This window comes from Vigna unguiculata, chromosome 1, assembly GCF_037176805.1.
Source record: "Vigna unguiculata cultivar grain cowpea cultivar isolate G323 ecotype 2 chromosome 1, ASM3717680v1, whole genome shotgun sequence".
NCBI lineage: Eukaryota > Viridiplantae > Streptophyta > Magnoliopsida > Fabales > Fabaceae > Vigna > Vigna unguiculata.
In genome coordinates, this window is record NC_140792.1 from 39,265,296 (window position 1) to 39,409,474 (window position 144,179).

The following is a 144,179-nucleotide window of genomic DNA, read 5'->3' on the forward strand; positions in this document are numbered from 1 at the left end:
AAATAACAACTTTATAAATTGAATTGTAAAATTTTAAATAAATATATTTATTTTAAATTGTTATAAAATTTTATATTTGAATTTTGAAGTTTTTATTTTTAAAACAACTTTAATATTTATCTATAAATTATATATATATATATATATATATATATATATATATATATATATAAATATTTAAAACAAAATTTAAATAAAATTCAATGCAAAATATACATTTAAATAAATTCCATTTTGTTAAAAATATCAATTATAGTAAAAATACCATTGTAAAATTTATATAAAAATTAAATTTGGTATATAGATGAAATTGATTCAGTTTTAAAACAATTGAGACTAAATTAAGACAAAATAACAAATACAGGAACTACTTTGAGACTTTTCACTTTCATCAGTAACACATGACACTGCCACTGTCATATCACATCATCTCTACCACATGGCACAATATCATATTTACATGTGACAATTTTCTTTTAAAAAATAAAAAATTAAAAAAATAGCACAAAAATCATAGACAGATAACATATAATTAACCCTGTTAATATATTACTAACTAAAAGAACCTAGTTGCAACAAATTTTTAAAAATAAAAAACTAATTAAGTTAAATAAAAAGAGAAGACTTATTTAAGATTTTGTTAAAAAAATAGAAACTTTGCCATGATTTAAATTTTTTATAAAAAATTGTTCTACAGTAATTAAATGTAATAATTTTTCTTGCATTTCGTCACGTTAGCAAATTAGTCGTTTTTTTAATCAACTGCGACCAATAACTTATAATATTTATTATTTTTAATTGTATTTGAAAAGTTGATACTTACATGAAGTTAAGTCGCGTGTCAAGTTTGATGGGAATGTTTAGTGAAGAATTGTTATTTTAAGCATATTAAAAATAATAATAAACATCGTTCGAAGTCTTGGACGCAAGATGAATACTTTTCATTCATTATAGTTTATTCTGAAAACTAATACTACAGAATGAATAAATATAGTTGAAATAATTGTGTAATTTTTAATTATGATGATTTGGGTAGAATAATACACACACACACACACATATATATATATATATATATATATATATATATATATATATATATATATATATATATATGCCAAAAACTCATTTCATAAAGAATTAACTTTTAATTTGTGCTAATTAGCTCTTATATCAGCCAAAATAATATCACACTACTTGATTGATTACATAATGGTATATTAAATTACTTTTTTAATAAAATTTTTTATTAACATAAAAATAATTTGTTAATGAGAAATAAATTCTGACCAAGCGTGTAGATATAAGAAATATTTATTTTTTTTAGAGAAGATGCTAGTTTACCATTTTCTTGCAAAAAGAAACATCTATGTTAATTTTATTACATTTCTTGGAGTAGACGTCAAACAAATTTTAATTACTAATCTATTTCCAACGTAATGATTACTTTAGATTTGACATCTAGAATCATGTACCATTTTATTTAAAAAAATTTTTTTTATCAGGTTTGTTCTAACAAAAAAATCTTATAAGACCGGTATTTCAATATTTTATTTATATTTTGATTTTTAGAATATAAAGATTAATTTATGTTGTATATTTAAATTTGATTTTAAAACCATAATGATTATATTATTATATTATAGTTAAATGAAGAGATTAATAAACCCAAGTCATTAATAAGCTCAAGAAATTAGTTGAAAGTATTTTATTTTTTAAATTAAAAAAAATAGTTTTTTTTTATGATTCAGAATGTATATAAGAATAAAAATTTTAAATTTGTAACTTTCTTATGTTATAATATTTCAATGAAATGTTGTATAAAAATCAAATTGTAAACTATTAATTGGAAATGTCGTAATTAGAATATTATTTTTTTTAATATTAGAAAGATATTGATTTGTGGCAACAAAGACCTATCACATACGTAATCAAACACAACCTATTTGTTTACGTTAAGTATCCAAATTATTGTTTTTGTTCTAAAGAGAAAAAATTTCAAACCATTTCAATACTAAGTTATTTTGCTTCATATGCTATTCATTTTAATTTTTACTTATCCTTTGCTTAAGTAAAATCTAAGCAGCATAAATTAACTTTCCAAAATCTTGCCCAAGCTCCCAAGTAAAAGCAATACAATCAATAATATATTTTTAAATTTCATTTTGGATGGTTTAATTTATAATATGTTTTAAATTAATAGTTTTGTCTCAATTTCCGTGTATATTCTTTTTAGTTTTCACGCTTTCCTTAGAAACAGTAGATATCGGAAACAAACAGGGCGTAAATCTTTTTCTAGTATTGTGGATATGCAATTATTAATGGTAGAGGTGCAAGAAGCAATAGTAAGAAAAATGGTCCCGGCCGAGCAACATGTGTGGCAGCCCAGAGTAGTTCTTTTGGGTTGAAAAGAATCAGTGGAGGGTTTAATTTCTTCCTCCACACCACTAATTTCTTGACTCACCTTCCATTCTTTCTTTAATAAACTTCATATTATGAACGATCTATTCTAAAATGAGAAAAAGGTGTGAAATTAATGAAATTCAAGAAGAAACTTGTATATACAAAGTGAATTTTCTTTTCACTTGCAACTAGGTATAGACTCTTTTCAACTAGAGATTTTAAAAAATATATTAATTTTTTTATTGTAATATATAGGTATTTTATTTAAGCCCATATACATCTTTTAATACTAAAATATATATAGTCTAAATAGAGGGAAAAGGAAGGAAATAATTCCTTTGGAGTTTATTTAGAACATTTTGTGACATCAAAATTTTCACTTTTTCTTTTAATTTCTGATTTTATAAATGATTCAAATATATTTCTAATTCTATTTGACATCTTCGTCCATATTTTGCATCGTCATTTGTTTTTGTACTAAGAATTTGAATAGTGATGTGGTGTTAAAGTCCGAGGTAGAAAAAAGAATTTAATACTGAAAATACTTGAACAAAGGCTTTATGTTTTCATTCACATGTAGCCAAAGAAGAGAAAACTTATTAACATGCCTTCTCATTTCTTTTTTTCATTACCAGAAAAATTTAAAATTTAATATCAATTACATCAACTTAAATGCAAAAAATTGAATGTCTACTAACAATGAGATATGAATCAGGAAGTACTTGTCATCAAGGTTTGTCAACTTCATTCGGAGTGAAAATATATGAGATGTGTTTCTTCAAGGACCTAAAATTGTAGTCAAGTAGAAAGTCTTAATATCAAATAAACCTAGAAGTTCTACAAAGATTTGAGGTAATTTTGTGTTGAAAAAGTCTTGAAAGCATGAGATATTGTTGTCTTTAAGTGGACAATGATTTCATGTATCCAAATATTGAAGTATTTGTTAATGAATGTTTTTGTGATTATCTTTATCGATATTTTGTAATGTTATTATTTTATTTTATGTTTTTTGTTAGAAGGTAACCTAACCATTGAAGAGGTTATTGGAGCTGGTGTAGTTCCACACTGTTTACATTTCTATGAGTACTGAACATTCATGTGTGTTGATTGAACCTGCTTATATATTTACTTTAAGACATATTGAACTTTGAAAATATAAATGAAGTCTCTATTATAAATAAAAAATTATAATTGGTTTATGAATAAGACTCTAAATTGACCAATTAGAATCTAACTCACAAACCAATTATAATTTTTTTTATTCAAAATAAAGACTATTTTGTATACTAATAATTTTTAATTTATAAATTGGTATCTAAAATAATCACTATAGGAACTAATTATTTTTTTGTCTCTAGAATGTCTTACTATTTAAGAATTTTCATGTAATGTTAACATGTATAAAATATTGACATTATTTCCAACTTAAAAAGTAATTCATAAACCAATTATAATTAATTAGTGACCAATTTAGAATCTAATTCACAGATCAACTATAATTTAATTTTGTATTCATAATATAAACTATTTTAGATATAAATAATTTTTATTTTATAAATTGGTATCTAAATTAGTCACTATAATAATTAATTATTTATTTTTCTAAAATTTGTTACTATTTAAATTTTTTCTTGTAATGATAACATATATAAAATATTAATATTATTTATAACTTAAAAAGTAATAAGTTCTTTTATGTCCTATGATACTCAATTTTATATTTAAACTTATATTTAAATTTTGAACATATAATAAACAAAATGCATACTATGTATTCGGTTGTATAAATTCATTGTTATTTGTAGTGTAGCTTCTTTTACCCTTAATATATAGTTTGAAAAATAGCCCCTTTGGACTTTGGACTCCTTCGATGAAAGCAAAGGAAGAAGTATAGATATATTAAGTTGAACGGTAGCATTCATGTGAATGACTAAAGACCGTGAAGAAGAAGATGTGCTTCTTTTCCTAGGTTGCTTCCTTATGTCTTTAATTCATTATCTTCTTTCCTTTCTTACTAAACCATGTCAAATTCTCCCCTTTGAATGACCATTTTGCCGTTTGAATCACGTATCTTTGATACATTCTAAGTTATAAATCCCTTAAATCTTGAAACAAGACATAACTTAGCATAATTTCTAAGTTTTAGAAAAACTTTATGCATATTTCTGTGTTACCGTGTTCCGATATCATGTTTGGTTGGTCAATACTTGCATTTGTTCAAACAAAATATTCAAAAGAAATTTCTTTAAGATTTTGGATCATAAAAATTATTCGATTTCAATTTGCTAATTTCTCGTAGAACATTCGTGTGTGCCCAAAACTGATCATACAATAGCCTTACATAAAGTTTTTATTTTAGTTTTTTTTTTTCTCTTGAAGAAGTACTGTTTACTTTGAAATATATAATAATATATTTATAGAAAAAAAAAACCCATAACAATAGTATATTTATAGAAAAAGTAGAACAAAATGTTACAAAAGATTTTAAGTGCAAAAATCTTAACAAAACAAATATTGAATATAGTTATCTCATTTGTAAATTAAAAACATTAAAAGAATTGATAATCAAGGAAAATCGTTGGCAACAACAATATATAGTATTCTTCCAATACAAATACGTATCAATAAATAATTTCCTTATGGGAATTGTTAAGAAAAAAGGAACACTTAGTCATATTAATCTACTAATTAAGATATTTATTCTTTTTATGAATATATTAACTTAAACACAAGTGCTATTATGTCTGTATGTACGTATTTTTTGAATATGTATGATATTATATTAATAGTTTATGATATTGTAATATTATTAAGTTAATAAATAAAATAAAATTATATTTATAAAAAATAAAGTGATATGTATGGAGAAAATATGAGAAAATAACTGTTGATCAATAAGAAAAAAAAAGGAGATAAATAAATAGTTTTATAAAAATTTGTAAAAGTAACAGTTAATTTTTTAAAATTTAATAAATAAATACATTGTAAAGGGTAAAAATGAAATTATGAAATGTGGACACAAAAGAGAAAATTCTCTTTATATATAGTTATAGATGTTACAAATCTAAAATGTAAGATAAAAAAAAAAGTTCTAAACTATATAAGTGTGAAAATGGAAATGAAAGCATCCGAATTGACAAGAAAATGTTTCCATAGAAAAGAAAGAATGTTTATAGTTGGTTTTGAATTTGGAAGAATCAGTTTTTAGAACAAGTATACGAGAAAAAGAAAATTAAAAGTAAAAATATATTATATGAATTGCATTTAATGTCACACATATTATATGGTTATATAATAAATATATATTCTTTCCGTCCCGAAATGAGCATGATTTTTGTAAGATAAAAAATAACAATGGATATGTTAATTATTAAACTAGTTTAATTAAATTAATTTTATCGACGGAAAAGTATTAATATAATTTATTTGAGAATAAATTTAAAAAAATATAATTTTGTTGAAAACTGATGATTAATTTAAAAGATTAAAAAATAGAAGGAGTAGGTTTTAGCACTTGTATGCATGTAAATGCTGGGAAATGCATAAGGTGAAGTATTTATTCGTCCACCAACAATTGAATAATAATATGAATTAAATAAAAAATATAAGGTTTAGTTGGAAACTTTCTTGGTTTGTCAAATATGATAACTGCATATTTTAACTCCAAATTTATTTGTCTCAAAATTTTGATTCTTGATATAATAAAATTACTTAATTGTCACATGTCATTCCTACAACTGGGATTGAGAAATGGAGATTACGGTTAGGACAGTTAGGACAGTAAGAACTTATAAAATTGTAAATCCTAAAATACTTTTTATAATAAAATTGATAAATTATTAAAATAAAATTAATTTCTTTATCAATATTTTACCATACTTAAAGTTTACAAAATTAACGACTTTGTGAATCCTTACAATCCTAATAGAAAATAGTGTTTTATTTCAATTAATTGAAACACACTTAAAAATGTAAATGATGTAGTAAAAAGCACCTTTTATTTTTATTTAAATTTTCTTTTAATTCAAATAAGGTCAAGTTAAATATTTAATTTAAATTAATTCAAGAAGATGAATGTTAGGATGTTGTGGTCGTTAAAAAAAATAACAATGAATTTTTAATTATATTAAATTTTAATTAAGTTTAAATTTTATTTGAATTTAATACATTTAAATGAGAATGTGAACTTAGTGGAGAGAAATAAAAAAAATAATAATTTATACAATTTTATGATTTTTTTTTCTCTCATAATCCTACTTATATTGAAATTTAAGTCGTAAATAATCATAAGTTTTATAATTTACATCTTAATTTTAATTAACCTAATCGAGGCACTAACATGCCGAATTGTTCTATACTAACAACCAATTGTTATCAATGAAAACTAAAATCAAATAATTATGATAACTGCATTAAAAAAATTACAATAATTGAGATATTAAAATTATAACTAAGCCTATAAGTAAATAATATTTTTGTTCTTGAATTTCGCGAGTGTTATGATTTAGTCTCTGAAACTAAACATAGCACAAGTTCTTAAAATGTTATGAAACATCTTTTTTATTTAAACATTATTTTTTTCAAAGCCATATGTTGCGCGTCTTTTGGTGTTTGGAGTCCAAGGTCTGTTTCCAAACTTTCAACCTTCAAAGCATTCGCAGTCAAAGCAGGAGACAGTGGAGCGAAATCCGACCTCTATAAAAACGTTGTTTAGTGTCTCCATTTTTCTCATAAAAACATTCCATATCCTTAAGCATTACTTTTCTTTCTGTGTTTGATTTAGTCTGAGAGAGATAAGATCAGAGATTCAGAGAAGAACATAAGATGATGTCTTTCTCTTCCAGGAAGATGGTCTTCACAGTTCTGCAACTGGTTCTCTTCATCCTCTTCATTTTTGTTGCTTCTCCGGAATCAGGAGTAGCTTGCAGCAGGCCCTTATTGTTACGTGGTCACTGGTCCCGCCAAAATGACCTTCTTTGGCAGTTGCTTCCAAACGCTCCAGCGCCACCCTCTGCTGGATTTCCCATTCACACCTAACCCATCATGCAATGCAATGCAATGAAATGAAGCACCACCTTCTTAAATATGCTCGCAAAACTATTCTCCTCCTTTTTTTTTTTTTTTTTCATTCGTATGGGTGTAACATATGTAGCAGGGTCTCTATACTTTGAGAGGAAAAAAAGACATTTTCTTATGAATTGTTACAAGATATTATTTTTATACGTGTTTTTGTGTTTGTAAGTCAGTATTCACATTCCATCAAATTTTCTTTTAAGATGTTCCATTTCGACGATCTCATTATATGCTGCTAACTCTGCAACAAAGTAGTAATAAGTCTTTTTTATTTAATGATATTTTAAGAGAATATTTCCTTTTATAAGATTAATAATATTTGATATTTCTCCGATTTTCGACCAAAATATCTTCTAATAATGTTGAACATTATATTGTGTAATCTTTATAGCTTGATAATGTGATAATTTTTTGATTAATTTGGTCATCAATTTTAATGTTCCAATTTTTTTTATCAATTCAGACTTGATCATCTTATCACCTTGTGGGTTTGGTCAATGATCTTGTGAATTGAGTTTGTACGCTTAAATGCATGAATCACCTTGATCACATGTGTCCTCTAACAACTTGTAACTTTTTCGACTTTGTACTTTTAATTGAGTTTGTTTAAGTTTCACTTTCATTTATTTTTGCTTCAAACTTCATCTTTCTTTATTCTATGTGTGCTTTTACTATGAATGTTAGTCCAACAAATATATATATATATATATATATATATATATATATATATATATATATATATATATATATATATATATATATATATATATATATTCACACTAAAGAACATTGTTGTCTAATGGCTATTTTTGAATTGACCTAGTAAATTTTTTTTTATGCTCAATGCTTATTTAAGAATATAATCTTATTATCTTTTAGCTATCTGGGAACATTTGTGTACTGACTTATCTTTTTTTTCATCAAAACCTATTGTCATGCTCGACTAATGCTAATACTATTAAGTAATTTAATTTTCTAACGTGGAAAAAAGTTCAAGATAATTTGAGCAAACTCAATTTTACAAATGCTTCAGGTTTATAAACATACCAGCAAACACCTTGAAGACAAAATGGTGAGAAAAAGGCTTAACATGAATTTATCCCTTTATTAACAAAACTTAAGCCTTGCCTTTTTCTGTTTAAAAAGTAAGAACAATATATCATTATTTTATAAAATATTAAAAAATCGATATACAATTTGTATGAGCTAATGTGTGATTATTAACTAGGATACAAATCTAATCTTCCATATGTCTCTTTTATCTTCCACTAGTTTGATTCACAATTTTGTTTCGCAATCATTATAGTATCAGAACATTATGTTTCGTAATTAATACAATATATTAGGTTGAATTTTATTTTATTCTCTATAACTAGTGATCAAATAAAAAATGCTTGATGATTTTTTTAATTGAGTTAGACGCTGTTTTTTATTTAATTTTTTTGTTTGTAACTCTTTTAGTTTAGCATTAAAACAATATTTTTATTTTTCCAATTGTAAAATATTACATTAGTTAAAATAAGTATATCACTATTTAATTAACTAATAAATCTATGTATATGTACATGATCATCGATAAAATGGAAATATGGACATTATTACATGTGTGTATGTATGATTGGGTCAATAGAAGGAGTTTTGAATTCGAGCATATTTTTTGTTAAGGGAATAGTGTAGCAAATTGACTTGATGATTTTCCTTACCTCAATTTTCGGGGTTCGGGTGATTCAGGATGTTCCACCTAATTGTTGTACTTTGAAAGTGTTTGGTGAGATTTGGTACTCCAACAAGAACAAATTGCAATTAATATACAATAATATTCAATTAATCTAATTTATCTATTTTTATCCATAGCGTATGGGTTTGCTTAATGTACGTAAGGCCTTTTTTAATAAATTTTTTCACTAGAACTTTATTTTTAATGTATCAATTTATTGTAAAAATATTACTAAAATATATTATTTGTTGTACACATAAGCAAATAAAGTCATTGGGTATGACATTTGCCTTTTTCCTTATTTATTTGCTTATGGGTATAGAAAATAAAATATATTTGACTTTGTAAATGGTATTTATATACTATTTTTTCTCCGTACTTTCCTCACATGCGCACTAATCGGGTGAGATTAAGATTCTAATAGCTTGATCGAAATACAAGTATTTCGACCTATAGAATTGGGCCACCATATTATTTAGCCCATCACTAGTTACAAATATTACAGCGTTACTATTTGCACCCTTTTTTACTTTTCATTCTCAAAATATTTTTGAGAATGAATAAAATACTGAAACTACCTCGTTTTTTTATTCAATTTGCTGATGTGATGGAAACTCATTTTCGTCATGGCAATATGAATATGCACAACGAAAAGTCAAAACTTTTTACATTTATTTTCAACATTTAATAAACTATTTATTTAATTAACCTCTATTTTTATGTAATGCATATGCGATCGATATGATATGTAATACATATGATACAAAATGATTACGTCAAGGATAGGTACACCCAGGTTGAGAAAATATCTTTGACTTCCAAAAAAAATCGTAAAAATTATCATTTTGTTTATTTTTATATCATATACTAATATCGAAAAGGAATTTTACAATTTTATGTTTCACATAAACCTTTAAAAAAAACTAAAGTGAAAATTTATACTTCTTTTGTAAAACGTAGAATTAAAATAAAAAATTTGATGACACTACGAAACCTAGAGATGGACGATGAATTGGTCATGTATGACTTCCTGGTGGCGAAGATCGATGGTGCCAATTTTCTTTTTCTTTGCTCGCATTTGATCGGGTCGTCTTCAAATATATTAGTGCATTCCCTCTTTTCCTATGTTGCTTCCTATGTTTTGAATTAATCAAAAGTTGTTTTTCCCGTCACTTGAATTTGAATTACCCTCGATATTCCTTTGTACGATGAGATTTGCCGCTAAAGCCACGTGTACACTTCACGTTTTGTTATAGTATCCACGTGTAAAAAGTTAGTTGTAGAAAAATTCCTTTCATGCAGCAGAGCAATGAAAAGGAGAGAAAAAGGTGATAAGAAGCCCTAATGAAAGGATCTCTCAGAATAGTTAATATTTGGTTTAACTACTTATAAGCACAGTATAACCCAACGTTAATCAATAATTAAGTAACCTTATTAGATGCTTACATACGTACGTATGTTTTTTACAATTTCTATATAGTTTTTGACGAGGTCATGTTGTTTTTTTTTTTTTAACGCGATACTGGGTAGCGCGTATATGGGTGTTTTGGAGTCCAAGGTATGGTGCTTCCCATTTTTCAACCTTCAAACATTAATAGTCAAATCAAAGCACTATAAAAATTCAAACACAACCACTATATAAACGTAGTATATGTCTGTCCCCTTCCACTTTCATATCACAAAACCTTGCTCTAGTAACTGTTTCTGCAACTAGTCATCAATGGCTCTCTCTCACAGAAGGATCCTCTCCACAGTTTTGCAGATTCTGTTGGTGACCTTCATGATTTTCGTTGCTTCTCCAGAATCTGGAGTAGCTTGCAGGCCATTGTTCTTACATTATCAATGGTCATGGGAATATGGTCTTCTCTTTCAGTCCCTTCCAAACGCACCGGCACCACCATCAGGTGGAGATCCCACACATCCCTGATTCCATCACCTTCACTCTCTACACAGATTACTCCTTTTAGATTCAAGAAAAAACAAGAATCTAAGGACCCTATAAACCCTAATTGTCCTACGTGATGTGTCATCGGAGCAATTGCAATCTCGGTGCACACGTTTCACGTGGTTGTAGATTAATTATTTCCATTTTTATTTTTATTTTTTAGCGTTTTTCATGTTTTCACATGTAAATGCTTTTTCCTTTACTTGTATTCACATTCCAACAATTGTGATACTCTCACACAATATATATATTAGTAATCTGGGACATGTGTAGTATATTCTTTCAGGTTAGTTGCCTTTATTGTATATGCTAATCTTTGGTTTAGCATTAAAAAGAAAACCATTATAAATTATGGATTAAGCTCTTTAATCATTATGTGTTCTTTCTGCTCTCAGGCTGAAGCAGGGGCTGTTAAGCATGTCGACGATAAAATAATATGACTGAGGAAAAAATTAAATAATTACATGTTAAAAAAACAAGTTTTGTAATATATTTTAGGACGGCCACAATTTTTTTTCGTTAAAAAATTGAGATTGGCGCGGTCACCATGTCATCCTTGGCTGCGTGCGTTTAAAGTTGAAAAAAAAAATGGTTGTACCTAATTTTGCTCAAAGCTCCAACTAACATTCGATTTGATTTTGTTTAACTATGAGCATTACTAATTTTGTTGTTCTTGGACCTAACAAAGAGAAAGATGGGTTTTAGAGACTTAAACAGTTAACACGTTCCTTTCCGGATATTACTGCCACCAAAAGATGACGAGTTTTTAAATTGACCATTGAATCTTTTACCTGTTCAGTCGGCGATTCCAATGTATAAGAGCATCTCTGTTTCGCTAAAAATTTCTCTTAATCTAAAACAATAGGCTAAGATGACTTTTTCTGGCTCAATGAGCGACTCAAATTTCGAACAAATGGATCTCTTATATTTTGTTAAATTGATTGAAACAGAGAGGTTAAACCATAACCCTAAGACAGTGTATGTCTTTGGGAAACAACGAAAACTTTTAACAAGTCAAGATTTCACTACTGAAATACAAGAGTACTTTGGAACCATAATATATATATATATATATATATATATATATATATATATATATATATATATATATATATATAGTTCGCATTCGGAGAGAGATATACTTTGATTTATCCGTGGCAAATGTGTCATACATCAATCTAAAGTTATGATGAACCTATCATTTTGAAAAGGTTAAATTACGATTTATTCTTTCTTTTTTATCAAAATCTTAAATAGGTTTTCAAATTTTTATTAGTATAAATTATGTTCATATTTTAAAAAATCGTGTAACAGTTCAATCTTTCCCGAGGTACTAACAGTTTTAAGTATTATCATGTATCACTTCCTTAATTTTTAAATTTTTTAAATTATTTTTAATTTTTATAAAAAAGTTATTCTTGTCATATATCATGTCAATAATATATTAAGTCTTATTCATGTCAAATTATAGTCTGAATTTCAAAGTGATTCATATATTTGTTATTTTAATTCCATTTCAATTCCAAATTTTTTTAAAATATTTTAATTTCATACCTTCAAACTAAGGTCAAATTTAATTTTTATATAAATCTTATAATGATATTTTTATTAAATATTTTAACAATATTAAGTTTATTTAAATTTATATTTTACATTAACCTTTATTTATATATTTTTTTAACTTTTAAACATATTTATTTTAACTTGTTATAAATCTTTTAAAATTTTAACTTGTTATAAATCTTTTAAAATTTTACATTTGAATTTATAAAATTGTTATTTTAAAACAAACTCTAACATTTTTATAGAAATTATTGATATATAATATTATACAAATATTTGAAATAGAAATTTATCAATCTATATATTTAAAATTTTAAAATAAAATTTAATGTAAAATACAAATTTAAATAAACTTAATATTATTAAAAAAATGTAATACAAATATCACTTTTAATAAAAATATAATTATAATTTTTATATAAAATTTAGATTTAGTCTCAATTTAAAAGGAATGAAATTGATTTTTTTTTAATTTGAAACTAGAATGAAATCAAAATAACAAATACATAGATTTTCCAGACAATCATTTGATATGTCACCATACTATCTTGACATGGCACGACATTAACGTTACACATGACAAAAAAAATTTAAAAAAATTAAAAATAGACACATGACATATACTTAACGTGGTTAGTACCATATTAATAAAAATGACCTAATTCTTACACATTTTAAAAAAATATGAACTGAATTGAGACTAATAAAAATCTGGTAATCATTTGAGATCTTAGTACAAAAACGATGATAAAAAAAGTATTAACATTCTTGACATAAAAGATTATTTTTAATTAAAGCTTATCCATTAAATATGTTTTTTAATTTTTTAATTTTATATCATGATACCATCTATTTAAATAGAAAACATATGGTATTTTTTATTACATGCACCAACTGAAAAGAGATTAATCATTACAAAGGAATAAGTGATTAATTCACATGTTGTATGTTCTGATAAAAAGAAAACACAGATTGTAAGTTTTTTAATTGACAAATGAGAAACATATATTGAAAACGAGGTATACAATTGTAATTAATTTATATATAAAATTAAATATGATTATATGGAATTAATGTATTTGGTTAAAAGTGGGTTAAGTATATTTTTATATTTCTGTATAATTATCACTTGGATTTAAAAACAGTAAAACTAATACTTATTATTTTATATTTTTCTTCGAATTAAACACATTGTTCTTGTATGGTCAGATTAGTCAAGTAGTCGCAAATCGTACCACTTATCATATTTTTCTATTTTTTTCCTATTTATAATATAATAAAGTCCTTTGAGAAACTTTTATGAACCAATTTAACAATCTTCATTGTTAAATTTCTTTTGATACATTAAACTTAATAAATACTACATACCATGATTAAAAAGAGAGTTTATGAAATATAATGTTCAGTTGTTATTTTGTTTCCCAGACTTTATGAATAAATAAATGTTTAAATAATTTTTGGCTCTTTTTTTTATCATATTTGTTTAATTTTATTTTTTTTCACGTTCAATTAAGTTTTTATTTGACAATTTTGATTAATTTAGTTGCTTTTGCTATTTGTGTTTAAATAGTTAACGTACTCGTTATTTTTCTTTCATTCGATTCTAATTTTTTGTTAAAATGAAGGAATTTTGTGTATCCTAATTGAAATTAAATTTAATTTTTATATAAATATTATATAAATATTTTATTAAATATTTTTTTAATTTAATTATAATTTATTAGATTTAATTATTAATTGAATATAATTTTTAGATTTAATTATTAAATAAAATATAATTATTTAAATATCATTAAATATAATGATTAAATGTTTTCTTTTAATAATTATATTCTAAATATTAATATTTATAAAATTTAAATTTAAATCTAAAACTTTAATATTTGTAAAATATTTCTAATATTTTTAAATGTAAATTTTAAAAATATTAGTATATTTAGAATATAATTATTAGAAAAAAATATTTAATAATATTATAATAATTATATCTATTTAATTATTGAATCTGACATATGTATTGAGATTAACATGTACGATGATAAATCCACATTGGACAATTTTTTTTAATTAAAAAAGTTAAAAAGTTAAAATATTAAAAAATTGAAAATCAACATGTAACTTGCATTATTCATTATTCATATTAGCGTAAACACAAGCGCGATAACGTTTGTGTGTACGCATTTTTTACATATGCATGATATTATATTAATAAGTAAAGATATTATAATGTTATTAAGTTAATATTTAAAATAAAATTATATTTATTAAAAATAAAATGGAATATATCAGAAAAGATGAGAGAATAATGGTTGATAAATATAAAAAAGAAGAGAAGAATTAGAGATAGACGATTTTATAAAAAGTTTATAAAAATAATGGTCAATTTTAAAAAAATTAATAAATAATTATATTTTAAAAGATAAAATTAAAATTTTGAAATGTAGACACAAAAGAAGGAATCCTCTTTATATATTGTTATAGATACATAAATTATTTAAATTATGTTATAAAAAATTATTAAATTTTAATACAACAAAAATTCAAGACAAAGCCATAAATGAGAGATGGGCCATGAGATTGTGATGGCATGAAATTCAAGCAATCTACCTCATTCATAATCTAGGGAACTTATTCAAGACATAGCGCATTTTCCTTTCTATATGATTTATCTATATGTCAATTAAATTTTTAGTTCCAGTGTGTGCTAAGAAAAAATATCTGTCAAGATTTAAGATTTGCTGTTCAATTCTCTTCGTAATTTTATTTTTCAATTTTATCCAGTTTTTTTTTATAATTAATTTGATATCAATCTTTTTCAACATGAAGATTTTATAAGAGGATATACATTTTGTAACTCTCTTTTGATGTCATATTTTAATTTGACAGTTTTACCTTTTAATAAATGAAAATAATTTATTTATTTAGTAAAATAAATAATTGAACAATTTTTATATTTTATAAAAACTAAATAATTTCTCTTTATTTCAAAATGATTCAATATTTTTTAAATAATAGCTGCATAATTTTTTAATCCCATTTTTATAGAATTATATATATATAATTCAATTTTTTATTTTTTAAATAATTACTCACAAAAATAATAAAATTATATATTTCAATATAATAAAAATGTAATTAGGAATGGTTGTAAGAGTATATGTTTTGGGTAATAGATGACATCTATATATTTAAAATTTTGAACCATCAGTTTTGTGATCACAATGTTACTTCTCCATCTACAAAGCCATCAAAATCCAGATTTTCAAAGACGTAATAATGATTCAACTTCCGCTCATCCAATACTCATTATCGATGGAATAATAAAAAATAAAAAAAACTCGCTATGTACACATCCAATGAACTTGGTCCCAAATCCAAACAATGCTTTTGATGTTTATCTGACATAATTTTATATATTTATCTCTCATAAATTATTATTATAACTCATGATTGAAAATTTTAATATATATATATATATATATATATATATATATATATAAATTCTGATAAAAAATATACTGTAAAATTTTAATGTTTTTTTGTAATATTTGAAGATCAGTAAGAATTTATGACAAATTACACATATAATTTATTTCCACCATTCAAAAGTTATATTTCCTAAGACAAACATTACCAAAAGTCATTTTTCCTCCAAAGAGTTTTCTTCATTTTTATCTGTTCAAACATTCTCGTAGAATATTGGGTGATTATTGGACTTGCGATTCATTTATATTGCCCTAGAACGTAACATGAAATGTTAAGCTATCTCATCTACATAGTCACTAATTGTTCTTTGATAACACATTTCTAGGTTGAAAATTAACTACATTATTAGAATAAAGTGATTTTAATATTTTTAATTTTACGCTTATATTTTCCCTTCCAACAGCGGTCTTGTGACTAATTCAATGTAGAGAAAATGTTAAAGTTTAGTCAAGAGTTAGATTTTCTTCTCATCTTTTTACATTGATAATTAATTTCTATAATAATTCTACTTTATTCTATAATTAATTTCTCATGTATTAATTTTTGAAAACTAGTTATTATATAAGTTTTTTTTTTAAATAAAAATAGCCAGAAGATGTTTTCTCTTATTTCACACTTATGCACAGCAACACTGCATACTTGCATTTCAAAATTGGAAATTATTTTTTCAAAATAAAATCAAACAATAACCTCTTATATTTCACATTAAGAGTGTGTACATGTAACATATATAATAATACTAATAATACTGATACTACTACTAATAATAATATTATTATTATATTTGAAAAACTGAAGAAGATGTATTTAATTTATATGTGGTTGCAATTGGACTTTTGCATTTGACCCAAATATACTATGATCACACTGACATGACCGGGTGTTTGGCGTTCAAGTTACGTACATTTGATTTATTCTAAATTTGTAAATAAAATTCAAATTCAAATTCAAACCTTTTGAAATGACTAGTACTGAGAAAGTCAATTCACACAGCAAGGATGCATTTGAGGAAACACAAAATCATAATCAATCTCAGTGTGTAAGGATGAGAAACTATTACTGCATGTTTAAATGTTTTTCCACCGTCACAATGTTGGATTTGTTAAATCATTCTAAATTGTAAATTAATTTATTTTAAGGTGTTCTTTCAAGTGCGGTGTTATTATATATACACACAAATCACACAAACGACACGAGTCAATATATCATTCAACGAAGTTAAATAAAAAATAGTATTGTTGAGATATAAACTTATATATACGATTCGTGTTGGAAAAATATGTGTACAGGAATAATTTATCTTTTTTTAATTGTTCTAATCAAAAACTTAAAAAAAATTAAACAAGTTTGAAAGAAGTGAAATTTATAATTAAGGTAAAAAGTTGTATTTTATTTGTGAAAATGTTATCGCATCACTTTTACACTGAATATTAATCCTTGATAAAGGTTGAGATGATATCAGATTTATGAAATTAGAGAATAATTATTATTAAGTGTATAGACAATTAAATATGTGGTTAGGAGGGGAAAACTCTACTCAAGATGAACAATTAATGTTATCAGTCAACGAATACTCTTCACCAATAACATTTCCTAAAAAAATTATTAAGTGATTTATAATGATTAAGATGAAAATTCATTATTTCTATACAAATGTCCAAGTATAAAAGATGATCTAACAAAAAAATTAGATAAAATTTTCCTAATAAAAATTAAGATAAAAATGGATTGACCGTTAAGCTTTAATTAAAGATGTCTATGAAGATTGAATGAAGATGCTTTAATTAGAGAGAAATTGAAAATAGCATGAATTGAGTTAAAAATACTTTGTTTGAAGCAAATATAAGAATATTTGACAAAATTGAATTAAAAGGTATTTTAGTTGACACTACGACAATTTTTTTTTCATGTCTAATATTTTTAATTTTTTACATCTATTAATAATTTGATGTATTTGTAGATGATGTCAATTTATGTCGGACAAAACTGTAAATTTTATTGAACAAAATTCTTGACATAAATTTAATAAAATTTTATAATACTCGAAGTATTTTTTTTAAATAATAATTTAGTTTTGACTTAAAAGCATAATATAAAATAAAAAATATTAATTACAACGATTTTGTTCTACATGTATATCGAACAAAATACAACAATATTTAAAATAAAAATAATCACATTAGAGATATTTATGCATTTTTATTGTAAAGATTCTAAAAAAATTATAGAGATATATAACACATAATGATAGACTCACAAAAATTATCGAAACAACCACCAAAAAACACCTACAATGAACTCATCAACAAATAAAGACATTATCCCGTGCTCTTTATTTACAAAAATATTACCATACTTTTTTGACTTCTAATTCTTTGTAATTAAATACATATCATGTGACATAATTGACCTCTTTTTCATTAATGTAAATGAAGTTAAAATTGTTGTAGCCAAAGTTGAGTAAAAAGTTTTTTTGGGTGAGACTTAAACCCTAGGTCACAATTAAGGCTAAATGAAAAATTTCTCAATCAAGGTCAAGCTAAATATGCATTAATGAAGATTAAAATATTGATGTTTTGATTGAGATTGATTAAAAAAAATGCCTTAACTTTAGAAAATTTTTTGATAATGCTCTTATTGACCCCTAGTTGAAGATGCTCAACTATAAGATTAAGTGGATGATAGTCTTACACTAAGTTCAGTCAATGATGCTCAAACAAATTTCGACGTGTAAATACTCTAGCCAATGAGAAATATTTGTTGATATAAAGATATAAAAATTAAAGTAGAATTAAAGATGCTTTAGTTTAAATATTCTAAAAAAGATTGAGGTGAAATTAATTTGGTTGAGATTGAATTAAGCGTTAAGTATGTTTTTAATCCTCGTATTTATATGCGAGATTGGAATTCGTTCATCTCTCAAAGTTAAAATAAAATGTATCCCTATATTTTAGTTATGCATGAAATTTATCATCCAAACATTGTTATCTTTTAGATGATGTGTCTAACAACCATGTAGACTCGATTGACATGTTAGAACACGCGGCTACCACATGATTGACACGTGTAATTTCATTTTTAAAATTTTTTTTCTTGTTTTTATATTTTTTTTCTTTTAGTTTTGAAGAACATATTTCATGCATTACTAAAATTTAAGGACAAATTTTATATAAACTTTGAGAAAGAAAGAAAATTCTGATTTCACATGTAAACACAGGAACTAAAAACAGAAGTAATAGTTATTTGAGCTAATTAATTGATTATTATATTATATAAATGTTAAGCGATAACACTTGTATAAATTAATATTGAGATGAAAATAATTTATTTTATTTTTAAGAAAAAATTTCAAGTCATTTTGAAAATTTAACACTTTTCTAAAATTAATATAAGTTAGTTAAATTAAGTATTTATTAAAATATTAAGTATTTTCTAAATTAAAAAAATAAAACATATTATAAATTAATATTTTATTATATATAATTAATATATTACAAAAATTGTGATAAATTCACTAAGTGAATATATATTCACTTAATGAATATATAATGTACAAATAATTTTTAAAATAATTTAATCTATATTTAGTGAATATTTAAATTTATTTTATAATTCATTAAATTCACTGAATGAATATATAATCTACACTTATTTAGAAAACTAATGAATTTATCACATATTTTTGAATATATTAATTGTATATAATAATGTATTACGTTATAATAAGTTTTAACTTTTTAAAATTTAAAAAATACTTAATATTTCAATAAATACTTTATTCAACCCGTTTATATTAATTTTTGAAAAATGTTCAAATTTCAAATTAGACTTAAATTTTTTCTTAGAATTAAAATATATTATTTTCATTTCAATATTAATTTATATAAATGTTATTATTTAATATTTATAAAATTTGTCTCTATACTTTAGTAATACATGAAATACGTTCTTCAGTGCTAAAATAAAAAATAAAATATAAAAAAAACATTTTCTTTTAAATTACACATGTAAATCACATAGCTGCCATGTGTTCTAACTTGTCAGTCCATTAAACATGATTGTTAGATAGGTCACCTAAAAGTTAACAATGTATATTTTAGAGGATATATTTTAGAGGATGAATTTCATGCATTACTAAAATATAGAGACAAATTTTAAATGAACTTTCAGAGATGGATGAATTCCAATTTCACATGAATACAAGGACTACAAACATACACTACTAAAAAAACTCATATTTCCTGCCAACTTTGTTTTGAAATTTTTTTTGTAGGAAATACTTATAAATTTTGTTATGAAAAAATTTTTGCAGGAAATTCCTACCAATTTTTTTGCAAAATATTTTGTATAAAACACTTTCCGCAACAAATTTTGTAGTAAATACTTGCGAATTTTATAATTTTGTAGGAAATAATTACCCACGAAGAAATTACCTGCTAATTAATTTAAAAAAAAATAGCAGGAAAAAGTCTTTTCTTGCAAATTTTTTTAACAAATTTGCAAAAAATTCTCATATAATATAAGAATTGTTAGTAGTGATACTTAATCCTTAAATTAAAATCATTATAGTCCATGTTGAGTTTAAATTAATTTGACCAATGTCAAGTTAGATATATCACTACAAGGAAATTATTAAATAACAACAAATTTTAGAAACAAAAAAGAATTAGTTATTATGGGGACTAACTTAGATATCAATTTATAAATTAAAAATTATCGGTATTTAAAATAGTTTTTATTATGAATAAAAAATTATGATTGATTTATGAATTAAAGTCTAAATTTGTCTATAATATTAAGTCTAAAAAATTCATGTCCACTCCGATGTTGATGTTGTTGTTAGAATTAATTGACGAATTAATTCTATTAGTGACTCATTTGAAATATTATGATGAACCTAATTGTGATTTAATAAAATATAAAGACTTATTGGTTATTATTATGGGAAGTGATAATAAAATAAAGATAAAGATAAAATAAAAACCAACTTGATGGACGTTGGTTTATAAAAGGAATAAGGGTTCTATCTCTGACCATAATGTTCTTTTCACTGTAACCCATCAAGAACGTGTGAGAAGAGAAAGAAAGACAAAGAGATAGATTGAGAAACTGTGGTTGAAGAGCACACAATATTATAAATTGAAGAACGCATATTCACAGGATCTCTCATGAATCAAGGTTAGTGCTCTATTATGTTTTATCGAGTGAGAATTATAAATTTTAAAGATCCTTAATTAATTATTACAGTTGTGTCATCTTTGTTTGGATAATTTGGTCGTCAACCAATCTCTTGATACTTGTTAAAGATACCTTAATGCTAAAATCAGTTCAAGCTCGATCAATTAAAATGTTATAATAAATGTGTAATGCACATTAAAACTGAAAACCATATAGATATCTGTTTTTCTTATATAACTTTATTTAGAATCATGATTGAGTGTTGTAAAAAATGTATTATTGTTGTGTACCATGGAAATATCAAGTTATTTATAGAGTGTAGCCACAATTTATAGACCATACCATACATGAAAAAAATATGGTACAATGTCTCATTTTCAACATTGCAAAACAGACATTTATTTCATCCAAAGCATCATCCTTTTCCTCGAGGGTTTATCCCTAGTTGCCAGTTTTTTCGACTCTAAACTAAATCAACTCGTTTTGTTGTCTTCATGTTCTATTTACAAGCACTGTACATGTAGGTAGAGTTTGTTGTGTAATTTGAAGATCCATCTTCCAGTCAAAACCACTTATTTTCCTCCTGTAATTGGTCTCTTTCACTGTGCAAAACTGGTTCAAAACCATCTCTTCTCGGAAGATTTCAGCATATTATATTTTTCTTTTCAATTGTGATATTCTAATTCATTGTCTTCTTCGTACACTAGAATCTTATTTTCCATTTGAGTACCCCTTTTTTACTCAGTGATGTAATCAAAGATCTTATAGCTAAGTAAAAAAAAATGTGGCTAGGGAAAAACCATCGTAAGTGTTTGACAATTCAACAGGCTTGCTTGCTACGCGGCGTTTATTCTGCTTTTATGTTCATTTTATGCTCAAGAAATAAGGACCAAACATACCAACACTGTTATACATGTACCTTTAAGTCTTTGAGAATTGACATCTGCTTTGTCTTTTTAGGGTTTCACGGACTTTTGACCTTTTCTATTTCCATTATTGATTTCCTCATTATATTAATATTAGTTTCCGTATAATATTATAATAGCACCAAAAGAAGATTCGCAATTTAATATTATATAATTAAACATACTTTTATTACTAAGTAGTTTTAAAAATATATCGTTCTTATAAAGATATAATTAAAGGATGGTTACCATAGTATTTTTTTATAAACATATATATATAATTGAAGTAAAACAAAAAAGAGTTTCTTTTTTAAGCTGTGAAGTTTATGTAAATCACATACCTTTAATTTATTGAAAAGAGTGTTTGTATTTTTGGAACATAATGCTCTCTTTACCTGAACCATCACGTGAATTAAACAAAAGAAAAAAAAATCACCCAGGGATAACTGAGAAAAGGGGATCTCTACACTCTAATAATCAAGACTGAGTCAAGTAATATCGTTAAAAATCAGTTAACAGTGGCGTCGTTAAACAAAAGAGTCATTAATTACAATATAAATTTCATATATTTAATAGGTAAAAGTTGAATATCTGGATTGTTAAGCCCGTTGGAGGCAGCAGTTTTTGGAGTCCGACAAGAGGGTAATTTACTTTTGTTTTAATCGTCGATGTTGTTTAAGGTAGTTAATTGTCAATCTTCAACCATGCATACCCAGTCAATTGATCAAATAGCTTCTTGCCTACGCATATTATAGATATAAATATGGTTGGTGCTATACCTTTCACCATCTATACTCAAAAACTCATTTTGTTCCAGTTCCTCATCTCAGCAGCACTTTATAATTTTGATCCATTGACCAGTTACTTTAAAACCGCAACAAATGGCATTGTCTAACAGAATGATCCTCTTGGCATTTCTACTAATCATCTTCACCATTTTTGCTGGTTTTCCTGAATTTGGAGAAGCATGCAGAACATTACAAGAAGATCAGTGGCTGAGGCAAAACAACGGGATTTTGTTGCAGGCCCTTCCGCGGGGACCTGTGAAGCCATCAAGTCCAGATCCAGTTCATACATAAAAAACCTGTGAAGCCCTAAACAAACACATTCTTACTCTATTTTCTTAACTATTTTTTCTCTTTGCTTGGGGTGCCTGAGAAACTCCACCATCTTTGGTATGCAAGAGCGTATAGCTGGTCTGTATTATACTTGTTTACTATTCTACTTTAATTGTAATAGGATACAATTCTTTAATTAAAATTAAGAACGTTTGGTCACAATAATAATTTCACAAAATGAGCCTGTAAGATGTGATCTGCATTTATATATATTCTAAATTGAATTTCTCTCTAATCGATGTAAAATTTTCATATCCATAATAATGAGATGTAACCTTTTTATGATAACCTTCATGATATAGACTTTGCTGCAAGTACAGCAATTCCTTGCATTTCAATGAATGATCAAATGTATGATCAGTTGACATAAATAGATGAGCATCATTAATTGTAATACACCGATAATCTTTCTATTCAAAAATAGCGTACATCTTCCATATATGAGAGATCGCGTTACAGGTAATGAATAAATGAGTAGTTTCATTAATATTCTGCTCTAATTAGAAGAGTCACCAAATTATTTAAATATTTAACAATGGTTAGTTTTTCTGAACAAGTGGCAAATATATAATGGTTGTTTTTTGATTATGTATGTAAGTATGATTCAATTTTTATAAAAAAAAAATGGTTAATGGTATTGACATAGTTAACTTATAAATATTGTTAATTTTGATTTATAGGTGTTTCAAAGTAAATAAATATGGTTGTATCCATTTATGTGATTAATAATGTCATGAGTTTTTCTTTAGAAAACGAATAGTTCAACAGTGATTAATTGACACACTAGCTAGTGAAGACTAATGGTATTATGAAGGTACTAAAATTTTCAATAAAAATTAAATAATTGTGAAACAAATTTAATCACATCGATATTTAATTTCGGGGCATACATTTCACAATATAAGAATAACACTTCGATTGGAGGAGCAATTAAAGAAATGAATCAGGGAAGAAAATGAGAACATATATTTGAAGGAATTTTTCATTAAGATTTGTATGTATAACTGAATTCATCAAAGCAGAGAACTTAAGATGTAAGCAGCTGAAAACGCAGAATGAGAGATCTCCTTATTAGTCCTCTTCATCCTTCTATACTTTCATTTGTTTCTTCATATAATGTTGTGTTTCTCAGGGAATGCCCTCTTCGATCTTCCCTTTTATAGTTGAGTTATCGCAAGTATTTTAAACTTAGGGTGGGAAACAATGGAACGATGCTCCCGCTGACACATTCATTGTTCTACACAGCTTCTGCATGTTTCAGACAAGACATCACTAGCCACATAGAAAACATTATCGTTCTGGCTGCACGTCTATTTAGTTCCACTGTTTCATATTATTTTATATGATAATAAAGTGTTAAAGAACATACTGTCTTCCAAAATACCTGCAGGTGATCAATGTCTCGCTTATGTTTATTCTTGGGATTTCATTTATTTGGCGGCTAACATCTACTATGATGTGTTGAATTAATATATATGGTGTTCAAGAAAATCAATGTTGCTTTTGCATCAGTTGAGAGTTGATGTGGTATGTGTTTTAGTCGGATAATTATAAGGTTTTCGTTGAAACTACAAGGGCTGGCCCTGAAAGATCTTCTGCAAAATTGTTTTCATGTTTGTTGTTCCAATCCATTGAATCTGATCAGTGTTATGTCATAAATCTGTTCTTTTCTTTTTGGTGTATGGGTGAGCACATCTTGAGTTCTCAATAAGCTAATGTTGCTGACAAGGCATTAGACGCCATTTGTGACATATAGGAAACAGGTTATTGATAATTTGACATGTTCGCATGCAACACGGGCGTTTATTTTACGTTATTGTTCATGTTATGTTGGAGAAATTAATAACAGCCAAACATGGTGTTGGGAGTCTTTGGGATCTGCTTTCTTTTTCAGCGTATTCACGGTCTTTTGACAGTTTCAAAATCAAATAAGTTATTACTTCACTTTCTCTTTTTCTTTTTCTATAATAAGTGTTCAAAAGATAGTAATTGTGTCAAGGATTTTTTTTTTCCTTAAGTTAAACTGACGAAAGATATATTTACTAACATATTGATATATCAGGGAATAATGTGCTAAATGTATTTATCAATTAAATATTATAGATATGTAATTAAGGAAAAACCATGAAACTTAGTGATTCATATTGCACATTTGAAAAACTTTGAATATACTTTATTTACTTCTATTTGTATTTGGTTTCTCTTTACCCGATTGGCAATTTTTGTCTACTGTTCATATCATGAACTTTATAACCACAACAATAATTTATATAACAAAGCTGACTTAGAAAAAAAATTACAAAAGTAATCAAGTAGATTTCAAAAAATATTAAATTCGTATAGGTGTATGCACTTTATATCGAAGAAGGCATACTTAAATTATTATTTTTAAATAATAAGTCATATTTTAAAATATAATTTTTATTTAAAAAAATAATAAAATCGTACTTTAAAATACAATTTAAACTTAAAAGTTAATTAAAGTTGTTTTAAAACATAATTTTAGCTTTTTCTAAAATAAAATCATATATAATGCATTAAAATATAATTTCTATTTTTTGAATGCTGTGAAGTTGTATATTAAAATAGTAATTACTCATATCTAGCAATTTGGTTAAAAAATTATCTATCTTTGTAATTTTTAAAAAAATGTATTCTTGAAACATAAAATATGCAACAAAGGTTTTGGTTGGTATATATTAGACTACCAGTCCTAAATCATAAAGAATTTAGTTTGAGCAGTAAGGATTTGTGAACTTAAAAAAATTGAAGTGACCTACTAAAAATGCTAGCATGATTTTTTTTATTATCAAAATTCCTTACATTCTATTTTTTCTAGTATTACTATATTTTACAGAGTTACAATTAGTATGTACACGAAAAAAAAAGGGTCTTACTCAAGACAAATTTCTAATATTACTATAATAGCATTATAGAGATATATTTTTAATAAAAATATTCATATTTAAGAAAAGCACTCAATTTTTATGTAATTCAATTGCTTTAAAAAAAATATGCAATTTAATTTACATGGATGCTCGTATAGTATGTAAAATATATATATAAAATCTATTTACATAAACCATCTTTGAATAAAAATAAAATAAAATTCAACCACGGATAACTAGAAAATGGTGTTTGAAATATATGAATGTGACTTGGTCAATATATATATGTATTTGGAAAATCGTATAACAGTGGCGTCGTGAAAGAAAAACTGAGTCAGATATATTTGATATATAGAAATCGAAAAAAGGTAGAAGTTGAATGTATGAATTAATCGCGGTTTCTAGGCAACACGGTGTTTGGCATCCGACAAGAGGTGTTTTAGCGTCGGATTTACTTTTCTCTTGATCTTCAAACCATATATACCAAGTCAATTCAAAATTTCAAATACCTATATATACATAAATGCTCATGAGCCTAACACTTTCATTCCAATCTGACATAAAAATTCAGCAGAATTAGAGTTATAGTGTGAGTGATGGCATTGTCTTTCAGAATGATCCTCTTCATAATGGTAGTAACCATCTTCACCATTTTCGTTGTTTTTCCTGAACTTGGAGCTGCAGGAAGAGCGTTAGAAGAAGATCAGTGGCTAAAGGAAAACAATGAAATAACGTTGTTGCAGTCTCTTCCACGAGGCCCTCTCAAGCCATCAAGTCCAGATCCAATTCGTCCATGAACAAACCTTCAAATCTGCATGCATGGCTAATTAAACAAACACATTGTTACTCAAATTCATAACTATTCTTTTTGCAACTCCCTCAGAAACCATCAAATTCTTCCAGTTCTCATGTACATGTAAATTGTCTGTTATATTATTTATTTGTATTTGTATTCGATACAAACTGTAACTCTTTTTATCGTAATAAGACTTTCTGAAACTATAATCACGAGCTACGTCTATGCATTAACCCAGTTCTGCCTAAAATATAAATGTAGACTTAAAAGGCATTTTTTTTTTGTTTGAGTTATATTATAAATATAATTCATCATTTTCTTATTTTATTTATAAAAAATTTAAACTAAAATTGTAAAATTAAATTTATAATGAAAGCAGTTTGTTAATATTTTACTCAATTTTAATTAATTTAATCACCCATTTGCGATATAATATAAGGAAAGTTATTATTTTTTTTTTTTTGTAGAGAAATTTGGTGTTGATTCATAAGTACTTTTGTTGCATGTGCATCTACGGTTCTTCATTTGCATGTAAAATTAGAGAACTTTTGTTGCATGTGTGGCTGTTCTTTTGTTGTAAATTAGAGTTTGGAAATCATGGGTTGCCTGTAAATTAAGAGTTTCTCTGTTATAAGTAGAGCATGAAGGATATAAGTGGGGTCTTTCTTCCTACACCTCCAAGCATTTCTTCTGCACCTCCAAAAAATCTTTAAATTCCCAAAATACCCTTTGACCATTTAAAGAAACGCACGGACATCACACCCCCAAAAATACTTCCGGATGTCAACTTCCGAAAGTCAAAATATATGACTTCCAGAAGTCAAAAATCATCACCGAAAGTCGACTTCTGGAAGTCAAAAATCATCACCGGAAGTTGACTTTCGGAAGTCAAAAAACATTACGAAAATCGACTTTCGTATATAAAAAAAATTATATATTTTATTTTATTTTATTTTTTAAAATACGTATACAAAATTATAAAATTTTAAATTTAAAAAGATTACTTTAAAAAATAAAAAATAATAAAATAATAAAATTACTAAATAAAAAATTGAAAAACAAAATTAAAAATAATTTAAATTCAAATAACAAAACTTTAAATAATTTAAAAATGAAAAAAAAAATATATATATATACATAAGCCGGACTTCCGTATATATATACAAACGAAAGTCGACTTCCGGTATTAAGAATTATAAAACATATATATTTTATAAAGTTTTATTATTTTAATTTAAATTATTTTTGAATTTTATTTTTACTTTCACTTATTTTAATTATATTATTATAATTGTTTTATTTATATATTTCATGTATATTATTTTATATTTTATTTGAATTTTTTAATTTTACTTAAAATTTAAATATTTATATTTAATCAAATTTTTAAAATTTTTTCAATTATATATTTTTTTATATTTTTAAATTTAAATTTATTTTTATATAATTTATTAAAAATTTAATAAAAATAAAAAAGAATTAAAAAAATTATATTTGAAATAACATATATAAATAATCAAATTTAAAATCAATTATATATCACTAAAATTCGATTTTCAAGAATATTCCTATTTTTTATTTATTTTAAATTTGATTATTTATATATTATTTATATATGTTATTTTAAATATATTTTTTTAATTCTTTTGTATTTTTATTACATTTTTAATAAATTATATAAAAATAAATTTAAATTTAAAAATATAAAAAGATATATAATTAAAAAAAAATTTAAAATTTGATTAAAATTAAATATTTATATTTTAAACAAAATTAAAAAATTCAAATAAAATATAAAATAATATACATGAAATATATAAATAAAATAATTATAATAATATCAATAAAATAAGTAAAGTAAAAATAAAATTAAAAAATAATTTAAATTAAAATAATAAAACTTTATAAAATATATATGTTTTATAATTTTTAATACCGGAAGTCAACTTCCGTTTGTATATATATACGGAAGTCCGACTTCCGGTTTATATATATATATATATATATATATATATATATATATATATATATATATATATATATATATATATATATATATATTTTAATTATTTTTCATTTGTTTTTTTTCAATTTTTTATTTAGTAATTTTATTATTATTTTTTTTTTATTTTTTAAAGTAATCTTTTTTAAATTTAAATGTTTTATAATTTTGTATACCTATTTTAAAAAATAAAATAAAATATATAATTTTTTTATATACGGAAGTCGACTTCCGTAATGTTTTTCGACTTTCGGAAGTCGACTTCCGGTGATGTTTTTTGACTTCCGGTGATGATTTTTGACTTCCGGAAGTCGACTTCCGATGATGATTTTTGATTTCCGAAAATCGACTTCCGGTGATATATTTTGACTTCCAGAAGTCATATATTTTGACTTCCGGAAGTCTACATAATTTTGGGGGTGTGGTGTCTGCGGAGTTTGTTAAATGGTCAAAGGATTTTATAGGAATTTAAAGAAAGTTTGGAGGTGTAGAAGAAATTTTGGAGGTGCAAGAAGAAAGACCCTATAAGTGATATGTATAACTGACGTCCTTTAGGTAGATGATAAGTTTGAAGTCTTCGCATGTTGAACAATGATTTTTTATTTTTTTTTATCAATCTACATGAGAGTCTTATTTTCCTTACTCTTAAATGTAAAGTAAAGTCATTGTTGTGTTTCAAACGAATAATTTTAGAATTTGGATAGTTTCATTTTTAGAAGTGTTTATGTGTTGATGCAAAAGGTCCGAAAATATTATCTGCATTAATCTATTTTTTTTTATCAACAATAATTAATATATAAATAAAAGAACAAGACATACAAAATCTATGAATATTAAATTTCTTATCAACATACAAAATCCTCAAACAACACCAAAGTTTCGTATAAGACAAAACACAAATGAGATGCATCTTGTGATTTTTATAGATCCAAAATATTACAAAGAATATATGTATACAACTCTATCTTAGGGTTATCTCACACAAAGATAAATCTAACAATGTATATATAACATACAATAAATTTGCAAAAAATGAGATCCAACAAACTCTCGGAAATCATCTTTTTCACTAGAGTGAGCAAATGACAGTTTCTTTTTTAGAGTAGTTTCTTTCTGCTAATATAATAACTATCTCCTTTGCAAAAGTTTGCCTAAAAACCTTAACAAAACAACACATAGAATAAGTGATGACAATAAGGGGTTAGAGTGAAAGATAATAACATTAATTATAGCATATGAGACCATTGTTTTTATTTTACTTTTGAACTAATGTAAGACAAATTGAACATGATTTTGAGCATAGACACCAATCAGAGTATGAAAAATTTGCCTTCGACATTTTGTTTCTCAATCATGTCCAAGATCTTAACTATATTATCCCAAAAATTTCCTCACCATTCCTTTGGTCGTTTCTAAATACAATGGAATTTCTATGTTTTCATATACTTCTAATCATCACTACCCACATCACCTTCCATAACTTATTTCTTTTTATATATTCAAACCAAACATATAAAATTGATTAAAATGTTGTAAGGTTTGGTTATATTATGTTGTTAATACTCCAAACCATTTAAAACAAAGTTCCAAGTAAAGTTAGATATCATACACTTAAAGAAAATATGTTGAATTGACTATTCGGATGCACCACACAAAGTGCATAAATTGCACCCTTTCTTACCTAAATTATCTTTATTATCTTTATGGTTATACAAATCAAACCCACTAGCCAAACAAAGTGTAATGCACTAAGAATTGCTTTTAATTCACAAAACAAAAACATGCTATGATACCCTTATTCAATGAAAGCAGACGAGTTAAGGGAATGTATCATTTGAAATACTTGAGTGACCATTTTGAATTACTATTTTTTTTTTTTGAATTTATTGTACGTGTTATTTTTTTTATACAACTTTAAATTAAAAAAATACTATTAAAATATTAATACATGAATTTTTTTCTTATATATCCGGGACATCTTACTTGAATCAAACTCTTAATATGTTTACATATTTTTGAAAATTAATTTGAATATAAATGATCAAGTGATATGCGTTCACGGAGAAGTGATGGTGGAAAGTTACTATACGTTTTAACGATAAACTAAGAAATAAATTGACTTTAAAGATAGCAGTTAGGTGCATTTTACTACTCCAAGACGAAAGAGAAAATTCATGTTTGATTCAAAGATAAATCTGTATAGAAACATTAGATAGAAAATGAGTGTTGACAACATTTGGAGCTGTCTTATAATGTGTGAATGCGAGATCCCGTTGACGGTGGCGCAGGGCCGTTCGGAAGCGACTGCAAAACAAGCCCTTCTTCTCTCCACCACTGATGATGTAACAGTAACGGCCTACTGCAACCTACTCCACAATCGGGAGAAGCAACGAAAATGGTGATCATGACAACCACAATTTGCAGAACTCTGAAAAGGAACCTTCTGTCACAAAAACCAGCCATTTCTACTAATTCTCTCCAACTAAATCAGAGACAAAACGAAGATGGTAATGAGTTTGTACACCACGAGATATATAAAGAATATGATGCGGTGGAACAATGGAATGCAAGCAACATGCAAAACATTTTTCAAATAGATCGTATTCACGTTGTTGTTTGTTTATGACATGGTTTGAAACTTGCTTCATGTTGACCGTGAACGGTTTCAGCAATGAAAATTATTACGACCGCAACCTCGGACCCTTTTGCTGTCCACGCGGAGCCTGTGTTTTTAGAACAATCAACTTCGTCTACACACTAAAACTAGGTTAAATATTATATATATATATATATATATATATATATATATATTACTTCTCAATTCAAAATTATAAAACAATAATTATATTCACAAGGCACAAACAAGTTGTGATGTTTGGTGTGTGTTTTCACCTTGCTGGCACGAGGGTCACAATGAAAGAATACGGTCAAAGAGTTCCTACTATAACTGTAGCATATTTATAGACAGTATATAGACTTGCATCTTACTTATAAATGTTTCACATGCCAGCAATTTTTTTTCTTTTGCTTTTCCTTTTTTTGCGTTGCTCCAAATACGAACAAATCATGACCAGTTGAATTTTGCTATAAAAAATATGACAAAATTTAAACTTGACAAACAATTATTTTTGGTAAAAATAAAATTCTAAAATTTTATTACTTAACTTTTATAATTTATAAAAAAATAAAAGATTAGTTTATATAGAAACTTTGTCAATTTTTTCAATAAAATATTTATCAAAAAATTATTTTCACTACCATTGCAACCGTTCAACTTGTACATGTTCTTTATTTTCTCTCAAATTAAAATTCTTTTGTTTATACTAGAATGTAAGAAAAAAAAAATTGAGACGCAGAAGACAAAAATGAGAAAATAAAAATATTTAAAGAAATTTTATCCAAATCATGTAAGCCTTAGCACAAAGGGATGACAACAGGGTGGGACGGGAACGAGTTTCGCTATCTCATATTCATCTCTGTAGAAAAAATACATCTCCATCCCCGTCTCCATCCCCAAACTCAACGTGTATCAAACTTTTGACTCATCATCATCCTCACCGGATAATGGGTATAATCTCGTACTCATACTCATTCTCGTTTTCTTACTACTTCAATATTAATTTTAATTAATTTTTTTAAAATAATAAAAAATTATGATAAAGGAAACATAATATTATCAAATATAGGAAGATTGTTGTTTTTTCGATATTAAATATTTTGAAATAAATTATAATTGTTTATATTTTATATTAGACTATGAAATAAAATTTTATCAAAATCAAAACATTTATTAAATTTACAAACTGCAAACATTAATGAAACTTAGTTGATACAATTTAAAAATATTTTTAAAAAAATATAAAAGAAAAACAAATATTCAAATTAAAATATATTTTAAATGATTGTTTACTTTAATTTTTAAAATTCTAATGAATCTCTTTTTTATACACTAATAAAAGTTATAATACATCACTTGATCAAAATGACACAACGAACAAATAAAACATAATAATAAAATTTTGACATAGATCTTATATCTTTTTAACTTTAATGTATGTTAGATGGTGATAAAAAAATATTCATGACAATTACATTAAATTTTTATTATAGTAAATAAAAGTTATTTATACAATTTAGTGAAAAATTATAGTATGATTGATAATGAGTTAGAAAATAAAAATTAGTTAGATATAAATATATAGAAATAATATTGTACGTGATGAAAATAAACAACAAATAAAAATATTAAAAAATTAACAAATGTGTGTCTTAGAAACAATTTGAGAGACTATCAAAAGAAATTGTACAAAGAAAAACAAATGTATAATTAAGGGTATGATAAAATAAAAAATACCTTGGAGATTTAAGAAAACTTTTCAAATATCGACATATATACTCAATGATCGAAAAATAACAAAAATTGTTTTAGCGAAACAAAAGTTCTTCAAATGAAACAAAAATTAAAAACAATAAGTAAATAATTTTTTTATATTACCTAGTAAATGAAAGGTTTATGCTATTAAATACTTAAATTGAGAGTATTAAACATTCTCATGTGAAAGGAAAATATACAATAAATAAAAATATTCAAATGTGAGACATAAATTTTTTTTAATTCACATACATCATTTTAACATAATTACATAAAAGTTATGATAAGATGAAAAATATATTGGAGATGCAAATAAGTTTCATGACAAACCAAATAATTAGAAGAATATATATATATATATATATATATATATATATATATATAGTTACTTAATTAATTATGAATATTTTAATAATTTAAACAGAGACGGAGACATGACAGGGACGAGTATTATGGCGAGGAGATGTACATCCCCATACCAATTGAAAAAGTCAAGGCTTCCCCATATCCATATCGAATCAATGTAGAGATTTTCCGTCAAAACAGTGACAGATTCAAGTAATACCCACGGAGACGAATTTATTTGTCATCTCTAAGTACAATCACATATTTGATTTTGAACTAATAAATTTATTTCAACTAAAACATTTATGTAAGTTTATAAGGATTTAATGAGACGGTATGATGCGTGTCCACCTAAGATGTTCACTGGGTGGAAAATGATCACGTTCATTTAATGGGTCACAAGACTTACGGAAGCAGAAGGTAAATGAAATAAAAAAAATTACGGTGATTATTTGAATTGAGAGGGAAATTGGAAGTATATTTCATTGATATGATATAATAAATTTATTTGCATATTAATATATTTAGAAGATAATTTATAAAATAAATTTTAAAAATAATTTAATTTGAAAAGATAAATTTTCAAAATATAAATTTAGTTATATTTTGTTAAGTTGAAATAAAAACTTATTAAAAAAATTTAATAGAGAAAAAATTATATTTCAAATAAAATATATTAAAATAATAATCAAAACTTAAATTAATTAATTAATAAATTCTATTTTATTTATTGTTTTAATCATTTGTTTTTTGTAATATAAAATATATATCAAGAAATATAAATCAGGAAAAATTATTTTATTAATTATTTTAACTTTTATTTTAATTATTCATTTTATTATAATATAATGCAATATAATTTAAAACATTTAATTATTATTTGTGTTTACGTGATCAATTATATATAATGTATAATCTGAGTATGATTCATTTTTTTCTTTAATCTTTGCACCATATAAAATGTATAACAAAGAAAGTGTAATGAAATACTTTTGTTTGATTTTCTAGTAAATTTACATATCCAAACCCAGTTATTAGAATATGATATTGATTTGTAATAATTGAACAGGTGTTGAAATGTTGTGTTTCCTTGTAGCCCACGGGAACAGAGTCTAACATTAAAGTGAATAATAATAGAGTAACAGGATTAAAAAATTGTTTATAAAAGAGGGTGTAATAGGTTACTCCTCCCCTTGATGAAGATATGATAAATACAGACATATACAAGTAAGTAAGGAGGTTGGAAGCAATGATCCTTCTTATACTATACAAGAGCATAATTCATAGAGAAATTGAGCTGAATACAGCACTATTAATATCTATTGGATAATTGAAAGGTGATTTCGAAACTAGAGATCTCCAGCTCTTATTTTTTGGGTCATAGATTTGAATGAACACTGTTCCTGCCCTCTTTTGCTGTCTCGACCTTCGTGTTTCTGAAAAATCAACAACGCATAAGTGTGTCACTACATACAGCTCCCCCGCTAATACTACAAAACCAAATGACGAATTGTAAGGAGCTTTTCTTGGCACACGACACTCGTATACCCAACGATTGCAACACATCTCATATCTGCAAGGTGTATTCATCATCAAAAATCGTCAATAATCTTCAACCACACATTCTCATTCAAAACACAATAATGCAACTATCTAAACACATTTTTTAACATCTTTAAAACACACATTCAATTATTTTGCATCAGCCTTATAATAAATAAATAGGACAAAGGCCTCTAACAGTATAACCTACCAGAGACAATCCTTCAATCAAAAAAATGCTTCCAGGTTCTAACTACTACTAAAGACATACCAAATGGCAACAAGAAATGACATGGGGCAAAAATGTACAACCAGGAAAACCAACACTCAGTCAGTCCGAGCCACGCAAACCAGTAAACCCAACAAAGAATGTGTGCAACAAAACACACAAACCAGAATCAGGAGAAGCAAAAAACCACAAAATTGAGCCTAGTAGAAGTCCGACATCCCAAAAGCTCTGAATCAAAGTTGCATCATCACCTGTCTCAGTTACACTACATTGCCTAGCAGAAGTAACATAGCAACATAGTCCAGTGAAGCATAGAGATATGATACTTTGAAAGGAAAAAGTGATATCTGGTTTAAGTACACTGAAATGAATGGTCAAAGTCTAGGTGCGTAAGTTTTAGAGGGGTGAAAATGATATATTTTGTGGTGACCAACCCAGAAAATGCTTTTCGTTGAAATTAGAGGATAGCAAGAAATGAAGATTCAAAGTGAGCTATTACATTACAAGTAAAAGCATGATTCATCTCCAATTCCAGAAAATTGTGTCCTCACCGGTGAACAGAATCACAGAATATGACACAACATTTAAACGTACGATTCTACAACCTGGAGGGTAATTTTGACTACCAGACACCAAACAAGGGCCTGAAAACAATTTCTCAGTGGAAAATCAGCAACTACCGTATTATTGACAGGTCAAGCTTAACAATAAAGAGAAAAGGCTCCAATTCCAAGCACAAAGCACAAACTTGTCCGGCAATAGTAAAATCATTATTCTTGATTAAAACTTGAAATATGTATAAGGAACTAGTTTAACTCACAAGCCAAGATGATTACACCTCTCATCAAACCTTTTTTGTCTTAGAAAAAAAGTTTATTCCAACACCATCATAAAAGGTACAACCTGAACAGTTAACATACTTGTTCCAATTCCACTTAGCAAAACCATAATGCAAAATAGCAGAAAGAATGATCACCCAATAGTATCTCAACCAGCCCTGTTTTACACCAGACCAACATTCAACGATAGTAACAAACAGAACAATCTACTCACAAACATTCCATCACTGATCCCGAAAGTTAAAAAAAAAAATTCATAATCCCATTTCCCAATACCACAACACTACCAAGTCAGTTCACATTAAATGAAACACGATACCAAAAACAATCAAAACCACAGAATCCCAATGTAATTCGTGAGTACAAGCCGAAAAGTACCTCAAAATCTCGTTCCCATCAAGCATGAAAAGCGTGGGACATTCATCATCATCCACCACCACAATCTTCCCAACCCTCACTCTCTCCCCGTCCCCCCACACATCCCCAACCTCCCGCCACGCCCCACCCTCAAATCCCATCACCACTGCATCCCTGTAATACTCATCCACCGGAAAAACCCCGGATATGGTCCGCGACGCGCCGTACCCTCCCACCACCCAGAACTCCCTCCCTCCCCCGCCAACAAACCCCACACACCCGGCCCGAAACCCGGGCAGCGGATCCATCGCCACCCACCGGTCTCTCCCCACCTCGTACCGCTCAACCGACCGAATCCTAGTCCCAGCAGCCCCAAACATCGTATGGCGCGACCCCCCGCCGGCGACAAGAATACGCCCCTGGACGACGGCGCAGGCGAAACTGCCCCGCGGCGTGAGCATGGGGGCGCGTGGCTCCCAGGAGAAGTCGTGGAAGTTGAAGCGGAAGGTGGCGGAGGAGGGCGAGGGGCGATCGATTGGGAAGGAGCGCGTGTCGAAGAGGGAACCCCCGAGAACGTAAAGGTGGGGCCCAAGAGGCACCGCGGCGAAGTTGCAGAGGCCGTACACGTGGGGGTTGCAGGGCATGGGAGGGAGCGGGCACCAGGCGAGCGCGTTGGGGTCGAAGAGGAACGGCGACGCGATCGATGGGTCCTGCGGGAAGATGCAGAGAAGATGGTTCCTCTTATTCAAAGAGTTTAGGAACGATCTCGAAGACAAAAGCAGTTTCCATGATTTGCAAGTGCTTTTCAGTCTCGCGTGGTGCGAGTATGGCACCTTGGAGAGGATCCACGCCGCGACGTCGTTTGGGAGACCCGGGATTACGGTGGCGCCACCATCACAGACGGAATTCATCGGGATTCGATCTTTGGGTGTGTGTCAACGCTCCCTCGCTGCGTTTGCATTGCCCTGCTACTTTCTCTGTTTCTTCTACTATTTCCTCACTTGGCTATGTTCAGGGGCAAAAAGATAATACACTTTCTTTTTTTCTTTCTTTTTTACCAAGACAACACACTCTGTGGGACTCCCAATCCAACCAACACTTGGACACTTCCATGTCTTTCACAAAATTTAATCCATAACTTCGGTTAAGCTTTTTTTTTTTTTTTAATATGGAAGTGTATTTTAATATTTATAGAACACATATTATTGACTTAAAATATTCACCATTTATTAGTGTAAAAATAATTTAAATTCCTTACTAGATATAAAAACAAGTAGAATTTTGGTGGCTTCAAGTTTTCTTGGTTGTTCAACTAGATATAAAAACAAGTTTTCACCATCTTCATCAAGCTTATTTTTAAACATCCACTTATTACTAGTAACATTTGTTCTAGGCCAAGATCTCATATACTTGATTTGTTTCAAATGGATGTAATTCTTCTTGCATAGCCAAAAACCACTTCTCATCCATAAATATTAATTTAGAAATATTTGTTATTTGAGAATTATTGGCCACATGCAAACATAAATTACTTACCTTTTTCCTTTGTTTTTTTTAAATTCTCAGATACACCTTCAATAACATGGTTAATTAATGGAAAGATTTTTATAAAGTTCTCCATTTCTTTGGAAGTGTATACTAACTTCCAATATATCATTTTACTTTTCTTTAATAATTGGGAAAATATTCTTTTGACTTGTCTATTTATCCTATATTATCAAGATTAAGAAAAGATTCTTTTCACTCTAAATTTTATCTCATGGTTTGTTTCGACAAACGTGATTAAGTTTTTCCATTACTAAAGTCATTTTATTAAAAACTCTATACAGGTTCATCTACCTTTAAGTCAAATTTACCAACATTTTATTTTGAAATATTTAAAAAGCATTTATAGTCCAAAAACCTTCAAATGAGAAATCTTATTTCTTTTCATTTTTTTTTTCTTTTCGTATAGTTGAAAATCTCAAAGGGAAGTTGCAAAATAGGCATAATGAGAATTCTATTAAGAACATAATATGTGTACTTATTACATGTCTTCGGAAATATTTAGATAAATTACTTTCATTTAATATTGTTCTTGCTAATTTTTTCAAATATCTAATTTTTCTTTCGAAAAGACCATTCTATCGGTGTATTAAAAGTAAAAAAAAAATGTAATATTCCATTATTTTCACAAAAAAATTAAAAAAAAAACTCATTTTAAAATTTTTCTTCATGATCACTTCTTAAAAATTTGATTTTTAAATATTTTTTTCATTTTCAATAACCTTGAGAAAGTTATTAAAGACTTGAAATTTTTATTCTTTGATGCAAGAAAAATATGCAAGTACTAGAAAAGTTATCAACCAAGATTGATGCATAGTAATTTCAACCAATAGTTTTAGCCTAAGAATGGTCAAATAATTCATACGAATACTAGTTTAAGAGGATTTTGAGTAGATAAAACATTTTTATATTTGAAAAAATGCTTAACTTCCTTTCCTTTTTTACAAACATCACAATTTTTGTCACTCATTCGTTCTTATTTTTTATATAAATTTCATTCATACTAATTTTTTTTATTAACATTTATAAATTTTCTCACACTCATATCTTTATCCACATTGATCTTTTTTTACCCACACTCGTCTCCTTTGTTCAAATTCATATCCTTATTTCACACTCATATTCCATCCATACATATTTTCATTTGCACACTTCTCCCCGTGCTCTCACTCACACTCATCCCTTCATTCACACAATAAATAAGAATTATAAATTATTTTAATTTTTTATATTTTTATTTTTATTTTTTTAACATGGAGACATTATAAAACTACTTTAATATTTGCAAACTACATTTTATTTTTTTAAACCACTTTAATACAAAATGTAATTTAAAAATTAGTTATAAATTTGTATCGATCTAAGTTAAAATCGGTCTAAAGCTAACACGAGCATATAAGATAAGATTGTACATATTTCATATGTTTATGAATTATATGGCCGAGATACAAACTTCATAACATTACACTACTTGAATTTATCTAATTTGTTATCATTAAATACTTAAATTTACAATCAATATTATCATCAAAATATCGAATAGTCATCCAACGTGATTTGTTCCAATTCTGGCATTTTTTTCTTTTATATTTGAATAACTAATAGGACATCTATTGGAAATAATGATCACCAATCAAGCTTCACAGGATTTTTTTTAAACAAAAAATCTAGTCTATTTTCTCTCTCTCCATTTTCCATTTATTCAATTAATATAGTGTCCACCTGAAACATTTTTTTTTTCAATAATATTGTGCATTCACTTGTTTTATTAGTTACATTTAAAATTTTCATATTTTATGAGATTTTTTATAAATTTGTTAAAAAAATTAATTGTTAAAAAATTTTGCAAGAAGAGATAATTTTTTTACTATTTTATTTTAAATTTTTAATTGACAAATGATTCTTTTATTGATAATTATTTCGTATAAAATTATAAATTTGTAAGTATTTTTTATAAAATTTGGTAGGAAAAATGTTTCATACAAAATATCTTGTAAAGAAATGGTAATAATTTCTTGTAATTTTTTTTTTCATAACAAATTTTGTAAGTATTTTTTATGAATAAAAGTTTAAAATAAAATTGACACAAAATATTTTTTTTTAAGTAGTATTTTTAAATGTATTTTTGAAAGTTGAAAGTTATAGCCTATAAAAGGATTACTATAATTTGTTTTACTGATTTTATTATTCAGTACACTTTTCCATTACTGATTCGCGATAGCTTGGTTACAACAAGAAAGGTTATCCATTGATAGATAAGAGTTACGTCAAGGTTATTTAATATGTATATTAATGATCTATACTGACTTAATCCTCGGTTAATATAATGTATAATACTGTTATTAAAAGATATGAATAAAGTTTGATTCAATATTAAACTGTATTATGTTAAACTATTATTTGGCTCTTATAGTTGTTCTTTTAATTCTTATATACTATTTTTCAAGTTTTAAACATGTTATTTATAATTGTTTAATCTTCATAAACTAAGAAACTAAAAAATGTATAAGAATTAAAATGATATATATGAACTAAAATAGACGAGTTTCAAGCATAAAGAAAAAAAAAATTGAAACTATATGTGTACTTAATCCTAATATTTTATTTTATCGCGAGTAACAAACTCGAGAGAAGGGTCTTTGTCCCTTTGCTTGCGATATGTATTGTTAAATCAACTTTCATGCAGGTTAGTGTGATTAGAAATATAGTGATTTGACACTTTAATTAAGTAATCAAATATATGTAAGTTGAGAAAGCAAGGGTATCCATAACGATAATTTAAATTAATATGATTACTATATATCCTATTTTATACATTATTAATTTAGGTTAAATATCGGTCAACTGTAAACAAAATTATATGCATACCAATCTTTATCTTTAGCTTACTATTTTTTTATTATTCAAAGATTTATATCATATAAAAATAAGAAAGTAGAACATTATATAAGAATAAAAATTTATTAATTTATTATTTTAAAATTTTTAATTAAAAGTGGTGTTAATAATTTATGTGGTTGGGCTCAAGTTTTATTAGAGTTGTGTCTCTCCCAAAATATATTCCTTGTATTGAAAATCTTTTTCGCAAGAATTTCAGATAAGTCTTTCGGGTGAAACTCCTTCCTTCTATAAATCTAAGACATGAAGGGTAATATATTTTTTTCTTTAATATTTTGAAATATCTTTCAAAAGTAAAATCGTAACCGTAATTTCAATGGTACTAGCATCATAGACCAAATCTCTCTCAAGAGCTTCTATGCGGTGACTTACAAATAAAATAAAAAAAAAGACTCGTAATTAAATATTTAACCTAGAAATTAAAGATTGTGAAGCATGAATCGCACCTTCTTAATTAGTCATTATCATCTGTTTGTTAACACCAATTTTAATTGATGATCTATTTGTGATACATATATTTGACAAACTGTGGTTTTAGTTTATGATAGAATAACTCCATTGCCCCTAACCAGAAAGAGATTAATGAACACCCATTTTTCTCTTTTATTCCGAATTTAAAATTTTTTAACAGATCAACGGCAAAGAATAAAGCTATGTCTGTGTGGCGGGCTAAACTAGCATAGGTACATGGTGTAGGATGATTCAGTAGTATATGTTTTCTAGAAGTCAAATTCTGGTGAAAGGCACTAGATAGAGTGTGATATAGTATAAGCATTATTTGCAAGAGTTTACCAGGTTAAGGCAAAAGAGAATACCACTTTCACACAGCTTCTCCATTATACTTGCAAACAAATATCCAAATACAGTACCTGCAGAGACGGTGGCAGATGAAGTACGCCTGCTGAGAAAGATCTTCACTTTCTGCCTCAGACTATATATCAACCTCAGCTTCAACATCACCATATTTATGGATCACTCTATTCACCACCTTTGAACTCCTAACAACTAAGTAAGAACTACCTAGATCCATATAACAAAGTCAATTTTTTCAATACTATGTTTGATTTTCTTTCTTTCTGCAGGTTACATTTTTGACAGAACAAGACAAAGAGTTCCATGGAAGGAAACTATCTCACCAGAAACACGGATAAAGGGGATAGGTTTGGCTTTGAGGAGCATTCATGGGGAAGTTCATGGCCTGCGAGAAACTATGCTTGTAGCTTTTGTAAAAGAGAGTTCAAGTCTGCTCAAGCCTTGGGTGGCCACATGAATGTTCACAGAAGGGATAGGGCAAGGTTGAGATCTTCCTTACCCTCATCATCATGGCTTTCTGAGTGTCCTAAACCTAACCCTAGCATTATGCCAAACTCCACTCATCTTTCACCCTCTTCTCCATCGTCGTGTCTATCTAACACCGACCTTTTGAATTGTGCTCATTGTTCTCCACTTTATAGCCCTTCTTTGACTTTGTCGTTTTCACTGACCCCTCCGGTTTCTCTCAATGGAGACAAGAAACCAACACTCGCATCTTCCCAGTTTCTTCCTCTCTCGGTTCCTCGGGAAAGTGAGGAAATTAAGATTTGTAAGAACAAAGAGATTGGTTTGGGAGTCGAAGAAGTACAAGGTTGTGCAATGGGGGAGGAATGCAAGGTTTGTAAGAGTAATGAGCATAGCATCAAGCTGGAGTTGGGAATAGGGTTTCTTAAACAACCAGAGAAGTTGGATTTGGAATTACGATTGGGGCACTAATTATGTTGTTCGGTGCAATTTTCCAAATATTGGCAGATCTGCGAGTCTGTAACTTCGAATTTGTTTAACTTCCTGCACTAGTTATATTTTTAACCCATATATAAGCTGTTTTTTTCTTCTATTCTGTATCTCAAGGATCTTATATTTGTTAATTTAGATGTTCTAATTTGGTTGCATTTTTTAAGGTTGCAATGGTTCTATTTTGTTTGTTTTCTTTTGTGGGGGAGAAGAGGAGTGTTTCTTTCTAGTTTGTACCCATTTGAATGATCGATCCAAGGTTAGGAAAATATCAGTTTGATACAAGCCAAGTGATAAAAATTGAAGGCCACAAAGAAGATCAAACTCGGAACTGTTGTATATGTCTCAACTCAAGTGGAAGACATGGCTGTTTCTTTTAAAAAATCTCCACCTTAATCATCTGATCTGACAGTCAATGAGTAGAGTTCTTGTTTAGTTTGACTGAATATAAATATTTAGTATGAATTCCTACAAACTATAATTAATTTCCTCAGTCTCTCAAGATAGATGACGAACACGTGATCATTCAGATAGATATTATTTAAATTATACATGCATATTCTTTTTGATACACGCACCTATAGTCTTGATGTATTTTGAGGGTGGTTTCTGTCTTGTTCTTTCTTGGAAAACACCTAATATAACCATGGTCAAACAGCATTCAATGAGACCAAAACAAAACATCATGTTTTTATAATAACGTTCGCAATAATATTGATATATAATAATGTACATATATAAATAAACAATCAAATCAACACAAGAAAATCACTGAACACCTTGGACACCGTACGAGTAATTTGTTTATTGAAATTTCATTAATTAAAATATTGACAAATAAGCAGTGAATAATCTTGTCTTAAAATGAAATTTTTAATATGGTATATATGTTAGTGTATTATATGAAACATTTATAAGTAATATTAGTCCTACACTGAGCTTTATACGTTTGTTTTACGATTAAAAGGAGAAAAAGAGGTTGTGTATATAAAGAAAGTGAAATGAAAATAAGATTAGTCTTTAATATGATAAGCAGGTATTTAATGGTGTGGGTGGTTGTGAAAGCGCCGTGAATGGTATGCGATGATTGAGAAGAGCAAAAGAATAGAAAGTAGAAAGATGTATGAGATTACGTAAGCGTAATAATAGAGGAGAAGAATGAAAAGGGAGAAGCAGAAAAAATGTCAGGAGAGTGAGGAGGGACATTCAACCTGTTATGAATTTGATGTCCTTTTCAGATAAACTGTCAAAAACTGAAGGTGGAGATAGAGCGCAGAGAGATGAATTTTGCTGCATAGTGTTGTTGTGTAGCTTTGGTAACTCAATTTCGTTTTGGTGTGTATGGTGTGTGTGTGTGTGTGTAATGGGAGCCTTGTGTGTTTTCCAACATGAGATATGTTGCATGTTCCCTATGTGATGTGTGGCTTACAAACCATGATGACCTTTCCCTAAAAACAAACGCACAGTTTTTGTCAGTACCATCCGAAAAAGGGAATGCTATGCTTTCTCTTTCTCTCTCTGTGTGTGTATATCTCTTGGGCTGTGAAAATGAGTAGCAAAGAGTGATTAAAGAGATTGATTATGGTTGTTTGGGGAAGTTTGAAAAAATAAAAGGAATGAAGAAATGATGGAAGTGTACGTAGTGCAATGCAATGATGTCACATAAGTATGAATGAGGAATAATGAAAGTGGGGGAAGAGAAAATGGACATTTGGGTGTACAATATAAGCTGCCAAAAGTGCAGTTCTAGTGAAAGATGAGGAATGGGTTAAAGTAAGCTAGTCGGCGCACGTCACTTTCCTCTTCCATTCATTCACTCATTTACTTTTCCTCTCCCAAACCACCTTTGCCATCAACCATCACAAACCAACCCAACCTCTTTCCCTCTCATTTCTTCAATACTTTTTCTATGCAAAATTATCACTTTTCATCAATTTTATTACACCTCTCTTCATCTGGAATAAGCCAACCGTAAGGATAGAAAATAAAGAAATATACGAAGGAGATAGTGTATTATTAATAATGTATTGAAATGTTACAAGAGATATGTTATATATACACATAAAACTAACCTTAAAAGTCACAAGAAAATGGACTTATGTTAACATTCCCTCAAAGGGACAGGGTTACGGTTAAACACATTGAGAGCTTGTTAAATAAAAAGCAAAAGCGTAAAATAGAATGCGACTTAGTAAATATATTTGCAATTTGTAGAGTCGAAGGAATAAAATAGAAGATGATGACGAGTGTTGAGAAGTGTGGATGCAAGTGGTAAAATCATTAGAAGTGTATTCACCGCCAAGTTACAACGAAATGTTTTTAAGGTAGCAAAGTGTTGAGTCTTTACCAAAACATTAAAATTTTTGAAAATCGTGAGATAATCAGACTGACGTTTCATAAGATAGATCCATGTGAAACAAGTAAAATCATAAATAAAATAAACATAATATCTAGAACCTCCTTTGGTAGATATAGGAGAAGGTCCTTCACACATTAGATTACACGAGATCAAAATGAATAAGAATAGAAGAAATACTTTTATTAGAAGGTAAAACAAAAAATTTTGTCAATTTACAAACCACTACAATAAGAAGTATCATGATTGTCAAAAGTACCAAAGACTCATGCTAAAAACTTTAAACGAGATGCAGACACATGACCTAAACAAGAATGCCACAATAAAAAGCTTAATAAGAAGAAGATAAATGAAACGAAAATAAATCCACACTATAGGCTACAACTACGGACTCCTAGAACTGATTCAAGACAAAGAGTCTACCTTGCCTACGACCTATCTCAATCACCTTATGAGATGTGCGATCCTATACAAAACAATCAGATGGAGAAAAATACACATTATATTCAATGATGTTGTTGTGAAGATTGTTGTTGAGGTCTAGCTTTATTTAGCAACAAAGGACACTGATATTTACAATGATTCTTTTATTTGTAGTACGAACACTCATCAAAAACAACTTTACAAACATGTTGTTTTTGGTCATATCCAATAAAAAACTTGTTTGAAGTTGCAAAAACAAATGGAGCAGAAGAAGAACTGGTATTGGGATCATTATGAATATGAAGTCTAATTTCTTATGCCAATAATTCATTAACAACATCATCAGCAAAAGGCAGAAAGGGTTACGATGCAAAATTGAAACACATAAACTTTCAAAATCACTATACAAGATCATAAGAAATTGAACCAAACATTCTAATTTCTAGAAGTAAACCTCTTATAAAATTGAGTATGAATCTCTCTTATTTGTTTTAAAACCAAACTCTCGATTAGGTAATTTCTCAGGAATAATAAATTAATATATTCTATAAAAAATTGTATATCCATTCTTAATAAAATATTCTAGAATTAGAAAAAATGGACCTCTTATAAAATTGAATGAATCTTTCTTTTTTGTTTTAGAACCTAACTCTCAGTTACATCAATTCTCACGAATAATACGTTAATAAATTCAATAAAAAGTTGTATTAAAAATCTTACATTGTTTATGATAATATCAATGTCAGGTTCTAAAATTAAATGAATAAGACAAATGACTTTGTTAATTAGGAGCTTCTACATACTAATTTAGCTTTCTAAGCTTTGTTATTCTTCCTTTAACATCAACCAATCAACTTCTATATAAAAGGAAGAAATGATAGAAAACTTTGTAAAATATTTTTGTATACGAGTTGGGATTTCCTAAATACTTCAATATACATAAAACTTTTATCTTTGCTGATTAAAAAAAAAAACAAATACACACGGTCAACGGTTTAAAAAGCATGCCGTCCATTATAAAGATTATTATCTCATCTGCCTCTAATGTTATTCCCAACATAATTTTATAAAAGAACTCATCGTGTTTTATATAAGTTAAATATTTGAAACGTGTGCGTGAAATACTTGTCGATGAGTTTGAATCTGTTTAATTTTTTTTTTTCATTTTACTATTTAGTTAGCATAATTTTAAAAAAATAAATTGATTCAATCTAAAAGAATTTGAATTGATTAAAATTAAAAAATATTTGTGACTATTTAAAATAACCACCGTTTTCTCTTTTAATGTTGACTATTATGCATACCTTTTCTGCTCTCAATAAGAAAGTGTTTTTATTTGATACACTTTTTTAACGAGTGTGTGAAAGCATGATAACAAAGGTTACACATTTTAAATTAATCTAAACCTAATAACTTTATAAAGAGTTTAATAATATAACATCTTGGAGTGAACAAAAAAGTATTATAATTTTATAAGCACATACTAATTAAAGTATGGGCGATATGTAGATTACTAAAGTATATTAAGTTGTGCGATTTACATTAATTAAATCGACTCGATTTGACAACATTCATGACTAATGAAACTTCATCACTTGTCATTGCTAAAGAAGAGACACGAAAACAAGTGTGTTAGAGGAAGTATTTGTTTGCTTGAGTGACATAAAAATGTAGACACGTGAGGTCAAAAGTACAGTACAAATACACGTATGTATAATAAAGAAGAAAATTGAGAAGTTTATCGTCCTAATTCCTAATTAATGAATTAATCGTACATTAGAGACAAGTAACAAAGAGAAGCAAAGTAAAGCGTGTTGGCAAACATCCAAGAAGAAAATGTTAATACGACGAGGCAATTTGGTAGAAAAACCCACCACACTCGCCAAAATGTCTTTCGTTTTCTTGTCGTTGTTTTTATCATTGTCTTATATTCCACTTTTTTTCCTGTAATAGATCATCATTCCTCATAAACTATAGGATGTTTTAATAAGAAGGACGTTCTTCAAGAAATTTAACAATATATATGTAAAATTATATGAAAAAAATATAGAAAAACATGTTTTGTTTGTATTCTAATAAAGACACCTTTTTTTATCTCTTAACACATATATTTAGAATACCTGTTAACAGTTTCTTGAAATTAATAATATTTCTGAATAAATACAACAAATATTTTTTGTTAACCAAATGTTAAATAATAATTTTTATTTAACCAAATGGTAAATTGCTTGCACAATTTTTTTGACAAAATTCGTCAATAAATATCGCGACTTGGTTCTTCCTCCTCCTCCTTCCTTCTTCTTTTTCTTTAATATTTTTATATTATTCTTCTTATTTTCCTTCTTCTCCTTCTACTCTTATTTTTCTCATACATCTCTAATTAATTTGTAAACTTATTCTAGATTTGGCACGAAATTTGACACCCAATCTATCCAAGGATTTATCGACAATTTTTTTTGTTAGTAACCAAAATTTTATTTTATTGACAAATTTACCATGAAATGGCCAAAACTCAATGAGAGAAATGTGGTGCCAATGTATTGACGAAAAGATTCGTCAATACTAATTATTCTAGATTATCTACCAATTTTTCGATATATTTATTTTCGTCAATAAAATTCTATAGGTAGTTAAATAATTTCTTATAGTAATATTCTTAAGGTTTAATTATACTTTGCTGCTTGTATTTGTTGAAAAGTGTCAAGTCGGACCTCAAGTTTTTTTTGTCTTAATTTGATCATGACCTTTTAATTTGATTCAATTTGGTTCTAATTTTTTTAAAATGATTTAGTTTGGTTCTTGTCGATAATTTTTCACAAACGGTATTAAAGCTACTGTAACGTCTCCATTTGTACTTTGTTTTAATTTTTTACTTTTTCTTAATTTTTTGTTTTGGAATTTTGTTTTGACACATGTCACTTCAAGTTGTACCACTTTGCATGGTAGTGTAACATGACAGTAGCAGAGTGATATGGCAGTCCCATGTGGGCAAAGTCCTAATTTGGTTTCTACATTTATTTTTTAAATTCAATTTAGTCATACTTTTTGTCAAAATAGATAAATATTGTTCTTCTTTAAATTGAAACAAAAATTTATTTTTGGTATGAATCTTATGATATTAATTTTACTAAAATTGATATTTTTATTAAATATATTTTCTACAAATATTTTTAAACAAATTTTAAAATTTATTTAAAATCATGTTAGTAAGAATCTGAATGTGTGTATTAAATTTAATGTGAAATGGAATATATATATATATATATATATATATATATATATATATATATATATATATATATATATATATATAAAAGGATGTATATCAATTTACTCATGTCATTTCTTCTAAATTAAATATTTAATTTTATTTTTTTATAGTTGTTATCTCTATCAAAAGTTATTTCTTAATTTCAATTTTGTATAAATTTTAAAGTTAATTTAAATATATGTCAAGAAATATTTAATAAAAATGTCAAATTTAAGTAAAAATATCATCATAAAATTTATACAAAAAATAAATTTTGTTTCAACTTAGTGTATGACAATATTGTTTCATTTTTACAAAAATTGGAACTAAATTAAATTTATGGACCAAATTGAGACTATGCGACTCTGCCATATGACACTACTATTGTCTCTAACCCTAGCATGTAGGATCGGCTCAAGGATAAAGTAAGTGAAACACTTGCTTTTGGCCTCAAGGTAAAAAAGACCTAAAAAAGTTACTACTAATATTTTTCTATTAAATTAATTATAAAATTATGTATAAGAAAAAAATGTCTCAATTTTTTTTAGTACTAAATAACCTCTATTAAACAAATTATACAATTATGTTTAATATTAAAAGACCTCGAAAATATATTTTATTACTAATATAACACTATTAAACTAATTATACAATTAATTACTTTTGAGTAGTAAAAATGATAATTAATGAGTTAAAACATTGTATTAATAAATTAAAATTTTGTTTACAAAAAGAGAGTGATTAGTTATCTTTATTCTCTTATAATCAATATTGTTTTTATTCTCTTCTCTCATTTTTTTATGACTTCTCTTGCCCCTCCTTCCTTTCTTCTCTACTAAGAGTCCTTTTTGTCCTTTTTGTAGGATTTCAGCAGATCAAATTCCTTAAATCTCTTTAATCTCATGTTGTGTGTGTACCAATTTTTTCATTTTCATTCTTGGTTAGTACATTTTTTCTTTCTATTTGTGTTGTTATTATTTTTATTTTGTTTTAAATTTGTATTAGAATTAAAAATGTGTTTCTTTTGCTCAATTTTATTTTTTGATACTTTTCCATTTATGGGTTTCAAGAGTTTTTTTTTTCATATATCTTCACGAGAAAATACATTTTTCTCCAAATCTATTAAATAGATGACGGTTTAGCCTTTTGGTAGATAATAAATTAATTGGAGTATAATTCAAATTTGAGTTTTTTTGTAGAAAGATAATACAAGTTTAGGGAAAGAAGACTTATTATCGAGTTGAGAAAAGCAATAAGTTTTTAATTATTTTTATTAATGAGTAATCTTAAAATAAACAACTTTGTAAGTTTGTGAAAAAGTTGAGACTAGAGAACAAAAAAGAGACTTGAGACTTCAAAATACTACAAGTTTTCTATCGAGTTTATTTTCTTAACAACCAAAATCAGGTTTTATTGTTTTAACTCGTTTGTTTTATATATTTATCTTGAGTAGTGTTTTATACATTATCATTTTTTATTTCATAGAAAAATATATAGATATGTCAACTAGAAAATTTAAATCACACTATTCAAAAATCCAAAAAAAGAGAAATATTGATATTGATGTTTAATTGCATCACAAACAGGAGTTATGAATAAATTTGAATAATTTAAAATATATGAAGATATTTTTGATTTTTTACTTAGTGTTAAAAGTTAAACTTACTAGATTATACATTTTTGAAAGAAAAATACTTAAAACTTAAAAAATCTTTAAAACATGATAATTTGTTGAATATTGATGGATTTGATTTATTTTCATAATTAAATATCTTAAGGGAAATTATAAGTTTGAAAAATGATAAGCAATTGAAATTCTTAATTATATAAAAAAATAATAATTTTTTTTCCAAATGCATATATAGCTTATAAAATAATCTTAACAATTTCAGCGTTAGTTATTTCAGTCAAAATGAGTTTCTCAAAGCTAAATATAATAAAAGTTGATTTAAGATCAACAATGTCTCAATAAAGATTAAACAAATTAGCCTCATTATCTAGGAAAGAAATGTTAAATGAACTTAATTATAATAATTTAATAAATAATTTTACATAAAGGAAAAAACCCAAAAAGTAATTTTTAAATGAAATGTCTAATTTCTTAGATTTGCTTTGGGCCTCCCAAACTGTTGAGTTGCTCCTAGTGGCATATGACACAACTATGAAACTATGAAGTGATTCGTGTGAAAAAGTTAAAAATAGAAAATTCAAAAAACATCAAACATAAATTCCAAAAAAATAAAAATAAAATCACAAATTGACATGTGATACTGACTTTAACAATGTTGTGAAAAACTAACGACAACAACCAAATTGAATCACTTTTAAAAAAATTAGGATCAAGTTGTATCAAATTAAAAATGTCAGAAACAAATTAAGATAAAAATAAATTAGATGACCAATTTGACACTTTTCTGCAAAAACAAAGATCAAAAGAATAATTAACCGTATTCTTAATTATAATTTTTTTTTCCTTTTTTCAATTTCGTGTGTATCAAAAGAAAATTAATAAACAAAAGATATAGCTGGATTTTATCTAGACAGCAAAAAGGCTAAGCAAAGGTGTATCTCTTAATTAAAGGAGCATTATGTAAGTGTGATTGACACATTAGAAATGAGAGAACAAATGAGCATATATGATCATCCCAATGAATGAATGAATGGTAGGGCATTGTATGTTGATAGTGATACGATGAAGTGTCACTACCAGTTTGAACAGAAGGACAAGTAGAAGCTACAAATAGCATACCAACATTACCATCTAATGTTCTCTTCTACACCACGAAGCTTCCACCATCTTTCCTTCCCAATACTATATACTATACTATATATTCAATGCATGTTTCGTAAAAATCCTTCATCAAACATTTTTTTTCTGCTTCTCAACAACATATTCTTTGTACTTTAATTTCTAAATAATATATTGTAATGCGTTCATAGAGATGAGATGAAAGTAAGTTAAGTGTCACACAACCCTCTGCCATATATGTAGGGTTAGGGTTAGGGAAATTCTCTCTTTTTCACGGTTAATTGGTGTTTTACGAAACTTTAAGAAATAAATCAATATTTGATTTTACTGTAGATAAATTATTTCTTTGACATACGGAACTTGCATGCATGGCCTTTTTCATGCAATATTATTTTCTTATAAAGCTAAATATACACACATAAAATTTCATGAATATTTTATATAAGACTGTTTTTGTAATATTTTGACATGATAGATTAATGTATAGAAAAAAAATATAGAAGTATTATTATATGGTTATTTATAACTATGTACAAAGAAGATTTTCTATTTCGTGTCAATATTTCATAATTTCAATTATATCTTTCATAATATAATTATTTATTAAATTTAAAAAATTAACAGTTATTTTTACATATTTTTTATAAAACTATTTATTTTCTTTCCATTTTTTCCTTATCCATCATTAATTACTTTCTATTCTTTTCTCCATTCATCTATTTTGTTTTTAATAAATATAAATATAAATTTATTTTGTATACTGACTTATAATATTATTATTTACTAATTTAGCATTATACATATTTACAAAATACATTGGCGATAATACTTTATTTCCACCTACAAGAAGTTCTTTCTTTAATTGTTTATAGAATTAAATAATATCAATAATTTTTTAATTAGTTATTTTATTTTATAGAAGAATATATACTATGAGAATATAATCAATATAATATATAACTATAATTTAATTATTAGATTAATAAAAATTCCATTATATATATAGAGAACTGTCAAAATTAGTAATCCGTCCCGACCCGGCTCGACCCACCACGAGTTAGTGATTTAGTGAGTCAACCCAACCCGACTCACTTTTTAACGAGTCAAAAAAATTCGAACTCGGTCCGGCCCACCATGGGTTGACGAGTTAAACGGGTTAGCTCACGCGTTCACTTAATTAAAAAAAATAGAATTTTTTTTATTTTTTTAGTCAGAATTAAATTATAATTCTAATTAAAATCTAAATAAACTTTAATACAATCAAAATACAAACCAAAATAAAAAAAAATACAAATTATTTATGTGTTGGCTAAAAGAAATAACCTAACATAACCCAAATGTAAAGTCCAACTTAATAAAAAACACTTGTGTGACCTTTTTATTTGCGGGTTGGTGAGTCAACCCGACTCACCATGGGTTCAACCAGGATGAGCCAGATCAAAAATCAACCCGTATTGAAATTTGTAAACAAATATATACCCAACCCGGTCCGAATCCGTGGTGAGACGAGTTGGCTCGTGAGTTCGAGCCCATTTTGACAACTATATATATATATATATATATATATATATATATATAAAATTAATTAATTGATGTTATGTGTGTTTATAAATAAGTTGACTTGTTGTTTGACTGAATTAAATTCTTTAAGCAAAGGCAAAGAACTTTATTAACTTCTGACAAGCATTTTGTTTAAAACAGTACCTCATTTTAATTTAAGTTAGTAGTCCATTTCAATTTAAATTTACACTTCCATAAAAAAAAAAAAAAATCATACATTCCAAATAAGGTAGTATAATATATTTATATGAACTTTGACATCTATGTTGAGATTTTAAAATTTATCGATCATTTATTATATTCATATAAAAGTTTATTAAAAGGAATAACAAAGCTAGAAGTATCATTATATATTCGTAATAAAATGTATACTTCATGAGATATAAAAAATTGGATGTAAAACATTAAATCATATATATTCTTTTTGGGTTAAATATGTTTTTGGTCCTTCAGTGAATTTTGGAATTAGTTTCTCTTTGAAATTTTATAGCAATCTAGTCCTTCATCTTTAGAAATGCGTGAATTTAGTCATTTTTACCAAATGGTGTAAACAATTCAAATACTATCATGAAATGCGCTTGAAACATCAGATCAACTTAACAAAATTTGGTTAAAATGACTAAATTTACATATTTTTAAAGATGAAAAACTAAATTGATCGAAAGTTTTGAAAATGGACTAATTACAAATTTCTATTAAACTTGAGAGATAAAAACATATTTAATCAATTCCATTCTTTTTTTATGATGAAAACTAAATTAACTATCTCATCGCTAGAAATAATTTTCTTGGGAAAAAATATGAAAAATTTTGATTTGCGTACAAGAATGGATGTTAATCATGTCATTTTAATTTGAAAAAGAGAAAAGGTTTTGAGATATTAATCCTTGACAGATAATTAAGAAACAGAAACACACAAACAGATTGACAAAAATAATAAATCAACATCATAATAAAGAATACTAATCAAAGATAAAATATGTAACAAAAAAAAACACCGTATTCAGATCTGATATATATAGAGAAATAGAGAGAGATTGAAAGGCCGGCTTGTAGTTGTAGAATACTTATCTCTGCAAACATCAAAGACTTTTCCACAGATATCACACACATGAGTATTAATTATAGGTAGGTAATGTCTATGTCCTCATTTTGTCTTTTCCCGAAACCACCTCCACCCTTCTTTCTATAATAATACCCTCTCTTAGGACTCTCTCCATGTCTCACATATACAATTATTAACTCCTATAACAAATTACTTAAGTCCATATCTTCCCTTTCACCATGGACTTAAACTACCCACAACACCAACAAACCACTCACCATGATCTGGTTGGAACTGGCAGATCCTATGAATGCATCTTCTGCAAGAGAGGCTTCACCACAGCACAAGCCTTAGGTGGACACATGAACATACACAGAAAACAAAGGGCTAACAACAACAACACCAACATCAAACCTTCAACTTCTTCTAACAAAGTTGATGCAGATCTCCTACAACATCCAACCCAATCCACTGCTCTCACTGTTACACCTTCCCATGCTCAACTCTTTCTGCAGGATTGGAGGACCACAAATTTCACCTTCTACTCTAATCCATTGTCTTTTCATGAAATTAAGAACAAGCTTGAAGACACTCAAGAGAATGGTCTCGATTTGGAGCTCAGGTTGGGTCATCATCCATAGCATGCATATACATATCATGCTATACATCCATCAAGCATGTATACTGATATATATGTATCAGATGAGCAACTCATTTTGATATATATATATATATATATATATATATATATATATATATGCTTTTTGGCCCTATATTATGGACATTAAGAAGACATGGCTTGAACCAGCATGAAGTCAAAGCTTGGAGATTCTCAGAATTCTTATGAGTAAGGTACTGCTGAAATAAAAATTTTCTCTTCAAATAATGTCTTGCACTGATTAGGGTTCTACACCAGAAGTAGTACTCCTGAAGTTCCTAATTATGTGAATGTTCCTTTTGGTGATGGTTTTAAATTTTGTTCAGATATTCCTTGCTGTTTACAATAGAAATGAATTAGGTGAGTTCTATTATATATGTATTGTACTCTTTTAAGAAATCTCTGAGCATGTAATCCAAAAACTGTGTCCATAAAAAATATAAATCATTTTTCTTTGCATTGTTAGAAGACAGGTTATCGATAGCGTAACTGCTCCGGCAGAATGAGTATTAGGTCACTAAATCCATACAGAAGAAAACATATTAGGTATGTTATGTTATTATTATTTCCTATATATGTATTGCTCACTAAAATTTCGAATATAAAGATGCAAGGGTAGTGGCTTCTACATCATTGAAATTAAATTTCTTTGTTTTACGTGGTATTGAAGCAATAAGAAAAATGATTACAAAATTATGATTCATTTTGATTCGTCTACCTGTAGTGTAAACTATAGCATGAAAAAGGTGTCGGTGATTTGTAAAAAAAGAGAAAGCAAGCTTTGCTGCAATTCTGTAAATATTTTTAATGTTACTGTCTAATCGGAAGTAAAAAATCATTCCTCCAATTTATATTGACATTTAATGTATGCTTTATTACTGATATTATCCAGATAAAATATATAGTTCTGACCAAAAGTAATAGTCAAAAAATATATAAATTTGGGTCTAATTATTTGTTCAATAAAAAAAATACAATAATAACATACGGAACAATCCTTATATAAAGGAAAAACAATTTGATTTATTTTTTCTCTTTTAGGGTTAGGAGAACTGCTTGTCTGGGTTATAAAATAAGTGTGGGCATGTTAATGATTCCAGTAAATGTAGCATTAGTTCTTTCTAGATTTCGTTAAAATTTTCTCAATCTTATCTACTTTTGTGTATCTGAGTTCTTTCCATTGTTTTAGATTTGCATTTGACATAGCTTTATTTCTTTGTTTATCAACTATAGAATTGCTTATATATTAGCATGACTCTCGTCAAGTATTAATGATAATGAAGTAGAGTTTAATATATAGTAAAAAGACTTTTTCACCAACATGTAGAGGCTCAATACATTTTCTTATCTCTATCTTTTGATCTGTAATATGTAGAGTGATTGATTTTGTATGTGTCAAACCTTTTTATTTTTCGTATTCTGATTATACATATTGATTAGAACACCCACATGATTCTATTTATCCAAAAAACAAAAATTATTGAAAAAAAAAAATAGAGAGAGCATACACATGAACCTCAGAAAAAAAAATAGAAAACATAAACATTTACGTGATTATATAGTATATTCTTTTAACTTAAAATAATATATATGAAAATATAAATATTCTTTTCATCTTAAATTTTCTTTTTTTATTAACAAAAGTTAATTATTAATTTTTGTCAATGTTGAGTTAACCTACAATTTCTATCATTCTTTTTTTCTAAAATTATCAAATAATCTTATTTTTTCAAATAGTTACAAAACATAATCGAATTCATGACTTATTTTCTCTTTCTCTTTCATCTAATCATTAAATCACCTCATCATTAATTTTCCCCCAAATAAAATCCCAAGTTTGATAGTTCATCCAAAAAAATTACTTTTACTACTGCTCACCTGGAGTTAAATGTCTCTATTACTGTTTTTTTCAACTTTTCACAATCTGTTGGTTTCATTTAAGAATTAACGGGTGAGTGGTTATTAAATCTCGTACTTTTCACGAGTTAAATTTCTTTTAATCAGAAAATAATCTATATATTTATATTAGAGTACTTAGGGTTTAACCTATTTACACAATTATACCTACCTTGTTCCTCATCTGCACTAGGTACAGTATTCTGATAAAAAAACCAACAAGATAATACTTCATTGTATGAAAACAGTTTTCATATATATCATGTATTACATTTCATGGATAGGTAATAAAGAACAGGCTAAAAACAAACCTGCTACATATCCTTCAAAAAAACAAAACCTATGGTCTCGATATATAACTCCACGAAAGTGTTGTGAGCGGTCTAAAAATGAAAGAAAAACTATGACATACATTCATGGCTAAAAATTCTTATATTACATAAAAATTTTCTTGTAAATTTGTTAAAAAGATTGCAAAAAAATACTGTTTCCTATTTTTTTTTAAAAAAATTTTAATTGACAGGTAATTTTTTCGTGGGAAATTATTTTCTAAAAGTTTATAAAATTTACAAGTACTTTTTACAAAATTTGTTGCGAAAAGTGTTTTATACAAAATATTTAAAAAAAAAATTGACAACAATTTCTTGTAATTTTATTTTATAACAAAATTTATAAATATTTTTTACAAATAAATTTTAAATTAAAATTAACAAAAAATATGAGTTTTTTTAGTGATGATTATAAACACACGTATACTTATCAGTATTATGCATTAGCATTTCCTTAGCATTCCTAGAGGACTCCCAGCTTCTCAATTATTTCATGAGTCAAATATTGATTTCCATTAATTTATGATATATATATATATATATATATATATATATATATATATATAAAAGACAAGTATTTTGGGCATTCTATTTGTATTTTTTTTATCAAGTCTTTCTATAATAGACAGACGGACGGACAAAAAAAATAGAGAAATAAAAAAAATAATTAATGTAAAATTGAAAGATATAAAAAATATAAGTTATGAATATGATATTCCTATTAAGTGCAAGCAAAGGAATGTAAATTAACATAAATAATGTCCATCACACTTTACCCAGATGCCAACATTCTTTTGCACTCATTTACACATAATGATGTAACTTATTCCTTTTCAACCAAGTGTAAATTACACATAATGTAGACTTTATTCGATGCCAAGAAGAATAATAATGATAACATGTCTTTATTTCTGTTTGTAAATAATATGTTTGAGCAATATTTTGTCATCATGAACGAATTATAACTCCTAGGAAAGGTAAATTTCAATTCTCTCTAGTTATACAATAAGATGACGATATACTTCTTTTCATATTTATTAATTCTAATGAAATTAAACTGCCTCTTGTACCAGGAATGACTTTTTTTGGTTACATATATGAACCATCGAACTTCTAAACATTAAACTCATGACCATCGATAGCCAATAAGAACTTATTAGCAGCAATGAAAGTTATTCCAAGACGAGTTATTTTCATATAGCCATTTTCTTTTTCACTTTTGGATACGTTTACTCCAAAACTGAACAGTGTATACATTTTTGTATATCTTTGATAACTTTCAATGTGACTACGCAGAATCTTTATTCGCTGAATTGCATGTGGTTAGAAAAAGGTTTAAAAGAGATGCGTGATATCTGGGAAATGCATGCAACAAAACCAATTAGAACAACATACAAACAGTTTGTGAAAATGATGTGTAAAGTAACCTGTCTGTACGGTCCTTACTACATTGAGCAGTGTCCTAGATTCCTGATAGATACGATTAGCTTCTGTGTTCATTAATTAAAATCTAGAAAAACATGAAAAATGGAAGACAACATAACAGAAAAGAAAAGAGTTGAAAAACATGTATGAGTTATGATTTTGGGTTAAAATTTCTACCTCAACTAAAAATAAATAAAAAAATTTATGAATATATAAATGGAATCCAATTCTCATTTTATAGATCGATTTTACGATAAAATTAAGCTTAAAATTCACTTCTGACTCATTTTCGACGATGTTTGCATATATTTGAACATTTGAGCAGGCCATGGATGGAGCTTCTGCATGACTTGGCCTTGAATGCACTGTTCTACTTTTTCTCTTATTATCATGTGTTTGTCACTGAGATACGGGTTGTGCCCCGCAATTGATACTGGTTTATCGTTTATCTTTTGACTCTTTTTCTTTTATGATTCCATTGTGTGGGTTAAAAGGAAAAAAAAATTTCCTCCCATTTTGGTAAGGTTTCTTAGAAGATGGTGACTGAAAAAATCCCCAGAATCGGCAAGAAAATATCTGTATGAGAGTCCAAAGTCTAAGGAACGTACACACATGAATGAACAAGAGGTGTCACTTCGATGAGTTGCTACTTTGCTGGTCAAATCTGTGTATATGTCTGTGGCATCCATGCAAAAAGAACGTGGAAAACACATAATACATTAGATTGTTATTCATGCAAAAATCTTCAAATTTCAAGAGTTAAACATGGTCATGGTTTTTGTGGTGAGAATATTTGCTGTTTTTAAATTTGAAATTTGTAGGATAAAATGAAGAAGACAGTTGTGAAGTGTTGGAATATTATCCTGCTTCTAAAACATGTAGCGCTGGCGCTACGTGACACTTTGAAAAGGCAAAGACAACGGACAAAGTGAAGTGTCAGTACACAAAAAGGAGTGATAAAACAAAGATAGGGTCACTGGTCACTCACTTGTGGACCCACCACAAAGCAATATTATTCTTACCTAAAAAAATTATAGCATTTCTTTATAATTATTTTTTTTAACAGTATTTGTTAGGTTGTTTGGTTTTTTCAAATTACCGCAATGGGTGGATATTTAAAAAATTATTCGTGTGAGTAACTTTTATTTATATAACTCACGAATCTGATCTCATAATGGATTAGCACTCGTCTTGATCATAATTTTTTAAGACAATAAGTTTATGAATTTTTATTTTTAAATGATATTTAACTTTTTTATATTTATTTATTATGATACTTATACTCATTATTCACTTCTTATAAAGAATGTTTATTTTATTTCAAAAATGGTTTAGAATTAAAAAGAATTTAAATTTGACTAATTCTCTTAATTTATATTTGGATCGATGCCTGAGTTGTCGTAGAAATAAATATTGCAAACAAAGTTATAAATAACATATTAATAAAATACAAAATGAAAGAGATGATTAATCTCCTTGTTCCAAACAAAGTCTAATTACCTATTTAAGTATGGGTTTTATATTTTAATCCTCGCATGATTAATCCACTTTCTTTTTCAGATTATGTGTTTTTTTTTTAGAATTTTGATTCGATCTAATTGAAACAAAACCAAATCAATTTGATGTGAATTTTTTTGTTAATTGGACTACTAAACTAATGTTAAATTTTCTATGAATTAGAGTGTAAGGATTTTTATGATTTCATTATTAACACGAACATGACGTATAAGTCGTTGGTTGTAGACCAATGTCACAATTATATTTAAATTGTTGAATTCTCTTTGAATATATATTTCAATCAGGAATTCGTGCATTTTTCTCCAAAAGAAAACAAAAAAGAATAAAAATGGAGAAAAAAGTAGATAAAAATGATGGAAATGGAAATGAAAATGAAGTTTTGCAAGAAAGTAAATTATAATAAATAAATTACCAAGGACAAAATAAGAATCCATGAAAAAATCTACCAAAAGTGATAATTTAAATTGGGACGATAATCATTAGATTTTTTATTTTTCCTGGTTCATAGAATGTTTGAATTGTAATTTGGTGAACAACAATTATGAAAAAGAAATATGTATAGTTTAGAATAGTTCTTGATGTTTTTTTTTTTCTTTGTTTTTTAAATTTGGATTGGGACAAACGTATTGCTCCTATTAATATATTTATTTTTACTGATAAAAAAAATAATGTTTGAATTGTATCCACAATTTTATCACCACTATTTTATATTTAAATATCCTATTTATATTTTATTTTTCTCTTTTTTTTGACAGTTAAACTATAATAAGATAAAAGAAAATTTTAATTAATATGATAACTATCTTAAAACTGCGCATAGTTGTATTTTTTCTTCCTATGCAACAATTATTATAAATAAATTGTAAACTCTCGTACATGAATATATATATATATATATATATATATATATATATATATATATATATATATATATATATATATATATATAATTTAAGCAATTAATTAAGGGGAATTTTTTTTGTTAGTATCTACTAAAGGAGTTTAGTACTTAAAAAGAAAATCTGCGAAAAGAAAAAGTAATGTTAATTTTACATAAAAGAAAATTGAGTGAAAAAAATAGCTGAGTTTTAACGTCTGTAAAAAAAAATTGAGGACATATAAACCTCTTATAAGGATATCAAACAAACATTATCCATAACATGAATTATATAGATAGTGAAGTGACGATGCTGACGTATGTGAGAAAAATATGTAGAGTATATAAATAAAGTGAAAAAGAGAACTGTACTTGAATAGAAACATTTATCTTGTACACTAAACATTAAAAAAATAAATTATATCAATTTTAGGGTGAAAAATATCTTATACAATCTATTTTATTAACCACCTAACTCTTCTGCATCTAAATTTAAATCCAATGATATTTAATCGAATTTTAAAATAGCTTACGTTGTATCATTTTTTTAATTTATTCTTATTTTTAAACTATAATAAATAAATCTTAAAATTTACGATAGAAAAATGAAAAATACTGTATTTTGTGATAATTTCTTATTTTATTGCATTTCTTCTACTTATTTTATGTAAACAGAATTTTAGGAAATAAGTTAGCTGGACAAAATCTACTAGTACATATGGTCGTTTTATAAATAAAATTATATATGTGTGTGGATGTTTGATTTAAATTAAATTATATTTTAATTTTAATTATAGTAAAAGTATGAAATTAATTTTGAACATTTTTATTATTTTAGGAAGTTTAATTTATAACAGAACTAAATGTGTTTTTCTGATCTCATACTTGAACAAATCAATCTACCGATTATGAAAGTTGGTCATCTTGTTACCTGGTCCAATGTTATCAAGAGTCTTGTAGTTAGAGATGACAACAATTAGGTCGAACACGAATTATAGTTATTCACGATTCAATCCGTAACAAAAAATTCACTTGTTACCTATCTTGTTACCTGTGTGGATATCCATTTAAAAAATATTTATGAGTACTCGTGGATACTCATAAATATTTAAAAAATATATTTTATAAATTTTTAAAATTAAATTAAAATTAAATTAAATTAAAATTAAAATTAAATTTATCTAATAAAATATAAATTAAAATATAATTTTAATTAAATTTAACTTAATAAAACATAAATTTAATTTTAAAAATTTTAAAAATAAAATTTAAATAAAATTAAATTTTGTCTAATAAAATATAAATTAGAATATAATTTTAATTAAATTTAACTTAATAAAACATAAATTTAATTTTAATTTTAAGTTTTTGTGAGTAACAAATACATGTGGATATAAATAATATGATACCGCATCATACCGATTTATAAATGAGTATCGAAATACATATAGATAACAAATATCCGTTACTATCACTTATTCGTTGTAGATTTTATTCGCAAATACCAAAAAAAAAAAGATATTTTTGTCATTCCTACTTTTTTAGCCCAAAACTGAAATGTGAGCTCTCCCATTTAAAATAATCGCAGCATCCGACAGATAGAATAATGATAAAATTTACAAAGTTATGTTATTTTTTTCGTAAATGCATTTCAATTTTTTAAGGAACTTTCTTTTTGCACCCCAACATTTTTCGCCTTAAATCACTTTTTCACTAGAGCTCTAATGACGTTCTCTTATTCTTCTTCTTCCGCTTAAGTTTTAGCTATGTCAACGGCGTTCTCATGTTTTCTCATGCGTTTCTTCCTTCATTTTAATTCATCTACTTCATCTTCCTTTCAGAGACATAAGTACGCATTTCAGTTTGTTCATTTGGTAGAGTTAATAAACGGATTTCAAAATTCATTGAAAATTCTAACTGGATTTGAAAACCTGAAAAGAACCTTAATCGGATTTCAAAATCCGATATTATTTTTGAAATCCGTAAAAAAGGCGTACTAAATTTCGAAATCTGGTGAGGATTCTTTCCAAATTCGGTTCTTTAACATAAAATCCGTAACCTCCTCAAATCGGCATGGTACATCCAGTAAAATTTATTGCCAAGACTGATTCTTGAAGGTTGATGTATGTAATATTGCTGCCAAGAGAAAGCTTTTCCATTTTCCATCCATGCATAGCAGCAACAATTTTCCTCACCGTCATAGATTCCGATTCAAAGAGTTATTCAACTTTAGCTCTCCACTCCCTGTAATTCGTTCCAACCGTTCCATCAAAAGATGAAAATTGAAGTTGCACACTCCCAAGAATTGAAGCAGAAACATGAAGATTCTTGGATACTCAATGTAGATGGTTATTGGTGACCCAAATTCAACAAAGCTAAAGACGAGATTAGACTTTCAACGAACTGCTGTATAATTGTTAATTTTTGCTGAATAATTTATTGAGATGCTGATATATGTTATAAGGTATTTTCGATAATATTGACCTGCTTTCTAATTCCTTGTTGATAACCATAGTTACCGACTTAAACTGATACCAATTTGTAAAGACGTCTTCTTTATAAAAAATTCACTTTACGTCACTCTTTCCCTGCCACCTCTTCAAGTGACTGTCTTCAACCTTTCCACCCCTTCAAGTCACAATCTTTCACCTCTTCACGTGACTGCAGCCTATTCTATCTATCTTTTCCACCGCCTCCTTTCCTCACAGCAGTGCACGACAGACACTCACGGCTATACTGCTGGACTCAGGTAAGAAATGGACTCAGGTAACACACTACACACTCTCAACACAAATGTTTCTGAACTATTCTGCTTATTTTATTATCAAAATATTTTTATAGCCCAAAATTACAACAGATTAGTTACAACTCACCAACTGAATGAAAGAGTTGAAAAACCCTAATCTAACAAAAGGTTATAAAAAATAGGGTTAAACAAAAAATAGGGTTAAATATGTTTTTGTCCCTTAACTTTCAGTGAATTTTGGAATTAGTCCATTTTGAAACTTTGGACCAATTTAGTCCTTTATCTTTCGGAATACGTGGATTTAGTCCTTTTAATCAAATTTTGTTAGGTTTATTTGATATTTCGTACGCATTTTAGGATTGTATTTGAGTTGTTTATACTGTTTGATACATTTTTACTTTAATGTTAAGTCAAATACTATTGTGAAACGCGCTTGAAATGTCAAATAAACTTTACAAAATTTGATTAAAAGGACTAAATCCACGTATTTCAAAAGATGAAGGACTAAATTGGTTCAAAGTTTCAAAATGGACTAATTCCAAAATTCACTGAAAGTTAAGGGACCAAAAACATATTTAACCCTAAAAAATATCTTCATTTTCTACATCCGTATACTTTTTTTAACTCAAACCATGTGCATGAATTAAACGGAAAGAGAAAATATAAGGCAAATCGGATGTGAGCACCTGTTTGAAACATCAAACCTTTATACATAACATTATCTTACAGGGCAGCAGCATTAATTACAGTAATAGAGGAAATAGCTTCCTCTAGAGTAAAGATGACTATTGAATGAAAGATCAAATTACTTAGTGAGATAGTATATTACAAGAAAAAGCACAACAAAGGATGCTACAAGCGTAAACATTCTCCGGCTGGATTTGGTCTCAAATACCTGAAGATGACACAAAATCACTCGAACAGGCATGGATCAAACTCCACTACACTACGCCCTTTCTTTAACCCCAAACGAAAATAAAAAAAAAGCAAAGGAAAACTGCAAAGTAACACTCATTCAAAAGTCATAAAGGACTAGAAGAATACATACCATTTTAAACTTGTCCATAGTGCCCGAAAGGACTCCTCTTGATGAATCCATATCATTCCCCTAAATTAATAGCATCTTATCAGCCAGCACTAAAGCAAAACAAAAAGAAAAAACGCTGAGAAATTTCCGGTCTCAGTGAACACACCATTCGATCCAGCATGCGGTTATGGCTATCCACTTCCTCGTTGATATCACCTGATAACTGTTGCAATCACACCCATAACAAATAAATTCGTGCAAGTTGATTTGGACCATCATACAACAGCTACATGAACTACAGTTCTAAGAATTGCATGAACCATCATAATTTATATTTAGCTGTTTTTACATGGACAGGACAACTAAATGAGGTCTAGGGTATACTGATACCAATATTAAACTTACTCTTTTCAGTAGACTGACTCTATCTTGCAGTCCATCCAATGCCTGCTCATTGTCATGTTCATCAATTTCATGAGAAGAGGAGAAAACAGATTGTGCTCTGATGCCACCCTCCTCGATACCATCGAAAAGGGAAACTCTATTGTTACGGTTGTCTCTAAAACAATAACAAGCACAAGCCACGCCACAAAGATTGGTCACATGACAAACACAAACAGGATAAATTTCCCTTCTACATAGTTAAACTGATTAAAAGAAAGGAGTCTCATAAGACATGAGACTCTCCATATTGCATAAAATACCAAGATTTATAAATAAAGTAAATAGAAAAACAGAATGATATTTTCCATATACATTTCAACTTACTATACTATTAGGTTAAATTTTTTACAAAAAAGTCATGATAGGTCATACTGCCCAGAGTCTGTATTGGTCTTTATAAACAGAGAGAAAATGGATAAATTGTGCTGTCATACTGATAGTGGATCAAAATTATGCACTCCCAAGAATAATAAACAAACTTAAAAAATCACTAAAAACTGATTGCATCTCATGTACAGGAGTTTATTTAAAGCAGCGCATGGTACAATTATCAAATAGTTAAACAAAAACAAAAAACTAAGGCATAATTCTCAACGTACAGGATAATAACGTTCCCACCTCACCTGTACAGAAAGAGATAGATAGTAGGGGAGAAATCTTAATATCTGAGCAAGAAATCAAATGATGGGTGTTTTTTATAGCATAATACATGTCATACTGCATATACTGACAACTAAGACGGAACTGAAGAAGAGAGACATAAACTATAACTTAAACTAGGAAGAGAGACTTAAGATAAAGTATAGTAGTTCTCTTTGTCAAGTTGGACGGTACACTGGGATATAAGGGCCAAGAAAGCAGTTCACCAAAATCATTGCTGCTTTTAGACTAAAGATCAATGAGATTATAAAAATAAATTTGATAATGCATAAGCAATATCAACCAATATTTACAAAAGGTATTTATTATAGAAAACTACCATTTGTATTCTTGGAGCATATAAAGCATGCTATTCAAAGAGGGGGACAGGGAGGAATCTGATTTCAATTTCACATGCTAACATAACATTTGACCTAATGTTCAAATCAAACTAATTGACCATACATATATAATTATAGACTCAACTTTTCTGGAGATAGTGAATAAATGTTATATGATCACATGCTTCATTATGATTGCAAGTTGCATGCTCACGTTTGACCTAACATTCAAGTCACACCAGTTGACAATATTATGAAATCATGGAATCGAAAAAGTCGTATTATATACTTTGAAAGTAAAAAAAATATTTCAGATAAATAGTCACTTCAAACTTCGAAAGTGTAATTTACTGTCACTGAAGTCTCTACGAGAATTAAAATTCAAAACAAGTTCCTTAAAAATATCAGTTGTCCGTTATTTTAGTCTTGCCACTAGAAAACTCCCCCACGTGACAAACTAGCATTTTGATCTCAGTTAACCACCAGTGTCATTTCAGTTTCTAAACCTAACCACTTACTATCATTTCTTTTTTCTGATAAAAAAAAACTTACAATCATCTCAAAAACTTTGGAAGTTTCAATTAAGTTCCATTAAAATGACAGGAATTCACTAAGTTTAGATACAATAATGATAGTAACTGCTTAAATTCGAAAATTAAAATGACTATAAGAGGTTAAATTTAGGGGAAAAAAATGATAGTAAGTAGTTAAGTTAAGGAATCAAAACAACGATGTCTTAATAGGAAGAGTTTATAACAGTAAGGCTAAAGTGACAGACAAAATCACAATTTTAGGTACTTAATGTTAATACTTTCAGAGGGACCTTAGTGACACTGAATAAGACTTTCAAGGAACAAATTGCCAATTCAAAATATTTTCCATGCATTTACGGCCATGTAAAATTTCTTCAGCTGTATTTAGGTGGGTGTTGGAAGCCTTTGAGGTTTTACCCATATAAATAGCAACTCATTCAGTCAGTTTTATCATCTCATATCAGCTGTAGTAATCTCATCGAAGAGAGAAAAATATAGAGTTCTCAAAGTGTTTTTCTGATTACAAAAGAGAGTGTAATTTTCCTCTAGTAGCACTTAGAGAGAGATGTTGTAATTTTTCTTCAACTTTATGAGAGTATTTCCTTGCTTTTGTTTGTGCTTTTTAATAAAATATTGTCTCTCAATTCCTAATTTTCTAAACTTGAAATTTGGCATGGAGATATTATTTTGTCACACTGCTAACTAACACAACACGTTATTGGATCAATTTAAGAGTTCTTCCGACAACACTCCTCGTATCCGATTCAGGAGTGTACATGCCACTGATAAGTGATAACACAAGTCGACAGATCAATGCAAGGATAACGAATTGTGGAATTCCAGAAGAACAAGAGGCGCAACTCTATATCTATGCCTCACCAGTCTAGCTAATTCCTTCCACACAATTTCACTCCTATCGAGCAAATAGAACATGTACAGAAAAGCTGCAACATACTAAAACAAAACCGCAGCTACAAAACTGAGATTCACCAATCAAGTCATCATGAGATTTAAATCCAAATCCTATAACCACGCCGTATCCGTGGATCCGGATAAACAAAACAAGAATTGCCTAGCCTAGGAAGCACCAACGAATTAAATAACGATCGCAACATAACGAAGCTTCTTGAGAGAAAAAATTTCAAAATCTACCAGTGATGGCTACTAACCTTCTAGCATTCATGACTCGCGAGATCGTCCAATCTCTGCTTCCATGAACAAAATTATCTCAATTAGTTAACAGATAATTCTCATAAAGAAACAAAAGAAGCGAAGACAATGCACAAGACAAAAAATCAGATCCGGAGGAATCTAGGAAAGTTGCGAGCGAACCTGAGGATGCGTAGCAGGAAATTTGATAGTGCTCGGCAACTGAGCAGAGGGCAACGCAGGAGCGACGAAAACAAGAAAGAAATTGGCTGTTGGGTTTATATATGCTCTGTCAACAAACAAACTGTTTACTTGAAATAAATAAATTAAACAAAGTGTAAAAAATATATAATTAATATATTTTAAAATTTAATTAAAAAGATACAATAATACAAAAGTATGTTGGCTTCATTATGTTACTTACCTGATGAAGTGCACAATTGTTCACTATACATCAATGAATGATCAATATTATATCTCTTCATTTAAATTATCATGGTAATTTATATTTTACAAAATCCGTTTATGTTCCTTTCCACCCTAGATCTCATCCACTTTAGTAGTTTGCATATGGGACAAACATAAATGAATCAAACATGTAAAATTAGTCATCGTTGTCCTCGTTCAAACAATAATGAAGGTTGAACCAGAACAAAAAAAGGATTAGTAATGAATGAAGAATCTAATCATGGATAGATAACATATCTTCCATATTAATGGCGATAAGAAAAATGTTATTGAGATTGTTCATTAGCACGAAGAAAGACAAGCAAGATAAGATGAGTGAGCTTGTTAATATTAATATATATATATATATATTAGTTAAAAATAAAAATAATTTAAAATATTAACTTAATTAATTGAAAGGTGTAATATGCAACACTCCTCTTTTTCCAGAAACAAAGTCAAACCCACTCTCATTTTCTTCTTCTCTGCAAACTCAACTCTCCCCTCTGTCTCCCTCTCTTTGACCCTTGCCTCCCTCTCACCAACCTTGCTTTTTGATTAGGTCCTGGAGAGGAAGCCACGCCTGAGCCTTTTGCTGCCTCCACTCATAGCCTCTCATCTCCTAGGTTGGGCTGAGGAATTCTGCTCCCCTCTCCTAGGTTGTCTTCACCCAAACTTTAACTCAAGAATAGGTAAGGGAAGCTAACTCTTTAACTCATTTTGATGTGAATTGTGTTCGTGAGTGCTTTAATTGCATGATTGCTTGTTTAATTGGTGTTTGAGACTGCTGGTGTGTGAAATTGAGTGGGGGATGTTTTTGAGCGAGCTTGCATGTGAAGAACATGGAGGATTTCCTGGTAGTTTCGCCTAGGCGAGTTGCTCTCGCCTGAGCGAAAATACCAGAAGATCACCCCTGTCACTGCGCGAAATCTCGCCTAGGCGAGTTGGAGTCGCCTGAGCGAGATAACATCTCGTCTAGGCGAGCCAGTTTAGCCTGAGCGAGAGTTCGCCCAGGATTTTTAATTCGCCACTGTATGATGTCTCGCCCAGGCGAGATGAACTCTCTAGCTTAGGCGAGACTCTCTAGCCTAAGCGAGATTCCCTGCAGAACTTAGTTTTCTCACTATTTTGCTTACATGATGCTATATTGATTGCTTTAAGATGATGATATTTGATCTTGTATGTGATATTTATGCATGTTAGACTGTGTGATGGGATTGAGTGCGAATTTGATGTGAATGGGAACATGTTGGAGATAGGGTTTCAAGGGAAATCCTAAGGAATGTGGTTTAGTAAATGTAAGGGCATGAGGACTCAGATTGGTGACATCCTGACGCTCCTAGTAACCATTAAGACTCAAGTAGAGTATAATGGATTACATCGGGGGGAGTAGCAAGAGGTCCTGGTCTATGAATCCGATCCATCATAGAGGTAATGGGATTTACCTTGAGAGTGGTTGGGTGAATACCCCTTGTGCCTAAAACTCTGCAGAGCTTAGGAACCATCTCAAGTGCAAGTCACCAAGAGCTCCAATGCCACTTACATAATCTGAATATCGAGTCTAGAATGGTGTGTGGTGTTATAGTTGGGATTAATTGGATGATTTTTGATAGATTGTGTATTAAATCCTGTTTTCTGCCTTAGCATAAAATAAATTGCATGGTTTGCTCTTCATTCAAGTTAGCTTACCCTTCTAGTTTCTATGGTGTGTTCTATGTGTCTTCTACTTTTGCAATGATCGTCCCTATTGAATGGCGTGAGCAGATAATCGTGCAGGTGAGGATACACCCCTCCGGAACGTAAGATGATTACATTAGACGTACCAGTAGTATATGTAGCCTTTTCTTTCTTTTGCTTAGTTGATCGGGTATTTCGTAACCCTTTAGTAGTATATGGGCTGTATATGTTGATCAAAGTATGTATGGTTATTTTTTAGGATGACTGTATTATATATTATACTGGCCTACGTCATCATCTGCTTCTGAATTATTAAAATTTAAATGTTTTATTTAATAGTTTAAAAACTATGAAAACGGGATGTTACATAATATACAATTTAAATTATTAATATTGATAAATTAAATTTAACATCCAAGAATAATAATTATATGAAATTATGATATTAAAAGAATTAATTAATAATTAAAAACTTAAAAAATATTTATATATTTAAACATACTTTTAATATATATATATATATATATATAAACAAAATATTAAAAATACAAAAGTTTAAAAGGAAATTTATTAATGGTTCATTAACCCATTTTTCAACAAAACAGATTAAAATATTTAATTCATTTTGCACCAACTTGTACCTATTATTTTTTATGAACTAATGATAAGCTAACACTTAAAGTCGAAGAAATAGTTACCACAAGACAACATCAGCTAAAACGGACGCAAAAAGACGAGGAAAAAAAATAATAGAAGAGTGAGAGACGGTTAAACTTTTATATAAATATTATAATTATATTTTTAATATAATAAATATTTTAACTAAATTAAGATTATTTAAATTTAGATTTTGTATTGAACTTTATTTAAAATTTTGTTTTAATAATTTTTAGACAATTTTATAAATTTAAATATAAAATTTTATAATAATTTTATAATAATTACAAACATTTAAATTTTAAATTTGAAATTTGTAACTTATATAAAATTATTTTAAAATTTTAATTTAAATTTATAAAATTATTTTAAAATTATTAAAACAAATTTTTTAAATAAAATTTAATGCAAAATTTAAATTTAAATAAATTTAATTTGATTAAAAATATTTATTATAATAAAGATTATTATAATATTTATATAAAAGTTATATTTGACTCAATTTAGAATAAATCAAATCAAAATTTTTGACATAAATAATTGACACGTGGTATAATCATAATTTGACACGTGACAGTTTTTTTTTTAAATATTTTAAACAAATTTTAAAAAATTAAAAAAATCACAAGCTAACACGTAACAAAATCCTAATTTGACATGTGTCAGCTGTTTTTTTTTTTAAATTTAAAAAAATTATAAAGATTTAAAAAAAAATGAACCTACACATTTGACATACAGTTAGGATGTCAACGGGGCTAGTAGGGTACATGTAGTAACTTTCCGTATCTTACCCGCTAGATAAATATTTGTCTTCGTATTCGTACCTATATCCGTGCGGGTATCCGTTATGCAGGTACCCTCATATTTTTTTAATATCCATGGATATCCACGGGTACCCACAAGTATTTATAAAAAAAAAATTAATATTTAATAAAAAATTTAATTATAAATTCAAATAAAAATACAATGCATAACTTCTTTAAATTTCAAACAAAGTGAAAATAACTCAGTTAGAGAGGGTTGAATGACAATTTACAAATAAATGGAGATTTTTTTAAACCAATTGATAAAAGGTGACTAATTCAAATTCAATGTGTTAATGTTTTAATAACTTATTTTTTTAATTTATAGTAGAGTATAGTGGGTATGGTATCCACCTATACGAATAATATGATACTCGTACCCACACCGTTAACATGTGGGTATAGGTATAAAAAGTACTTGTATCCGTTACTGTGGGTATCCATTATCAATATCTATTTCCTACCCGTTGTGGGTTTTCTCTGTGGATACCTACGAGTACAAATTTTGTTGACATCCCTACTAGGCATGTCAATGGGGCGGGTAGGGTACGGGTAGTAGCTCCCCCGTATCCCACCCGTTGGATAGATATCTGTCTCGTACTCGTACCCATATTTGTTGGGTATCCGTTACGCGGGTACCCGCATAAATTATTTAATATCCATGGATATCCAAGGGTACCACGGGTATTTACAAACAAATAAAAATAAATATTTAACAATATATTTTAATCGTAAATTCAAATAAAATACAATACATAACATTTATAAATTTTAAACAAAGTACAAATAACTCATTTAAATAGTGTTGAATGAGAGTTTACACATAAATGATTTTTTTTAAACTAATTGATAAGAAAATAACTCATTCAAAATCAATATGTTAATATTTTAGTAATATTTTTTATTTATTTATTTTAATTTAATTTAGAATAGAGCAAGTACAAGGTATCCACTTGTACGAATACTATGATACTCTTATTTGACCCCATTAACATGCAGTATTACAAATACTCGTATGAGTTACCCGCGGGTATCCATTTATAATATTTATTTTCTACCAATTACGGATTTTATCTGTCGATACCAACATATACAAATTTTTTGACATCTCTAATTCCTAGAGTCATCAGTTATGTTATATAAAAAAGACCAAATTAAAACAAATTTAAAAAAAAATTAAAACTTAATTAAAACGACTTAAAAATCGATAACCTAAGATTTTTTAACGAACCATGAACGTTACGTGTGATTAAACTTAAATATTCGTATTTTTTTTAGTATAAAACTAATGCGGGAGGAATATTAAATAAAATAAAGTAAAATACATCTATTTGTTCTTCAAAGGGTAAAGCAAAAGAGTTTCGTTTTCCAGGAAAAGAAATCCCGCTTCCAGAGAGCTGCTCTGATTCGTCCACGTCATGTGCCATTCTTGAGGTCTGCGGTTAGAATATCACAAGTTTGGTAAGCAATCTCCTAAAACCCTTGTGATTTAGTATTGTAGTTCAAAATCATAAGTGTTTGAGAAACCCTTCTGAACACTGCCCTAAGCTGCGTTGATGCGTTGAAGGTCTTAGAAATCGGTGTCGATTTCGTCGTTCTGAAGAGGCGGAGAAGGATTCCAGTGGTGGTCGAGCTAAAGTTCCGTTGGTGGAGGTGAATCCCTGAACAGTGTGGTAAGTTTTAGTTTTCTGATAACCAATACTTTGGTTGTTTGATTTATCATCTGTTTTTAAACATTGGCGGCGATGTGGCGTTTTATATGGGTTGTAGTCTTAGATGCATATGGACTCAAACAATGGGTATAATCTTTAAGAACAAATAGATAGACGGAGAGGGTAAATCTCTTATGCACCCCTATGATATGGCAGCACTTGATGTTCATCTTTTTGTTTTTACTCTCCTAATTCTCACCCTATGGTTCTATTTTTATAGGCAGGTGTTAAGACTCTAAATTTCAAACTAAATGAAATGGCTTAATAAATGTATTTATTCGCAGAGTCGAAAGATTCCCAACAAAAAAGATATATGAACTAAAGCAGTTTATTTTATTATAGTATTGGTTTTGAAGAGCCGAAACAGCTAAAAGAAGCAAAGCTACAGAAAACTAGGAGCGGCTCTTTTGTAAGCACAGCCGTATCTGATTCGCTGGTGTGCTGCGGAAGGTAGAGAAGGTGTCTCACGAGAATGGATTCGTCAAACGACGTCGCTTTGGTTTCCTCTGAGATGGAGAAGTTCCTGTGCGAGTTGTTGCTGGATTCATCCCAGCCAATTTCTGAGCGCTTCAGGGCACTATTCTCTCTCCGCAACCTCAAAGGCCCCGCCCCTCGCGATGCCCTTATTCTCGGTTTGTCTCTCCCACCTTCACAGCCCTAAAGAGATTCTTCCTCTTTTTCTTAACAAAAAATTCTATCGTTCAATTCGTTTTAGGTCACATGATTTTATTTCTGCTGCTTCGTTTGCTCCATTAGAATGTCCTAGTGTAATAAACTCCGCACACTGTTTTTTTTTTTTCATTTAATTTTTGCATTCTCTTTACCATGGCAGCCACAAGGGATGAATCGAATTTGTTGGCGCACGAAGCTGCATTTGCGTTGGGTCAAATGCAGGAATTTGAAGCAATTCCTGCTTTGACTTCAGTTCTAAATGATCTCTCTTTGCATCCCATTGTTCGCCATGAGGTACCCTTTTCTGTTTTTTTTATTTTTTATTTTGGGTCTTTGAATTTTCTTCTTCTGCTGCCCTGCTCTTGCTTCTTGTTCTTATTGAGACGATTGGCTTTGTTATAATTTCATAGGCAGCTGAGGCATTGGGTGCTATTGGTTCAGAAGGTAATGTTCCTCTCCTGAAGAATAGTTTGGATTCGGATCCGGCCGAGGAAGTTCGAGAAACATGTGAGTTGGCTCTTCAACGAATTCAGCATTTGAAAGATGCTGGCAATACTGATGAATTGGCTGCAACTGAACTATCGCCTTTCAAGTCTGTTGATCCAGCCGTGCCAGCGACCTCTTGTGCTTCTGTTCAACAACTTAGGTTTGTTTGGTTCATTCATACTGTTACTAGAAAGAAACTTATTTTGACGGAGTAAGTGGCAGGTTGCTAACTTGTATCTATCAACACCAGGGAAGTACTTCTTGATGAAGAAAAAGGGATGCATGAACGCTATGCAGCTCTTTTTGCACTTCGCAATGATGGTGGACATGAAGCTGTTGCTTCTATTATTGATTCCTTGAGCTCGAAAAGTGCTCTACTGCGCCATGAGGTTTGATAAATTCAGTCTTATTATTGTAAGATTTATCTATTTTACCTGGTTTGTATGAATAGTTTAAAAGTTATGCACTATACATGAAGGTATATCAGGTGTGAGCTGCATGGTGATATGCTATTTCTAGCCTTTTTTATATAGTTATGTATTCAATATTTCATTTATACTTTGCCTGTGGAACTATTCTTTGGAATGGAATAAACATTAAATTGTCATGGCGAAAGTAGCCAGTTGTCCTTGAGTATTGTAAAATAAGATGAAATAGGGTTTGGAGATTAATCTCCCTTGTGTAAACCCTACACAAAGGATAGTTTATTTATATTGATAATGGGTCAAACCCAGAAATACATAATGGGCTGAGGCCAACTACTAAACACAATATTATATCATCTAACACTCCCCCTCAAGCTGGTGCATACAAATCGTATGTACCAAGCTTGTTACGAAGATAATCAATTCTAGGTCCTCGAAGAGACTTAGTGAAAATATCTGCTAATTGATCACTTGAGTTGACAAACTCGGTCTTGATGTCCCCGGATAGAATTTTTTCTCGAATGAAGTGACAATCAATTTCAATGTGTTTGGTCCTCTCATGAAAGACGGGATTAGAGCTAATGTGAAGAGCAGCTTGATTGTCACATATGAGTGTCATTTGAGTGACATCTCCAAATTGCAATTCTTGAAGCAATTGCTTAAGTCAAACAAGTTCACATGTGGCTAAAGCCATAGCTCTATATTCCGCTTCTGCACTAGATCTTGCCACAACACTTTGTTTCTTGCTCTTCCAAGAGATCAAATTACCACCAATCGAGACACAATATCCAGGAGTAGATCTTCTGTCGGAAGGAGATCCTGCCCAATCAGCATCTGAATAACATACAACTTTTGTATCAAAGTTGGAATCATATAGTAAACCTTTTCCAGGAGAGCTTTTGATATACTTTAATATGCGAATGACTGCATTCCAATGTTCTTCACATGGGGAATTAAGGAATTGACTCACCACGCTAACAACAAAGGAAATATCAGGACGAGTAACAGTGAGATAATTCAACTTTCCAACTAATCGTCTGTACTGTTCAGGATCTGAGAAAGGCTCCCCCTGTTTTGGTAGAAGTTTAATATTAGGATCCATGGGTGTTTCTACCGCTTTAGAATTCATTAACCCAGTTTCCTCCAGAATATCCAATGCATATTTCCTCTGAGATATGACAATACCACTATTGGATTGTGCTACTTCAATACCCAAGAAATACTTGAGTTTTCCAAGATCTTTGGTCTGAAAATGACGACAAAGTTGTTGCTTTAAGAGGGAGATGCCAAGGTTGTCGCTTCCTGTGAGAACAATGTCATCAACATATACTATTAAGTAGATACATCCAACACTGGAGTGACGATAAAAAACTGAATGATCCACTTCACTGCGAGACATGCCAAATTGTTGAACAACACTACTGAATTTTCCAAACCAGGCCCGAGGAGAACGCTTTAGGCCATATAAAGATTTGTGAAGACGACAAACCAATCCAGAAGACTCCCCCTGAGCAACAAAATCCAGAGGTTGCTCCATATAAATTTCTTCATTCAAATCGCCATTGAGGAATGCATTTTTGACATCAAGTTGGTGAAGAGGCCATTGGCGAAGAGTAACCATGGCAATGAATAAGCGAACAGATGCCATCTTGGCCACTGGAGAAAAAATATCACCATAATCCAAACCAAAGATCTGTGTGTAACCTTTGGCAATAAGGCGAGCTTTGAGACGGTCAACAGTACCATCAGGGCCAACTTTGATAGCATAGACCCACCTGCAACCAACAACAGATTTTCCAGATGGTAATTGGACAAGATCCCATGTTCCACTATGCCTGAGAGCACTCAATTCATCAAGCATGGCCTGACGCCAACCAGGGTGGGCTAATGCATCACCTAAAGATTTTGGAATTGACAAAGAGGAAATAGACGAAAGGCATGTATAGAAAGATGGAGAGATTCTATGATAACTCAAAGCAGCATAATGAGGGGAATGATTACGGGTAGAACGCATACCTTTACGAAGGGCAATGGGAAGATCAGACTTGGTTGTTGGAACCGGAGGAGACAAAGAACTTGGCACTTGATGTGAGTCATGTGTTGGTGGTTGGCAACGGTGTCTTCTGCTATAAACTTGAAGAGGTGGTCTATCCGCAATAGGTACACTCGGAGGTGGTTGAGGAGAATCCGAGGTGGCACTGGAAGTGGGCACACTAGGAGGATCACACACAACAGGGATATCTATAGTAGTAGATGGTGGCTCACAACGAGAAGAGGGGTGTGTGAAGTAAAAAGAAGACTCGTCAAAGGTGACATCAGCGGAGATAAAATGACGGTTGAGGGAAGGAGAGAAACACTTATACCCTTTTTATGAGCGGGGGAATCCTAAGAAGACACATTTGTGGGCTCTCGGAGACAACTTATCCAAGCCAGGACTAAAATCATGAACAAAACATGTGGACCCAAAGACTTTAAGAGGTAAAGGGTGAAGAGGGTCGTGAGGAAATAAAATAGAATGAGGAACTTGGTTCTGCAAGACTGAAGAAGGCATGCGATTAATAAGATAACAAGCAGTAAGAACCGCATCACCCCAAAAATGTGAAGGAACTGCACCATGAATTAAAAGAGTGCGAGTTGTTTCAATAAGGTGCCTATTCTTGCGCTCAGCCACTCCATTTTGTTGGGGTGTATAAGCGCATGATGTTTGATGAAGAATGCCCTGAGAAGCCATAAAACGTTTGAAGGATTGAGAGATATATTCACGACCATTATCACTCCGCAAATTTCGAATAGAAACCCCAAACTGTGTTTTAATTTCATGAAAGAATGATTGAAAAATAGGTAACAACTCAGAACGATTTTTCATTAAATATAACCAAGTACACCTTGAATAATCATCAATAAAGGTAACAAAATACTGAAAACCTAAAGTAGACTTAACACGACTAGGTCCCCAAATGTCCGAATGAACTAATGCAAAAGGGGACAAAGCCCGTTGTGAGACACTACAAGGAAACGAACTACGACTATGCTTTCCTAATTGACAAGACTCACACGACAAACTAGATAACTTGGACAAGCTGGGGACAAGTTGTTGCAGTTTGGCAAGGCTGGGATGACCAAATTGTGCATGAAGAAGGGATGGTGATTCCATAGCTGCGCCAACATGCGAAGGAGGACGAAGATGATACAGACCATGAGACTCACATCCGGTGCCAATCATGTGTCTCGAACTTCGATCCTGTAAACAAACAAAATCTTTGGTAAAGGAAATAATACAATCAAGAGAACGAGTTAGCCGACTGACAGATAATAAATTGAATGGAGACCCAGGAACATAAAGAACATGATCAATGGATATGGATGAAAAAATATTAACAGTACCAACACCATGAGATGAGACTCTAGACCCATCAGCCATTGTAACTGAGGGTAAATGATCCGGACAAGACAAAGAAGAAAACAAAGATTTGTTACTAGTAATATGGTATGTGGCGCCTGAGTCAAGAACTCAAGGACCAAGAGAATCAGAGTGAGTCAGGTCAACAAATGATGTACCTGTGCGTGCAACAGAGGTAGATGTAGTGGAACTAGAACTCTGACGTTCCTCATACCATTTGAGAAAGTCGTTGAAAATGGCAGGGTGCCCTGCGGTATCAGATGAAGCAGGATCCACAGTCGCTGATCGGGGAGGAGGATCAGAGTGAACCACTACAGCAGACTGAGGAGGACGTCCATGTAGAGCATAACATTTGTCAATCTTGTGGCCTAGTTTGCCACAATGGTCACACTTGGGTTGTCCCTTTCCCGGCTTGCGAGAACGATTACGATCATCCCGCTGAGAGACCAAGACTGAGGAATCATCAACACAAGTAGATGTATCAATAATTTGTTTTCTTGGCACACGTAAAAGGGCAGAACTAGTAGCAGTGAAGTTGGGCACAACAGGAGACCCCAAAATCTGGTCGCGAACATGGGAATATTCATCAGAAAGACCATGTAATGCCAACAACATAAAGAACTTTGATCGTTGCTCAAGTTCTTCAGCTGAAGTGGAGGCCGGAGGCAATAACTCATTAAACTCATGGAAAAGGGCATGAATTTTGCCCAAATATTCAGCCATGGGTCCAGGACTCCGCGGAGCAACAACCGTGAAAAGATCCTGACAAACACCATAAAGACGCTGAGTGTCATTGGTGTATAACAACTTGGCCTGTGCCTTGTCTGAACATGTTTCATATGAACGAAACATTTGTTTCAGCGAAGAGTTAATGGTGGACTTAATGACGATGCATAATTGGGCATCAATTTTCGTCCAGCGGGAAACTTCATTTGCAGCAACTGTAGTTACACTCTGGGTGAGATGATCTTCATATCCTTGACTCTTGAGCCAAAGTTTGATATCGGATGCCCATGTCGCGTAATTTGTACCATCCAACTTGTCAATGGATAAATGCACATTGATGTAGTTGGTATAAACAAAGGGTTCAGACAACGAAGTGCTTGAAGACGACACACCCGAATTAGCAGCGAAAGAAGCCATAGAGGGAGAAACCCTAAAAATTCAAGGTGCTCCGATTGAAACAACAACCACAAATCCAGAAAGAGCTCAAGAAGGCGATTCAGGCAAAGTTGATCGGCGCAGAAAATGACCGGCGACGCGCCGTCACGCGCGGCGGAGAGGGGGCGGCTGTCAGAGCTTGCGGCAGCGCATGGAGGCGCGTGAGAACTCCGATGGCGGCGATCTTTGCGGCGTTGGAGTCGCCTGGCCGAGACGAACAAAACTGTCTGGTCGTCGGTCGAAACTGCAGCTCCGGTGACGGTGACGGCGGCAGAAGCGGCGACAATGAGCGGCTGGACAGTGGCTGTAGTAAACTAACCTAAGCTCTGATACCACTTGTCAGGTTTTTTAAGGAGGGTGTATCACTGGGGAGATACAACAAACCAATGAGACCTGAGCCCAACCACATAAGGCATTGACACCACTCTCAACCCAAAACCTTAAGGCAATGAGTTTATGGGTCTTGATTCTTATATAGTGCTCTACTTTTTCACTGTCAGGAAGACTTTCGATACTAGGACCATACTGGTACTGCACTCGTCTGAGCCGATATTAACCATCGACTCTGATACAATGTAAAATAAGATGAAATAGGGTTTGGGGATTAATCTCCCTTGTGTAAACCCTACACAAAGGATAGTTTATTTATATTGATAATGGGTCAAACCCAGAAATACATAATGGGCTGAGCCCAACTACTAAACACAATATTATATCATCTAACAAGTATAAAAATGTCATTTAAACTTTTTATACAATAGTATTAGGTGGATATTTTATGATGTGATTTTTATTTTCCTACACCTGTTTGAATCGTCCATATTTTTTGTACTTTCTGTAATGGTTAGGTTGCATATGTTTTGGGTCAATTGCAAGACAAAGCTGCTTCTGCTGCTCTATCCAATATACTTAAAGATGTGAAGGAGCACCCGATGGTTAGACATGAGGCTGCTGAAGCTCTTGGTTCAATTGCAGGTATTTCAGCAAAAAATTGAATGGCGAGATTCCTTTTACTGTCAAAGTAATGCAGTTAAAAGAATGTTGTGCTTTGTGATGCCATCCACGTGTAAAAGGAGTACTGCAATAATATCATAAAATTAAATGGAATTCATAATATAATATTAAAATCTATTTAGATGAACTTCTCCCCTAACACTAATGGAAAAAGAAAATGAGAAAGAAAAATGAAGAAAATTTCTCTTAATTTATAGAGCCTATCTCATAATTTCTCCCAAAGATGATTTTTGACTTGTACCGAAGTTCGTTTTTTTTTATAAAAAAAAAACTCATGTTAGGTGTTACAATGAACCTTAACAACTCAATTAGGCTTACACCCCCAAAGTCCATCAGTCATATATCATCACATGAAAAACTACATATAAAATGGAAAACAAATACAAAACATTGATCATACAAATGTAAACTTCCATTCGAAAGGATTAAATAAAATGGTAGTTAGGGAGTTGATATGCCTATTTTGAAAAAATTCTAGCTAATGTCAACAGTAAACCACTTAAAATAAAGTTTATTATCAACCCCGAAGTTAGCTTGCCTGTCTGCCCAATGGTTGTCTTGACGAAAAATGTGAGATATCATAAACTTCATATCCTCACCACTTTTAATGCATTCCCTCCACCTACCTCTAAGAGCCCAAGGAGCATACTGAGGAGAAGAAAAAACTTTCGTTTTAACTTGTGGAAAAGTTACTTTTATTTTTCCTTATTATTATCTTCTGTGAATATTGGAAAGAATTTATTCAAACAAATCCATAAAAGGAAAAACTAGATAGTAGTTGTCAAATATCAACTAGTTCTCCTTTTCGGTAATTAACTGTCCAAGCCAACTTGGGTTGTTGCATCGAGTTTTTCTAGTCACTATCTCTAGGTGTGATTGGTTGTGACTGGTTGTGACTGATCCGGCTCAAAATAGCTCATTTACACCTCGTTCACATAATAAATAAAGAAAATGGTGTAAAGGTGTTGGTTTTAACCTATCACTACGAGTCTTAGAAATTTTTTTCTCACTGTTAACTAAAATATTACGCAAAATGCTTGTTGGAGGAGTGTAGTAATTTTAGTACGTAAGTAACACCAGTCTTTCAGTTTGAGTGGTAAAAAGATTTCTCACCGTAACCCTTGTATCATTTCTCACCATATCCCGTCTATCTGTCCTTCAGATTGAGGTGCCAAATATTTTCTGAGCATAATCCTTCTATTTGTTTTTCAGATTGAAAATTAAAATCTTTTCACGCGCAACCATTCTGTTGGTCTTTGAAGATTAATATATGATAGGTTATTTTTCTTTTGTCAATTGTGATTTTAATTTCTGAGTTTGTGGTGGCAACCTGCCGAAAGTATGAATATACAATTTATCATCCAAGCATAAACTATAAAACATAACTAGGTAAGAAAGTGAAAGACTATTTAATAATTTTAAATATAATACAAATGCGAAGAAAATCTCTTGTAATATCAGCTATGCCTTTGGCTCTCACTCCCATGATTCAGGTAGTATATTATCTACCAATCTTATGGCTATAACATATGCCAAGTTTCAGTTCATTTACAAAGTTCTTTTGAGAACTTTTTCTTTGTCTCAGTCTTTAATATAATATTTGGTTGTGATTGTTGAGTTTCGTAACAGATTGTGGGTAATTAACCATTTAGTGTCACATTGTTCTTGTGCAAACTTCAGAAATATCTCTATTTACATTGTGAATTGTTTAAATAGTTGTTTTTTTGTGTGCCTTAGATGATCAAAGTGTAGCACTTCTTGAGGAATTTACGGCAGATCCAGAGCCTCTTGTCTCTCAAAGTTGCGAAGTTGCTCTAAGCATGCTAAAATTTGAACGATCAGGGAAATCATTCGAGGTATACACTATTGAGTATATGCATATTTTTGCTTCAATGTTCGTTGACACAACCTTTTTTCTATTGGATGCAGTTTCTGTTCATGCCAACTCCAACTGTGCATTAAATGTTTTCCCGCGGTATTGCCAAAACATATATAATAGAAGGAGCGGATGGATGAGAATAGACGAAGAGACGCAGACAAAAGCAGTTACATACAAAGAAATTGTAGAATTTTTTACTTACAATTGTTGAGATTAGAAACCTTACTCTTACATAAACACGAGTTTAACTATGTTTCTGTTAATTTATGAAAAAAAATATTTTATGAAGTGGAAGCTTTAAGGATTGTTCTAAATAATATATTTCTACTATGGCTATACGATCTCAGGATAATTTTTGTCAACATTATGTACTGTCTAATAGTCATATGGCAACTCCATTTGGAAAATAATGTTTCCTACTCTCGCGAGCATCAAATTGATGCAAATGCTTTTTAACAACAAAAGATTAGGATAAATAAAACAAACAATGAATGTGCCCTTTAAGGTTGACGGAAACGCGATTACGGGTATCGGTTTAATTTTATTATCATCCGAAGCTGTTAGTGCACAGGACTCCACGCCTCTGTCGTTCTGCATCATTCTTACATTATTATTACCAAATTATCATGAGTAGTGCACCCCTCATTTTATCACGCTACCCTTTCAACACCTTTAATGCCCTTTTCTCTTGCGCCAAGTTTCTCTCTTTGGCTCAGCAACTTCACGCTCAGGTCATCATCAACGGGCTCTACAGGGAGGTTTTCTATGGTTCCAACATCACCAATGCTTATGTCCAATCGGGTTCTCTTCCACTTGCAACAAAAGCCTTTGATCAGATCACTGCAAAGAATCCTCACTCTTGGAACACCATCATCGCCGGTTACTCAAAAGGCTGTCTCTATGATTATGTTTTGAAGCTTTTCCGAGACTTGCGAAGTGACGGCAATGCAGTTGATAGCTTCAACTTGGTGTTTGCCATTAAAGCGAGTCAGAGGTTGATGTTTTTTCATAATGGGAGATTGCTTCATTGTTTGGCCATCAAATCTGGGTTGGAAGGAGACCTGTTTATCGTGCCAGCACTTTTGAACATGTATGCTGAGTTGGGTTCTCTGAACGATGCCCACAAGCTGTTTGAACGATATTCTTACAGAAGCTCCGTTATGTGGGGTTTTATGATAAAGGGGTATTTGAAATCTTCGCAAGAACCCCGCGTTTTTGAGCTACTCTCTAATATGACTAACTATTTTGATTTCCGATGCGATGTTTTCACAATGGAAGGCTTAGTTCGAGCCTGTGCAAACGTCTTGGCTGGGAGAGAAGGGAAAGCATCTCATGGTGTATGCATAAAGAACAATCTTTTGGTGAATGCCTGCTTGCTGACATCGGTCATAGATATGTATATGAAATGTGGCTTTACTCGTTATGCATTTTTGTTGTTTGAAAAAGCTCATGATCGCTGGGATGTGGTTCTATGGAGTGCTTTAATCAATGGATGTGCCAAAAAAGGGAAATTTTGTGAAGCTTTGTCCGTGTTCAAAAGGATGCTGGAAAATTCAACCGCCCCAAATCCGGTTACTTTGTCAGGCGTGATCCTAGCTTGCTCTGGTGTGGGGTCTTTGAAACAAGGAAAAAGTGTGCACGGATTTGTGATTAGAAACATGGTTGAATTAGATGTGGTGAATTATACCTCTCTTTTGGACATGTATTCAAAATGCGGTTGTGTCAGAACTGCTTACAAAATCTTCTGTATGATGCCGGTAAAAAATGTAGTCTCTTGGACTGCAATGATAAATGGATACGCAATGCATGGCCTGTATTTGGAAGCCCTTTCTACTTTTTATCAAATGACACAAAATGAGTGTATTGTATTCGGAAAACAGGTGCCCAACTCTGTTACATTTACTTCAGTTCTATCAGCTTGCGGTCACTCTGGAATGGTTCAGGAGGGGTTGAGGATCTTTAATTCTATGAAAGATAATGGCATTTCTCCAACTGAGCAACACTATGCCTGCATGGTAGGTATCTTGGCTAAAGCTGGTCAATTTGATGCAGCATTATCCTTTCTATCAGACATGCCCATAAAACCTGGTCTTAATGCTTGGGGAACTTTGTTAAGTGCATGTAGATTCCATAAACGAGTTGAACTTGCTGAAGAAATAGCGAAGAGGCTTTCACTTGTAGAGCCTAATGATGATTTCTCCTGCCAAGCTTCACTGGCAAACATGTACATCGATGGGATAGGAAAGATGACAGTGGCTGAAGAGGGGCTTAATAAGTGTCTTGGCTTCTCCTCAATTGAAGTTAGGAATAAGTTACGTGTATTTAGTTCCAATGATACACTTGCATTCACAAGCCCAGATATCAGTCATACTTGGAATTCTTAGTAGAGAAATGAGAGAAAAGGCCTTTTTATGATTAGTCATTGCAGAGAAGTACACCAAATTTCGTATTCTTACATGTGCATTGTAAAACAGTGGAGACTTTGGGATTCTTCAGAGTTTGTTGGGTCTCAACATCCTGAAATTGTTTAATGCGACAAAAGTTCCTGTTTAATCTACCTTCTTAGTGTTAAAATTAGTATGAGTAGATGATTGCCCTTAGTATTATGCCAATGGGGAAGTTACCAACGGCTAATACTGTAGTTCTTGAAGCTTCTGCACCTCATGGTTTTGAGAGTGTAGGTGACTTTCATTTTATTTTTATGCATACTTCTTGTCCACAAAACAAGATGAGTTGCCCATGAGCGATAGTAAACTAAGATGGTAATTACTGTTGGGAAATCACGCACTAAAAATAATAATGTCATCTCTTTAAGCGGAAGCACACCCACAAATAAGAGTAGAAAAATAAATAAAAGCACACAGGAAATTTAACGTGGTTCGGCACCTCAAGGCCTACATCTACAACCACTCAACAAGAAGTATATTATCACCCAAGTGCAATTTTTCTGACAAAAATTGCAAACTTTCATACAATTTTTCTGACACAAATAGTGCAATTTTTCTAGCAAAAATTGCAAACTTTTAAATGACACATAACTATCCAAGCCCCTCATACACCCAAGAAACTTATTGAGTTGTGGTGACAACTCTAAAACCAACTCTTTACTTTTATAGTATTTTTCAACTCTTTACTTTTATAGTATTTTTCTGTTGCTCTCTTCTTCATATTACTCGATGTGGGACTTTGGTGAATATCCACTTGAGAACCAACATATCATCCCTTCACCAAAAGTCTCACATGCTATGAAACAAACATTTGACACACCACCAACATATATGCTTGAACCACTCTTGCCACTAGAGATCCAACAGATATGCTTGAACCACTCTTGTGACTGGTGATATGCACAGACTCACTGATGATGACAATCTTTCCCATCAACGGCCCTCACCGCTTTGCACATCAGACTCGTTGTCGACAACTTTTACATCATTGTCACTAATAATTCACTGATACTCAAAGGGAATCCATCATAACGCCACCTTGGTCAAGCCACGACACGACCACAACACAACGACGCAACACTGTTGATGAAGCATCGCGTGAGTCATGCAAAACACCACCATTGGACATTTCGAGCTCCACACTCGCCATGCAGATCCAACATTATCAAACATCGCTGGGAGCATCTCACCACACATGAACTCCACTCCCTTCAAAAGCATCTCACCTCAGCTCTGATACCCAAGTGCAAATTTTTTGGCAAAAATTGCAAACCTTCATACAATTTTTATGGACCAAAACTGCAAACCTTTCATAGTATTGCAAACCCTTCATAGTGCAATTTTTCTAGCAAAAATTGCAAACTTTCAAATGACACAACTATCCAAGCCCCTCATACACCCAAGAGAGTTGTGGTGACAACTCTTAAACTAACTCTTTAATTTTATAGTATTTTTCTGTTGCTCTCTTCTTCATATTACTCGATGTGGGACTTTGGTGAATACCCACTTAAGAACTAACAATTACCAATCATTAGAGAAAACTATACAGAAATTTGTATTTAAATCAAATAGAAAAAGGAGAAGGGAGAAGTTGAAAATTTATGTTTGAAGTAATTATTTCTCCACTTTCTCTTCAAACAAATAAAAAAAGGAAAAAGACGGCTAAAAAGAAGCATGGAAAGGTTGACCTGAATCTAACTTTGTTCATTACTACATTTGAGACAAACACCACGTGGGATCCCAAAAGTAAAAAAAAAGACACTCATCATCAACAACATTTTTCTCTTGAAAGGAAAGGAATCAATGTTACTTCGTAAGTTTCCTTTTAATTAGCACTGTAGACAATAAATTATCGAGTATCCTAATAAATTAAGAAATATTTCGATAAAAAATTGTTTCCGAAAAAAACTTGTTAACACATTCCAATTTTTTCCCTTAGCTTTATATAATGTATAACAACAATTAGGGATGGCAACGGGGCGGGGCGGGTACGGGTATCATGATCCCATCCCCATCCCCATAATAAAAATTCATCCCCATCCCCAAACCCAACGGGTATACAACTTTTGACTCATCCCCATCCCCACCGGGTAACGGGTATTTTCTTATACCCATACCCATACCCATTTTTTTATTGTTCCATATATCAATTAAATATTTTTTATAAAAAAAATTTAAAAATCACACCAACGGAATCATGATACTATCAAAATATTCAATATTAAAATAACATACTCTTTTTGATTTTCATGATGTCAAATATTAAGAAAAATATTATAATAGTATAAATCTCAAATTAAAGTATCAAATAACAACTAAATAAAATTCAAATAATTATATAAAAGCTAAAAAATTACACATTACTAAAATTTTATAATAACCAAAATATTTATTAATTTTACAAATGATCAGTGGTTTCATTTGCATTCGATCCACCTACACATAGAAAAAAATGAAAAATTAGATATGATATAATAATTGAAATTGAAAATTTTAATTACTAGAATATAATGTACCTTCTTCATCAGATTCATTTTCACTCATGAGAACATCTTTTTCTTTTAATTTTTTAACACCTACAAACACCAAATGTAGAATATTAGATGAGAATTCACAAAAAATACTAACAAAAAATATTAATAAATTTGAGTAACTTACCTAGATGGTTTGAGTTCCATATCCAACTTCTTGTACACATCAAAGCCTCTATAGTAAATAATTAAACATTATCATGAAACAAAAAATAAATAATAAATAAAATTATCATAAAGGAGTAAAGATAATTAAATGTGTGACCCAAATTTGAGAATATGCATTTGAACATAACATAACGGAAAAAAAAAATGTATAATTAAGATTATGATAAAAGGAAAAGTACCTTGAAGATCTGCTTAAACCTTAAAGAACAAGCCAAACAATTAAAAGAGAGTAAAAAAGTGTATAACCAAAGTAACAAAAAGAAGAGCTACAAAATAAGAGTCAAACATTTTCATGAAAATAAATAAATAAATAAAGATAATCAAATGTGTAACCTAAAATTTATTTCATAGAATGAAATTGAGGAACACCTATTTGAACATAACCATGTACAGAGAGTAAAAATTATGTAATAAGAAGAAGAAAAATTACCTTCAAAATTAAATCTTGAAAAACAAACCAGACAATTGAGAGAGTAAACAAAGTGTATAACAAAAAATAAAGAGAATGAGAAATATGTTATATATATATATATATATTATATTATATTATATTATATTATATATTATATTACTATGTATATATATATATTTTATGTGTGGATATCTTATGTTTATATATATATATATATAATTATTTATATATATTATATTATATTATATTATATATTATTATTACTATGTATATATATTATATGTGTGGATATCTTATGTTTATATATATATATATATATATTTTTTTATAGATATATATTTATTTTAAGTATATATTATATTATATTATATAATAATATAAATATAATAATATATATTATATTATTATGTATATATATTATATGTATATGCGCAGATATTTTATGCTTATATATATATATATATATATATATATATATATATATATTTCTTTTAAATTTTTATAAATTTGTCATGTTATAAATTTGTTTATAAAAGATCTCACTAGTTAAATGATTAATTTGTTTTATACGTATATATTATATATATTATACTATATTATTATGTATATATATTATATGTATATTATATTATATTATATTACATGTATATGTGTAAATATATATATATATATATATATATATATATATAAAAGTATATTTTATTTATATGTATATATACTATATTATATTATATTATATTATATTATATTATAATATATTATATTTTATGTGTAAATATATTATTTATTTATATATATTTTTTAGATTATTTAATAAATTATAAATAGTTTAGTAATTTAAGCGGGGACGGGTATTTGGGCGGGTATATATATATCCCCATCCCCATCCCTAGTTGAAAATTTCGGGTATTACCCATACCCATACCCATACCCATTCAAAGCGGGGATTCCCCGTCAAAACGGGGACGGGTTCGGGTGATACCCACGGGCACAGGTTTATTTGCCATCTCTAACATAATAGACTTTGAATTTATTACTAAAATTATTGAGACATAAGAGATGAATTGCACGCATGTGGTACACTATTAATTAGTTTTGACATTATCATTACATCTTTGTTTTTTTTTTGCCACCAACGCGATTGACCTACCAATTTGAGAATGAAAATAATAATAATAAATAGGATAAAAGAAAATGCATATAAATAAGAAGAAAAAGGAGGGAAGAGTGGGAGTGGGGAGAGTGAGAGTAAGAGAATGTCGAACCCTCAAAATCAGAAACCATGGAAGGCCGAATATGCGAAGTCGGGGCGATCGTCATGCAGGACGTGCAAGAGCCCCATTGCCAGTGAAACGCTGCGTCTCGGCAAGATGGTCCAATCCACCAAGTTCGATGGCCTCATGCCCGTAATTTCTTCTTCCTTTCTTTTTCTCCTTCGATATACATCACTTTCCGTCAATGTTATTGTACTTGTTAGGCATGCTATTGTATTTCATTTCATGCATTTCTTATGTTTCTTGCATGTAATGATGAACCATAGGGTTTTATTCTTTAAGTTTTCACGAGGTTTTTTCAAGAAAACGTTATAATGCATGAGCGTGGTGTTTTAATCTGTATTTTATTTTCAATCAGATGTGGAATCATGCGGCTTGCATATTGAAGAAAGCTAATCAGATAAAACTGTATGTGGATATTTCTACTCTTTTCGCTAAATGTGTGTTCTTTTATGGTTTGACATTTGCAAGAGTATATTGTCGTGTGCTACTGTTTACCTGTAGAGTTGAGGACGTTGAAAACTTAGAGTCGCTTCGTTGGGAAGATCAGCAGAAGATCCGAAAATACATAGAGAGTGGCAGTGGTAGTGGCGACAACAGCAGCAGCGCTGCCACAAAGACAGGCTCAAAAGCTGTCAAAGATACTGAATGTGGTATTGAAGTTTCACAGACTTCTCGTGCTACTTGCAGGGATTGCAGTCAAAAGATTATCAAAGGAGAGGTGGGGTTTTATTGTTTCCTTCTGTGGCATGTTCCAAAGGCTAACTAACTTATTAGAACTTATTGGAGTGCGTTAATTGGACCTGATTGATTTTGCGATCTGGAAGGGAGATCATAGGCAAAACTATGTTGATAATCTAAAGATGGATAATATAATGATTTTTTATTTTAATTTATCTTGTTTACCATAAACTAACCTTTGGAAAACAACATACCTGGGTTTTAGTAATAGCTGGACTATGTTTCTAATTTAAGGGAGGAAACTATCAGGATGTATAGTTTTTATTTTTACTTCCGACTTCTAGCATGTCATGTTTGAATTTGATTCCCAACATTATTCCATTGGTAGCTAAACTTATAACTTTTAGTATTTGCTTACTAGCTGGTGTGTTACTATTCCATAATGTGTTGAATCTTGGAACAAAGCCTGGTGCATGATACTAGAATTTTTTATGCTTTATCATTGGATTCTTCATCTTGATTCTTGAGAATCTTGTTGTATGATCAAAATGATTTTGAGGTTGTTGGTTCATGACAAGGTACGATAGCCTTTATGGCCAAGTATTCTCTAGTTTAGTCCTTGTTGTCATCATTTTTCCAATAAAAAGTTGAACTTTCAGCATCAGGTTGATTAACCTGACTACAGAGAGTTGTATTGTAAAACCATTCACGAGTCTTTAACAGCTATGCTTTTGGGATAGCCGGTTCATGGCGTGAGGAACAGCAACAGAGTTCTTAAATTTTGGGTAATTGAAGTTTTGGAAGAATGAGGAGCAAAAAGGCTACCTGACCCGTTTGCTGCATTTTGTGGGTGGTGACGTGGTGTCATGGACATGTGCATATAGGCTCATTCTCTCGTACTAGGCACATGCACTTTCAAGAAGTATATTCCTCTTCAAATTTGCAATGCCTGTAGAAATAAAAGTCTTCTGGCCTCTTGTATGTTTGTCTTGCTAGTTAAATAGATGGGCCATGGTAGGAAGTGCTTATCGGGGATCTAAGTCTGTCCAGAATTCTAGCCACTGCTTTTGGGTTGAACGCTAAATCATGTATCTATCCAATTTTCCTGCATTTCCTTTAATTCTGAAGTCCTTAAAAGGTTAAAAAGTCCAAAAGTTGTTCCGGGAGTATTCAAATAAATCCACTTTCATAAATCATAATTTCATTTTTAGGATTGCATGAAATCTGCACAAGTCATATTAGCAACACAATTATTCATGCTTGCAACAATTCATCTCATCCTTTTTAATATCATTTTTATCCTGATGTATAATAGAATTTAGAATTCTCTCTAATCTTTTGCAAACCACAATCATAGTGGAATTTGTCTCCTTGCTGACTGTTTCTTCTTTGATTCAGGTTCGTATATCTACTAAGCCTGATGGTCCAGGTGCAAAAGGTTTGGCTTGGCACCATGCCAAATGTCTCGTGGAATTATCCCCATCAATCCAAGTAGATAAGTTATCTGGATGGAATAGTCTCTCATCTTCTGATCAATCAGCTGTCAGTGACTTCGCTAAGAAGTGTCATCCCATGAACAAGGGGGGTATGGTGATTGATATGTTTAATAAAGTCTGGTTTTTATTGCCATAACGGTTGAATCTATTTTCATTTTATTTAGTTATTTGCTGACTGGATTCCGTTCAGGTGTTAGTAGTACAAACATTGAGACTGAAAAGGGTAAAGAATCCACGCAACCACACACTTCCAAAGGTGGTATAAAACGAGGGAAAGATGCTGATAGTGAGCGAAAATCAAAAGTTGCTAAGGCCAAGGAAGATGTATCTGCGAGCAGTGAAGCATCAGTGAAGAATTATAATGAAACAGGGGAAGCATGTGATCTGGAGAAGAAAATGGAAATCCAGAGCAAAGAAATCTGGGCTCTGAAAGATGATCTCAAGAAGAAGGTGACAACAACAGAGTTACGTGAAATGCTGGAAGCCAACGGTCAAGACTCAACAGGATCAGAACTTGATTTACGTGACCGCTGGTAATTTAATATCATGCAGATTTTTACCCTCAATGTTTAAAGATGTGTTTAGCTTGTTCCATTTGTTATATATCTCTCTTTGAAGTTATAATTGTCCATGTTTTACTGATAAAGGATTAGGTTTGTTTGTTAGGTGTCCCCTAATATGCATCCTCGCTGGTATTGAGCTCTTATATAATTTGTGATGGATAAATCATAATTTATTCATCAAAAGGAAGAAAAAGATAAATGAATGCAAGTCTAGCACATATATTATTGTTTGGATGAGAGATAATTCATTGTTTTTTTCTTTTTTGTTTGTTATGCATTCTGAAAATATTATCCTTCAAAATATGTTTAACTTCCCTAACTCTAATTACTATTTTTTATAATTTAAGTGCTGATGGAATGATGTTTGGAGCACTTGGTCTTTGCCCAATATGTTCTGGCTTTCTGCGTTACTCTGGAGGAATGTACCGTTGCACTGGATACATTTCCGAATGGAGTAAATGTTCTTACTCTACATGCGAACCAATACGTGTTGAAGGGAAGTGGAAAATCCCAGAAGAAACACATAATCAATACCTTAAAAAGGTTTGTAAAGAAAAAGTTTTCATAAAAACAAAAACCAATAAATTATGACTAAAGTTTTTGCTTACTCTTTACAGTGGTTCAAATCTCAAAAAGGGAAGAAACCAGTTAGGATACTGCCTCTTCCATCACCAAGAAAATCTGCTGAAAGTCAAATTACTGCTAATCAGCATCAATCATCCGCTGGAAATTTCCAAGATATCAAAGTTGCTATCTGTGGATTAGCTAATGACACCATTGTATTTCTTCCTTCTATTTTCCCTTTAACATCTATCTTTAGCATCCACAAATAAAGTCCGCCCACCCCCATCCCCATTCCCCTCCCTTTCCCCCTTGAACATTCTGAGAAACAATCCTATTTGATTTGGTTTTTCCAGTATATGGTACTTACTCATCTTTTATGACATGATTTTACAGGAGGAATGGAAACGCAAAATTAAGGCTATGGGTGGAATCTTTCATGCAAAAGTAAAGAAAGGTATCCGCTGCAGACACAATTACCAAAATAAAACATTCCATAAAATATTTTCTGCCTCGCGTACAATTTTTGTAATGTTTCATGCAACTTGTCTACTTGCAGATACTAACTGCTTGGTGGTTGGTGGAGCGCTCAATGATGAAGCTGAGATGCGGAAGGCAAGGTACCCACAGTGGACTCCAGTTGTCAATATCAACCATTTTTTATTTGACTAATTATAATATCACTGACTTGGAAGAGTTTTGATATATAGGAGGATGAAAATACCAATAGTCAGAGAGGACTACTTAATTGACTGCATACAGAAAAAGAAGAGACTTCCATTTGATATGTACAAGGTTGAAATGATTGGTGAGGCTTCTAGCATGGTCACCATTAAAGTGAAGGGACAAAGTGCTGTTCATGAGGCTTCTGGCCTACAGGAGTCTGGTCACATACTTGTGGAAGGAAAAAGCATTTATAACACAACTTTGAATATGTCTGATTTGTCTACTGGTATTAACAGGTGGGTTCAGTATGCTTTAGCTTTCTTGTTCATTCAGTATAAATTTTGTTTAGTTGGCAAACCAGGAAATAGTAGTTTGTTTTCTATGCATTGATGAATAAAATTGAACCTAAAAGTATTCTTGTAGATTTTATGTTGCTACACTATATATGGTACAAAACATCAATCACCAAGCTGTGTCTATTGTTGGGCTGATGTGTCATTTAGTTCTTCCTCAGAAGGTAACTGACATTCCTGGCTAGGACATTAATTGAGAATATAATTTTATTTCAAAACTGTCTTGAATCTGCTGATCACAATCTTATTCCTAAGATTTCTTATTATGGTGAAGTAAACCTAGTTTTGTTTGACTGAGAGGAGTTATCTACCTAGTACATTAACATCGTATAAAATGAATTTTAATGTTTTCTACGAAAACCTGTTTTGTTTGTCATCAATTGTCTTATATAGGCTCAGTCTGGTAATATTGTAGCATTTGACGCTTTTGGACAGGAACAATTGGAAGTGTGTTTGATGAAAAGTACTTTGGTAGTGATTCCTCCAGTGCTTTTGAAATGCCAAGCTTTCTAGTTAGAAACAACTTATTGGAAGTTTTTCTAATTTTATGGTCTCTATTTTACCATTTTGAACACCTAACGTTTGTCACCCACTGTTCCAACTTAGTTTCAACAGCAGCTTTTCACAGCACCTCCATCACGGCAGCTTTTGAAAAGGCACAACTCATTATAGTTTTACTGTACTTTCATTCGTGTAGAATACTACGTAGTCTGTCTGGAAATATGTATTGTGCGCAGTTGTTATCCATTGGCAGATAGATTTGTGTTTTGCAAACTATTTATGGTTTAAATACTTCAGCACTGGTTTTGTCCCAAATAAAAAACTGCCTAGTATTGATGTTCCAAAACCAGCTTTTATTCTTTTGGATTAACCTGGAAAATAATTTTTTGTTTGACTTGGAGCCTTCTTTTTGGTGTATACTAAAACTCTTTTCGTATTGAGTTGTTTGTATTGACTTGGTGAATTTTCTGCCTCATTTCCTTTCTTAAGATTCTTGTTTTGCTAATATTTCCTCTCCCAACTACGGATCTCCCTATACCCGTCTTCACAATCACTGTCCTAACTTTTTTTCTTCCCATGTAAAGTTACTACATTTGCCAGATAATCCAAGAAGATAAAGGGTCAGATTGCTATTTGTTTCGTAAATGGGGTCGAGTAGGAAGTGACAAGATTGGAGGAAATAAACTGGAGGAAATGTCAAAATCTGATGCAATCTGTGAATTCAAACGATTATTCCTTGATAAGACTGGAAACCCTTGGGAGGCATGGGAACAAAAGACCATTCAGAAGCAACCTGGAAGATTTTTCCCATTGGATATTGTACATGTTTTATCATTTAAATTATTTGTTTGATGTTATGTAATCATCTTTCGCTGGTCAGGTGGATATTCAACTCAATGTTGTTATGTTGGACTTGCAGGATTATGGTGTTAACAAACAGGTATCAAACAAGAAAAGAAATGATAATGACAGCAAATTACCCCCTCCGTTAATAGAATTGATTAAGATGCTCTTCAATGTGGAAACTTATAGGTTATAGTCAAATATACCTCTTCATTTTATTACAATATGTATGATGCAATACTGAGTCTATATTTTTGTAGATCTGCCATGATGGAGTTTGAGATTAATATGTCTGAAATGCCACTTGGGAAACTAAGCAAAAACAATATCCAAAAGGGTATGTTGTCACTTTACTTTTTCTGAGCTATGGTAGTTTCCTATTTCCTTTGTTTGATTGCATCAAGCAATCCCATAGTCTTTATCAAAGCATTAAATGTTTGATTTTATGTTGGTTACTTTTTCTTCCTAGGGTTTGAAGCATTGACGGAGATACAAAATCTGTTTAAAATTACTGATCCTGATCCATCAGTCAAGGAAAGCTTACTTATTAATGCCAGCAACCGGTTCTTCACGATGATCCCTTCTATTCATCCACATATTATTAGGGATGAGGATGATTTTAAGTCCAAGGTGGTACTTTTTTTCAGTTTGGGGTTTTGTAATGAAACATGAAATTAGATTGATTTATCTTATTTTGTTAGTTTTCTACTTGAAGTCGTCACTCATGGAAGTTAATATTTTAATTTTGACCGTTTTAAAAAATCAAATGAAATCATTTTTGTTTGAATTTTGAATACGGTAATGGGAACTTTATACTACACAGTTACTGATTTTTAAGTTTTGTTGTCTTGAAATTTGACCTACCACAATGCTGGACACGTGAAATATTTAGTCTGTTCTTTGTTACAATAATGTTCAAGGAATATCAAATATATTACTTTTGGCCATGAGGATTGGCACATTTGATTCCCCATTGTTCTAATTTGAATACTATATGGTCTTTCTTTTTGTTGTAGGTGAAAATGTTAGAAGCCCTTCAAGACATTGAAATAGCCTCTAGATTAGTTGGATTTGATGCCAACAATGAGGACTCAATTGATGATAGTTATAAGAAGCTCCACTGCGATATATCTCCACTTCCTCATGATAGTGAAGATTTTGGTTTAATTAAAAAGTTTCTCCTTAATACTCATGCCCCTACACATACGGTATGATTATATTTGGTATACAAGTTGGTGCTTAGTGTATTAATGTCTCTGCTGTGATCTCTTTCATTTCTTACAATGTAAATGTTTCCCCTATATTTGTAATCATTTATACAGGACTGGAGTCTTGAGCTGGAAGAAGTTTTTTCACTTGAAAGGGAAGGTGAATTTGATAACTTTGCTCCTTACAGGGATAAACTTGGAAACAGAATGCTCCTATGGCATGGTAAGCTTTGGATATGTGATGCTAATTGCTTGTATGTTTGTTGTGAAATATTCTCCTGAGGCAATGAGAGAGTGCAAAATTTGAAAGGCATGTAACAGATTTCTTAACGTGATAATCTATGAGGCTTCCAATCTCAAAATGTCTCTAGGAATTCTTCTCATAATGACTACTCTAGAAATGCCAAGATAATACAAAACCAGTGACCAAAGGAGTTCTAACTTCCAAAAGCTGAAACTTTTATGCTAAAATTTCTTTCATCACTGTAAGGTTGGATCATTTTCAGTTGTGAACTATAATCACACCGATGACTATTTCTTTTTAATGTGCATACCTTCAGCCAGAGATGAAAATACGTACAAATTTTAGATTGGCACCTCTAACAAAATTGTTGTCTATATAGGTTCTAGGCTGACAAACTTTGTGGGCATTCTTAGCCAAGGACTCAGAATAGCCCCTCCTGAAGCCCCCGCGACTGGCTATATGGTTCCATCTATTACTCCCTTATTAACTTTTGTTTATATTTTGTTGGATACCAATACCTAATTTAACTTTGCAAAGCAGTACTAAAGTCTGAATATTTTGTATTGCAGTTTGGGAAAGGAGTGTACTTTGCTGACCTGGTCAGCAAAAGTGCCCAGTATTGCTTCACTGATAAGAAAAACCCTGTTGGTCTAATGCTATTGAGTGAAGTTGCACTTGGAAACATCTATGAGCTCAAGAAAGCTAAGGCTAGTCTGCTTTAATCTAATTTGTGAATTTAGCATTTTCTTCAATTAAAGTAATAATTCTAAAAACAAAATCAGGAAAGTTAAAAAAATAACCATTTCCTCCAAATAAGTTAATCCAAAGAATCAAATGTGGTTGAATATTTGTAAGTGCATTCGCATTCAAAATGAGCCACAATGTTGCTTTCAATAACTTCTGGTTTCATACTTATTGTCTGTCTTCTGAGAAACAGTATATGGATAAACCTCCCCAAGGAAAGCACTCTACTAAAGGACTGGGCAAGAAAATGCCTCAAGAATCGGAATATGCAAAGTGGAGAGGCGATGTGACTGTTCCTTGTGGCAAACCAGTGCCATCAAATGTCAAGGCTTCCGAGCTCATGTACAATGAGTATATTGTTTATGATACTGCCCAAGTAAGTTTCAAGTTTGGTGTATTTCTGTCATATAAGGCCAACGAAGCAAGCAATACTTGCTTAAATTGTAACATAATTGAATGGGAAATTCCTACTATCACGTCATTATTGGTTTGCAGTTTCAATTTTGTGCAGATAAATTGGGGATTTTTATATTGAAGTTTCTTGTAGATGATTATAGCGATGTATGTTTAATGGCTAACTTTAATTGGGATAGAAATAGTGTGCAAGAGGAGAAACAAATTACTGATAAAAAATTGATATGATAGAGATATAAAGAGAGCGGTTGCTATAACATTATTATGCCAGTGGATATTGAACTTTAGCCCAAAAACATAAGGCTCTTCCCCCTAAAAAAGGGATCAGTGGTGTGACCTTTGTTCTCGGTGTATCAACTTGAGGCCTCCACCTCTACCACAGGCCCCAAAGAATATCAAAATTATTTCTTCAGCTAATTGATGGCAGCACGAGGCCAGACCCAAGAATTTGGTGTCATTAACTCAACAGATTATGTCTAAAATTTTTATAATTGGAAACTCCAGTTTCTGAGATAAACAACAAGCTAAAGATTCTTTTATCCCTATGGTAGATAGGACACAACTGTTAGCAAGGATCTGTAGCTGATTAGCATGAGTAGTAAGCTTGTGTTTTTCCATTGTCAGTGGTTAAACTTGATCCGTGACCTACTTACATAATACTCTGTTTGAGCATTTTTGGATTGGGCACAGATAAAGCCTGATGTTATATTTCCTTTTCTTCTTTGGTAAAAACATGTGATGATTGGATGCGTTCTTTTGTACAGGTTAAGATGCAATTCTTGTTGAAGGTGAGGTTTCATCACAAGAGATGAGCACTGTGAGAAGTTTGCTGTTTTGGGGTGTAATCTATACTAAGCAGTTTTTTGACCTGACTTGTACGTAGTAGTCCATCTGGGATTCCCTAGAATTGTCTTAGTGAGGTCTCATTTTGAGTTGACTGGAGATCTTTCAACCTTTTTTGGCGCATGCATGTAAGTGCGGGGATTATGTAGTTGAAACCCGTCACCTGTAAGCAGTTATGCCATGCAGTTTCTGATCCGGTTATCTGTATAGAATCGCCATTTTAATCTTATTTAGTATGCGTTGCATTTTAAACACCATCTTTCCTAGTCTAGTAATTAGTTGATGGTCGTTGGTCTGAGGTTACTTTTTTTTTTCTCTAACCTACTCAGAAATTAGAACCGGGTGCCAGATAAAAGACTACAGTGGCGGTAATGAAAATAGTCAATGAACACAAGATTCCCGGTTATGGCTGTGGGGTTTTTTGTTACATAACACATTACGTGGTCTGCATGTGTCATGTGAAGGTGATTATGACATCATGTCATAGGTATATATAAATTTTTTTGCAGTTACTTGCATATGGCTATTAATGGAGTTTGCAAAGCTCTATGGTGGTGACTGACTATGAGTGCTTAAAACTTAGGCGGCTCTTTGTAAGACCCATGCGTGACATTGACTCTTCTTCATACAAACAGCCATTTCTCATTGTCAAGTATGACGAAGTGTTGTCTCCTCGTGTCTTTTTTGGTTGTGTTTGCTATCACGTATGTTCCTCTGAATATGTTGTGTTTACTGCTTTTTGCCTAATTTTGATTCACTGACTAGTTCCTCTCACAAAAGGTTCTTAGTTCGATAATGTAACGTAAGCAGCGTTTTTTCATTGAGATATTTAGCTGAATTATCGTGTTTTGGTGTTTTCTGATGGCTTTTCATCTGAATCTAGTCTAAGTATTTGGACTTGGCAAATACATAGTGCAATTTTGAAAATTGGAACTTAATGTATAATATTAAACCGTTTGGAGTCCCGTCTTTTGAGCGTGACTTAACCAAGAAAGTGATGCAAGTGATGATGTACAATAGTTGACTTTGTATTGTGATTGCTGAAGAATGCAGATTTGATTTAAGATTTTGATAACGACTTTGAGATATCTAATGTTAGATGAATCTATCAGTATATCCTATGTCTAATAGACACGATCTGAATTTCGTGCTACACCTATGACTACCAAGTTTAAACACGGACTATATTGTAGATATAATCGACAAATTATTTATTTTTTCATAAATAAACTATTTCTTTAGTGTTTAATTTTTCTAAGCAATCATAAAAAATCAGAGTCATGGACCATGGGTCAGATTTTATTACATTTGCCCCCTTTTTTTCTATTATTGTTTACAAGACTAAATACTACATTATTCATATTTTCAGTCCCATACAAATCAATGAAGGATATTTTTCTCTTCTTGTCTCTCTTAAATCAAATGTATCGATAGGATGATATAAATAAAAGTAGAAAAAAGATACACTTGTTTTGATAGGTGATAGAGAGAGCAAAGGAACTATATGAAATGTGCTTGTGGATTAATTAAAAGATAATTTAACCAAAAGCTTTTTCTCCATCATTTACTTATATTTGAAAACAAAAATATTAAGAAACGAAATAAAAACTGAAGAGGTGTTTTCGCCATTTCTCATTATTTTTAGTGGAATATTTTTGTTCCTATATGAATTTGTATTTTTATCCTATTTTCCTCCTCTTTCTTTACATTCAAACTGTGTATAAAAGTCATCAAACTTCACGACACATCAAAAGGGGTGTTCTCCTTCACTCCACATATTTGTTAAGTCACCTTCATTAATCTTGGAATGATCCTTTTACAATATAAAAAGTACATTCTAACAGTTCATTCCTAAACGAGCATGAAATGAAAGACATATGTAGGTTGTAGGAAATTGGGATCTTTGTTCGATATGGTTACTGGCAATAAGAGATATTAAGTCTTACTATATTGTAGATGTTTTAAAAGTTTCAGTAAAAAGCAATATATTATTTTTATTCAATGCATAATTTCGTTTTCAATAAATATTTGTTAGTCTTTTTTTCCATAATAGACTAAATATAATGTCACCGAAAATAATTATTTGATTATTTGCGTTGCTTCAGTCGATATGTTCTACCCACACAAATTGATAGTTGGATGAATAAATTATTTCATGAAAAATTGAATGAATCTCCAGATGATCTTTTGTATTTTAGTTTGGTTATTTACCCCCATGCGGTAATAAACTTCTTAATGAAATTCAAGTTTTGCTTCTTAAAAAAAATAATTAATTAATTCATTAATAAAAAAACAACAGATTATTGACAATTTCACAATTTTAATTTCATAAATTTTTTAAATTTCTCTATCAAACACAATAACTAAGACCCCTTCTTATCATTTCAATAGCGGTAACCATTTATGTTTCTTACTGAAATTGACTTTTTCTTCCCTCCTTTTGAGAATGTCTCTCTGCATCGTGTGGTTCACCAAATTTATCTCCTCCTCTTTGAATACTCATAATTTTTCTTACGTATAGAATACATATAAATTCTTTTCTGATTTTTTTTATGTATTTTGCGTATTTTGGGACATCATATAATTTCCTTTGAGTTTTTTTTTCTTTTTTATGAAAATTCACATTTCTTTATGGAATATAAGAATGACAAAATATGTTTGATTTTAACTAGTCTATCTGTCAATTGAGTATATCATGGACAAATTGGAGAAGGTTGACCTGTCAACCACTATTTAATTAAAAGAAAGTATGTAATGTTATTTGATATATAAGTTCAAGCTTTCATTATGTATTGGTTTTAGTTTTTGGTGTATTTCAAAAATTAAAAGTAATTTATTTTATAACTCAATTTCTTTAATATTAATTGAAAATTTATCCTCGAAACGACTTTAAATTAATTTATCAATATAAAATAATTCATTTACATTCATCAATTTAAGTTATTTTATTAAATAAGAACTCAAACTTTCTTCTTGTTCTCATTGATAGGTCGATTCACTGATCCATTTCCAAATGAAATGTGTCAACTGTTTTAATCTACCATTAATCATTGAGTCAACTTCTTCTCACCTGTTTTGGATAAACAGAAGATAAAACATATAAAAAAAAATAATATGTTTTACTAATTCTTTCTTATATCAAATTTATCCAAAAAAAAAATGTCTTTAAGAATTATATTTTTCTAATGAAAAGAAAAAATAAAATAGTAACATCAATATATTATTAGGGTGAAGATAAAAAATCAATACAAAACAATTTATAATGACTAATTTTAGTGACTAAAAATAATTAGTTATTATAGTAACCAATTCAGATATCAATTTATAAACTAAAATTTATTGGTGACTAAAATAGTTTCTATTATAAATAAAAAATATAATTGATTTTTAAGTTGATAAGTAAAATCATTTTTATTATGAAATGATATTTAAATTGATCATTAATAATATTAATTACCAAAATTTTAATAACTAAAAAAATTTTCTCCACTAATTAGAAAATTAATCTCTGAATTAGAGATGACAAATAAACCCGTCCTCGTTTTGACGGGGAATCCCCGCATTGACTGGGTATGGGTATGGGTATGGGGAATCCCCGACTTTTTCAGTTGGGTATGGGGATGGGTATGGGGATGTACATATACCCGCCATAATACCCGTCCCCGCCATATCTTCATTCTCGTTTAAATTATCAAAATATTCACAATTAATCAAGTAACCCATATATATATATATATATATATATATATTCTATTTTTTATTTCTTTTAATTATTTCATTTGTCATTAAACTCATTCTCATCTCCAATATATTTTTTATCTTATCATAACCTTTATGTAATTATGTTAAAATAATGTATGTTAATAAAAAAAATTATGGCGGACGGGTGAGTAACGCGTAAGAACCTACCCTTGGGAGGGGAACAACAGCTGGAAACGGCTGCTAATACCCCGTAGGCTGAGGAGCAAAAGGAGGAATCCGCCCGAGGAGGGGCTCGCGTCTGATTAGCTAGTTGGTGAGGCAATAGCTTACCAAGGCGATGATCAGTAGCTGGTCCGAGAGGATGATCAGTCACATTGGGACTGAGACACGGCCCAGACTCCTACGGGAGGCAGCAGTGGGGAATTTTCCGCAATGGACGAAAGCCTGACGGAGCAATGCCGCGTGAAGGTAGAAGGCCTACGTTACATTTGAATATTTATATTATTTTTTAATATTTTTATTTATTATAAATTTTCCTTTCACATGAGAATGTTTATACTCTCAATTTAAGGTAATATAAAAAAAATTCTTTACTTATTATTATTATTATTATTATTATTATTAATTTTTGTTTAATTTGAAGAACTCTTTTGTTTCATTAAAGTAATTTTCGTTATTTTTCAACCATTAAGTATATATGTTGATATTTGAAAAGTTTTCTTAGTTCTCTGAGATATTTTTCGTCTTATCATACCTTAGTTATACATTTGATTTCCTTTGTGTGATTTTTTTCGATAGTCTCTCAAATTATTTCTAAAACACACATTTGTTAGTTTTTTAATATTTTTATTTATTGTTTTTATTTTCATCATGTAGAATAATATATCATAATGTAATTGTTTCACTTTAAATTCTGTTTGAAGTGGTTAAAATTATATATATATATATATATATATATATATATATATATATATATATATATAATGATATTTAGGAATAGTATATGATAATTCACTACAAGAAAAAATGAAATGGTGACTGATTTAGTCAGTAACCCATATCAGTCACTATTTTTCGTCATTGGTGGTAGTAGTTGATTTATTGTCTAAATTAGTGACTGATTCAATGATCGAATCGGTACTTGATTTAGTGACCAATTTAATTACTAATTTATTTGTAATTTAATGATAAATTTTTTGGTCACTAATGATATTTCTATTTATTTTTAACCACTTCAAACATAATTTAATAATTAGTTCTCTAAGGTTTTTTTCATTTTATCATACCTTAATTATACATTTGATTTCCTTTGTGCGATTTCTTTCGATAGTCTCTCAAATTATTTCTAAAACACACATTTGTTAGTTTTTTAATATTTTTATTTATTGTTTATTTTCATCATGTAGAATAAAATATTTCGATATATTCTATCTAATTATTTGTTATTTTATAACTCACTATTAATCATACTGTAATTTTTTTTACTTTAATTGTATAAATAACTTTTATTTACTACAATATAAAAATTTAATGTAATTTCTATGAATATTTTTTTGTCACTATGCAACATATATTGAAGTTCAAAAGATACAAAATCTATGTCAAAATTTTATTATTATGTTTATTATTTGTTTTTTGTGTTATTTTGATCAAGTGATGTATTATAACTTTTTATTAGTGTATAAAAAAGAGATTCATTATAATTTAAAAAATTGAAGTAAACAAATATTTAAAATATATTTTAATTTGAATATTTGTTCTTTGTGTCATTTTGATCAAGTGATATATTATAACTTTTATTAGTGTATAAAAAAGAGATTCATTAGAATTTAAAAAATTGAAGTAAACAAACATTTAAAATATATTTTAATTTGAATATTTGTTTTCCTTTTATACTTTTTTGAAATATTTTTTAATTTTATCAACTAAGTTCATTAATGTTGTAGTTTGCAAATTTAATAAATGTTTTGGTTCACATGAAATTTTATTTGGTATTCTAATATAAAATATAAACAATTATAATTTATTTTAATGTATTTGGCATCGAAGAAAATCCTCCTAATATTGAATATTTCATAATATTATGTTTTCTTTACCGTAATTTTTTTTCTTTTATAAAAATTAATATTGAAGTAGTTAGAACATGGGTACGGGTATGGGTACGAGATTATACCCGTTACCCGGTGGGGATGGGGATGAGAAAAAAGTTTGATACCCGTTGGGTTTGGATATGGGGATGGGGATGAATTTTTTATGCGGGGATGAGTATGGGATAGTGAAACCCGTCCCCGCCCCGCCCCGTTGCCATCCCTACTCTGAATTGATATCTAAACATATTTTTTATGGAGGAATGTGCTAATAAGTATTTACAAAATGCCGATAAAGAAATAAGTTTAATTAATTGTTTCCTTTGTTCTTTTACGATATTCTTTTAAGGTTTTTCTACTAAAATCAAGAAAGTCATTTAATTTTTCATATTTATAATATAATTTTGAATAAGTTATCTATTATATACTTTTTTCTCTTTTATGATACCTAATTTTTTTCTCTCCATATTAATTAAATTAAAGATATAATTAAAAGAAGCCACATTATTTAAAATTTAAAATAGCAAATAAAAAAACTTTAAACCCCACATGCAGAAAAACTAAATGATTTTATTATTTTTTTATGTAAAAAAGTATCCACTTAAATTCTAGATCCTTTCTAATTGTAATCCATCCACGTGTTACGGTCTCCTTTTCCAAGAACGCTAAAAACTGAGGGGTGTGGATACATGCAAAAGAAAAAAAAATTCAACGTTAAAATCAGAAATTTGAGATGATAAGCGGAAATATTAAATGTTATTAATCAACTCATACTTATCTCTTGGGTGGACTTTTATTTGTTTATACATTTTCTAATAAGGTTTACCCCTTAATCTTTGTTTTATCTACATAATTGTTCTTTCACTGTAGCTTTCACCACAAACATATTTGATAAGTGTTAAGTATTCCTAAAACGAGGTGGTAAGTAATAATCTTAAGCTTGATTTAAAACTAATATTATGATAGGTTTGTGTTAATTAAAGAAGTAGCAGTAGTGGAATGGGGTGGTAAGAAGTAGGAAGTTGTCGGTAGAGTTAACCGGCAGGTGCCGGTCAACTAACTTGAGTTAGGAAGCGACAAACAGCAGCAGTTTCCAAGGTGCGGCGTTCGGCGCAAAATTATAAAACAAAAACTAATCAACCAATTTATTTATTAAACTAAACCACAACCACACCAACCCCACACAAATAGCTATTATTACATAAATAACTTCTTAATTAACATTTTGAGTTTCGGATAAAATAATACATAATCGAGAAGAGAGAAGTATATAAATAAATTTGAATTTCTTAATATTTAATGATAAGTATGGTAATATTGAAGAAAGATGAATGATAAATAAGAGTGTGGAAGCAATAGAAAAACCAGTGATGTAATGCCTCCACCATTAAGAAATGTTCCCTCTGAACCCTACATATGAGGGTCACATGTCCCCATTCACATTTCTTATAAGACTCTTTATGCTCCTTATTCCCACTGTCCCACTTCCCCTGACCCCTTCCCTCTCCCATACCACACTCTTCACTCACATTTTAGTTTGCACCATTTCCTAGTGTGTTCGTGTGCCTACAAATTTTATTCACTTCCTCCCACTCGGCTCCTTTCTTTCTTTCTTTCTTTTCTAACATAAAATACACCAACACCTCTTTCTCTTTCTCTTCTGTGATCACTATTATACTCATTCTATGGCTTCTGCAAGTGGAAATGGTGGCTCTAATGGCTCTGGCTCTCCTTGCGGGGCATGCAAGTTCCTCAGGCGAAAGTGTGCAGCTGATTGCATCTTTGCACCTTACTTTTGCTCAGAACAAGGCCCTGCTAGATTTGCTGCCATACATAAAGTGTTTGGTGCCAGCAATGTTTCCAAGCTGCTTTTGCATATACCAGCTCATGATCGTTGTGAAGCTGTTGTCACAATTGCTTATGAAGCTCAGGCTCGTATCAGAGACCCCGTCTATGGCTGTGTCTCTCACATTTTTGCCTTACAACAACAGGTACCATTATATCTTCTCTCAAACATTAATCATGCTCATGAGTTTTTGTGTTTATATATATCTCCTCGTAAACATCGAGAATAAGTAACACATTAACTTGAATACAGTTTTAGAGATGTTTTTGTCTAATCAAAATCAAATGTTTATGTCAATAGCAAAAACACTTTAAAAAGTATGTTTAAGTTTTATTCTGTAATGGCTTTTTATCAAGAAGTAGACATAGACATAAAAATCAACCCAACTAGTCTCTCGTCAATCAAATTCAGTTTTTTATCGTGTTAATTTTCTTTCTGAAACCCCTCTTGTTTATTTAGTTTATGTTGGAAATTTGGAATAAAATGGGGGTCATTCAAGAAAACTAGCTACTCCTGTCGTTTTCTCTTGCTTGAAGTCTAGGTACCTAACTCTGGCTTCTATGACGCCTCAAGGGCCAGTGCTCCAAGAATAATATTTATTACCATTGGCTTGTATATAAAATACACACCAGTCAATTTATTCAGAAACAAACAGTTTCTGTAATAAAAATTTCCGAGTCTTTTGTAATGTTGTTACATTTTGGTGTTTTTGTTGAAATGCAGGTGGCATGCTTGCAAGCACAGCTGATGCAGGTGAAGGCTCAGCTGGCTCAGAACCTGATGGAGAATAATAATCAGCAGTGGGGAGGGAATCAAAGTGTTGCAGGAGAAGCAATGAACCATCATCCATTTTGTCCCACTTACATGAACCCTATTTCTCCTCAAAGCTCTCTTGAGTCAATCGATCACAGCAGCATGAATGATGGAATGAGCATGCAAGATATACAAAGCAGAGACAAGAACAATGAGTTGGGTGAGCTGCAAGAACTGGCTCTCAGAATGATGAGGAACTGATTATGACTAGGTTTAGCCTTTTCATTTTCATAGAAGGATGTTCCTTGATGTTGAGGGGACATGGTCTTTTGCAAGTCTTGTATATATAATCAGAGTCTCATCAACAAAACTGGCCATAACTGATAAGCCTAAAGTTTAAACTATGCATTAGGCTTTTTCTGTTTGTGGATTCAATCCAAAAGAAATTAATTTTTTACAGCCTAGCTAGCTCAGTCTCGATATATACATATATATATTTATGCTTTTGCTAAAATTTGCAGTGTTAATTAACATTGAGTGTAGAAAACTAAGTTGGCTTTGTTATATATGTGAATGAACTACAGTGATGCATAGACAGTCTTAAGCAAAAATGGCAAAAGGGAAGTCTATAAAATAGGGGTTGTCATAAATTATTATGCATTCTTTGCCTGTCAAACTTCAATAATGATGGTGCGTACCTTTGAATTATGAGTTGTCCTTGGTTTCTCCCTCTCCCTCCTCGCTTAATGGGGATCTTTTTTTCCAACAAAACCACACGCTTAATTCAACTTTCTAGATCACAATGCTTGACACGTTCAACCCTTTTGTTTTATTTATGGTGGGAATCCCCATCTGGGTTAATCTCGATTTGTTAAAAGACAAACACATACTGGCCTCACCTGTCTACTTTAGTGAATAATCTCTTTCACGTTTCTGAGCTCTTTGGCGACAGAAAGTAACATGAACAAATACTTTACACACTAACCTCTCTCAGTTTACTCAAAAATAAATCTTTTTATTTCTTATTTTTCCGATTTTTCGAGGAGGAAGCAACAGAGGGACCAAAAAGAGATCATACATGAGTCTTAATCATTGCGTATTAATAACATAAAGCTTTTTCACCCCATATTTTTTTTTTATGTGTTGCATAAAAACCAGTGTGATGCCCCATCTTGTTGAACACGTTTTGATCCAAATGCAATGTTCCCCTTGGGTGCATTGATGAGACATTTTTCTAAGATTTCTTTTTGCAAGATGCTACCATCATAGTTAAAGGCAAGAACAACCCTAGGGTTAGTATATCCAATGGACCCTACTTCGCTAACAGGTAGTTTTACCTAACATTACTATGCTAATCTTATTGCAATATATACCAATGATTTTGTATTCGTACAAGTAGACAAAGTGTCTCCCCGATTCAATACATGCCTGCATAACACTATTTTTATTTAACCAATTAACCTAATTTTTCATACAAAATAACATCAAACAAAGAGCCTCGCACTGCTTTGACTTGGTAAGAGCCATTAGGATGAATAAAATTTAGTGGGGTGTTGACACTTTTACGTACGGTGATGATCAAACAATGAAAGAGTTGTAGTAATAAACCGACAGAAATAGAGAACCGTACCGTGTATCGAATCGACTTGGTCTTGTAAAGTGCTGTTCTTTCTTTTTGTTTTTTGATCCCATCAAAGTGCTGTTCTTGTGATTATAACTGAGTTCATTAGTGTACTTTTAAGTTGCTAATCGTGAAACTATTTTATGATTTCCTTGCATGCGACTCGATCACTATTGGTGAGTTCGTAGTAATTTGATGGGTGAAATAAAAAGCAAGCATGCAATGTGTGCCTCATAAATTATTTATAAATACAAGGAAATTATAATTTGGTCTGAGACTTGTGCACACACAATAATAGGTGAAACCTTGAGTAGGGGAGACAAGAGTAGTAGACAGGGATCTTGTTCAACACTTTCATTACACAAGGAAAAATTAAAGTATGACCTAATAATAATCACTCCTATATATAACGAAACTTAATCTGCATGTGTGTGTTTCTCTAACTAAACAGATATAAATTAAGTCTGAAATTTCAAATCATTGACGTGCCTTTGCAAACGAGTTTTATAGTAATTAATTAAGTATTAATTTTCAATTGGAGTCACGTCAATTTGCTATTCCTTAAAATAAACGCTTCTATCAAGCACGTACGTCGAAAATTATGATATGTGTAGATCCTGGAAACAGAACTAGAAGTAGCTGAAAGATCTGCTAGGGTTATAGGCTTATAGGACTGAAAGAAAATGAATGAAGTGTGCAGGCCATGGAAAATTGTTGTTTAAGTATTAATGGACCACCTTTAGAACCTTGGATGAACACAAACTTGTACATATGAACAATAAAATAAACATCCTCAGTCTTTGTCAGGATTGATTTCATGAAAAAAAAAATATGTTTATACATAATCAGTCCAATTAAACGGCCATTAATTCCACAATTTGTCTAAAGCAGGGATAAGAACAACTAAAAAAAAAGCAAAAACTTTATGCCGGACCATTATTTGCACCTGGAAAAGTAATTATTAATTGGGAAGAGCCATTAGTTTAGTTGAAGCTGAGTGATTATGATTAGCTGAACATGAGAGCAAAAGTTTCTCCAAAAATAAAGTAGAATGGAACCTGAGCTCAGAGAAGAGAAGATTGGTATTGGTCTTTACTTAATTTGATGAGTTGCTGTGTAATAAAATAAAGAAATAATAAATTGCAGAAGATCAGAGCAGAGTGAAGGGTGGTGTATATTATAGTTTATTATAGATATATATAATTTTATGAATTAGATTAATGGAATTAAATTTAGTGTTTTCTGAAACATCAAATATTTTAAACATGTATACAATGAATGATGAATTATTATGTATGCATATATTTGATCTCCGGGATTGGCGAAAGGACTCGGTTTGTATTAATATATGATATTAGGTCAAAAGTGGGACACACGTGCAACTTAAATGTTTGATTTAACATGGATGTCACTGACATGTATTAGACAGAGAACTTTGTCTTCACAACAACACAAGTAACTGCCTTTCTTGTTTCTTATTATGAGATTACAAATTTTCAACACACTAGAATAAAAGAAATGAAACTTTCGCAAGCCACGTTTGCGTTTAAATACTATTTGTTTTTAACTGAACGAGAATGGCAGATTTTTAAGGATTCAAATAGGTTGCACTTGTACTTGTTTATTTTCAAGATTCAAAATCGTGATTAGTAATTTGTATTATTGTAAACATTATTTTCTTAATCTTTATTACACGCGTTTGTTAATTGAAGTTGTTCATTGTTAGAATTAACATTTACCTGTCATCAACTTAATGGAAACTAAACTAAGGAACTGATTTGTTCTTTGATATTCAAACCCAACGCAGAAAGTGAAGAAGGTAGATCTTAATTATTCACAATTTGCAGAATGCATGATCAGCATTTGGAATATTTACGGTGGCCTCATGGGGTCCCATAATTCTGGAATCTACCAAAAAAGAAGCCTTACTTTCACACACATATATATATATATATATATATATATATATATATATATATATATATATATATTTTTTTTTTTTTCTATTTGTTATTGATTTGACACGTTTGTTTATATGTCATTCAAAAGTTTTCTTTAGTGGACACAAAGAAATAGTATATAATATTCCATAACTGAAAAATATTATAAACTTTTATAACAATGTATAATCTCAGAGATAAAGATTCAAAATATTAAGTTTCTGTAAATTATATTATTATTGTTTTTTATTATTAAAACCATAAAAAACATCCCTCATTATGTAAATGACTAAACAGTCATCTAAATTTTTGTTTTTCATATTAGTGTGCACTTCATTTTCACAAAATTTACTATTAAAAAGCTTCTTTCAACTGCTGCTGGGTAAAATCAAGATTAACTTTATAAGTACATAAACCATAAGATTGATCAATGATAAAAACTTCAAAGTTGATTATCAAGCTCTATAATCTATATGATAAAATTTAGTCGATCGGACAAGTGGCATTAATTATCTCGTGTTGGAGATCAAGTAGGTCGGATCACAATCAAATCATGACGTTTGAATTGGTTTGATTCTAAGTGAAAATTCTTTGAATGATTTAATTCCAAGTGAAATTTTTTGAGATAATTTGATTTCAAGTGAAAATTTTCAGGACGATTTGATTCCAAGTGATACTCTTTATGATGGAGTATAATTGCTGGTATAGGCAATGAAGATGTGTTTATTTTAATTAGAGTGGAGAATGTTGGACTGATGAAAATAATACGTCTTGAAAAGTCTCACATTGTCTAGGATAACTTAGGGGTGAATGTTAGTAACTATATAATGGGTTCTGAGTCCATGATGTTCCTTACCCCAAAGACACTTTGAGCTAGTGTTAAACTTTTTTTATTCTCTTGTAGTAGTAGAATGTTGTGAAGTGTAACTAAATTCATGCTATGGAGAATGTGAGTGTACTTAGGGTCAAAGAACATGGGAGAGTTATCTATATATTTTCTTGTATTTATTTTATTTCTATGTTAATAAAATGTTTGATCCTAACACGGACCTACTTCTTTTTATCAAATACAAGAAAAAGAATCTATTGAATTTCATTAAGTTTGCTACACGAAAAAACAATAACCCGGATTTCACTTTTATAGTATATTTTAGGCTAAAATTTCTTTGGTCCTCTGATTTGTTTAAAAATTTTAATTAAATCCATAGTTTTTATTTAAGTATAATTAAACTTTTTATTTTTTAAAAATATTTAATAAGGTATTTTTCGTTAGAGTAACTTAAACATTGTAAATATTTGTACATGTTTCGTGTCAGTTCGTAATATTTTTTTTAAACTTTTTAGATTTCTTTTTTAATTTTTATGTCGCGTGTCAGGTCATTGTGGTATCACGTGGTAATAACAATGTCACGTGTCACTTAACAATGATAGTGTCATGTGTCAATATCTGTATTCAATTTAATTTATATATTTAAAACTTTAACTCAATTTAGTCCTAATTTAAAAACAAAATAAAGCAATATTGTCCTTTCCAAAAAGGGAGCAAATTAGTAACTAAGTCTAATTACAACTTATAAATACATGTTAATTTTTTTCTAAAATCTATACATGAAATATTTCCACCTAATTATTTAGATTAATTTTATTTTTCAATTTAAATTTTAAAAATACATCTATTTTAAAGTTATAATTTTTTAAAACATTAAAATATTTGAGTCTAACCAAGGTTTGAGATATATTAGGTTGAAAAAAAAATCAACATTTTTAGATATAATTCTGATTCACTTAATTTGCGAGTTAAATAGGTTCATACTAAGTTAAAAGTAGATTGACCAGTAACCTATCAACAATCCTTTATTATTTTTTAGAAGTTTTTAATTAATTATTTATTACTTCTTATATGATTGACATTTGAATCTTTTCAAAAACTATAATGTTGTTAAATAATTTTTTAATAGTTTGAATATTTAATTTATATACTGGTCAAATTATGTAGGTTGAAACCATAATTTTTAATTGCTATCTTTATAATGATGTTTGGTGACTTAGATTTTATTGTTACAATAAGAAGATGAGTTAAGTCAATTTACTTTGATTGTACTTCCATCAATATATACAATAAATTAAAAGAACAAAATAATTTTAAAATTAATCCACAAATTTGTGGTGGGTCAAGTTAAATTATAACGACTTAACAAAAATTAACTAAATCGACTAGTTTTTAGCTCAACTCATATGAATTCAGTTGACTCATTTTGACACTCCTATTTAACATTAAAAAAATATGGATTAAATATCTTTTTAGTCATTGAATTTTGACACAATTAAAATTCGTCTCAGTCTGAAACTTTGAAACATTATAGTCCTCAAACTTTAAAAATGAATGAATATAGTATTTTTAACCCAATTACGTGAATTAGTTTCTACTTGTCAAATGTATTTTTGAGCTGACATTGAAGCGAAAATGTACCTAATGGTGTAAACAAATTAAATGATAGCATGAAACGTGTTATGCTAGTATGAAACGCGTTTGACACACACACCAAAATTAATATGTAATTGGAGTAAAAGAATTATATTCATTCATTTTTTAATTTTAGAGACTAAAATATATCAAAATTTCAATTTTAAAGTTCATTGAAAAAAAACATATTTAACCGAAAAGTTATATATTAATATAGCTAAGGCAACATATAATACTTAAATTTGAGTAACTGAATTTTTATGGATGATTTATTAAGTAATATATTTACTATTTAATATCGATAGGATAACTACATATTATATAGTATTTTTATTTTTTATTCAATAATTAAATTTTTCATATAGTCTTTAAATTATTAACTTGTGAATAGTTTATAACTTATAATTTATTCCCATGTATTAATTTTGATATTATACTTTTTAGTTATTACAAAACAAATTTTCAATATATCATAAACTAGAATTTATCTAAAGATAAAAGGTTTTAGAAAATATATTTATATTTTCAGAATTACTAATTATAATATATTAAAACTATATCTTATAATCACTGCTCTTTTTTATCATAATTATATATTTATAATTTTATATTAAAGAATGAATCAACGAAAAAACATATTAATATATATATTATGATTGGATACTTTCTGTTAGTAAATTTTTTAATAATAATAATAATATTAATTTTTTTATATTTTATATTTAATAATTTTAAAATATAAAACATATTTTATGATTTTTGTCTTTAAAGAAAAAATCTCTACTTATCATTAAGAAAATAAATAAATGATTATGCAATCATTCAAAATTATCATACCAAATCAAACAAATAAAAAATCAATTATAAATGGATAATTTAATTATAGTTATTTTTAATAAAGATACAAGGTCGAAAAGTAAAGTATTTTGAACTAGAATATAATTATAATTATAATATTTATATTAAATAATAATATAAGTATCTTAATTTAATTTTAAAAAAATTGTTAGAAGAAATCATAAATTTAAAATTAATTAATATTTTTTATAGATTAAAAACAGGCGGAATTATATTTAACTAAAACCAAATTTAAATTATAAATATATATAAATATATATATATATATATATATATATATATATATATATATTAATATGGTGGTATTTTTGATAGAGTCAAGTTTTTTTTTTGTATTATTTAGGATATATGTTCTTTTTTATCGGCAAAGATATGCTTTTTTTTATTGAGTATACTACATAGATACGTTTATGAATTATTTTCGTTGTGAAAACCTTGGTGTATATTTGAATTGAAGTTTGAAAAATTCACATATGCTTCTACTTTTAAATTTTTTATTTGATGTATTGAAAAATTCACATATACTTTCAAACTATATTCTAAACACAACCTTAATAATGAAAGCACTCCATAAAATTATTTTCTTCTTTTCTCTTTATTTAGTTTAGTCACATATATTAATTACAAGTGTATGAGTTCTCTCTTTAATTTTTCCTATAATAGGCCATAATTGCATACTTATTGTTGTTTTCTTGTTATCAATTAGTTAAAGATAATGATATTTTGATTTTTTTTTACTACTTTTAATCCATTATTTCAATCATCTTTAAATTATCATATCACACTACTAAAAAAACTAAAATAGATAATCAGAGAAAGATTTAAGTGGTGGGTTGAAAGTGGATCAAAATATCATTATCCACTAGTTAAATTGTGTTAAAAATTATAATTTAAAAAGTTAGTTTATCATCTTTAAAACTTTCAACTAATTAATAACCTTTAACTTTCAACATTTATTTCAACACGTTGTAATGCCAATTTCTTTTATTGCTTCAGCCTCCTGATATGGATCGTGATTTGATTTTGAGTCCATTTATGTATCAATTCTTTAATATTGAAATTGGGTCAAAGGGGATTCAGATTGTTATGGGTGTAGGAAGTGGCTGCCCAAGTATTAGGTTGTTGTACAAAACTTGGTCCATTTTTTCCTTTTTGTTTTCTTTTGATATGTTTAGATTATAAATAAAACGTATTAGTTGCAATAATTGTGTGCATTAGGCTTGATTCAAAATATCAAGTGCCTAAGAAAATAATGATTTGGTAAAATAGGTTATTAGTTTATTACATGTTGTAGGCACTTTATTTATTCATCATTGATATTATAAGGCTGGCTTTTCCTTCTCTAGAACAACATGTTCATTTAAAACCACTAATTAAACTAATTAAATTAGAACTTAAGTCAACTATATCAACAATATGCCCCTCTTGACTTGATTAAGATTTTTTTTTCTTAAGTGACTACAGTTTCTAATATTATCCTTTCCATCAATTTATCATTTTATAAAACAAAAATATTTTATAGCAATGAGTTGTAAGTAATAAATTGTTTATATTCACTTCTTTTTTTAAACCACGTGTGTTTAAAATAAAGAGTGCATGTCACGTAACAATTTTATATATCTCAATTTTTTTTTCTAAATTTATTTTAATATTGGAAAATCTTTCTTTGGTTAATTACATTACGCTTGTATTAATTCAAGCGCCTCACACGTGAAGACTTGATAATTTCCAAATTTCCTAACAATATTTTCTTAAAGTAAATAAAAATAATTTTTTTCACTTACTTTTTATGCTAAAGAGCCCCTTCTGTTTCAGGTGAATGACTTAATAATCCCTCTCTTTTCCAAATTCTGAAAAGAAAAAAAACCCACGCTTAGTTCTTTTTTTTTTTGTAAATTTTATTATTTTAAATAACAAATAAAATATATCCATATCAAATCTACACCGAATAACACAAATCTAATTAAAAATACAGTTAGTAGTTATAATGGTTAGCTAAGTTATTAACAAAATCCCAAAATAAAATTAGAACTTTTTTTTATCTCTTGAAAAAATGCTATATAAATCTGCTCATTTTTTTTTTCAAAAAAAGAAAATTATATCCTCGGATATATTGTAAAAAAAAAACTTTTACGAGTTTTTCTATATCACTCTTCCTGAAAATCAAGTTGAAATAAAAATTAAAGCTTGTAGATAGGTTCAGTAAGAGAGCAACTTCAAAAACATGTGTTAAGAGAGCATGGACCACCATTATGATTAAGTAAGCTACAAATCCAACTGAAAAAAAAAGACATGACTGAACATGGAACACAATGATAACAAAAAAAAAAAACAGTATTATCTGTTAAACATGCATTGCACCAACCATTATGACAGCAAAAAGTGAAATTCAATCAGTACAAGCCTGATAGATTGCATGGTATAGCCAAATATATAGGAGCAAGTGCATGAACTTAACTCATTATCACACACTATATCCCAAAACAAGATCCTTTGGCAACACACAAACACTTTACTGCACATAAATTTCATCATATCATCACTAATGTAAGCATTTTAACATTCCAAATGTAGTTATAGGATCCTTTGTTTTTCTTTTTTCCTTCTTCTATATCTATCTTTGTTTGCAAATAAATTAATGTGGCGTGGGAGACATGAAATTTCAGATTTAACAGCCACTACAGCCACTAGATGATGGGGGTTCTGAACTTGCAGTCCTCATGTTCATCTTTCAAATTGAGGAACATTGAGGCTTAAGATTTACCTATGCTGTTTCTACTTATATGTCTGTCAACTATAGTTTCTTCACACATCCCTTGTTTACCCTAATATTAAATGCTTGATTTGATGCATTGAAGGGTAACTACTGTCACAAATGCTACTTTGATTTGCTTCTATTTTATCTTAGGTTTTAAGTTGCACAGAACACAGATTAAGAGATGTGATTAAAACTTTTTGTAATCTTTAGTATGTTATTTATATATCTCATTTATTATCCGACATTTCATATTATTTCTCTGTTTTTATAGGATATAACGATACAAGGTTCAAATAATTGTCATTTAGAGTGTTTCGGAAATTAAAAGGTATGGACAGACAAACATGTTCATCAAACAAATGACACATTTCTGGCTCTTGCTAACCATTTGTCTGTATTTCTTCAACATCTTATCTCCAAAAACCAAGGTAACAATAAAATTTTGTAGTTTCATAATGCACTTCAATATTACATAAGCTTATTGATCTGGTTTAATTTGCTGAAACAAAGGTAACTGCGGAATTGAAGAATTTCCACAAGTTTCATCCTTTATCAACCAAAAGTGCTTTTCCATAAAAAAAGTCATTCTGAGGAATATATTGTGTCAGTGGGTGAAGCATGTACTTTAATGACATTAATTACTCTGGGTAATATGCTCTATCTACTACATATATGTTCCTTTTTCCCTCAAACATAGAGGTTACTTGTTTAATATATCAGTTACTTTGGGATTACCATTCCCTAGCCTATTCCGTATATGTTCCAAATATTTTCAATGTGCAAACATCTATCCTTTAGGTCAAATTTAGGATCTTCACCACATAAACAAACATAATTTAGTTCATATACAAAAACCAAAGTTTATCATTAAGATGTTATTATTATTCTAATAAATACCAATATTTCACTAAGCTAAGCAAAACAATACTATAATGTGGATTCCCATTACAATTATATATCACATTTCTAGGCTTCCTAGTGCATGCTTCGCCACACATGTGCATCAAATTCAAATTGATAAAGTTGTCTTCACCAATTCTTTCATGCAGACTCTGATCTTTCATGAAGTAAATTTCATAATCACCAAAACTCACTCTTACTGAAGGTTATCCAACTGATAAAAGCTCCACTGCCTTTGCATGTCACAGGCCATGGAAGAGTTACAACTCTCTTCAAAGCTAGAAAAGGAGATGCTTTCCTCTACTGTTACGGAATTGTCATCATTTCCAATAGGGTTTTGGTCCATGAAGGTATTTGTATTTCCATAGTACTGTGTTGAAGTATCAGTGGACAATTTAGGAAGAAACTGTGAAGCCGAGTTGGAATTCTCCGTCTGGAACCAACTCTGAAGATATTGGGGAAAATTTGTGGATTTTCCATAGTATTTCTCATTAGGGTTTTCAGTTGCAGAGGCATTCAGATAGATCTGACCAGCCTGTTCCCTGAGATGAGCCACTTGTGCTTGTAAATTCACCACCTGCAAAGATCAAACCAAAAAGTGGATAAGTTATAGTTAACTGGTATAATATAAGCAGAAATCAGCTAGGGTTTTAAACATAGTAAGCCTTATGAAAGGGAAAGAAACCTGTTGTTGGAGTGCAAAAATATGAGCAACACAGCCATAAATTGGATCTTGAAGTCTAGCTTGAGCTTCATAAGAGATGGTGACAGCAGCTTCACAACGGTCACTCACAGGAAGGTGAGCAAGGAGCTTTGAAACATTACTTGCTCCAAAAACCTTATGAATGGCTGCAAAATGAGTGGCACCCTGTTCATGGCAAAAGTAAGGAGCAAAAACACAACCTCTCACACACTTCCTTCTCAAGAATTTGCAGGCTCCACAAGGAGAACCAGTCATGTTGGAATTTTCTGGTTGAGGGGTTTGTGGTCTTTTAGGATTTTTGGTTGCTTTCTGGGTCTCTTCAACCTTGTGCAAATCATAATCATTTATAATCATCTTTATATACACCACATGAAGAGGAAATGGTGGATTAGGGGAAGGAATATTTAATTACACTAGGTCCCCTTAATGGCCTACAGTGTTCGATATTTTTTTCCCATATAAAACACTTTCATCCCCCTCTACCGAAATTTTTATTTGTCAGAAAATGAGATTCCATTTCAACATCCTTATACGACAAAAGAGGTAGCATTAACCAAACCCATTTTGTTTGATGATTTGATCTGTGTGTGCTCTTGTCCCTTCTTTTCTGAATCAAATGTATGGTACCTTGTGTATGCGATAATAATAGCCGCAAGTACATTATATATTGGACTACTTATTTGTATACACTCACTTGACAGTGGTAATATATATATACGAAAATGGACCGATCCACGAGTTATTTAATAGTTGTTTACTCACCAAGAACGCAAGTTTTACAACCTTGGAAATGGGTGGTACTAAATTATTAGTCAATTCATGTAGAGGGTGTGGTATGATTTCTCTTGACCAAATGCATTTGATTTAAACTTGGAAGCTAGAATCATCCTCCGTCTGCGACAAAAGAAAAGAATGCCCAACTGTTACCCACACATGGATCGTTTCTTTGCCACGTTTCTTAATCAATTGTTTATATGTTACATATATGCATGATTGGAGTAATTTTACAAAAGGATGGCACTGTGAAGACTGCTATATCTACATTGTGATACGAGCCTGTGTGTGCCTCTGATCCTCTTTTACTACACACGTATTTGAACGGTTAGGTTTTCAAAGGAAGAAGTTCACTATGAGATACAATACCAATGAGATTTGAGTCCAATAATATAAGACATTGACACTTCGACCACAAGTATTATACTGCCTTTTTTTTTTCAACGGGACACGTTTATCTAGAATCTTTGTCAGAAATACTTTTGATACAAAAACCATACTGGCACTCGTTTGAGCCGATTTTAACTATCGACTCTAATACCACTTGACTTGCAGAGAATATCAATGAAACCTGAGTTCAATCACATAAGGTATTGATATCACTCTCAATCCAAAACTTTAAGATAATGGAGTTATGAGTTTTCCTCCTTATATAATATTTTACTTTCTTATTTCTAATTAATCAATATGAGACTTAGACTCCTTAGATTCTTCACATGTACTCCCATCCAGAAGTATTTAAACAAATTAGTGATTAATTACAGGAATCTTTAGCGATCAAAGAACTCTTACATCTTCTTTAGTGTGTGAATATCAAAGTTAAATATTGAGTTGCATACTAAACTTATAAACCAACATATATAAAAGTTAGTTTAAGTTAAGTGAGGTTATATCCAATTATAAATAAAACTCATTCTATTGAATTAAATTAGGTCGAGTTGGATTATTGGATAATACAATCTGATAAATAACTTGACACTTGAATTCCTCATATTATAAATAAATAAAAAATAAGACTACATTGTCTTATATTTTAAAAACCGAAGAAGAATCAATATTTTTAGTTCAGGGATAAGAATGAAATCGGAATCAGGATAGGAAAATGTTTATTTTTTTTTTGACATCACTTAAAGATATTTTAGTTATTAAAAAAATAATTTTGGTATTTTTAAAATAAGAGAAAAATTAAAGGATAAAATTTTGGATGTCAAAATAGTAGTACTCATCGGTATAAATCACCATCATCTAATATCACTGAACTTTAAAATAAATTTATTAAATTCATTTTGTAAATGTTGACCTCAACACACACACAGTGAAGTTCAATAATTTGTAAGGGCGGCACAAATTACCACGGTACTAACATTGACAAATTTAACATAAAGAAGAAAATGAATTGGGATTAACTAGAACCTATGATTAATATATTCCCTTAGAGTTTAAACAAATAATTTTCCTCGCACACACCGTCAAAGTTGATTAATCCGGAGACAAGTTGGTACTAAACATGTAAAAAGAATAATGCTCAAAATTATATGGTGGATTTTGGTTATGAGAATATCATCAAAATGTAAAAATGGGATTAGGAAAAAAAAATGAGATTCTAAAAATGAATGAAACAAAAGGGTTGTGACAGAAGTTGAGCATACATAGAAGCTGATGAAGACAAAGGGAGGGCCGAGAGGATGTGATTTGTTTGGCCTTTCCAGACTTTAATTTGTGTAAGTGTCGGAAGTCATGGTTTGTCGAACAATACCGTATAAATATTTAATTATTATATGAAAAAATTATTTTTTTATTATTAAATTTGAACAACTTTCTCTTCCGACTACATCTTTTAAATAATTTTTCATTTTTTTATTTATTCATTTTCAATATTCTAAAATCATTTAAAAAATAATAAATCACATTATATATTATAAAAAATATTATCAAAATCTAGTATTCAATTATAATATCAAATTTGTACGTGTACTCTCTCAAAACACTCAAATCAAACACTCTTTTTTGTCGAGTATAGGCACCAACATGTAGGACCATCCCAAATGTGAAATGGGCCCTCCTTCAACACTACCTAATAATGACATCCTAACAAAAAGTTGCAAAATAAAATAAATTAATCAATTAACTCTTATCAAATATACCACTTGTGGTTATATTCAAGGGATTATATATATGTTTGTATAAAATCTAGGTCATAACAAAATTATTATTGCTCACAGAATATTGCTTATTCGTAACAAAATATGTTCTAACCATTCACTTGATTAACATGTTTAGCCCCTTCATGAAAATCAAAATATATTTTCTCAAACTCCAATCTTTGGGGTCGATTAGGACACAAACAAATAAATTGTATTCCAATTATTAACGTTGTTTCGTAGTCTTCCCTCAATAATTTAAATTTCTAAAAGAATGGTATGTTTCTTACACTCATTGCTCCCAATGATCAAGTTCAATTTCGTAGTGGAGTGAAGATAATCCAAATGCGAAGAAAATATGTATTAGTTATAAAATGTCAAACTTTCAATCTCATTGTTGCAATCAAATCTAACAATTACACCCATATTAATCAAATAAATATTCTGAAAAATGAGAAATATATATATATATATATATATATATATATATATATATATATATATATATATATATATATATATAAAGAAATGACATAACAACTTTGTCAACTTGTTCCAACTCTTTTTCTAAAAGTTTCACATCAACTATAAATAAAAGGTCAATTTATTGTAAGTGAGTCCAAAATTTCACTTTACAATTTAGTTTTGTAAGGTTGAGTTAGGTTTAAAATTTATTCTTTAGTATGATAACTTGATCATGGATTAGAGTTTATTCTAAACGAAGTATGTTGTTTATTGAATCTATTGTTCTATCTGTGTTATCAGACTACTCTCGTACTATCCCTTAATATCTAGTTTAATGTTCGAAATGTAATTTACCAATAATTTTTAATTTATAAACTAGTCATCACTATAGTAAATAATTATTTTTTGTTACTAAAATTAACTATTATTTTATTGTAGTGATATTTTTAAAATTAACAAGTAAAGTAATGATTGTTCTACTCGTAACTTAATTTTATCATCAATCAATATAAGATTTCTAATACAATGCAATATGAAATGAGAACTTTTCTTAACAAAACTTGAAAAGAAAAAAAGAAGTAATTGAATATAAATCGATTATATATGTGGAAAAAAAAATTTCGTAACAGAACAAAAAAAATCAATATAAATGACAAATTATTTCTAAACATTTAAAAGGATTTACTATGCATTATGAACAAAAAAAGGCCATGTAAATTGAATCAAAGAAAGAAGTTAGAAAACATATCAATAGAACCTTTACCCTGATATCTGCCTCAAATGAAAGCCAATATCAGCCTCAAACAAAGAGGAATATATAGTCGTACTGTTATGTTTTCCATTGGTACATAACAGCATAGAAACGAATAATACTGGTGGAGACAGCATGCGTTTGTAAACACAACCCCTGTTTTATCGTTAAATTAAAATATCTACCCCTATGAGTCATCAACGACACCAAAAAATTTATATTTATTTAAATAATTAATTAATATTAAAACATAAATACATCATTTGCCTAAACATTGGACATCTGTATTGAGTTTAAACAAGATTGTTAAATGAAACTAAGGACCGTATTGTCTATTAAATATTTTTAAATTAGTGGTTATATATATATATATATATATATATATATATATATATATATATATATATATATATATATATATATATATATATATATTGCTTTTCATTGTATGTATTTTAATTATTCCTAAACTTTTTGCTATGCATCTTTATCTTTGCTCTGGATTTTATGGTCTTCCCATTTGAAGACACATAAACTCTAAATGATTGATTCAACACAAAACTTTCCAACCGATTTTTTTTTTTTTTTGTTTCTTCTTTTTTCTCCAGGTCACATGATATCCGAAGTGGATCACCACAAAACTCATTTATTAGACCATTTAGCGACAGTGGAGACAATTATTTATTCAGGTTGTATAATTTATTTAAGAGATAATTTATTCAAAAACAAAAACCAAACAGAGAGAAAAAGAGTAAAATCCATTGTGCTAATAAAATTATAATTGCGCTGCACAAAAGCTTATTGTTAATGAGTCATTTGACCATCCAATTATAAAGAAGAAAATTTAAAATACTACAATATTTTCAGCCTATCACTTCACGATAAAATAGTTGTCACATATATACAAGCATTATCTTTAATAAATTTGTTATTGCTTGTCTCATGTGCCTAATGTCTGCTTGTGATTGATTCTCTAATTACTCCATCTTCGATGTTACTTTGAAAAAATAAAATTTGGATGAATCATTAAAGAACATATACCCAATATTCTGTATGTTTAAAGATAGAGTAAAATTATTCTTCGCCATTAAAACTTAATTTCTTAATGTAAATTGTTTGGTTACAATCATTAAAGGAATGGTAATGAAGCCAAAGGATTTAACTCCTCTCCTTAAGGACTTAAAATTGTGAATGAATGAAAACAAGAATAACTATAATTTGCAACATATGTTAATAATCAATGTCGAAAATAATACAATACTGATAAATTTATAAAACACATGTGTGCTCTTGCGCGCATCTGCATGTGTGAGAATAAGTTTACATTCACATGAATAAAAATGTTATGTTCTACATAAATTAAAGTTCAATTAGATAGATTCATTGGTTTATACAATTTAAGTAATTAGTACTTGATGGTCTTTTGAGAGGGAATTTATTAGGGAGACAAAACCAATTAGACATGAACTTAATCTAATACTTTTACCACAAAACTTTAATGTAGGACTTAATTCAGGTAATGAGACACTACTTGAACTGTTATTGATACATGAATCATATTGTACTAGTATGAGTCGGTCACTGAAACAAAACTATTAACTCTAATATATTGATAGATCTTTCGATGGATTCATTGAAAAGACACAATATTAATGAAACATGAACTCAAGATAAGTCGGTTATCAGGACAATCCATCATCTCTAGATGGATCTTTCGAGGAATTCATGGAAAAGACATACAACACCAATAAAATATGAGTTCAACTCACATAAGAGATTAATATCACCTCCGATGCAAAACTTTAAAATTATGAGTTTATAAGTCTTTTTATGATATTTTGTTCAACTTTCTAGACTTTACTTGATTTTCCAAAAATAGTGTATAGTTTTCCAACAGAATAATAATCAACAATATCATTTTTTTTATCAGCAAGTATATATACATATATATATATATATATATACATATATATATATATATATGTATATATTTTGGAACACAGGGGTGCTCCAACCCGTATACAAATATAAAAAGTTTTCATAATATAGTGTACCTACAATACAAAATGATAGGTGCATTTATAAGTCAAAAAATCCTAATTTATATTCATCCATCAGGACAGTCCAATTGTAAATTCAAAAAATATATAGAAGGTTGGGTCTAAGTGTAGTATGGCCGATGTAATGTATCATGTCTTGACAGCGATCCCCCACAAAATAATCTGCCTAATTATGCTTTGCATCGTGTTCTGTCAACGGGTGTCTGCAAATATGTTTGTTTTAGTTCTCGCAGGTGTCTATGTATGCATTGGTCTATCAACATTCCTCTTTAGATAAAGTCACCACAGCCAATTACCAATATCTTTAATCTGTATTTCCTTATATGCTCATCGCACTGCTCAACCATCAGTTTTACCTCGAAGGAAAACACAAAATTATAGCAAAAAATTCTTAGTGAGTAAAAGTTTTGACACACCTCTAAAAGAATTAGAAAGTCTAGTATACGGCAATGTGTGATTTGATAAAAATTTTTATTGTACAGATTCCAAATGAGAAACTGTCATTTCATTTAATTGGGATGCCCTGAATCTGACATGTCTATTGGGCTGAATAGAGATGGCAAACAAACCCGTCCCCGTTTTGACGGGGAATCCCCGCATTGACTGGGTATGGGTATGGGTATGGGGAATCCCCGATTTTTTCAATTGGGTAAGGGGATGGGGATGGGGATGAATATATCTCCGCCATAATACCCGTCCCCGCCATATCCTCATCCTCATTTAAATTATTAAAATATTTACAATTAATTAAGTAACCCTATATATATATATATATATATATATATATATATATATATAGGGTTACTTAATTAATTGTAAATATTTTAATAATTTAAATGAGGATGATTTTTATTTTTTATTTCTTCTAAATATTTGGTTTGTCATGAAACTTATTTCGCATCTCCAATATATTTTTTATTTTATCACAACCTTTATGTAATTATGTGAAAATGATGTATGTCAATTACAAAAAATTTAGGTCTAACATTTGAATATTTCTATTATTTTTTAATATTTTTTTATTGTATATTTTCCTTTCACATGAGAATATTTAATACTCTCAATTTAAGTGTCTAATAGCATAAACATTTCATTTACTAGGTAATATAAAAAAAATACTTATTATTATTAATTTTTGTTTCATTTGAAGAACTCTTTTATTTCGCTAAAACATTTTTTGTTATTTCTCAACCATTGAGTATATATGTTGATATTTGAAAAGTTTTCTTAGATCTCTGAGATGTTTTTCGTCTTATCATACCCTTAATTATACATTTGTTTTTCTTTGTGCAATTCCTTCCAATAATCTCCAAATTATTTTAAGACACACATTTGTTAATTTTTTAATATTTTTATTTTTGTTTATTTTCATCATATAGAATACTATTTCGATAAATTTTATCTAATTATTTTTTATTTTCTAACTCATTACAATCATACTTTAATATTTTCAATATAATTGTATAAATAATTTTTATTTACTACAATATAAAAATTTAATGTAATTGTCATGAATATTTTTTTATCACCATCCAACATATATTGGAGTTTAAAAGATACCAGATCTATGATAAAATTTTATTATGTTTATTATTTGTTCTTTGCGTCATTTTTTTATCAAACATTGAGTATATATGTTGATATTTGAAAAGTTTTCTTAGATTTCTAAGATATTTTTCATCTTATCATACCTTTAATTATATATTTGTTTTCATTTGTGTGATTCCTTCCAATAGTCTCCAAATTATTTATAAGACACACATTTGTTAATTTTTTTATATTTTTATTTTTTGTTTATTTTCATCATATAGAATACTATTTCGATAAATTTTATCTAATTATTTTTTATTTTCTAACTCATTACAAGCATACTTTAATTTTTTCACTAAAATTGTATAAATAATTTTTATTTACTACAATATAAAAATTTAATGTAATTGCCATGAATATTTTTTTACCACCATTCAACATATATTGTGGTTTAAAAGATACAAGATTTATGTTAAAATTTTATTATTATATTTATTATTTGTTCTTTGTGTTATTTTAATCAAGTGATGTATTATAACTTTTATTAGTGTATAACAAATAGATTCATTATAATTTAAAAAACTGAAGTAAACAAACATTTAAAATATATTTTAATTTAAATATTTTTTTCCTTTTATATTTTTTTTTTAGAAAAATTTCCTTTTATATTTTTTAAAAAATATTTTTAAAATTTATCAACTAGGTTTCATTAATGTTTGCAAATTTAATTAATGTTTTGGTTCTCATTAAATTTTATTTGGTATTCTAATATAAAATGTAAACAATTATAATTTATTTCAAAGTATTTGATATCGAAAAAATAACCATACTCCTAATATTGAATATTTGATAATATTATGTTTCCTTTAGCGTAATTTTTTATTATTTTATAAAAATTAATTAAAATTAATATTAAAGTAGTAAGAAAACAGGTACGGGTATGGGTACAAGATTATACCCGTTACCCGGTGGGGATGGGGATGGGATAAAAGTTTGATACCCGTTGGGTTTGGGTATGGGGATGGGGATGAACTTTTTTTACGGGGATGGGTATGGGATAGTGAAACCCGTCCCCGCCCCGCCCCGTTGCCATCCCTAGGGCTGAATAACATGAAGCTCAGAATTATGGATGTATTAAAAACTCCCTAATAAAAAGGGAATTGGTCTAGGGTCAATTCGGTAACAAAAAAAAGATGAAATTCTAAATCTAAATTTCTAACTCTACCCACCTCGTGAAAAAAAAATCAATCTTTTTTCTTGTAGAATTAGCTGGTGGAGTGGAAACATAGAACCTTGCATATATTATACCTAAGAGTCTAATAATACTTTTCATGCCTACAGTCGCGATAATCCCATGCTACCTTATAGATTTTAAGCATGATAAATGATTAAGACACCAATCAGAATAAGAAAATTGTTCTTTTGGAAATTTAGTAATTATCCATCCCCACTGTTTTTAATTGTGAAACAGTGAATATTTCTATAATGTCAATAGTTCCACCACTAAAAATAATGTTATTTCTTTGTTTTCAGAATCATTTGGCTGAGCCCCGTGAATTGAGAGTTACATAACTTTGTTAGCTTGCATAGAAATATGTTCTCTTTAGCCTTTTATTTGACAGCATTACGAATTCTGAGATTTAGGAGGTAGTGGCATCTTTTCTTGTTTTTGTTTTTTTGTTATTACTTCAATGTCTCACTGCCTTAGAGCCCTACCTTATTTAACCCCTTGTGTTTACAAATTCGCATATTTCTGCTTGTCCCTATTATGGAAGAACAACTTTCTTTTTCCTTTTTCCTTAACAAGATAAGATACCCAGAGAGTTCGTATCGAAATTTCCCTTAAAGAACAAATTGCTTCTTAAGCATGTCAAGTCAAATACAGACATCACTTAAAAAGTGACACATCTCGAGGTGTAACAATCATTAACTTGAAGTCCAAAAAAAAATATGTATCAGTCTTAGAACAAACAAAATATGTAACAATGATTATCATGTTTTTGAGGATTTTGAATTTTTCTAATCATATAACATGCTCGAAGGTATAAAGAGATCAATATCTTACATTTAAGTCACCAGAAAAACAATTCTTAAATAATAATTATTTTTAATGATTAAAAATTATTAGTCATTATAATTTTTTATTTATAATAATGATCACTTTAGTATACAATAATTTATTTATTTTTTAATTTAATATCTTCCACTATATAAAATATGAAAGTAGAAAGAATAGAAATTTAATTTATAATTAATGGTGTACTTGCAACCAATTTCAAAATTTGAATCCAATCACACATTTGATTTTTTTTTTACTTTTTTTAATATTTTTATTTCATTAAATTGAGGTAACTAAACACATTATCTACATGTTTTCTATTAGAACATCTATAAGTAATCTCATTTAATCTCATTTTAGATATGTCTATTCACAGGAAAAAAGAATATTATTTAAAAATTTCATATTATATGAAATTTTTCTTGTGAATTTATTGAAAAAATTGTAAGAAATTTTTCTGTTATTTTTTTTAGAATCTTAATTGGCAAGTAATTCCTTCGTAGATAATTATTTTTTATAAATTTTTTTGTAAAAAATGTTTTATACAACATATTTTGCAAAAAAAAAAAAAAATTGGCAGCAATTTTCTGTAAATTTTTTTTCATAACAAAATTTATAAGTATTTTCTGTAAAAAAAAATTAAAATAAAATTAGTAGAAAATATGAGTTTTTTTAGTAGTCGAACAGTACCAAATTAAATACAGTATCTTGTTTTCAAACCTATAAATTAGTTCAAATGAAATTATTTGTTAAGATGGTTCTGTTTAAGCAAAATAATATAATAAAAAAATCAATTAAATGTAAATAAAAATAATGAGCCAATGGAGAAGTTGGCATAGATAGAGATGCAGTTGTAGACGTACATATATGTCTTTAGCTGATACATAATGCCCCACCAAGACCACATAGTTTTCTTCAGACAAAACCTAGTGCATGTTCTACAAAAATTGTACGGCTGTTGTCATCTTTTCATAGTTTGTATATATAAAAATGTGGAAGCTGTATTAGGTTTTAGTTTTGGTGGCAGTAACTGGAAAGGAAGAGAATGGAAACACTTTACAGCAGAAGATGTTCTCCAACCATTCTTTCCCATCTAATTCTTTATACACAATCGCTAATATTCCTCTTACAATCTTTTCTATTCTTTACTTTTCTCTATCACAGTTTCTTCTTTTTTTTCTTTCTTGTTACAGATCAGCAAAACCGAAGAGTGCGTGCACAAAGGGTATACAAATGCCAGTTATATTCACCTTTTACGTAAATTGTTTATTGTTTTCTTCTCTGCACTGTCACTGTTCTTCATTCTCTCATCTCTTTAACAATTTCCAGTTATCTGATATTCGCTGAATATGTACAACTACTGGACCAATGTCAGTGTTTTAATTATTCTTATGTCATTAACTTTAATATAATATTCAATCACGACTAACTTGTAATTGAAAAATAAATAGATAAATACATATATATATATATATATATTATTTAAACATTTCTAAAATTTAATGTTTGCTGAAATCACTAATAAAAAATTAATAAATATAAGGTAGTTTTGAATTTTTAAATACTTAAACATTATATATGGGTAATATTTGATTCAGACACAAAATTTCCAAACAAATGCCATTCATAATATAATGATTAGTGGAAACATGATTTGCTTACATTTTTTATTATGTTACCTATATATTCACGTCAATTTTACATATTTAAATAGTTACTTATATTATTTTGTATACTTTCAATAATGTACATGAAAACTATATTAAAGAAGAAGTATAGATTGCAAAGTTAGATTTTATTACATTTTCTTTAAATTTTTCGCCAGTTCATTTACTCTAATTATCATACAGTGTCAACGAAGTTTTAAGCAAAATAATCGATGTTTAGGAAAAGAACAACTAATTAAATTTTACTTTTGATTAAGTTGTTTTTTTCTTTTTTCGTATGTGAGTACACGTGAAATCTAAGTCAAGTAAATATATTTTTTAGCCATCCGAACTCAATGACTAAGATGATAAATTAGAATGGTGACAATGTTAGTTTTTCCATAATTTTCTTTTTAACAACAAAGAATAAATATAATTAAGGAGAGCACTCAATAAATGCTCTAATCCATATACAAAAGATCCACGACATCTATATATAGATGCAAAAGTTTTGCTTTATAGTCTTATAAAAACAAAAATCTCCATACAGGCCACTGGTCATAGTCAAAAGCATCACAGAGGTAAAATACAACACAAAATACAACACAAAACTTTGGATGCTACTGTATGATCCTCATAACAAAGGACTGATGTATGAACACACCATAAATTAAATCACACCTATGTTTCCAAGCAAAAAATATATAATTACATTAAATTCAAAAACAGACTTCCTGCTTTCTATAATCTAATATTTCAATATGTCTTCCGATTTGTAGGAAGAGAATGTCACATTCATATAACCCATATGGGTCAAACATTAGATGTTATTAAGACTTTAGAATAACTTGTTCCCTTCCTCTAAAGATCCTGCATTTATTTACCTGGTACACTTGAATACAAAACAGTTAACATATTAATGAGATTTTAAACAAGTATAAGATGAGAGACACCAATTACTGTATAAGAACTTTAAAGATGAGATTTTGTATTCCATCCATACCTTATACTGTTACCTGGTTAAGATCAATAACTGAAATGTTATTCACAACCTATTTCATTTTTTTTAACTTTATCCCTAAACGTCTTTTTAAGTATATATTAAATTTGTGTTTTTGATTTATTTGGATTGATATGTATATAGTTTACTTTTCTCTTTATATATTTTTACAATACCATACATATCTTATGAATTTTCAACCATTTGTGTTGGAAACAAAACGACAAGAAAAGGAGTATGGACAAAAGGTAAGCTAAAGCCGTTAGCATTCCTATAGGATGCGGTGCACGTGCACAACAAGACACACTCCACCCAATTTCTTACTAATAATTGAATCCGTGTAACAATAATTCCACGATATTGATAAATATATTGTTTTAATAAAATACTTAACATTTTATTTTTGTGAGAAGAAATGTAGGAGGAGGGTAAGTCTCGTAAACATAAATTCTTTAAAATGAAAAGTATAAATTTTATAAAATAAATTTAATTTTAAAAATTATATTCGTAAATATATATTAAAATAACACTTTTTTTTCTAAAAAATTTACAAGAAATTCTCATTAAAAATACTTTGGTATTGATACATTAATAATCCAAGATGTAACACCAACTATTTTCCTTTGATCTCTTTAGTGGGGTCCACACCAGCAAATGTCCACGTCACCACCAATCTTGTATAATAGTGTTTCTTGCGGCTTTACCAAAAAAAAAATACATGCTTGGGAACAATTTTTCTGTGATAAAAAAATTGAAGTGCACGCATTTGGATAAATAAAACAAATCCTACCAAATTAGAATAATCGCTAAACGTTAAAACAAAACTCAGGCTCGGATTCTTCAACACAAATCAACCAAATAGAAGATGAATTTAGAAACAGAAGGTTCAGAAAAAGAAACATCGAACCTTTAATTATGTGTCATGCATTTATAAATCTAATGCAAGTTTAGTAATTTCAAATAAAACCGAACTTTGTAATCTCTAATGTAAACAATGTAAACATAAGTATTAATTACATGAGTACTGTTGTGCAATCTTCACTTAATATATATTTCAATATCCTTGCTAACTAAAAACAAGGTTTAAATATATGCAAAGTGACAATTAGAATTTTGAATTTCTGAACTAAAAAATATCAGATCAGAAAGTAAAAGTCAAGGTCCATCTAGAAAGAAACAACATTACATTAATTCAATCATAGAAGCATTCTTAGAAAATGTTAGGAAAATTGTTGTCTGTTATGCTCTCTGCAGAAAATTACCAACCAGGGAGATCAAATATGAACAAACTGACAAGTCTAGCAAGACCAGTCAAATATGTAGGTGTAAGGAATTAGCGTGATCCTATTATCCTGCACAAATCTAGAAAAAAAATACTAGAAAATTTCCACGTGAATTATACGTTCTTCTTTTTTCTAATGGCACTATAAAATGGTATTTCATAAATATAAATTGATAGAATAATATGCAAGATGTTGAGTGCAAGTTTTAAATTATGTTATCAAGTATGTAGTCAATAGAAAAAAGAATCCATAATGATGCAACCCAAAAGCAAACTCTTTGTGAATACTACCAACTACAAAAGAACACAATGTTGCTTAATGATTGAGACACATCTGCAGAAAGGTTGATTTTGAAAAGAATATATAAATGTAGGATATAGAATGTAGCTAGTTTTCAGTACAATGAAAGAGTAGTTTATTGAGGAGTGAGTTTATGATTTAAAAATGTAGTTTGAACAGGGGGCAGTTGTTCAAAACCAAGCCATGATATAGGGAGTACTGGTTTAGTGTACTAATTCACATAAATTGCGAGAGCAAATAGCTTCATTTGAATTTGAAAAGGTTTTGCAATGACAGAGATGGGATTGTTGTTTTGTGTTGTGAGAAATTTCTATGACTGAGAGTGGAGACAACCTGGAATTCTTAAAAATGTAGTTTCAAGGCTCAAGTTAACCTAATTTGGTTGGAAAAGTGACTCAAATGATTGACACTATATAATATGCAGTGCGTACGTGAATGAATAAGGGTTGGTCCTACAGATTTGTCCTTCTTAGTATCTACGTTACACAAACACAAAAAAAGTCTAATTACAATAAAACTATATATATATATATATATATATATATATATATATATATATATATATATATATATATATATATATATATATATATACCCTCACACTTCAAATAAGTTAAGACTATATGTATAAACTTCTGTGCATTAACTTTAGACAACAAAAATATATAAAAAAAAGTAACTCATAATAATCATGTCCAAGTTAACTAGAAAAGTATTTTAAAATACTTTATTTTTCTGCAAGTAATACATATACCAGTTAAATTCAACTTATAAAAATACTTTATCTTTCTACAAGTGCTTAGTAAAAAAATGCCTGAACAGAATTTATTCATATTTTGGTTAGATGGGTAGATGGTAAATATGGTAAAAATAGTTAAAATCATGTGAAAAAGGTAAATATGTAATAATACGAATAACTTGATAATTTTAACAGATACACTTAAATATATTGTTCTCAAGCTTTACTTGAAAGGCATGAAACAAAGAAATTTTTGACAAACTTGACAAACTTTATATAAATAGGATTAAAGTGGATTAATTTTTTATTTTCTAATGAAAATGAAGTAATAAAAATAATAATTTTTACATTATTTAGTAATTTGTCAAATTTTATTAAAAAAAGCTTTACTAATGTATCATTTTCCATTCTTTTAGCTTTTACACTACTAAATTTGAGAATAACATGTATAAACAACCTACCGTATATTAAGTTTAAGTCGTCAAAAAACAAATCTATTGGAAGTCCAAGTCCTGTTATGATTATAGGGTCATAATTTTGACAATCGCTTCCTTCACCCCAACAACTATTAACTGCACCCCCACAGTATTTGAAAAATATTTAAACATTTTTCATCCACCACAATGTCACCGCTTTCATCACCACCACCATTCTACCATTGGTGCAGAGGAAAAAGAAGAAGAGAGAATGCTGCAAAAGAAAAGAGAGAAAACACACACAAAAAATTGTTCCAATTTTTTTCTTTTTTGGAATGTATTTCATTTGTTTCGGAAAACTATTTTCGGAACACATTTCATATATTACAGAAAAGTTATTTCGAAATTCATTTTGTAAGTTTTAGAAATTATTTTTTGAAAATCCCATTCTGAAAAATCTTTTTCTGGAACGGAATTCGTACATTCCGAAAATTTCTGTTCCAAAAATTACATTCTAGAAATTTCATTTCAGAAATATTATTTTGAAAATTCCGGAAAATCTGTTCTGAAAATTTTTTGGAATATATAATTTAGAAATTACTATTAGAAAAATTCATATTTTCATGTCAATTTTGTTTTAAAATTTTTTTATAAAAAATACTTATAAATTTTGTTAAGAAAAAAAATTTATAAGAAATTGTTATGGAATTTTTCTATAAATATTTTGTATAAAATATTTTTCACAACAAATTTCGTAAAAAATACTTACAAATTTTATAATTTTATAAAAATTAATTATTCACGAAAAAATTACCTGTCAATTAAAATTTTTAAAAAAATAATAAAAAAAATCATTTTCTCCAAATTTAAAAAAAATCACAAAAAAAATTCTGATGTAATACGAGAATTAATCGTTTTACGTAAAACTAACATTTTGAAACCTTGAGGGGTGTACGGAAACGTTGTGGGATACAAGAAGTAAACGCCCATAGTTTTCGAAGTTAGCCCATTCCCTAGCAATTTTTGTATGGAAGAAAACATGGACCAAACAACCCATCAGATATTATAATATAATCAATATTTTAGTTTGTACGGAGTATATTTACATGATAAATTTATAATAAATGTTATTTAGTATAAAATAATATTATAATTCAAATGTATCATACAACACCCTTAAACATATTAATTATATTTAAAATTTACGATAAATAATTTGTATTAGATTATACTTTAATATAAAAATAGATATAAAATAAGATATATTATAAGAGATAAACTATTATAAGAAAATTAGAGGATAAAATATAAAGAGCTTTAATTAAGAAAGTGAGAGTAATATTTTGAGTTATAATAGTATATTGAATATTACAAATAATTTGTCAAAGTTGTTATAATTTTTTTAAGAACTACGAATATTTTTGCAAAACAATAATATAGCAAATAAATTCGTAGATAATTACATACAGATAAATCTATGAGTAAATTAGTTATGACAATTTTATTTACGAATTTTTGTTCATGGATAATTCGTATAAAAATTGCATTGTGTATGAATTTTGTAAATTATTATAAATTTTTGTTGTAGGTAATATATTTTTTGTAAATTATTTTGTAGTTTTTATGATATAATACTTCATTATAGAAAACTACTATAGGATTTTAAGATTCATGATTCTCACATGTTCATCCATATAATCAATCACACATTCATGCACATAAATCATAATAGGATACTAACATTGATTCATGAGAGATCCAATAATAATGTGTTCTTCAATCTCTGTTCTTCAACCTCCTTTTTTCAATCTTTCTCCTTGTCATGGTTACTCCTCTCACACTCTCTTTCTCTCTTTCTTGATGACTTATTGTGAGAGAACCTTATAACCAGAGACAGAATCCTAATATCCTTTTATAAGCCAACATCCATCAAGTTGGGTTGAGCTTTATTTTATTTTATTACGACTTTCCATAATAACCAATAGGTTCTTATATCTTGATTAAATCACAATTGAACCATCATAATATTTCAAATGAATCACATAATAGAATTAATTCGTCAATTAATTCTAACATTTTTTTCTTATAATATTGTACTTGTAACTCATTATATATATATATATATATATATATATATATATATATATATATATATATAATATTTAATTTATGATATATAGCTTAAAAGAATGAATGTAAATAATATATATCAGAACATATCTTATGGAATTTTGACATGAAATTGAAATGGGTTGAAAATGATTTTTTATATTGGAGTTAAAAATAAATAGATAAGAGTGTTACCAAGATTGTTAATGGAACCTTAAAAATAAAATAAATATCATTTCTTTTCCTCTTATATATAGAGAAACACATTTCATTCCTCAAAATTCATATTTTCCTTTTATGTTTCCTTCCCATATTTTATATTTATTGCCTAAGCTCTCCTCTGTTACGTTGGATGATTTTAATTGATATAACCTAATTAGAAGATAAAATGGAGCAAAAGTAAGTTAGCTTCTTCTCTTTTGTATAGCAAATATGTATCCAAAGTGCATTTATATTTCTCATCATTGAGTAAACATGAAAGGTTTGGAAAAAGTATACAAGGTTTCTTCTTCTTGCTTTAGAAAGTAGATTGAGTGTGCTTTCTTGATTAGATTTTAAATATTGAGTTTATCGAGAAGTTTAGATGTGTTTTATTAACATTTCAATATCAGTCTTTTTGTTTCACATCTCCAAGTAATCTAAAAAACTAACACTACGCCAAAATGATTAATAGAGGATACACTTTAGACAATACTTAATTAATTAAACACTCTAAATCAAAACACAGAAACAAAAGACAATATTTTATAAAATAAGTGCTATAAAAATGCATACATATGTATAACGTTTCATCCAAAAAGCGTTATTTATATTTGATTTATATTTTGTAAGAGAAAAAAAAACTTTAAATAGATTAGTAAAGAGCACTTTTAGATTTAAACGTTATGTATTGGGATATCGATATATAACAATTTGTTAAAGAAATGTTGTCTATTATTTATTACAAAATTTATAGAAATATTATGTGTCGCCCGTTTGCCTCCTCCTTTAAAAAAAATAAATAAATCATTTCATACTCTCACAAACTTCACTCTCAACTTACAGAGATTTAAACTTCATTCACATAGTTGAATTCAACTCACCCATGAATAAAACTTTTGTGTAAATTTCCATCATGTGCAGATTAACTATAATAATTGAGTTTTGACTAAAATTTAAAAATAACTTATATACGAGGTTGATGAGAATATGGTTAATATCATATTGTAATATCTTTAAATAAATAAGTAAAACTACATATTTTAAATATAAGTAATTTGACTTTTTAGAGTGTTAAAAAGTCAAGGACATTGTTTAAAGGAAATTGATGAAATTTTTAAATTATGAATATAACTGAGATAGTGAAATGATGGACTTTCTTTAATTAAGTATTAATGACATATTTATGTATTGATAGGATTTTATTGAAGGTGTGAAATTGAATATTTTATTATACTTAACATCTTTTTACTCACGATTTTGCATATCTCATTCAAACAAGTTAATATTGCTTGAGTGAAATGGAATTTTAAAACCAAGTATTTGGTTTATAATTTTATTGTTCAAGTGTACAAAATTTTGATTAAACAATAAATACGTTGTTCGAGCATTGACTAAGCATTTTAAAAAGAGAATGCCACACCAATTCTTTTAAAAATAAGAGTATGTCCACTCAAGTAAATTATTTTTTATTTAAGTAACAAACAAACATTTGACTAATAAAAGAGATCATAACCAACTTTTTTCTTGATGTATATTGCTTAAATAATTTATATATTCGGTATTACGTATGTTGTGACATAGTTGTTATCTTTTATAATTAAAAATTATTTTAATTGCAATGCTTTAAATCTACTTATAATGATTTTTTTTTAATTGTTCCTTGTGTTTAAAAAATATGGAAAATCTATTTCTAATCAAGTTTGGAAATAAGTTTCTAAAAAAAAAAAAAACTACCTTATTGAGATGTAGAGTTATGTATGAGAACCATTAAAGATATTAAAACTTCACTAATGTCAATAGGATATTAGAGATATAAAAAAAAAAAAAAGTAATGGAGAGTCATGAAATACAACTTTGATCTTTGTACTAAATACAAAGATCTACCATAATATATTGAATTAATCTATATATGACTATACTTTGATGTTATGTTTTAATAGTAGATGCAACTTTGATCTTAAGTTAAATTTTAATATTTAATATATGTACTTGATATATTGAGAAATCATTAAATTTAACTACGATGAAAATCAAACAAAATTTATAAGTATAGAAATATATTTTTTATGGTGTAGGATTTTATCACAAGAAATTTAATTATGGTTAGAATTTTATATAAATTGTGTTATGCGTTGTTGTTCTATTTTTTTTAAGAGATAAACTTTAAATTTAATTTAACCCTACAAAATCGGTTTGTTGTTATATTAAAATTTTGTTAAAGTCTAACTCAATGCCACAAAATCAATTTATAAGATGAGGTTTATATTCTACTTATATACTATAAAATTATTTTATTTCTAATTGATATAGGACTTCCAACAATTTCTGAATTATGATTCTTAGATGGTTGTTAGTCCTGTTTTCTGACTTCCTTAGAAAGTTTTATTCAAACAAAAAACAAAAATATAAAAGTTTCTCTTAAAATTCTCCCAAAACTTGTAATACTCCTTAAATTTAAAATGACATGGCTTTTTTATCATTTACTAAACTTTGAGTAATTCTTATTTAATTCTAAAAGTAAACATTATGTTAAATTTAAGATGTATTTGTGTTACAGAACTATGCAGCAAATTATTACTTGAAAATGAGAATCTATGTTAATTTTAGTGGTGTGAAGAAAACTTGGCAAGAGGTGTTTTCTTTTTCTTCTTTTTTATGGTGTTAGTTTTAATGGTCTGTACTGTAGCCTTATTAGATTATAAGTGATGATAATTTGCAATGTGTTAGTTTGTGTCTCAGGTTTATTTGTCTTCATTCGACTTTATAAGAGATTCCAAAAAGCACGTTAAAATTTAGGAGACTAACAAAATATAATATGTTTTTTTTTTTCAGTAAATAAATAAACTAAGTGCCTAATGTTAAGAAGAAGCTGGAATCATCTGTTATGATTTAAGAATAACATGTGATCTACGAAAACGTGGTTTCTGAACAGAATATCAATTATTTACTAATTATTAATGGACTACACGTTTTAATCTATTAAGAGAACACGTTACTCTTATTATAATAATAATCAATTTAATAAAAAAAATTAAATTGTTTGGTGGTTTTAAGACAAACCTGTTTTTGAGAAATAATTGATCATATTTAAAACAATAAATTAAATGTTTAACCCAGAGAACAAAATAATTAACTATACTCATAAAATAATTAATTAGGAATTATGATAATTAGATAATATTAATGTAAAGATCAATAAATTATGATTCAATTATATGGATTATTATATATGATAAACATATTAATGTTTGTAAAAAAGAAAACTTTAAGAGTCACGTTTAAAACAGTTCCAATTGATTTATAATAACTATTTAAACTAATAATGCATAAACTGGACCTCATAAAAAAATCAATTTTGTTATTTAAAGTGGGAAATTTTATTTATTTTTTGGAGAACTGGACCACGTGTGAAGTTATATATTACAGAAAGAAAGTCCACTTCAGAAATTTGAAAGACAATTAACTGTGTCAGATAAATCATTTCATAAAACAATTAAGATAAAACATTTGCGATCGGAAAAGTTTTTTTTTTTTTTCAATTATGCATACACATTTAGTAAACTATTGCCATATAAAATGCACTACGGCATTTAACTTAATAATAATAATAATAATAATAATTAGTTTAAAGATAGGATATGAGAAAAAATAAAAAACCAATTCACACGTTATCAATAAAATTAATGATGATATTCATAAATTATATTAATTTTTAATTAAATAATGTTGTGATACTATGACTTTGTATTAATTTGTAATAATAATTATATTAATTGTTAATTAGATGAGATGTGAGAGACAACATATATAATAAAAAAGTTTTAATTACATTATTTATTTTTTAGTTAAGTTTAGATTTAATTTTAAGCTATATTTATTTAGTCAAGAAAATAAAGAAACGATACAACAAACAATATTACCATGTGTGAGAAGTAAATATTATGTAAAATCATTTTATCTAAATCTTGATTTTGACGTCACGATTTTCGCTGGCTCATCTTTGAACGGAATATAAAGTGAATAAATGCGGCCCATTGGGCCACGAGTATCATTAACTGAGCCCACGGCCGCCGGAAGAGTTGCCTAAGTAGACGTTTCAGTCTCTTTCACGAAAAGACTATATCACCCCTCATCGACCTTTATTTTCAATTTTCGCTTCGCACGCTCTTTTCTCTTTCGTTCTCGCTCTGACCGGGAAAAGGAAAAGAAAGACCAGTTTTCTTCACGCACCCTAGATTTCCTCTTTCTCCATCTCTCTCTAAAATCTTAATGGCGTTCTCTTCGTTTCTCGGCAGAGTCCTCTTTGCGTCCGTTTTCATCCTCTCTGCTTACCAAGAGTTAGTTCATTTTCGTCACTCATTCTTTTCTCGTACTTCCAATCATGCATGTAGGTTAATTTTGTTGTTGCAGTATTTATTGGTTTAACTTTATTTTTTCAACTTCTGCCGTGTTGCTTGTTGTGGTAGTTTCTCTGTTTGGATCTGTTACGTTCAATTGACTGGTCAAAACGATTCTGCAGATCTGTGTTTCACACAGTCGAAGTGTAAAAAACCGATATTTATTTGCTTTTCGATTTTGTGTTTATTTTTTTGGATTTCACTTGTTCGTCGCAGTGTCAGATTTGTTATACGCGTTAGTCCATTTTCTTGGTATGGTAGTTTGATCTCCTCGCATCTATTGCATTTATTGATTTGCAATTATTGCCACCGTAGTGCAGTTGCCAGCTTTGATGATTGCTGGTGTTGTTATGGAATCGTTTTATTACATTAACGGTTTCGGGTTTTGTCAATCTAACTTTGGGTGGGTAGTTTACGAATGAGTTTTGACCGTGTGCTGTTCTTATCAGTTAGCAATTAAGAAGTGGTGAGGGCACAGGGTAATTTTTGCTGGGTCTCAAATAATTAGTGTGGTTGCTTCACTCTCTCTCTCTCTCTCTCTCTCTCTCTCTCTCTCTCTCTCCGTTTGTAATGTGTTATTTTGAAACTAGGAAATTATTCCAAAAGAAAAAATGGATAGTCTTACATTATTAATGTTATGTAAAAGTTAGTCAATTTTCAGTTTTCGTTGAAGGAACTCATCCCTGTTTTTAATTACTTTGTATTTAAATAAAATTCTCATTAAGCACTCAGAAAATTAATATAAGATGAAACTTTTAAGTAAAAACATGTTTATACATAATTTAATTTGTGGTACTCCCTTTTAGCTTCTTCAAAAAGCTAATTTTAACATTGCATACGATTATTTCAACTAATGAGATAAATTATTTCCCCATCTTATTTTCGATGCCTACAAGTATTTGTTAAATTTAATCGAAACATGACCTAACTCTTTGAGCTAAAAATGACTATTTGTCGGGGAGGGGGGTATACTGGTATGCAAACATGTGGCCTTAGTTAACCCTCGGTCGTATCTTGTTCCTTACTTGTTGAGGACAAGGTGATGATGACATTTATCTTGTATCAAGTTATGGTTCAAACAGAGATTGCATGTCTTTATTTTAGGGTTAAGGATTGAGGGAGACAAATCTGTAATCTTTATAACACAATATTACAGTAACTGAATTTGTGATTGTCGTTGCTAGTGGACTATTATCTTCTAGTTTAAGTGGAATAATGTGAATTATGTTCCTCTTTTCTTTTCTATACTTTCTCATGTTTAATTCTTATTTAGATTTGATTGTTTACGTCCATATAAGAATCTGACTTATAGGTTCATTTGATATATTCTTGGGCTAGTTGATAGAGTATCTTTTCAGTGTTCACTGTTTACACTTAATCAGACATTAGAAACTAATAATTCTTTCCATTTGTCATTTATGATTCTGGAAGCACATAGCAATCAATCTTTACTTGTTTTTATTTATTTGTTTTGTTTTCTTATTTATCCTCACTTTCTTTCTATTTTGTACAGATTTAATGCTTATGGGGTTGATGGCGGACCCGCAGCAAAAGCACTGAGACCGAAGTTTGATGCATTTGCCCATCAAGTACATTCTAGAGTTGGATTTCAACTTCCGGATATCGATGTTAGTTTCTGTCTCTTTTATTATCTATCATTTAAGGAAAGCAAGATTAAAATACAACTAAACAGATGAACAAGTTCTTGTGTAGGAACAAAATAAGGACAAGGTGATTAAATTTAACATGTGACATGGAGTTGAACGCTGCTTGTGTTTGCGTGCATTTATCTATTATTAATTATAGGTTTAATGTCTATTTAGTGGTTGATGAAACATATATATTGGTATTTAATAGTGTTTGTTTTAATAACTGCCTGTGTTTAAATAAAAGTACCATTTATAGTGAACAAAGAATTAAACATGTCTAGGGCTTCTAACTCTGGCTTTTCACATACTATTGCTTTACGCTTTACTGTTTGCAGCACATAGCCAAAATTGGGTTCTCTGCAGGCAATAGGATTAGAAAAATAGTTTGAAATTTTGGATAAATGTTCTAAAAAATTGGTAGGCAGGAGACGGGGAAGTTATGAAACATTGTAGGGGAAAATAATTGAACTTTCTTGCATTGTCATAGCTGTCATGCATCTAGTGCATCCTTGTATGAACATGTTCCCAACTTCATCCAATCAAGTGCTCATTTTAGCATACATATAATGTTATTTTGTATGTAGCAGATGTATTTATATGATTGGTGTCATTAACAGATGAAGTTTTTAGTTGCTGGGGCTATTGCTCTCAAGGGCATTGGAGGGATTCTTTTCATACTTGGCAGCTCTTTTGGAGCTCTCCTTTTGGTTTGTAGCTTGCCTTTGACCCATGAAATTGAAATTGGCTTTCAAGTGCTCAATTTTTGAAGCCTTGGTTATTTTCTCCTTGTAGCTTTTGCATCAAGTGATTACTACTCCCATACTGTATGATTTCTACAATTATGACAGCGAGGACAAAGGATTTATTCAACTTTTCATCAAATTTACTCAGGTAAGAGCAGTGTTCCTTCTTTTAAAAAGAAATTCATATGGAATGCTCAACTAGAGCTGTAATGTTTCATGTATTGTTGCAATTTATCGAATATTGTACTCCTTGCAGAATATGGCCCTCTTCGGTGCTTTGTTGTTTTTCGTTGGGATGAAAAACTCCATTCCTAGAAGGCAACCCAAGAAGAAGGCTCCCAAAACAAAAACCTATTAGTTGCAATGAGTTCTTGGATTGTTCCTGGTTGCTCGTTACACCCCTTTTCCAATTCTCCAGGATTTGATTTAGGTGTCTGTTTCAGAACAAATGCCCCCCTAATGAGTATTCAATGTACCATTCGTCGCGGATTATATTTAATTTATAATTATTTATATTTGTATGTTATTTTTTGGTTTGCTTGACAATAGGAACTATCTTTCGATAACTTGTATACGAAGAGGGAAAAAAATTATCAGAGCCTGTTCATTCAGATTTTGAGTGCCAATTTCGTTATCTAGCGGATTTGATCGAAAGGTAAAACTGACGGTTGCTATTTTAAATTAAGCTTGATTTCCCCCCCACCTTGGCCCGTGATTTGTGTTTCTTGTTTTTTTTTTTTTTATTTCTTTGGTTCTCTTGGTTTGGCAAGGAAATGAATGCTCATTTGAATTTTTCACCCGATGTGGTTAAAAATAGAGATGTATTTAGAGAAGTTTATTTCAACAAAATTGAGTATTGTTTTGGTTCGTTATATCTATTTCATGCTTCGAATAAGGTATATTCTCACTGGGATTCTTATAGGAAATCAAATATAGTAATTGCCAATTATCTCCGTTTGGAACTGAGAGAATATTGACAGCTCACAAGACAAATCTTCAATTTTTCTTCCTACTGTCTCGATTAGTGTATGAAATTCCAACTTGTTTGTGTCGCATTCTTATGCACGTCAAATTATCACACCTTCAATAGGTGGACGAAGTTTGATAGGGATGAAAGATATAGGAAGCCATAAATAAAGTGAAAATAGGCGTCGGCTGAAGAACAATATAAAAGAAATAGTGGGAAAATAATTTTTTAAGATAGTTTGATTGGAAAGAAAAAACACATGAAATCCGATAATGTTCTTGACTCTGCATGATAAAAATATTTAAACTAAACCAGTTATTGCATGCAAAAGTCAGTGAAGAGAAAAGGAGAAAGCAACAAAGTGCGTAAACCAGTTTCTGAAGAAAGAGTGCAAGAAATGCAGTATAAAAGTGCATGTACAGTGAAGTATTTCCCTCTTTCCACACATGTCATTGATGAAATTTTCCGAACTGGAGTTCACCATAATATTAACAATTTCTTGTCGTTTCAGACAATGGGTTTTCCATTGTCAATGTATTTATCTTCTCATCCATTCTTGCTTATTTCAGCTCTTACAAACGTAGTACAGCGTTAGGCAGAGTTGGAAATCTAAAATTCTTCATATTTCGTTGAAAATAATAATTTAGAAAATAGTTTCTTTAAAAAATATTTTGGTTATGTATTTTTATAAAGTATTTATATGAAAGAGGTGAAAATTTAATTGTTCCGTAAATATGAAGCGACTCTTGTTAGATTATATAATATGGTGAAATAATTAACTTTAGTAAATTAATATTTTACCCTGGTAAAACTTTAACACTGAAAATATTTTAGAAATATTAACTTGTCTGTTTAAACTTAAGGTGGTTATAGTCCTATTTTAAAACCATGAAGTTCGTGTTTGTATTGCAAAAATAAAATGGTGATCAAACTTAGTTTTATTTATTTATTATTATTATTATTTTATTTAAACAAGCTAAATGTAATGCTTCGACTGAGTTTGTTAAATATGAAGATTGACTGATCATTTTCCCACTATTCTGACCACATTTTCACTGATCATTAAGAACATAGAAACTTGAGCCTTGCTGGTACCAATTTA

General features: G+C 29.2%; 11 protein-coding genes and 1 pseudogene across 19 annotated transcripts in view; 8 read left to right on the forward strand and 4 right to left on the reverse strand.

Annotated features, from left to right (window-relative positions):
• The first annotated feature begins 10,856 nt into the window (after positions 1-10,856).
• On the forward strand, positions 10,857-11,402 carry LOC146888974 (uncharacterized). Its single transcript, XM_085667768.1, has one exon. The coding sequence runs from the start codon at positions 10,914-10,916 to the stop codon at positions 11,118-11,120; it is 207 nt and encodes a 68-aa protein (XP_085523894.1). The 5' UTR covers positions 10,857-10,913; the 3' UTR covers positions 11,121-11,402.
• A 23,544-nt stretch (positions 11,403-34,946) lies between these two features.
• LOC114164456 (Galactose oxidase/kelch repeat superfamily protein) lies at positions 34,947-37,850 on the reverse strand. Of its 2 annotated transcripts, none has more exons than XM_028049143.2 (2): positions 36,780-37,850; positions 34,947-35,227 (listed from the first exon to the last, which is right to left on the reverse strand). In XM_028049143.2, the coding sequence occupies exons 1-2, from the start codon at positions 37,667-37,669 to the stop codon at positions 35,170-35,172; spliced, it is 948 nt and encodes a 315-aa protein (XP_027904944.1). In that variant the 5' UTR covers positions 37,670-37,850; the 3' UTR covers positions 34,947-35,169. The 2 variants fall into 2 exon arrangements, with proteins under 2 accessions (XP_027904944.1, XP_027904936.1); XM_028049135.2 differs by having other exon boundaries at positions 34,947-35,364; positions 36,780-37,840.
• Positions 37,851-41,824: 3,974 nt separating this feature from the next.
• Positions 41,825-43,126, forward strand: LOC114164159 (transcriptional regulator SUPERMAN-like). Its single transcript, XM_028048711.2, has 2 exons — positions 41,825-42,210; positions 42,284-43,126. The coding sequence occupies exon 2, from the start codon at positions 42,318-42,320 to the stop codon at positions 42,948-42,950; it is 633 nt and encodes a 210-aa protein (XP_027904512.1). The 5' UTR covers positions 41,825-42,210; positions 42,284-42,317; the 3' UTR covers positions 42,951-43,126.
• Positions 43,127-54,417: 11,291 nt separating this feature from the next.
• On the forward strand, positions 54,418-55,477 carry LOC114163022 (transcriptional regulator TAC1-like; annotated as a pseudogene).
• A 9,002-nt stretch (positions 55,478-64,479) lies between these two features.
• Positions 64,480-68,231, reverse strand: LOC114182968 (bet1-like SNARE 1-1). The gene is made up of 6 exons (XM_028069813.2): positions 68,117-68,231; positions 67,954-67,989; positions 65,233-65,386; positions 64,994-65,050; positions 64,849-64,908; positions 64,480-64,695 (listed from the first exon to the last, which is right to left on the reverse strand). Exons 2-6 carry the CDS (start codon positions 67,965-67,967, stop codon positions 64,606-64,608), a joined length of 375 nt encoding a protein of 124 aa, XP_027925614.2. The 5' UTR covers positions 67,968-67,989; positions 68,117-68,231; the 3' UTR covers positions 64,480-64,605.
• Positions 68,232-72,829: 4,598 nt separating this feature from the next.
• On the forward strand, positions 72,830-82,554 carry LOC114191873 (ARM repeat superfamily protein). Of its 2 annotated transcripts, none has more exons than XM_028081319.2 (9): positions 72,830-72,978; positions 73,085-73,190; positions 73,572-73,861; positions 74,062-74,195; positions 74,312-74,547; positions 74,638-74,776; positions 80,222-80,348; positions 82,125-82,243; positions 82,317-82,554. In XM_028081319.2, exons 3-9 carry the CDS (start codon positions 73,702-73,704, stop codon positions 82,347-82,349), a joined length of 948 nt encoding a protein of 315 aa, XP_027937120.1. In that variant the 5' UTR covers positions 72,830-72,978; positions 73,085-73,190; positions 73,572-73,701; the 3' UTR covers positions 82,350-82,554. The 2 variants fall into 2 exon arrangements, with proteins under 2 accessions (XP_027937120.1, XP_027937128.1); XM_028081327.2 differs by having other exon boundaries at positions 72,850-72,978; positions 73,066-73,190.
• A 135-nt stretch (positions 82,555-82,689) lies between these two features.
• LOC114190804 (pentatricopeptide repeat-containing protein At1g06140, mitochondrial) lies at positions 82,690-84,978 on the forward strand. The gene is given in 2 exon segments (XM_028079853.2): positions 82,690-84,643; positions 84,645-84,978. Coding segments are annotated over 2 exon segments (1,788 nt in total). The 5' UTR covers positions 82,690-82,892; the 3' UTR covers positions 84,682-84,978.
• Positions 84,979-89,040: 4,062 nt separating this feature from the next.
• On the forward strand, positions 89,041-98,472 carry PARP1 (poly(ADP-ribose) polymerase 2). Its single transcript, XM_028084952.2, has 20 exons — positions 89,041-89,230; positions 89,457-89,506; positions 89,603-89,819; positions 91,178-91,364; positions 91,466-91,808; positions 92,186-92,381; positions 92,456-92,617; positions 92,796-92,856; positions 92,959-93,019; positions 93,110-93,361; positions 94,504-94,738; positions 94,839-94,951; positions 95,023-95,099; positions 95,232-95,392; positions 95,779-95,970; positions 96,085-96,193; positions 96,594-96,676; positions 96,784-96,921; positions 97,152-97,334; positions 98,137-98,472. Exons 1-20 carry the CDS (start codon positions 89,081-89,083, stop codon positions 98,182-98,184), a joined length of 3,018 nt encoding a protein of 1,005 aa, XP_027940753.1. The 5' UTR covers positions 89,041-89,080; the 3' UTR covers positions 98,185-98,472.
• Positions 98,473-105,477: 7,005 nt separating this feature from the next.
• Positions 105,478-107,062, forward strand: LOC114163065 (LOB domain-containing protein 16-like). Its single transcript, XM_028047130.2, has 2 exons — positions 105,478-105,995; positions 106,574-107,062. Exons 1-2 carry the CDS (start codon positions 105,690-105,692, stop codon positions 106,862-106,864), a joined length of 597 nt encoding a protein of 198 aa, XP_027902931.1. The 5' UTR covers positions 105,478-105,689; the 3' UTR covers positions 106,865-107,062.
• Positions 107,063-117,111: 10,049 nt separating this feature from the next.
• Positions 117,112-118,245, reverse strand: LOC114195881 (LOB domain-containing protein 29-like). Its single transcript, XM_028086313.2, has 2 exons — positions 117,830-118,245; positions 117,112-117,721 (listed from the first exon to the last, which is right to left on the reverse strand). Exons 1-2 carry the CDS (start codon positions 118,199-118,201, stop codon positions 117,341-117,343), a joined length of 753 nt encoding a protein of 250 aa, XP_027942114.2. The 5' UTR covers positions 118,202-118,245; the 3' UTR covers positions 117,112-117,340.
• Positions 118,246-139,442: 21,197 nt separating this feature from the next.
• LOC114176098 (uncharacterized) lies at positions 139,443-142,812 on the forward strand. Its single transcript, XM_028061030.2, has 5 exons — positions 139,443-139,658; positions 141,232-141,346; positions 141,985-142,074; positions 142,160-142,258; positions 142,367-142,812. The coding sequence occupies exons 1-5, from the start codon at positions 139,591-139,593 to the stop codon at positions 142,466-142,468; spliced, it is 474 nt and encodes a 157-aa protein (XP_027916831.1). The 5' UTR covers positions 139,443-139,590; the 3' UTR covers positions 142,469-142,812.
• A 1,357-nt stretch (positions 142,813-144,169) lies between these two features.
• LOC114182889 (transcription factor EMB1444-like) overlaps positions 144,170-144,179 on the reverse strand; it is a 6,741-nt gene continuing 6,731 nt past the window's right edge. For all 7 annotated transcript variants that reach the window (XM_028069713.2, XM_028069710.2, XM_028069726.2 and 4 more), the window contains exon 11: positions 144,170-144,179. This exon is cut by the window's right edge and continues 299 nt beyond it. The gene's annotated coding sequence lies outside the window, so the exon portion shown is untranslated.

What these genes read in the sequence shown, in the direction of transcription:
- PARP1 (XM_028084952.2), top strand. Translation starts at nt 89,081, where the DNA reads ATGTCGAACCCTCAAAATCAGAAACCATGGAAGGCCGAATATGCGAAG. An exon ending in CAGAATGCTCCTATGGCATG is followed by an intron (nt 96,194 to 96,593) that starts GTAAGCTTTGGA and finishes TTGTCTATATAG; the next exon opens with GTTCTAGGCTGACAAACTTT. An exon ending in ATGAGCTCAAGAAAGCTAAG is followed by an intron (nt 96,922 to 97,151) that starts GCTAGTCTGCTT and finishes TCTGAGAAACAG; the next exon opens with TATATGGATAAACCTCCCCA.
- LOC114191873 (XM_028081319.2), top strand. Translation starts at nt 73,702, where the DNA reads ATGGATTCGTCAAACGACGTCGCTTTGGTTTCCTCTGAGATGGAGAAG. An exon ending in AGCTCTTGGTTCAATTGCAG is followed by an intron (nt 80,349 to 82,124) that starts GTATTTCAGCAA and finishes TGTGTGCCTTAG; the next exon opens with ATGATCAAAGTGTAGCACTT. An exon ending in GATCAGGGAAATCATTCGAG is followed by an intron (nt 82,244 to 82,316) that starts GTATACACTATT and finishes TATTGGATGCAG; the next exon opens with TTTCTGTTCATGCCAACTCC.
- LOC114164159 (XM_028048711.2), top strand. Translation starts at nt 42,318, where the DNA reads ATGGAAGGAAACTATCTCACCAGAAACACGGATAAAGGGGATAGGTTT.
- LOC114176098 (XM_028061030.2), top strand. Translation starts at nt 139,591, where the DNA reads ATGGCGTTCTCTTCGTTTCTCGGCAGAGTCCTCTTTGCGTCCGTTTTC. An exon ending in ATCCTCTCTGCTTACCAAGA is followed by an intron (nt 139,659 to 141,231) that starts GTTAGTTCATTT and finishes TATTTTGTACAG; the next exon opens with ATTTAATGCTTATGGGGTTG. An exon ending in CTTTTGGAGCTCTCCTTTTG is followed by an intron (nt 142,075 to 142,159) that starts GTTTGTAGCTTG and finishes TTCTCCTTGTAG; the next exon opens with CTTTTGCATCAAGTGATTAC.
- LOC114164456 (XM_028049135.2), bottom strand. Translation starts at nt 37,669, where the DNA reads ATGAATTCCGTCTGTGATGGTGGCGCCACCGTAATCCCGGGTCTCCCA. An exon ending in GATGGGAACGAGATTTTGAG is followed by an intron (nt 35,365 to 36,779) that starts GTACTTTTCGGC and finishes TACACCTTGCAG; the next exon opens with ATATGAGATGTGTTGCAATC.
- LOC114195881 (XM_028086313.2), bottom strand. Translation starts at nt 118,201, where the DNA reads ATGATTATAAATGATTATGATTTGCACAAGGTTGAAGAGACCCAGAAA. An exon ending in TTTTTGCACTCCAACAACAG is followed by an intron (nt 117,722 to 117,829) that starts GTTTCTTTCCCT and finishes TGATCTTTGCAG; the next exon opens with GTGGTGAATTTACAAGCACA.
- LOC146888974 (XM_085667768.1), top strand. Translation starts at nt 10,914, where the DNA reads ATGGCTCTCTCTCACAGAAGGATCCTCTCCACAGTTTTGCAGATTCTG.
- LOC114163065 (XM_028047130.2), top strand. Translation starts at nt 105,690, where the DNA reads ATGGCTTCTGCAAGTGGAAATGGTGGCTCTAATGGCTCTGGCTCTCCT. An exon ending in TTTTTGCCTTACAACAACAG is followed by an intron (nt 105,996 to 106,573) that starts GTACCATTATAT and finishes GTTGAAATGCAG; the next exon opens with GTGGCATGCTTGCAAGCACA.
- LOC114182968 (XM_028069813.2), bottom strand. An exon ending in GAGTCAGTCTACTGAAAAGA is followed by an intron (nt 65,051 to 65,232) that starts GTAAGTTTAATA and finishes TGATTGCAACAG; the next exon opens with TTATCAGGTGATATCAACGA. An exon ending in CTATGGACAAGTTTAAAATG is followed by an intron (nt 64,696 to 64,848) that starts GTATGTATTCTT and finishes TGTCATCTTCAG; the next exon opens with GTATTTGAGACCAAATCCAG.